The sequence below is a fragment of the Acomys russatus genome, chromosome 24, assembly GCF_903995435.1.
Source record: "Acomys russatus chromosome 24, mAcoRus1.1, whole genome shotgun sequence".
NCBI lineage: Eukaryota > Metazoa > Chordata > Mammalia > Rodentia > Muridae > Acomys > Acomys russatus.
The window spans coordinates 52,979,743-53,119,798 of NC_067160.1; the positions used below are offsets into that span (position 1 = coordinate 52,979,743).

Here is a 140,056-nt window from a genome sequence, read left to right on the forward strand (position 1 = left end):
CAGGTGTCTTGCTAAAATATGGCAGGACAGAGGCCTGGACCAGACCTACAGGACTCTGGGCCACAGGCCACTCTGCTGGGTGCCTGGCTGCCTGGTAACTCCTTAGGACATCTGTCAGCTCTCTGGGGAATAACCATGGGTGGCTAAGGCTGCAGGAGCTTAACACAGAAAAGCAGACACAGTCAAGTTCAGAATTTTAAAAATTCTGGGGCTGGAGAGATGGCTCAGCAGTTAAGAGCACAGTCTGCTCTTCCAGAGGCCAGGAGTTCAATTCCCAGCAACCACATGGCGGCTCACAACCATCTATGCCCTCTAATGCCCTCTTCTGGCCTGCAGGTGTACATGCAGATAGAGTGCTCATACACATACATAAAATAAATAAAATCCCAAAATAACAAAACAAAACAAAACAGATTCTATTTTGAGACAGGATCTCTGTAGCCCAGCTTGGCTTCAAACTCAACATGTTTGGGGAGGGGAGAGGGTTTTTTGTTTTTTGACACAATAGCCTTGGCCATTCTGAGACTCACTCTGTAGACCAGGCTAGCCTCAAACTCTGAGATCCCCCTGCCTCCGCCTCCCAAGTGCTGGGACTGCTGGCATATTCCAGGCTTACATGGAGGTGGGGATGGAAGCCAGGGCTTGGTGCCTGGTAAGCAAGCACTGTGCCAGCTAAGCTTCACCTCTGACCCAGAATTTAAAATTGTGTCTTTCATGGATGCCATCACAAATGTGAAAAGAAACCGGGTGAGCACCATGGTGCACGCTTTTAATCCTAGATTGGGAGGCAGAGGCAGGGGGATCCCTGGTCTGCACAATGAGCTCCAGGCTATGCAGAGAGACCCTATCTCAAAACAAAATAAACCAAAAAAAAAAAAAAAAAAAAAAAAAAAAGACCATGAAAACCCACAGGAGAGAAGATCTCTGTGAGTCATGTATCTGACAGCAGAACTGAACTCAGACTATAAGAATGTGTACAACTGTACAACTCAACACCACCACCGTCAAATTAAAAAACAACTGGCGTGTTTGTAATCCGCCATGCAGGGGCTAAGGCAGGAGTAGGATCAGAACAGACAGACATTTCTCCAAAGGAAACATACAGGTGGGGGCCAGCAACAGGACCCAGCAGACAGAGGTGCTTGGCAACAAGCCTGAGTCCCGGGACCCAAACAACAGAGGGTCAACTCCAACAAGGTGTCTACCCACCTCCACATGTGCACCATGCCTTCCCAAACGACAACACTTACACACAGAAGGCCAACAGCACACGAAAAGCCAGGCAACAGCAGCAAAGGAACGCAAATCGAGGCCAGAGTAGAGGGCTTGGGGAGGAGGTAAGGTAATGTGAGGGTACCGGGCGTGGTCACACACGCCTTTAATCCAAGCAAAGGCAGGCGGATCGCTGTGAGTTCGAGGCCAGCCTGGTCTACAAAGTGAGTCTAGGACAGCCAAGGCTACACAGAGAAACCCTGTCTCAAAAACAAAAACAAAAACAAACAAACAAAAACCCGTAACGTGCTGGGCATGGTGGCGCCGGCCTGTAATCCCAGCACTCGGGAGGCAAAGGCAGGCGGATCGCTGTGAGTTCAAGGCCAGCCTGGTCTACAAAGTGACTCCAAGACAGCCAAGAGTACACAGAGAAACCCTGTCTTAAAACCAAAAACAACAACAAAAACTAACACAGGGAGCGGGATGGTGGCTCAGGACTTAAGAGGACGCAGGCGCTGCTCCCAGCAGCACAGGGTGGCTCACCACTGTCTGTAACCGTTTCAGGGGATTTGGGCCCTTTGCTGACCTCAGCTGGTACCAGGCACACTTGTGGTGCACATACATACATGGGGGCAAAATACACACACACAAAGTAAAATAAATCTAAACCAACAACAAAGAGGGTGGTGAAGCAGCCAGACACCTCAGCAGGTAAAAGCTGCCAGGGCTGACAATGTGACTTCAGCCCCCAGGCATACATGGTTGATTCCTGTAGGTTCTTCTGACTTCCACAAGCCCACTGTGGTGCGCGCGCGCGCACACACACACACACACACACACACACACAAATATATTGTAATTTTAAAAAAATTAACCAAGTCCGGTAATCCCAGCGCTTGGGAGGCAGAGGCAGGCCTCTGTGAGCTCAAGCCTAATCTATTTAGCCGGTTCCACACAGCCAGGGCTACATAGTCAGACTCCATCTCAAAACGAAGAAAGGCTGGCAAGATGGTTCTGCGGATAAAGGCGCTTGTCACTAAGCCGTGATGACCTGAGTTTGGTTCCCAGGACCCACAGGGTGGAAGAAGAACAGATTCCTGGATTATCATGTATGTACATAGCCTGCTTGCGTGCACGCTCTCTCTCTTTCTCTCTCTCTCACACACACACACACACGCACACACACACACGCACACACACACGCGCACACACATGCACACACGCACGCACGCGCGCACACACACATACACACACGCACACACACGCACACACATGCACACACGCACACGCACACACACGCGCGCACACACACATGCACACACATGCACGCGCACACACACACACACACACACACACACACACAAGCATGCAGACAAGTAAACAATGTAATAAAAAACGTTTTTCAAAGCAATAAAGCTGGGCATGGTACCACATACCTTTACTCCCAGGCCTCGGGAGGCAGAGGTAAACATGCCTCTCTGTGAGTGTGAGGCCAGCCTGGTCTACACTGAGAGTTCTAACCCAGCTAGGACTACAAAGTGACACCCTGTCCTATGCACATACAGATAAAACCCGAGTAGCAAACACACTGGGGAACCAGAGCCACGCCCCTCAATCCTCTTTCCTAACAAACACCTGTGGGCGCCACCATCTGCCCACACTAGGGTCTATGGCATCTGGGGAGCGGAGGTGTCTTGTCTTTGCAACCCACTGTCTTCATGACACATTTCTGAGCTCAGCTTTCCATTTGGGCAAGAGAAACACACTTTTTCCTGTTACCATCTGTGCCAGGCACCACCCACCCCTGCACTGCACACTGTTTTTTGGACACCCCATCAAGCAGGTACCACGCCATGGCAGTGGAAAGACAGAACTAAAACAGAGGAGACACAGCCCCTCTGTGAGACACAGCCTCTCTGTGGTCTCAGGGGCACAGGGCGGTCCTGGCCTGAGATCTGGCACACACCTCCCAGGCAGGTCTTTCTAGTCCCCCACACCTGAGCAACAAGTGCCTGTGAGCTCCCCCTGGGCTCGCCTTACTCTGAAACCCAAGTTGACCTGGAACTCATTTGCAGCCCAGGCTGGCCTCAAACATTCTGTGACCTTCCTAACTCTGCCTCCCCAGTTTTGGCTATGTGCTGCCATGTGCTGGCTCCCCCAAATTTCTAATGTCTAAGGCTACTGCCATTTCCTGACTGGTTTCCAGACATCCTACTGCTCCCCAAAATTTGCGCCCACCTGACCTTGCTCAGACAGAGAACACGATTCTGGGAGCTTTGGGTTTGCATAAAGAATAAAACAGAAACAGCCCACAGTGTTGCTACCTACACAAGCCAATGCCAAGCACATGTGCTCAAAATTATCAACCCCGGGGGCTGCAGAGATGGCTCAGCAGTTAAGAGCACTGTGTTCTTCCAGAGGACCTGAGTTCAATTCCCAGCAACCACATGGCAGCTCACAACTGTCTATAACTCCTGTTCCAGGGGACCCAGCACTCTCACACAGATATACATGCAGTCAAAACACCAATATACATTAAATTAAAAAAAAAAAATCAACCCCAGGGCTGGGGCCATTGTGTGCTTGGCCCTAGTTTTTTATTTTTGTCTTTTTAACCACAACAGAGGAAAAACATACTGTCAACATAATGAAAGCCTTTCTACCTTTCTCTCCAGAACTCTCTACAGGTAATTACTCACTACACATGTACACCTGGTGGTGGTGGTGGTGGTGCACCTCTTTAATCCCAGCACTTGGAAGGCAGAGACAGGTGGATCTCTTTGAGTTCCAGGCCAGTTTGGTCTACAAAGCCCAGAACAGCCAGGACTATACAGAGAAAGCCTTGCCTCAAAAATACCAGAGAAAAAGGGGAGGGTGGGGGCTAGACAGATGGCTCCGCAGTTAAAGAGCATTTGCTGTTCTTCCAGAGGACCTAGGTTTGGTTGCAAGCAGCCATGTAATGGCTTGAACCTGTAACTTCAGGTCTCAGAAATCTTATCTTTTCCTCTTCTTTTTTTGGGGGGTGGGGGCATTTGAGACAGGGTTTCTTTGTGTAGGCAGCTAAGTCTAGGGAATCTAACACCTTGTGGATTCTGTGGGTGCCAACATGGTTCACAGACATACATGCAGGGAAACACACATAAAATAAATAAATAAAATTACGAAATTACAATAAAACACTTGAGTGGTATTCCAATAAATAAATAAATAAATAATAACACCAAACTCAAAGCCCCAGAATTTAATCAACCAGGGACAGAGGCCCATTTCCTATAGCCGTGCATAAATACCCCAACTGCCACCCCCCACTCCCCACCCCCTGAACAGAGCTGAGAAGGATCTGATTATCAACCTGGGACTTGCTCACCAAGCTATCAGCACAACACAGCACTAAGTACGGTAGTTGTGCAAACTGCTTTATTCCTTTTGGTGGAGCCGTCACGAATGGAGACCCGCGAACGCCTGTGAGAGGGCTTGCCACAGCCAGTCTATTCACCCTGCCAGCCCTGCATAGGGCCTAGGGAACACCACCTACCTCCGACAGTGCCTCGGACGAGGTGTCTGGGTTCTGGAGGCTATCCCCTGGTGTGGGGGTGCTGCCCCCATCCCCTCTCTGGCCCACACTCAGCGCCTGCTCCCATTTCTGCAGGGCTTCCTCAAACAGCTCCATGCCTGAGAATATGTGAGAGAGGAGAGAGGGTCGGGTCTCACGGTCTCACCCTGAAGGGGATGCAGCACGGCGGGAGGCAGAAGGTGGAAGGCCATGGCAGGGTCAGAACTGGGCAGGCCTCTACAGATGGGTCTCGACTTCTTCTGCACTAGCCAGTACCCAGGTCTTTATCCAGCCAGGATGTGTCTTCTGACCAGAAAGGGCCGCCAGGTCGTGACAGGGATCTGGGATGGGGCAGTAAGTGAAGAAGGGACCTGCCTTGCCCAGACTCCTAGAAAACCACTCCTTGCTGCCACAGTGCTGCTACCCCACCCCCAGGTTCTGAGCTAGTGTCCCGGCCGAACCTTGCACATAGAGGCTCTCGGCACTGCCATCGGTGGTGGGCACAGACTCTTCCATCCCTCTGGTTTCCCATGAACCTGAGCACGCAGCTGTGGGGCTGGATGAATTGACCACTACCATCTGGGGACCAAGGATACAAATAAGAAGTGAGGCCCTTTGTGGGTCCCCTCTAAGCCCACTCCCCCACTGCCAGGACCACAGGCCACATGCCCTCCTAGATGGCTCCCCTGAGTGAGCTAGGGCCGCACCCACATCCTCAGAACAGCCTGATGCCCCACAGAGAGTGCCCGAGGATGAAGAAACACAGAGGTCAGTATCAACGGCCATGCATGAAGCCTCCCTAGGCCCCGTGCCTGCTTTACTCGTCTGACAAGGAGGACAGACAGCTGCTGCCCAGTTTCGGGGCCTCTCAGCCACAAGAGCCTCTATCTTCCCAGAGGAGACTCAGGGCAAGGGCATCACCAGCTAGGCTTAGCGCTCTGGCCTGGTCCTTGCTGAACAGACTCAGAATGAGTCTGTGAACCCAAGGGTGAGCTTCAGTAAAACAGGGCTCACCTTTGTGCCCTTTATCTCTGGACCCTCAGCCCTGCCCCATCCTGGACACCTCCCAGGCTCTTGCTCAATGTCTGCCGGCCAAACTTGCCGATAAGCTCTCCCTGGCACCTACACACCTTGCTCCACCTGGTGCCGCCTACTATCGTCAGCGGGCTCTGAAGCTGGAATTCATGAATGAGGGTGTGAAGGGGGCCTCTCTCCCATCTCCTTTACCAAGAGGGTCCCGGTGGCACCTGCCCCCACCCCTCACCCCACCCCGGCTCCTCACCGAGGCCAAGCTGTGGGAGGAGCCCGAGTGCTTGCTGGGCTCGATGGAGGAGATGCCGCTGAGGGTGTCATTGCTCTTGCTGCTGGGGCTCTGAACCCTCCGGCTGGAGTAGCCTGTGAAGAGAAGGGAGGATCTGACATGCGTCCCCCCTCCCCCCTCATCTCTTTGGAAGTGTGTCTTGACCTTCTAAGCTAAGATGTCAGCGTATCCGAGTGTGTTCACTTAGCAGAGCCAGGCCCATAGGAGGGCCCCAAATGCTGGAACAAGCTGAGAGCAAGGTGGGGTCACTTCCCTACAGCTTGCCTGCGTGCCTGACTGAGTGAGTGATAAAGAATTCTCTTTACCAGATGCCTCAGCAGGTAAGGGCACTGCACTTGCTGCCAGGCCAAACAACCCGAGCTCAGTCCCCTACAGGAGGAGAGAAGCAACTCCTGAATGCTGTCCTCTGACTTGCATACACCCACCAGGGCACACACACATGCACCACCACCCGCCCCCACCCCATAAAGTATAAATAATGTAAAAATAGTAAAGGACCGGGCTTTAGCTCAGTTAGAGAAAAAGCCCAGGTGCACAAAGTCCTGGGTTTGACCCTCTAGCACCTCATAAACTGGGCATGGTGGCACAGGGTGCCATGATCCCCCACTCAAGAGGTACAGGTGAGAGGATGAGAAGTTCCGGGTCAGGCTGGGGAGGTGGCTCAGTGTGGTAAAGCGTTTGCTGGACAAACATGAGGACCTGAGTTCAAATCCCCAGATGTCATGTAAAGCCAGGTACAGTAGCCCACATCTCCTGACTCTCCTATGGTGAGATAGGAGTCAAAGGCCAGAGAATCCTAAGAGCTCAGGGCAGCTGTGAATAACCAAGGTGCACACCAGCACCCCAGGCTGACTTCTGGCTGCCATACTTGCCTTGGGATACTTGCTACACTCACCCATAAAGGCATGTGCACACAGAGCACAACTACACACAAATTAAGCAAAGTAAACAGAGTAAAAAAAGGCTATTCTCAGCTACACAGTATGTTCCAGGCCAGCCAGGGCTATCTGAACCTGTCTCAAAACGGGGACGGGAGTTGGAGAGAGGGCTCAGTGGTTAAGCACACTGGCTGCTCTTCCAGAGGTCCTGGGCTCAGTTCCCAACACCCACATGGCAGCTCACACCCATCTCTAAGTCCAGTTGCAGGAGACCCAGTGCTGTCTTCCGACCTCTACAGGCACATAGTGCATATACACACATGCAGGCAAAGCGCTCGTACACATAAGCTAAAGAAATAAATCCTCAGCCAGGTACAGTGGCACACGCCTTTAATCCCAGCACTCAGGGAGGCAGAGGTAGGCAGTTCGAGGCCAGTCTGGTCTACAAAGCGAGTCCAGGACAGCCAAGGCTACACAGAGAAACTCTGCCTTGGAAAAAAGCAAAATCCTCAACAGCAGCACCAGGATTGGCAGGCAGGCTCAGCAGGGAAGGCTGCTTGCCACCTCGCCTGATGACCTACATTTAACCCTTGGGATGCACTTGGAAGGAGAACCAACTCCCACCAGTTACCCTCTGATTGCCTCAGCTACACCATGGCACATGTACATACAACAAATTAAAGAATTTTCAAACCTCATTTTCCTGACCTTTTTTCTTATGTATTTTTTTTTGGTGGTGGGGGACACAAAATCTCACTGTCGCCACAGTAGCCATAAATTCTTCAGCCTCCTGCCCCATCCTCCCAAGTGCTCAGATTACAGGTGCACACTACCTCACCTGGCTTTAAAATTTATTTCCCAGACAGGCGTGGTGGTGCACGCCTCTAATCCCAGCGCTCAGGAGGCAGAGGCAGGCGGATCACTGTGAATTCAAGGCCAGCCTGGTCTACAAAGTGAATTCAGGACAGCCAAGGCTATACAGAAAAACTGTCTCAAAAACAAAACAAAACAAACAAACAAACAAAACATTGAGTGCCTTGGAGAGACATCCATGGTCCTTGACCTGGGCGCCCTCTAGAGTAATAAAGATACCCAGAACCATCGCCACCCACCAGGACTGAGCCCAGTATCTCACAGAATGGCTTGATTATCATTTCTACAGAGGGCAGCGTAGCTGTGAGGCAGGAAGGCAAGAGCCCGAGACCCCAGTGAGCAGCGCTGAGATGTGATAACGTCAGGCCTCCCCCGGCAGACACCTACCTTTCTTCACGGAAGGGACCTTGCGGGCCATGAGGATGGGCATGGGTACCGTGCCCAGCTGCTCACCTCCCACCTCGGGGCACACCTGCTTCTTCTTCCGCCGGCGCCTCTTCAGCTGGTGGGCGGCCAGGGCCAAGGCCACAGTCCCAAGGGCTGTGGCAAAAAGAACCTTCCTCAGGCCTGGTGTCAACCGCAGTTGAGAGAATGCAGACTAGAGGAAAGAGACAAGTGGCCTGGTTATGTCACCCAAGGGGAAGCGCTGAGTGTGGGCACAGCGTCCGCTGAGGATCAGAAGAGTGACAAGGGCCATTAACAGTAGATCAGGTCGGCTTCTCTGAGGCGTGGGTCAGAAACATAAAGACAGCACCGTCCCCTGAGGAGATGAATACTGGGGTCCAGTGTGCCCCCACACTGCTGGTCACTGGCCTGTGCCTGAAGGGGTGCTGTGTACCAGGGCATAGCCTGTGTCACCTCTCATAATCCCCACCACCTTCCAAATGAGAAACGTGTGGTTCACTTCAGTTACAACTGTGCAGACAGTGACCAGTATACAACTCAAACCGAGATGTGATGACTGCATTTCCCAGTGACACCCACAGCAAAAGGCTCTCACTGCCCCAGACCACTCCATCCAAACAGGCCGGCCCTGGCCACGCTCTGCTGCTGGCCCAGTTGGAACTCCCTCCCACAAAAGAGAGCTTTAGGGGGTGTGAGGAACTGAGTCAGCTTTCTGACTGACAAACTATGAACTCAAGAGGTCACCTAGCCTTAGGGTGAAGACTGGGCTTAGGACAGTCTTTTTCTTTTTTTTAAGATTTATTTATTTATTATTATGTATACAGTGTTCTGTCTGCATGTATACCTGCATGCCAGAAGAGAGCATTAGATCACATTATAGATGGCTGTGAGCCACCACGTGGTTGCTGGGAATTGAACTCAGGACCTCTGGAAGAGCAGTCAGTGTTTTTAACCGCTGAGCAATCTGTCCAGCCCAAGACTTAGCCTTTCTTTTTTTTTTTTTTTCTGTTTTTTGTTTGTTTGTTTGATTTTATTTTTGAGACAGGTTTCTCCATGTTATCTTGGCTGTCCTGAACTTGCTTTTTAGACCAGGCTGGCCGCCTGTGCCACCACACCCTGGGACAGCCTTAATGTAACCAGCTTTGGGCTTATGGCCAACTTTTTTTTTTTGGTTTTTCGAAACAGGATCTCTCTGTGTAGCCCTAGCTGTCCTGAACTCACTTTGTAGACCAAACTGGCCTCAAACTCCAGTGATCCACCTGCCTCTGCCTCCCAAGTGCTAGAATTAAAGGCGTGCACCACCATGCCCAGCCTTTTTTTTTAATGTACACTGGTATTTTGACTATATGTTTATTTGTGTGCGGGTGTCAGATCAAACAAGAGTTATAGAGAGCTGTGAGCTGCCATATGGGTGCTGGGAATTGAACCCGCTGAGCCATCTCTCCACTCTAAGACCTAACTTTTTTTTTTTAACGATCTATTTATTATTTATACAGTATTATGCCCATATGTGTGCCTGCCTGCCACATGATGGCACTAGATCTCATTATAGATGGTTGTGAGCCACTATGTAATTGCTGGGAATTGAACTCAGGGCCTTTAGAAAAGCAGACAGTACTCTTAACCTCTGAGCCATCTCTCCATCTCCAAGGTCTAACTCTTTGTTGTTGTTGTTTTTCGGAGACAGGGTTTCTCTGTGTAGCCTTGGCTATCCTAGACTCACTTTGTAAACCAGGCTGGCCTCGAACTCACAGCGATCTGCCTGGCCCGGCCTTCCAAGTCCAAGGCTTAACACTCTCTCTCTCTCTCTCTCTTCTCTCTCTCTCTCTCTCTCTCTCTCTCTCTCTCTCTCTTTTTAAAGATTTATTTATTATTTATACAGTATTCTGCTCACATGTGTGCCTGTCCACCACAAGAAGGCACCAGATCTCATTATAGGTAAGCCATCATGTGGTTGCTGGGAATTGAACTCGGGACCTCTGGAAGAGCGGTCAGTGCTCTTAACCTCTGAGCCATCTCTCCAGCCCACCAAGGCCTAACTCTTAATGATGTTCAAATTGACAGAATGTAGAGTAGCTTAAGAGGCAAGCCTCCTGACATAGCTGTGGAGAATCACCTACATTATTAGTGTTGGCCTCCAAGAACGCCTGTGATGGTCAACTTAACTGTAGAGGGGACCACTAATATGCAGGGCAAGATCCCCTGTATGCAACTGAGAAAGCGAGTTAAGCACTGGAAAGTTTGCATCTGCCGTTCTGTAGTGTGACCAGCCAGCCAGCTTCCTGCTTCTCCCTTAACTTGCTTCGGTCCTGGTATTCATCACAGCAATGAGAAACTAACTAAGACAGGTGGCATAGCTTCCGCAAGGATTCAGCTCTCCCAGGCGCCGAGGACCCCCTGCCCCCACCCCTGCCTCCGAGGACTACACCCATCTTACCTGACCAAACGTGGTATACAGGAAGACTGGTATCTCAGCCACAGTCATGGCCAGAGCCTGGATCATGGACATACCCTCAGTCCGACGGAACGCCATGGCAAGCCCAGCTCCCGAGGCGGGAACTCCCGGTGTAAGAGCTTCCAAGGAGTACGTCTTCAACTGGTCTCTGGCTGAGTCCTGGGCACCATCCACACCCCGGCAGGACAGGGGCACACATAACAGAAGGTCCTTCCACAGAGCTGATAGACAGATGACGGAGTGAGACCCTGAAGGTGCATGTAGGGCGGAGGCTGAGTGGGAGGACGCTCCCCTCCCTAAATTCAATATCCACTCCAGGCAAAAAGCTTGGGCCAGCGAGCTAGCCAGGCGGGCAAAAAAGTGCTGAGCAAGCCTGACAACTGAGTTCCCCAGAATCCATGGCTGAACATGCTGTTAACTTGACCAAATCTAAAATGACCTGGGTGATGATCTCTGAGCAGGTCTGTGAGGGATTCACAACGTAAGTCTCGTCCACCAAGGGCGGCACCATCCCCTGGGCTGCGGCCACGTACTGTGTAAATACATACATGCACTCTTTGACTCCTGACTGTGGGTACAAGGTGAGCGGCTGTCAGGAGAGCCTGTCGCTGTGACATCCCCACAATGATGGACTGTCACCTGGAACTGTGAGCCAAAGCAAGCTGCTTTTGCTAGGGGATCTTTAGCACAGAGACAGAAATGAAACTAGGTATGGAAGGAAACAACAGACTCCCAAAAGCTGTTCCCTGGCTTCCACCAGTGCTTGTGGCAGGTGTTCCTGCACTCATATACACAAATAATTCATTTCATTTATTTTAATTTTTTTTCAAGACAGGGTTTCTCTGTGTAGCCCTGTCCTTGACTCCCTTCGTAGACCAGGTTGGCCTTGATTTTGTTTTGTTTTGTTATTTCCGGAGACAAGGTTTCTCTGTGTAATAGCCCTGGCTGTTTTATTTTTATTTTTATTTTTTATTTATTTATTTTTTTGTTTTTCGAGACAGGGTTTCTCTGTGTAGCCTTGGCCATCATGGACTCATTTTGTAGACCAGGCTGGCCTCGAACTCACAGCGATCCGCCTGCCTCTGCCTCCCGAGTGCTGGGATTAAAGGCGTGCGCCACCACGCCCGGCCAGGTTGGCCTTGAACTCACAGCAATCCGCCTGTCTATGTCTCCCAGTGTGCCACCACGCCCAGCAATTCATTTTATTGATGTTTGTGTATATGCCACATATGCTCAGGTGCCTGCAAAGGTCAGAAGAGGGCATCAGAGACCCTGGACCCAGAATTACAGGAGTTGTGACCTGCTTGGTGTAGGTGCTGAGAACTGAACTCAGGTCTTCTGGAAAAGAAACAAGCATGCTTAAACACTGAACCATCTTTCCAGCTCCGGTAAAAAAATCTTTTAGAAGGTTGGGGCCAGGTGTGGTGGGGCAAATAAAGGCGTGGTAGCGCACACATTTAATCCCAGCACTCAGGAGGCAGAGGTAGGTGGATCCCTGTGAGTTTAAGGACAGCCTGGTCTACAAAGGAAATCCAGAATAGCAAAGGCTACACAGTGAAACCTTGTCTTAAAAAAAATAAAATTTAATTAAAAAAAAAAAAAAAAAAAAAGCAGGGACTGTAGAGACGGCTCCATGGTTAAGAACAGATGCTCTCTCAGAAGACCCAGGTTCAATTCCTACCATTGCCCGGTGGCTCACGACATCTGTGATTCTGACTCCAGGGGATCCAATTGCCCTCTGGAAGGCCTCGCCTCCATGGATACCAGACACGGATACAGTGCACAGATAAACATGCAGACAAAACATCCATAAAGTATTTTAAAATTTGGGCTTAGAAACTTGGCTCAGCAGTTAAAAGCATTGGCTATTCTTCCAGAAGGCCTAGGTTCAATTCTCAGCACCCACATAGTGCCTCACAACTGTCTGTATAGCGGAAGGGGACCCGTCATCCTCTGCTGGCCTCTGAAGGCACATGCATGGTACAGGGCATATCCATATGCGCAAAATGCTGATCTACGTGAATATTCTTTTTTAAAAAAGAGGTGCACACGTGAGCACAAAGAGATGTAAGCAGGAGAGACCTCCGGGGTTGGGCACCTCAGGGCGCTACAGGCTTGAGACCCCAGCTGCTTAAGACACCAAAGTTCATAGAATAACTGGGCAATTTAGGCATACCATGTCTCAAAAAAAAAGTAAAGCACTTGTCTAGCATGTAGCAGTGAGGGAAAAGACAGTGTCTTTAGTGATGAGATAATGAGCATCAAGCCTGCATCTGGGACCCCAGGCCCCAGCACTCTGCCCCCACGGGCAGGCAAGCAACCAGATATCCCACAGATACCCCTCAATAAGCCTGGGAGCAGAAGGCAGCACGCATGGCACACTAGCTGCAGACAGAACCCAGAGACTGGGAGATAAATAGGTCACCCTCTAACTCAGGGCCTCCTGCACTTCCTCAGCCTTTTTAAACACACAGCCCATTTTCTAAATAAAGAGCTCAGCTCCAAGCTGAGAATCACTCATGTCCTTTTCACAAAGCCAAGAATGCTTTACTTCCTGTGGGCTAAATGCCTGTTGCTGATCTTGTGGAGGGGGGTGGGGGATATTGTTGTTTGTTTTTATTTATATTTATTTTTGGGAGAGTCTCACAGTGTAGTACAGGTCGGCCTTGAACTCAAGAACTTCTGCTTTTGTGTCACAGTGTTGAGTTCCTTGCTTTGAGCCAACTGAATCACGTTGACTATACAGGCAGCTGTTTTCTCGCTGCCTTTCCCCATGAAGAAACTGAGTCTGGGGAGCCTAAGCCAGGAGTTCAAAAGCAGCTCGTTTGCTAAGTGGTGAAGAGAGGAAAACCCTGCTTGACCTAGCAGGAAGAGGCAGTGCGGCCCTAGCAAAGCCACAGAGGGCAAAGACAGCTTTCTCTGGGTCCCCAAGACTCACCTTAAGGTCTCCCCAGCACCCGATCCCAAGGCCACATCAGAGGCTTGGTCACATGTAACTGAGACCCACGAGACCCTGCAGGATGTTCCCATTGCTAGAAACAAGTTCAAGGAAGCTTTCTGGGACCTCCAGAGCAGGGAGCACACAGGCCAGGCCAGACCTTGTCTCCCTGGGGTGGTCACCAGGCCAGGACAACAGCTAACCAAGGAACTTGGTGAGTGGGGAAGAGGTGAGGCACACAGCCCGGTCAGGCTAGCCCTAAGCGGGGGAGGAGGACAGAGGGTGGGCAGAGGGAAGTTCAAGGACTAAAGAAAGGGCCACGTTATCCATGGCAGGAGACAATTTGCCTGGAGGGTACAAGGTGCGGGCTTTATGATCTGCTCAGTCCTTCCTCTAACCCTCCAGCCCGGCTTGGCCTTGACCGGAGGACAAGGACACCAGACAGTGGGAGTGAGACTCTCCTGTGCGCTAACAGGCCAGCGCACTAGCTCTCTGTGACAACTCTGAGTGCAGCTCTCAGAACCTTCAGCGGCAACCATCATCTACCACAAGGATATGAGACCTGAGGCTTTCACAGGCGAGGCAGGCCCCAAGGCTGTGGTGGGACATCCTAGCCGCTTGCTCATATCAAACCTGAGGGCCTGGAACTTTCTGAGAAGGCCACATGGAATTAGAGGTTGAACTGACTCTAGGACGAAGGCGAGCGGAGGTGGGGATGGAGGCCTGTCATCTGTCATCTGTCTCCAGGAGAGTCCGGTTAGCCTTGGCTGTGCCCATCGCGAGAGAGGTCACTTCACACAAGGGAAGGGTCCAAACTCAACACTATCTCCTACCTGTCTCTCGCTTCTAAAGCTGGCCCTACCCGAGCAGCCAGCCACCAATTCTGCTTCGCATTCTTGAGTGGGGAGGGTATCTGCTCCTCCACCCTGGCACCCTAGGCCTCCTCTCTTGCGCAAGGCAACCTTAGTAATTGGCCTGGGCATTCCCTTGTCACACCTTGACCTAGCCTTGTTCCCAGACCAGACAGCCCTAAACCACCCTTTCTCTGCCTCGTGCCCTGTTTTTCCCATCCCGGGAGATCTCTGTGGGCTCTTTCGCAGCCTGGCATTGAGCTGCCCCACAGTGAACCTCAGCAATCAATATTCCGTCCGAGCTTCGGTATCTGCTCCTTGCGGAGCACCGGCAGGGACCTTCCTCTCTGGCCCGGACCTCCCTAGAAACATCCTTGAGGGTCGTCCACTACCACGCTGCCCACAGCCGGCACACCTGTTCCTTCCAAGCCGGGGAGTACCCAAGACCCCGCTTAGATGCCCGCGGCGTTCCAGGCCCGGGAGTCTCCTCTCTGACCCAGCTCCCGTCTCGTTCCACCCCCGAGCCATGCATGATCTCGCGCCGCCTGGTCCAGAGGATCCACTCATCCCACCTTGGACACCTTAGCGGACCCGACTGGGCCGCGGACCCCTGCGTGGGCCGGGCTCCACGCTCCGCAAGCCTCGCTCCCGGCCCCGCTGTGCCGCTCGCCCTCGCAGGGGCTGCCACTCACCCGGGATCCCATCGCTGCGGAAGGGCAGCGTCTCCTTTGCAGGCGGCAACACAACCAAACCAGGCCGCAGGGGGTGAGTGGGGAGGCGTGGCCTCGAGCCCAGCCGACACAGCTCTGACCAATGATCGTCTCCAGATCGCCCCGCGCCGCCGGGGCCCTTGGCCAATGGGACGGCCTACGTAACCAAGTAGACCCCGCCTCTCCCGCGCTCCGCCCCGCCCCCTAAGTGTGGTTGCGGCGCGGACGTGGCCTTTTCTTTCCTCCCATTGGGCCACCAGGAGTAGATGGATGCAGGGAAGTGGGGCACGGCCACTAAAACGAGGCGGCAGTGGCTTTCTGGGAGGCAGCCTGTGTATCCCTCGCTGCACGAGGACCAGTCCCTTCTGCACTTGAGAGACAGTTTTTAAAAGCCTGGCAGGGTGGCGCGCGCCTTTAATTCCAGCACTGAGGAGGCAGAGGCATACGGATATCTGAGTTCAAGGACAGCCTAGTCTATACTCTCCTTCATCCCTTGCCAGTCGCTGCCTTATCGCTGGGATGGACTCTGATTACCAAACTGCTGTGTACTACACACACACTCACACAAACAGGCACGCGCGCACATAGACACATCTGCAGCCCCTATTTATTTGTGCTTTTTGTTTCTCTGTGTGTGTGTGTGTGTGTGTGTGTGTCCAAGACAGGGTTTCTAAAGGCTCCATACTTTGGAGATCGACAAGACTTGGTTTTGGTTTTGGGTAGATGGGTAGTTGAGATGGGTTGGGTTTTTGTTTGTTTTTTATTTTTGTTATTTTCGAGACAGGGCTTCTCTGTGTAGCCCTGGCTGTCCTGGAACTCCTGACTCTGCTGGAATTGAAGGCATGCACCACCACCACCAGGCCGGCCAACCTTGTATGCTTGGATCCTCCTGCCTCCAATCTCCCAAAGTGCTGGGATTATAAGCATGGGAAATTCTGCCCAGCTGCATCCAAGTTCTCTGTAGGAAGGATTTTTTTTTTTTTTTTTAAAGTATTTATTAGCCGGGCGTGGTGGTGCATGCCTTTAATCCCAGCACTTGGGAGGCAGAGGCAGGCGGATTGCTGTGAGTTTGAGGCCAGCCTGGTCTACAAAGCGAGTCCAGGACAGCCAAGGCTACACAGAGAAACCCTGTCTCGAAAAAAAAAAAAAAAAAAAAAGTATTTATTTATGCCAGGCGTAGTGGCACACGCCTTTAGTCCCAGCACTAGGAAGGCAGGAGCAGGTGGATCGCTGTGAGTTCGAGGCCAGCGTGATCTACAAAGTGAGCCCAGGACAGCCAAGGCTACACAGAGAAACCCTGTCTAGAAAAACCAACAAAAAAATTTTTTTATTTACTTATTTATCGATTATGTACACAGTGTTCCTCCTGATTGTACCCCTGCACACCAGAAGAGGGCACCAGATTTCATAGATGGTTGTGAGCCACCATGTGCTGCTGGGAATTGAACTCAGGACTTTTGGAAGAGCTGGTGCTCTTAACCTCTGAGCCATCACTCCAGTCCCGGGGAAGGAAATTTAAAAAGCTTTTAAAAAATGAACACTTTTGCCGGGTGTGGTGGCGCACGCCTTTAATCCCAGCCCTCGGGAGGCAGAGGCAGGGAACCGCTGTGAGTTTGAGGCCAGCCTGGTCTACAAAGTGAGTCTAGGACAGCCAAGGCTAACAGAGAGACGGGGGTAGGGGGGGGGGGGGGGGGGGGGGGGGGGGGGGGGGGGGGGGACGGGACAGGACGGGACGACAACAACATTGGGGGAAGGGGTGTGAAAGGTGCATGCAGTGCCTGTACAGGCCAGAAGAGGGCGACTTGGTCCCATGGAACTGCAGTTAGAACTGTGTGAGGCGGCTCTGGAGGTGCTAGAAATTGAACTCTTAACTAGTTCTCTGTGAAAGCATTACACTGGGCTTAACAACTGAGCCATCTCTCCAGCCCGCAGCTGATCCTTTTCAGTCAGTGTGAGTTACTGACTAAAAGAGCAAACATGTAATGTAAATGGCTCTTACATGACTGGGCTGGCTACTGTCTAAATGGTCACTGTGGCCAGCTATACACAGATACTGGTGATGTAAATTAATCACCAAGATGAACAAATTTTTATACAAGACAGTGAGCACAGGCACTCGGGGCTTGTGAATTACCGTGTGCAGTGACAGACGACAGCAGGGGTGCCACATCCAGAGCACGTCACTGAGCCGGTCAAAGACGCTGCCAGACTCCTAGAGGTTTTTTTGGTTTTGTTTTTTTAAAAACTCCACATGTCTGGGTCCCACCTGCTCTTAGGACAACAACCACAGGCTTAAACCAGCACCCAAGTGTCTCAGGCTCACCCCTGCTCAGACGGGTGAATGAAGCCAGACGTGCCAGTTGAGGAACAGTTCTGGGTGGAAAGATGAGCCTTTGCAGGGCTTGGTGGTGCACAACTTTAATCCCAGCACCAGGAATGTGGAAACACGTAAATATGAGTTTGAGGTCAGCCTGGTCTACATAGCAAGTTCTAAACCAGCCAAGGCTACATAGTGAGACCTTGTCTCAAGGGGGAAAAAAAAAGAAAGAGAAAGAAAGAAAGAAAAGAAATAATGTGTAACTCCAGTCCCATGAGATCAGATACCCAATTCTGGACACCTCAGGCACTGCACACAGGATACACATAGGCAAAACACCCATATACATAAAATAATAAAAGTAAAGACAAGTGTTGGCGGCACACACCTTCAATACCAGCACTTGAGAGGCAGAGGCAGGAGGATCTCTGAGTTTAAGCCAGCCTGGTCTACAGAGTGAGTTCCTGCACAGCCAGGGCTATACAGAGAAGCCCTGCCTCAAAAAACCAAACAAACTAATAAAAATATTTTTTCCTAAGCCGGGCATGGTGGCGCACGCCTTTAATCCCAGCACTCAGGAGGCAGAGGCAGGCAGATCACTGTGAGTTCGAGGCCAGCCTGGTCTACAAACTGAGTCCAGGATGGCCAAGGCTACACAGAGAAACCCTGTCTCGAAAAACCAAAAAAAAAAATTTTTTTTCCTGAGACAGGGTCTCTCTGTATAGCCCTGGTTGTCCTGGAACTCTCTTTGTAAACCACGCTAGCCTAAAACTCACAGAGATTCATCTGCCTCTGCCTCACTGAGTGCAGGGATTAAAGGTGTGCGCCATCACACCCAGCAAAAATAAATCTTTTTTAATAGATGAAGCTTTGGCTGGGCTCGGTGGCACATACCTATAATCCTGGCACTTGGGGACGCAGAGCCAGGTAGATCTCTGTGAGATTGAGGCCAGCCTATGATTCCAGGACAGCCAAGGCCAAACAGAGAAACCCTGTCTCAAAACCAAAACCAAAACAAAACAAAAAAGTGAAGCTTTGAAGTAGGAATGAAGATAGATACCAAGTCCCATTTCCTATCCTACAAAAAAAAAAAGCAGTAGAGACAGGAGTATACTAAGTTCGAGAGCAGCCTGGGCTGCATGGGATCTTGCGTTAAAACACCAAACAATCCAACAAAAGACAGGCCAGAGAAGTGGCTCACCGGTTATGGCTGCTCCCAACTGTCTTTAATTCCAGCTCCATCAGATCGGACACCCTCTTTTGGTTTCCACAGGCGCTATTCACATGTGGCATATACAAAAATAAAAACAGAAACAAATCATAAAAAGAGGGAGGGGCTGGAACGATGGCTCAGTCGTTAAGCGCACTGACTGTTCTTTCAGAGGACCTGGCTTCTGTTCCCAGCACCCACAAGCCTCTGCAACTCCAGTCCCAGGGGATCCAAGGCCCTTTACTGGCTTCTGTGGGCACTGCACACACCCAGGGTACATAGCACACACAGGCAAAACACCATTATATACAAATACATTCTAAAAACTAACAAACAAAGGCTGGAGAGATGGCTCAGAAGTTAAGAGTGCCACCTGCTCCTCCAAAGGTCCTGAGTTCAATCCCCAGAAACCACATGGTGGCTCACAACTATCTATAATGTGATCTGATGCCCTCTTCTGGCCTGCAGGTGTACATGCAGGCAGATCACTGTATACATAATAAATAAATAATTCTTTTTTTAAAAAATATTTTATTTATTATTATATTTTAATTTGTATTTATTATTATATATACAGTGTTTTGCCTGCATGTAGGCATGCCCACCAGAAGACGGCATCAGATCACATATAGATGATTGTGAGCCACCATTTGGTTGCTGGGGAATTGAACTCAGGACCTCCAGAAGAGCAGACAGTGCTCTTAACCTCTGAGCCATCTCTCCAGCCCAATAAATCCTTTTTTTTTAATTAGCAAACAAGCCTGGTGCCATGGTTCATGTCTGTAATCCCAACACTCAGGGAGGCAGAGGCAGGCAGATCTCTGTGAGTTTGAGGCCAGCCTGGTCTACAAAGCAGAGAAACAGAGAGATCCTGTCACAAAACAAAATAAACAAACAAAAAATGGAAAATTAACAAACAAAATAAAAAACAGTGCCAAAGAGAGGACTCAGCAGGTCCCTGAGTTTGACTTTGAGGACCACGGAACTCATAGAAGCATAAGGAGAGAACTGACTCTAGAATTTTCTTATTTTTATTTTTATTTTTAATTTTTTGTTTTTTCAAGACAGGGTTTCTCTGTGTAGCCTTGGCTGTCCTGGACTTACTTTGTAGACCAGGCTGGCCTCGAGTGCTGGGATTAAAGGCATGCGCCACCACTGCCTGCTAGAAAATTGTTTTTTGACTTTAACACATGTACCACGGCTCTCTTGTGTCCCCCATCTCACACACATACACCACACCATAAAATAAAATTTAAAGGCAAAGGGTTGGTGAGATGGCTCAGAGGTTAAGAGCACTGGCTGCTCTTCCAGAGATCCTGAGTTCAATTCCCAGCATCCACGTGGAAACTCACAACCATCTATAATGAGATCTGATGCCCTCTTCTGGCCTTCAGGTGTACATGCAGGCAAAACACTGTAAACATAATAATAAATAAAGAAATCTTTAAAAAAAATTTTTTTTTTTTTTTTTTTTTTTTTGGTTTTTCGAGACAGGGTTTCTCTGTGTATAGCCTTGGCCATCCTGGACTCACTTTGTAGACCCGGCTGGCCTCGAACTCACAGCGATCCGCCTGCCTCTGCCTCCCGAGTGCTGGGATTAAAGGCGTGCGCCACCACACCCGGCTCAAAAAAAAAAAAAAAAAATTTTTTTTTAAGCAAAAACAGAGCCGGTGTGGTGGCACACACCTTTAATCCCTGTGGCGCCCGCGCCACCGCAGTACCGAGTCACCGCGGTACCGAGTCAAGGGCGAGGGACTGTAGATTTAACTCATGCACACACACGCGCGCGCGCACACACACACATACACACACACCGGGTCCTTCGTGCTAAGAGAGCAGCAGCTGCAGCAGCGGTTTATTATTCTCCAGAGTTCCAAAGAGCCTTCTTATAGGCAGCAAAACAGGAATCCTCCTCCCAGGTGAAATCCCTCAAGAGGTGATTGCACACAGGAGGAAAAGTCTCGAGGAAGGGAAGGGCACGTTCTCAGAGCAGTAAACATGACTAGCTAACCAAGATAAACACAGACATGGAAGCTGCTAGAAACAGGACATGAAACAGCAAGACAGGCAGGCAGCCCAATCGGGCCTGGTTCCTACAAATCCCAGCACTTGGGAGGCAGAGGCAGGCAGATCACTGTGAGTTTGAGGCCAGTCTGGTCTACAAAGCATCCAAGTCCAGGACAGCCAGTACTGTTACACAGAGAAACCTTGTCTCAAAAAACCTTAAAACGAAGCGGGGCGGTGGTGGCACACGCCTTTAATCCCAGCACTCGGGAGGCAGAGGCAGGTAGCTCGCTGTGATTTCGAGGCCAGCCTGGTCTACAGAGTGAGTCCAGGACAGCCAAAGCTACACAGAGAAACCCTGTCTCAAAAAACTAAAAAAAAAACTTAAAAAAAAAAAATCAAACAGTGGCTCCATGGGTAAAAAACTTACTGTACAAGCCAGACGTGGTGCATGTGCCTTTATTCCCAGCACTCGGGAGGCAGAGTAAGGTGGATTGCTCTGAGTTCGAGGCCAGCCTGGTCTAGAAAGCGAGTGCAGGACAGCCAAGATAACATAGAAAAACCCTGTCTAGAAAAACCAAAAAATAAACAAACAACTTACTGCATAGCCTTGAGAACTAGAGGAAATCAAGCCATGGGGGAAATCCAGGAGCATGGTCCTTGGGCTCCTGTGCCCGTGATATGGGAGGCAGAGACCTGAGACTCCTCGGAACGTTGTGGCCAGAGCAACACCTCTGATGTACAAACGTGCCCCATGCCCCGTGTGCATATACAAGCACACAGAGAGAGAGAGAAAAAAGAGATAAAAAACAAAACAAAACAAAAAACCAGAAAGTAAACCAAAACGCGTAGATGTGGCAGTGCATGCCTTTTATCCCAGCACAGTTTCTGTGAGCTGGAGGCCAGCCTGGTCTACGTGTGGAATTCGAGGCCAGTCTGGGCCTAGAGAGACCTGGTTTCAAACTCCAACTATTAAAAAAAGAAAACCCCCAAATTTGCACAAGGTAAAAAATAGTGCATAGTTAATGGTGTTCATCAACAGAGACCTTGAGGGCTCACTGAAACAGTTTTAGTGAGGCGGCCGGCAGGGGGCAGCCGCTCCCCCAGAAAAGCCCCGCCCCGCCTGGACCCGCCCCAACAGGCCCCGCCCCTCCTGGCCCCGCCCCGCGCTCCGCTGGTCCCCTGTCGCGCGCGCGCAGAGAGCGGGCTTGGGCAGCAGGTGGGCGGGGTGGGAGCAGGGTGCGTGAGGCGGGGCGGGGGGCTGCCGGCTACTCTGGTGCCGGCTCGGCGGCCCTGCGTACCGGCGCGCCATGGACTTCAACATGAAGAAGCTGGCATCGGACGCGGGCATCTTCTTCACTCGGGCGGTGCAGGTGAGGCCTGGCGCGGCGCCGCGCGTGGGGCCCGGATGTGGAGCGCGCCGCGGGCACCCTGCCGCAGGAGCCCCTACCCTGCAGCTGCGGCCGTGTGCGCTGGGGATAGCTCGGGCGCCTGCTCCCCTGTTTCTGAGTTACCCAGAGCAGCTCTCAGCGGGGTCAACTGCACCTTCCTGGTGGCCCCGGACTCACGGGGGCCTGCGCTCCGGTGCCTGGGCGCCTGGCAGTGCCTGCTTACACTGACAGGTTTGCCCTCTGCCCCGGCGCCTGCACAGACCGGGAGGTAGATGACCACTGGTCGTTCCCCACCCCCCATTCCCGCTCTCCTCTCCCCCACCTCCCCACCCCCAACCCCCGTCTCCAAGGCCTGGCTAGCAGGCCAAGTGCCACCAAAAACACCCCAATCCCTTCTGTGGTCCTCAGTCTCCATAGCCGTGCAATGGGCAGGTCAGTGCTATGGTTCCATCCAGTACCTTTTACACGCTTGGGTAGTCAGGCCGGAAGCCAGGAGTTATTTCCTTTCTGCTCTGCGGGAGGCCTTTTTACTTCCCAGGCCTACAGGATGTGGAGAAGGCTAGGATCTGGCTGGGTGCCCTTTTTGGGTTCTGTCCAGACCAGTAATGCTGCTATTGGAACAAGTCCTAAACATTTGGGAAAAGAAAGAGAAACTGAGGCGAAATAATGTCACAAGGGAAGGGCTAGAGTCAGATGTGACTGTGAAAGCTTCTCGTGACCTTGGGGGGCAGGGGCTTTACCTCACTGGGCCTCAGTCTGAGAAATGGGGTGAGTGGGCCTCTTTCCTGGGATGGCCGAAAGTGCGGTTGCTGAGATTAAACACACCCGTGCAGCATGTGACCTTGCACAAATCACGTCAGCTTGACTCTGCCTTTCTGTAAAGCAGCTAAAGACTCAGGTTGGAGAGACTCTGTCTGCTCCAAGGCTGGGTGTGGGATTGCTGGGGTACTCCAGGAACAAATTCTGTATGCTGCCCTTGTGGTGCTGGGTGACTCTGCTGGCACAGCCCCCCTCCCCACGAGTCGCCCATGTGGCCATGTTTACTAGAAAGCACAGGGTTCCCTGGAGACTTAGTGTACCCACTGGGCTTGCCATGCCTGTTGTTTCCCGGTCCAAGCTTGGTGGGCAGCTGCAGCGCTGGAAACGGTGCCAGGACCTCAGGGCCTCAGTCTCTTTGCAGGAGGGGGGGAAACCCTGTCCCAGGGTTGGCATGGCAACCACGCTATCTCACACATCTGGGAAGAACCTGATCTGCTGGTTTCCTGCTGCTGCTAGGTCCTGCCACCTGACCTGGCCAGGCCCATAGAAAGGGCTTAGAGGTAGTGGGTGGCTTGGCCCTCCTGGCCTCCCTCGGCCTGATGGGGGCAGGCACACAGGGTCACTCACTCACACTTGAGCTGGTGCCAGTGCCCAGGCCCAGGCTGGGGTGGAGGAGGGAGCTGGGAGTGATATAAATAGAGGCTTTCTGTGCTCTGCACACCCACCCTCCCGATGATGCCATCTTGCTGGAAACTGCCTTGGACTGAGCCAGGCACCGCTTCTCCTCCCCCTTTGAAGGAAGGGACTGGGCACCTGCAGTGTGACCTAGAGAGGTGTCTGCCATGGGAGTCCCCAGGAAGGATGGAGGTGGCAGCTCCTATGGGTCTTGTTCCTGTCCCAGGCACCAGGACGTGCTGACTAAGCACACAGCCCCAATGTGGACCAGGCACATTTTGAGGGACTCCCCCCACCCACATCCCAAAGGGAACAAGGCCTCCCCAACTTGAACCCTGAGGCCACGATGCTCTTCTTCAGGAGTTGGTTATTGGGGTGGTGTCCCTCGCCAAGGGCCTCAGAGTTGTGTCTGAAACAGCAGCCAAAGTGTGTGAAGCAGGTGAGGGCGGCAGGGTGGCCCTGCCAGGGCAGGGAGGCGAGGAAAGCCTACCACAAGGCTCCCCTAAAGTGATGTGAATAACATGCCCGTGGGTGAGCTTGGGTAGCCACTCTGCTGAGATTCTTAGCAGAAATCACAGCACCCTCATCCGAGTCAGGCAGGTAGCAGTGGTAAGGATCAGTGCCCGGGGCTTGCCCAGTAAGCATGGACACCTGTATGTTTGGCAGCCCCCCACCCCCACACTGGGAGACTGTATAAATGATAACACCGGCAAACACTACCCCCTGGGCCGGGTGTGGCTCAGCAAAAGTGTTCAAGTCCAGGATGTTTGAGGGCCCAGGTTCCATCCCCAGTGTTTCCAAAAAGAGACCTGTTAAACCCACACTATATGCTGGCCAGATATTCTGTGAGGTGGGTTATTTTGTTGATTTTTGTTTGTTTGTTTTTGGCCACTCTTTTATATTTTTGTGACTGAGGCCCCGGGGCATTGACGTAGAGTCTCTTCCTCAGTTGGAAAATGGAGGCAATAGCAGAGGACCTCAGGGACGGAGAGGCCCGAGCTGCGCAGGGAGCTGAGGGAGGAGGCTTTAGAGCAGGAGAGGCCCCAGGCCTGCTGCATAATTGATGGCTGCTGAGAGGCCCAGTGGTGGCTCCTCACTCAGCCTCTGCCTGAGTCATCACAGGAAGTGGCTGTCTCTGCAGGGCCTCAGTGGCTGCATCTGTGTAACGGGAAGCTTGGCCCTGCCTGCTTTGGGCACGGCAGACACTGAGTGCCCCAGGTTGCGTGGCGGAGCCTTGTTCCTGCCCTTGCACCTGTGGCACGTTCCACCTCTCCTCGCTGGATGATGATGATGACCTTGGGCAAGCCTGGTCACCTGGCTGGGAAAAGCTGCTTGGAGATATCTGGGCTTTTCTAGATTAGATGGCCAGGGCTTGGACCTGTTTCTCATTGTTCCTAGGTGACCCACATGTCTCCAGGCAGCAATGCTGAGGGCCTCACGTGACCTCCCAGGTCCTGGGTACACCCAGCAGCTGGCTCTGCTGGGCTGGCAATGCTCTCTGTTGGCTACCTCCCTCCTTAGACACTGCCCAGCAGCTCCCAGCAGCAGCAGTGGTGAGGGTGTTCACGCCGGCCACAGGCTCCCTTGCCAGCCCCGCATGTCTAGCCACGTCTTTCTCTTCCCCCGTACAGACTGTGGGAACCATTCTTACTATCTGTTTTCAGGGGAAACTGAGGCCCAGAGGGCCAAGAAACCCTTTCCCAATGTCACGCGGCTCCACAGGGTAGAGCTGAGATATGAATAGGGCTTTTTTAATTCTAGAACCCGGATTCCTGCTGTCCTGGCCTCTTCCCAGCATCCCCCAGCTGCCCATGCAGGCCCACGACAACTCTGAGCCTTGCTGTGGGCCCATCTGTTCCCTCAGGACTTGCTACCAAGTCCTCTGGGTCCTGGTGGCCACCTCCTCAGGGGAGGTGTGTGCATGCTTTTGTGGGGAGAGTGGCCAGGGATGTTGCGGGCTTCAGGCGGCCTTGACTCCTTCACCCTAGAAAAAGGCAACCCACACCCAGGGTGGGTTATGCACAGGCCACCCTCTGAGGGTTTCTGACCCCGTGACCTGCACTTCCTCCTCAGTTCACAGAGGAGAAGTTCGGCCAAGCCGAGAAGACTGAGCTCGATGCCCACTTTGAGAACCTGCTGGCACGGGCAGACAGCACCAAGAACTGGACGGAGCGGATTCTGAGGCAGACTGAGGTGCTGCTGCAGCCCAACCCCAGTGAGTGGGTGCGGGGCAGAGGCAGGTGGGCACCTGTCAGGCTCAGGGCTCCTGAGAATGCCCTCTGAGCGGAGGGAAGGCCAGGCTGCCCAGGGAAGTTGAAAGCCTGAACCGAAGTACCTGTTGGGGAAAGAGCCTCACAAACTACAGATGCTGGCCCGGGCTCTGGCCAGAGATGGGAAAGGGCTTGCCCAAGTCTTATAGAGCAGTCTTACAGAGCTAGCCCACTGCAGGAGAGGCCCCAGAAGTGAAGGCACCATGCACGTAACCTGTAAACCAGCAGTGTCTGTAAAGCATCCAGAGGGGCCTGGAGACCAAGGCCGGGGAGTGTGTGTTACACACTGTAACTCCTGTTTAAGTAGGGAGACACAGGAGGGCTGACTGTAGTGCTGTGCGACTGCAAGCAGACAGTTTACATCGCTGAGCCTTGGTGTCCTCTGTAGTCTCACAGAGTGGACATGGGTGTGAGGGGTGGGCCCTGAAAGCCTTCAGTATGGATGCTAGGGGTTGGGGGGCTGGCCGGGGTGTGCACTGTCACCTGTGGCTGTCACCCTTGGCTTAGACCGGAGAGCTCTGTGGTTTTGGCTGCTGTCTCCCTACAGGTGCTCGAGTGGAGGAGTTTCTGTATGAGAAGCTGGACAGAAAGGTGCCCTCGAGAGTCACCAATGGGGAGCTGCTGGCTCAGTACATGGCAGAGGCAGCCAGCGAGCTGGGGCCCACCACCCCCTATGGTGAGCCAACCACAGAGCCAGGGCCCAGAGTGAGGGGCACTGTCTCTAGCCGCTCTTTTTTTTTTATTTGGACTGGATTTTGCTACTTAAGGCTCACAGACCTCCACCTGGCTTTGACCTCTGAGTGCTGGGATTGAGCGTGTGGGCCACCGGCCAACTCCCTGCTGTTTACAAATTATCCAGATAACCTGAGTTAGTTCATTCTAAATGTAAGATCTCCCATGGGCGCAGAAGATAGTAAGAACAAATCCTACTTTAAGTAGTTGAGATGTTTGTGTTAGGTGTGATGTGTGTGTGTTTGGGTGTGTGTGTGTACATGTGCGTATGTGTGTGTGCACGAGTGTGGTGTGTGTGGAGTGGTGTGCTTCTACATGTGTGGTGTGTGTGCAGGTGCAGGTGGTACGTGTGGAGTGTGTGCATGGTATGTGCATGTGTGGGGGTTGGGTGGGGTGGGGTGGGTGGGTGCGGCATGTATGGTGTGGTGTGTGTGTCACATATCTGGCATGTATGTCTGTGTTGTTTCCGGGGTGCTGGAGTCGGAACCTGGGGCCCTGTGGATACTCGCCAGGCGCTTTGCCACTGGGCTGCATTTGACGCCTGTGTGTGTGCTTGTAAGTGCACGTATATGCGTGTGGAGGCCAGAGGTCCTATCTTACACATCTTTCCTCAGTTACCCTGCTTTATGCGACAAGGGCTCTCGGCAGGACTTGGTGCTGGCTCGCTGACTAGGCTCGGCTGGCTGGCCAGCAGGCCTCTGGATTCGTCTGGTCCCTTCTTCCAGAACACTGAGATTCCAACCATGTCACCACACCTGCTATTTAGATGTGTTTTGGGAACTGAACTCAGGGTGCATAACGCATAATGCATTTTACTGACTGAGCATCTCCCCAGGCCTGTGGGATCTTCTGTACCCTACAGCCTGACCTTTTTAAAAAAAACATATTTCTTTTTCTGTGTGTATTGCACCAGCTGTGTGCCTGGTACCCATGGGGGCCAGGAGCAGGTGTCGGTTCCCCAGAGCCAGAGTTATAGGCCATGTGAACTTCCCAACACGAGTGCTGGAAAGCTGCACACGGACCCTCCAGAAGAGCATCCAGTGATCGTAACTATGGAGCCGTCTCTCCAGCTCCGGCCACTTGCTGTTATCTTGCAGACAGTCCCTGCTGCACACCCAGGGCCTCCTCAGTCTCACTTCCTCCATGTCTGAATTGTACTCAAATATACCTTGTATGCTGCAAACTATACCTGCTTTGTATGCACGCCGGTGAGCTTAGAGTTGTACAAACATCTCCAGCGCACCCAAAAGTCTCCCAGCTCAGACATGCTCTTCTGGTCTGTCGTCCACTGTTCCAGCTCCATAGTTAACCTTTTGAGAAACTGCGAGGCTGGGGCTCAGTCAGTTGGTAAAGTGCTGCCTAGCTTGCTGGGGCCTGTGGCCCGATCCCTGCATCAGTAAACCTGGTGGCAAAGAGAGAAAGTGCCAAATTGCTTTAGCCAAGTGGCTTTGTGGCTTTATATCCTACCAGCACCACACTGATTGTCAACTGTCTGGATTTTAAAGCTCTGGCCTTTTTCATGGTCTAGAACAGTGGCTCTCAAGTGTCCTAATGCTGCGACCCTGTACTGCAGCTCCTCATGTGCTGACCCCCAACCATAAAATTACTTTCAATGCTACTTCATAACTAATTTTGCTGGTATGAATTGTAATGTAAGGATCTGTGTTTTCTGGTGGTTTTAGGTGGCCCTGTAAAAGCGTTGTTCCACGCCCCCAGCATGTGACCTGTGTGGGTCGGTCTGTGTTCTCTTGGGAGCATCTTGCGTTATGTCTTACTGGGTAAAGGTTGTTTAGGAAAGTAATCCCAGCTCAGAGAGGCAGAGGCAGGTGGACTTCTGTGAGTTTGAGACCAGCTTGATCTACAGAGTGAGTCCAGGACAGACAGGGCTACACAGAGAAACCCTGTCTCAACAAAACAACAAACAAAAACCAGCTTTTTGCTTGAAAGTCCATTTTGTCTGGTAATTGTATTGCCATTATCTCTCCAATGCCAGCATTGCATAGTATCTTTTTCTGTTCTTTTCTTTTCAACCTGTTTATATCATTAAATATCAAGAATGGCTCTAATCAGTGGCATTCAGTATTGACAATATTTAGAGGATTTTTTCCAAATTGATTTATTTGTATTTTATGTGTATTGATGTTTTGCCTGCATGTATGTCTGTGTGAGGGGGTTGGATCTCCTGGTACAGGAGTTATAGAAAATTAGAGGCTGCCATGTAGTTGCTGGAAATTGAACCCAGGTCCTCTGGAAGAGCAGCCAGTGTTCTTAACTACTGAGCCATCTCTCCAGCCTCATATTTAGAGTGTAAAAAAAAAATCTGTTCTGATAGTCTTTGCTTTCTCATTAGAGTGCTTAGTCCCTTTACCTTTAATGTAATTGTTGATGTGTTGGATTTACAAGTTTTTTTTTTCTTGTTTGTGTTTTGTTTTGTTTTTGGAGACAGTGTCTCACTAATTTGCCCAGAATGGCCTCTAACTCTGGATCTTCCAGTCTCAGCTTTGCAGTTGATGAGATATTAGTGGCCTGCCCACCATTCTTTTTTTTTTTTTTTTTTTTTTTAAGATTTATTTATTTATTATATATGAGCATTTTATCTGCAGAAGAGGGCATCAGCTCACACACTATAGATGGCTGTGAGCCACCATGTGGTTGCTGGGAATTGAACTCAGGACCTCCGGAAGAGCAGGCGCTGCTCTAAACCACTGAGTCATCTCTCCAGCCCCCTTCCCACCGTTCTTATTTCAAGCTAGCTCGGAAGAAGCTGTCCCTAGGTCAGTACATGTTGGTGGTCAGCCAGTATCGGTCAGAGGTTGCTCTTACATATCTTTGTCCAGTAAGTTTGTGTATGTGTGAATTGGGAAACTCGTACAAAGGTTGAGCAGTTTACAAATCCAGCTAGCCTTTGCCTCACGGGTGCAAGGCCTCCGATTCATCCAGGGGTAGGAAGTGGCTGGTGTGCTCTCCACGCTGCCAAAGACATACTACAGGTGTGCTTGCTGGGAGGACTCGAGATGCCTTAGACTTTTCTGGATGTTTACTGTTTGTTTGTTTCTCGAGAGAGGGTTTCTCTTTGTAGTCCGGGCTGTCCTGGAACTCGCTTCGTAGACCAGGCTGGCCTCGAACTCACAGAGATCCACCTGCCTCTGCCTTCCTAGTGCTTGTTAAATTCAGGCAGAGGTGGAGTTCTCCCCACCAGGCAGGTCTCCAGCTGCAGGCTGGCTGCTGTTGGCCTGTGCTGGTGACTTGCCTGTGAGATTGCTGCCGTTGTCAGTAGTGTCCCCTAGGATCCTGTGTTTGCTTCATTCAAGTCAGCCCCGCCAGCAGCGGCCATGTCACCCGGGTGGAGAGCCACAGATGAGGCAGAGAGAGCACCTCCCAGGCTAACACCACTTCATCGTCCTTACCAGGGCCCAGTTGTTTTTTAGAAAATGTCTCTCCATTTGTCCTTGTGCCTTTGGTCAAGTTCCAGAGTCTGGACAGCTGTGTTCAATTAGTGTGACTTTTGGGGGGTGCTCTTCAGATCCCCCTTTCTCATTCTGGAACTCCCCACTCTTTTGTTTGTTCCCGAGACACTAGGCCTCACCCGTGCCTGCCAGTCAAGACCACACCCCAGCAGGCCCTATCCATGGTTTTTGTTGTTGTTGTTTGTTTTTCGAGACAGGGTTTTTCTGTGTAGCCCTGGCTGTCCTGGACTCACTCTGTAGACCAGGCTGGCCTCGAACTCACAGAGATCTGCCTGCCTCTACCTCCCGAGTGCTGGGATTAAAGGTGTGCGCCACCACCGCCCGGCTCCCTGTCCATGTTTTAAGGCTGCTGTGCTTCATGTTAATCTGCCTGCCCCAGGTTGGCAGCTCTGTAGGCTGCCAGGCAAGGCCCTTCTGGAGGGGATGGCGCGAGCCCCGCCCTTTGATCACCCTACAACTCTCTTCCTAGGGAAGACGCTAATCAAGGTGTCAGAAGCTGAAAAGCGCCTGGGAGCAGCAGAACGGGACTTCATTCACACTGCCTCCCTCAGCTTCCTCACACCCTTGCGCAATTTCCTGGAAGGGGACTGGAAAACGATTTCGGTGAGGAGTCTGGGACCACTCACTCCTCTGAACTCTGTGCCTAGGTTGTCATCCCAGGCAGGGAACCCGGACCTCCCCAGAGGTGGCTCCTGTAGGCTGAGTGACCAAGAGTGGCTGTCCACTTCCGGGTCTCAGTTTCCCAGGGGTCTGTGGCCAGGTCTGGGCCGGCCTCACTGTCTCTCTCATCCACCCTGCAGAAGGAGAGGCGACTGCTGCAGAACCGACGGCTTGACCTGGACGCCTGCAAAGCCCGGCTGAAGAAGGCCAAGGCAGCAGAAGCCAAAGCCACGGTAAGTGCCCTGCCCCCTCCTTAGCTCCCAGGCTCTGTTGGGGAGTCCATGGACGGGACCCGCAGGGACCTGGTGTTTAGCATGCTCTTTCTTCTTGGCTGGGGCTAAATGGTGCTAACTGGTGAGGCCGTGGCCTCTGTTCCCCCCTGAGGGAACCCTGGTGGCTCCAGGACAGACACTTGTGAAGTGGAATCCGTGCATGCCTCTCCTGCCTCTGTGGCTGCTCAGCCTGGCCCTGCTTGGGCATGGCTTCCCGACTAACTCTCCACCTGCTGCTTGAACATGGGGTACAAGGTGCCCTGTGCTTAGGCTCCCCTAGGCTGCAGGCTGTGGAGAGCTCTAGAGCTGGCCAGCCCCTTACCTCAGGCAGGGATGGTGTGAAGAGCAGGCCCTGGGCCATCCTGCTCCTCCTTCCCCCACAGCCTGCTGAGGCCTGCTCAACCAAGACATGGCAGGCCAAGCTGACCTGCCAGGGCTCGGCCAGCATGCAGGCTGCTCTAGGGTGTGCGGGACCTAAGGGCCACCTCAGATCCTGAGAAGAAAACTCCTCGGCCCAGGGCGTGCTAGGGAAACTCCTCTGTGCTTCTTAGCCTCTCAGCTGAGGAAAGGTAGCCAGACCAGGCAAGCCTGCTGGACTCTCCGCTGCCTGTAACTCTTGCCACCTTCATTATGGTCCCCCTAGAACATGGTCAGTAGAGTTGTTGGGGCCTATGCTGCCTCCGGCGAGAGCAATAGCAGGGTCCCAAGTCACCTGTGTGGCCGGACAGGTGTGAAGAGAATGACCCATGGCTATTGGGATCACTTGTCACTGGACAGCCCCACTCCCTTTCTTACTTCTGCCTTTACCTAGTCACACAGGGTAACTGTTTCTCCCCTTGGGGCCCAGAGAGCCTTGGACCTGTGAGTCACGTGAGGCGTGAGCAGTGTCCCTAGGGACTGCAGCCCAGCAGCTCATTCCTGAGCACGTACATGCTACCTAGGACTCCTGAGGGTGGCTTGTGAGCGTCCTTGCAGTCCTCCTGCGCCCGCCTCACACTGGGCTGGCTGCACCCGCTTTCCCCTGCTGTGGACTTACTAACTCTCTGTTTTTGTTCCTTTCCGTTCTGCTTTGGGTAACTTGGCTCAGTGTGAGGGAGATGTGAGTATACCTGTCCCATGTGCTGTGCTGCTTCCGGTTCGCCCGTCCTGTCCTGTCCCAGGGCCCAAGCGCTGTGGGTAGCCCAGGGCATGACCCTCGGCTTTTGCAATTGGCTGGCCTCCGTGCGGAATCTCTGGTTTGCAGGGATGCAAGAGTGGAGGCCTGTGAGGCAGCTTCTTGCAAATGTAAAAAGCCTGTCACTCTGTCCATCCGCACATCCATCTGTCTACTCTGTGGGGAGGGATCTGGCTTCACTGGAGGAGCCAGAAACAGTGTGGTGACGTTCTGAGTTGTTGAAAACTGTGGTGGGGAGGGCTGTGGATCTGTTGGGCCTCCTCGTGTGCCTGAGACCCAGAAGAGGGGCAGGCCTAGCCTGTGGCTTACTTGGGCTCCCAGTACACCTGCCTACTGGATCCCCATGCTGGACCCACCAAGCCCCTAAGCCTGTCTTATCTCCAGCTGGCTGGAGTGGCAGAGGCTCTCTGTTGTATGTATGTCTGTGTCTTCCTGTCCCTGGGGCCAGGGTTTCTTGCATCTCCTTATAGGAGACTCCGGGGCCACCTCCTGGCCTCAACACTGGCCGTGGCCCAGGGTGACCCCCTCCCCCATGAACTCTGTTCCCCGCCAGACGGTGCCTGACTTTCAGGAGACTAGACCTCGTAATTACATTCTCTCGGCCAGCGCCTCTGCGGTAAGCACCCCTCCCACCATGTCCCGCCCCACCCCGGCCTCTTCTGCTCACAGTGGATGAGGCAGAGGGCCCTGTTCATGGTGCAGGCTGCCCTGAGAGGCTGAGCGGCAGCTCAGTACAGGGAGGTGACAGCTTCAGCCACCCCAGTCGGGCCCAGCAGGCAGGCTGAGCTGGCTTTTCCTTATGCAAGGTGGAAGGTGCTGACCAGACAGACACACAACCACTCCATGTCCTTAGGACAGCATGCTCTACCCCTCTCTGGGGAACCTGAGGGACTTTCAATTCTACACTCTCTCCCAAAAGGGGACACCACCTCAACCTCCTCATGGCTCTGGGTGGACCCTGGGGTAAGGGAGGAAGCTGCCTGGGTCTGACTTCCTTGTCTCAGACTCCTAGACAACTGCCTGCCTGCCTGCCTTAGCATAATGGTGGCTTGCAAGCTAGATGTCCTGGGAAGCTTCTGGAAAGCAGGTGGGAGGTGAGGTGGAGGAAGGCAGGCTAGGCTGGTACAGTGGCCTGGTTGAGTAAGTCGGTGTATACTGTGTGGGGCTAGGCCAGCCTCAGACCTCCACTCGCCCTGAACCCTGCATCAGCCATCCGACTCTGCTCCTGTCACGAACGTGCCACTGTGTGACTTGTGCTGTCTGTCATTCCATGGCTGGGAATTGTCTTTGAGATGTCAGCTGTAGTTCATGCTCAGACTTGTTAGATAGCCCTCCAACATGGCCCATCACAATGTGCTCCCACTGTGGGCTGTGCACTGTGCTGGCCCAGGTTAACAGTCCCTGCACCAGGTTGTTGTCCTAGGTCAGATTTCCACAGATGGCCATAAATTGGGTCTCCTAAGTCATGGTGGGGGGAGGGGGGGTTTTTCTTCCCTAGACTCTGGATGACACTTCCCGCTCCCCTCCCTGGGCCGAGTGGAAGGAGAAACATCCCGGAGGGTGGAGGCTGCCCTGTTTTTTTCTTTTGCCACTGACCCCCAGTGTGACTCTGGCCCGAGGCTGCCTTTCTCTGCCGGAGGACAGAAAGGTTCAGTGACTGGCCCAGGGTCACTTGTCCTGTCCTGCCTCCAAGCAGGAGTCAGGGTGGGGTGGGAGCATTCAGTCTCTAAGGCCCACTTAGGGTTGGGGGTGGCTGTAGGAAGGGTACCAGCTGGCTGGCCCTGCATGCAGCATGCTAGACGGGACGTGGTGTCACTTCCCTGCCCTTACACCAGACCTTGGTGCAGCCTCAGCTCCTGGTTAGGGTGGGGTGGGTTGTGCAGGACAGGGCAGACAGAGAGGCTGGGTCCCTGGGAGCTGCGGCTGGCACAGGCTCTGGCGTCTGGCTCTCCCTGTCCCTCCACTGACCAGTGCCCACCTTCCTTCCCTGCCGACGGGTGCTGTCATGGTCTCTACAGCTTTGGAACGACGAAGTAGACAAGGTGAGTTGGGGTTTGGGAAACTTGGGAGGCAAGGTCTAGAAGCCTGAGGATGGGGACCCAGACATGGCTCAGGGTTCTGCCTTACAGTCACGGGGGTACCCACAGAGGGTACAAACGCCCCTCTGGGAAAAGGTTGCTCCACAGCACATTAGGTCCTGGAGTCTCATCTCCTGACAGACTCTACTGTCAGGTGGGGGAGGGTCTGCCACCGCAGTTATCCACAGGTCCCAAGTGGGTTCTGGTTTCTCTGGGTGTCACTTAGAGGTACAAAGCCAGCATCTGTGTTCTCAGAGGGCAGTGGTACTGTTCCCAGTAGGCCTCAGGGCACAGGGAAAGCTGATGCAGGCTGGGGCTGCTCTCATGACTGCCTGCCCCACCTAGGCTGAGCAGGAGCTTCGGGTGGCCCAGACAGAGTTTGACCGGCAGGCAGAAGTGACTCGTCTCCTGCTGGAGGGGATCAGCAGTACCCATGTGAGTAGTGCGTCATGTCCTGCTGGGTCTTGCCACAGAGCCAGCCCACAACCTGGGCGTCCCACTCCCACCCAGCAGTGCCTACTAGAGTATGGTCTGGCAGCGTGAGGGATGGGGATGGCCTGTGTTGAGGCCAGAAGTTAGATGTGACCCAAGTCTTCCTTCTAGGTGAACCACCTTCGCTGCCTCCATGAATTTGTCAAGTCTCAGACAACCTACTATGCACAGTGCTACCGCCACATGCTGGACCTACAGAAGCAGCTAGGCAGGTGTGGCTGGACCCAGGTCTGAGGCCCCCTATCTCCCAGACCCAGTGAGTGGCCCAATGGCCCAAGGGCCTTGTCCTCTGAGCTCGGTAAACCCCATGACCCATGAGGTTAGACTGGAGGCTCTGCCTAGAACCCCACCTAGGTACCTTGTGTGGCGAACCCTCAGGGACCAGAGTCCCTAGGTGCCCACAGCGTTTACAGTGTTTGGGCTGAGGTGGGCAGGGACAAGCAGGTGGGACTATCTCAGCTTCTTCTATTTTGCTTTTCCCTTGTGCTGCCAGCTCCCAGGGTGCCATGTAAGTCATTGAGGGTGGGGCCTCCTTGTGTGTAAAATGGGCATGTCTCTGGTGTGTCTTGTGGAGTATGTGGGACTCACAGGTTAGCACTGGCTGCTGACACCCTCATTTCTCTAGATTTCCAGGCACCTTTGTGGGCACCACAGAGCCTGCCTCCCCACCCTTGAGCAGCACCTCACCCACCACCACAGCGGCCACCATGCCTGTGGTACCTCCTGGGGCTGGCTTGGCTCCTCCAGAAGAGGCAGCACTCTGCCTGGAGGAGGTGGCTCCCCCAGCCAGCGGGACCCGCAAGGCCCGGGTGCTCTACGACTACGAAGCAGCTGACAGCAGTGAACTCGCCCTGCTGGCTGATGAGGTGGGTCTAGGGTCCTGAGGGGGCAAGGGACACCAGATAGGAGACCAGGAATGTTGGGTCTACAAGGGGCCACCTTGGGGGTATTGTGCAGTGTGAGCACCCAGGCCGTTGGCTCCTGCCCATGCTGTTGACCTCTTGAGCTATTACAAAAATAATGTCAGCGGTGGGCAGGAAGAGGATGGAGGGAACTGTCTGCTCAGTGGCTGGCTCTATTGGGGCAGCACCCTCTCAGCCCAGGGATTCATTCTCTAGGAAAACATGGACCCCAGGGGAGGTGACTACAGGTCTTACCTCAATGGTCCAGTACAGCCCTGCAGTGACGCCCCTCTCAGGGAAGTAGCAGTTCTGCCTTGCTTAGTCGTGGGCTGGCCCCACCCTCGCCCAGGGCACAAGCTCTGTCTCTGCTCCCAACAGCTCATCACCGTCTACAGCCTGCCTGGCATGGATCCTGACTGGCTCATTGGCGAGAGAGGAAACAAAAAGGGCAAGGTTCCTGTCACCTACTTGGAACTTCTCAGCTAAGCAGCCCCTCCTCTAAGCCTTGCCACTTGCCTTGTCTACTGGTGACAGAGCTACTTAGGATACGGGACCTAACCCTCTTCTGGCTGTGCCCCTGTCATTCAGCTGTTAAGGACCCCACAAGACAGAATGGCTCCAGGCCCCTCTGCCAGCCCTGCTTCTGACCTGCATCCCTGCACACTCCAGGGTCCCCAGCTCCCTGAAGGCAGGAAGAACACGACATGTGGTACCACCATGGGCCCAGGATATGCTGGGAATGCTCTTGGCATGAAGAGAACACCTGCCTTCTAGCTGTGGAAGGTTGAAGGGGACAGGAACACACAGGCAGGACTAACAGTCAAGGAGTAGGCCGTGTGGCAGGAGGCCAGGCCAGCCAGAGCAGCAGTGCTGAGAGCTGCCCTCCCTCCCCTCACAGCTCTGGCTCGGTGCAGTGGCTACAGCCATCACTCCCTCAGTTTCTAACTAGCATTCATAATTCTGCCTGTCTGCTTGCTCTCTGGCAAATAAACCCTTTGTGTGAAAACTGCCTGGGCTCTTGTCGGGGTCTCAGAGCACATGGGCCGCCCTGGACAGTGTGGTGATTACATTTCACTGGCGTCTCCTCCTCAGGATAGGGTTTGCATGGAGCCATGCCACACGCTGCTCCCAGAGCAGAGAGCAGAGGAAAAGTCCTTAGAGCACCTCACAAGACTTGGTGCCTGAGGAAAGCTTCCCTGATCTGTGCCTACTGGTCTGCAGAGGTTTGCCTGTGTGTAGGGGTGGGATGGGGTGGGGAGCTTCATTAGCCAACAGCTGTCAGCTGGCTCAGCCTGGGGTGGTGAGGGCGCACGCCTTTAATCCCAGCACTTGGGAGGCAGAGGCAGGCGGATCACTGTGAGTTCGAGGCCAGCCTGGTCTACAGTGTGAGTCCAGGATAGTCAAGGCTACACAGAGAAACCCTGTCTTGAAAGAAAAGATCATCTACATCTTCAAGGCATTACATTTTGCAAGTGGCAGGCTGGGGCTTCATAGTGGGAAGAGCTCTAAAGTTGTACCTGGTACATGAGGTTCCTTGCTTGCCTGTCCTGACAGTCTACGCAGGAGTACATGGACAGCCATCAACAGGAATCCAGCCATCTCCAGGCCGCCCCATCCCCACCCCCTCTGAGAACTGCAGTATGACCCAGGTCTATAAACAGCACTTTAATATTTGTATAAATAGACCACAGTATTACCAAAAAACAAAACAAAACAAAAAACTGCAAGAATAGATCGTGGAAAATCGTCACTACACACAGGTCTCTCCTGTGCTGCCAGCACCCAGGGCCTCCCTGGCTGGTGACATGCCATAGGAATGCTCGAGTTTGGAAAGGGGCCTCCTTGGGGTATTGTGCAGTGTGAGCACCCAGGCCGTTGGCTCCTGCCCATGCTGTTGACCTCTTGAGCTATTACAAAAATAATGTCAGCGGGTGGGCAGGAAGAGGACAAAGGGAGCTGTCTGCTCTGGTGGCAGCAATGCAGGTTGGTAGGAGCAACAAGTAGATAGCACGCCACAGCCCTATCTCTGCACGTGCCGGACAAAGGCTTGCACGAGCTGGATCAGAGGCTCCTGGGACTCTGGGCTGACTTTGGAGAGTGAGGTGGCCTTGCCCTGTGGTGAGGGCAGGACTCCAGCAGCAGGGGAGCTGGGGGTTCCCCTTCTGAAGTATCGTGAGAGGCTGGAAAGCAACGTGCTCTGCAAGAAGAAAAGCAGCAGCGTGATGAGGTCCCGAACCACGGTCCCTACCCCAGACACACCAGGCAGCACCCAACGTGCATACCAGCTCTGAGCTCAGCTCCTGCTTCATCCGCTGCTTGTCCCGCGGGTGCACTGCCGGGTCCCTGAGGTAGCGTACCGCTTGGGAGATGAGCAGGTAGAAGCAGTTCTCCATGGTGAACATGAGGAGGGACCTGGAGAGGCAGGCAGTTGTGGGCAGTGCTGCAGAGGCACCTGACAAAACAGGTGAGCCACAGCCTGGACAACAGTGGCCCTCCAGATTCAGGTCTTACTTTAACGTCCGGGTCCCTTCTGCTTGTGTGCTGAGTCCCACAGCCTGGGTGAGGGATTCCTTTTTCTTGTCCAGCTAGAGGAACAGAAGCAAGCAATCAAAAAATCAAACTTACAGTAATAGTGGACAGTTAGAGAGCTTCTACTTGGAGGTCTTGCATACCCGTTTCGCCGGTACCTCACAGAGTGCTCATGGGAAGTGTTCATGCGAAGTGTAGGAAGAGGCCTAGCTTCGGGGGCTGGGTGTCTCCCATATTATTCAGTAGTGGCAGACCAAGTGAAAAGTACGATGACGGCCTACCTCTCCAAGCATGTTGAGGGCCACGTTCACTGTGGCCAAGAGGGTTCCAAAGGAGGGGGCCACTTCAGAGTCAAACGTAGGAGTGGTGAAACTTAGGGCAAACAGGAAGTTGTATTCAGCAAGATCCAGGGACTGAAAGACACAAAACAGCACTCTGGAAGTTGCTGGGAGCTCTCCAGAGCACAACGCAGTGTACTGCAGAGCGCAGGCCAAGGCCGGCGCCTGGGAACCTGATGTTGTTATGGGTGGCAGCTAGTACCTGGTCCAGCAGGATCTGGCAGACATCCGGAGTGAAGTGGCGCAGGGCTGCCAGGGTCCTGCTGAGAATCTTGAGAAGGCCGTACTGGACTGTGTGTAAGGCCCGCTGTTCTGAGGCCTCAGTGTCAGAGATAGGCTGCTTGGAGGAGCAGCCAGATGGGGTAGTAAGAACTGTGACAGTGGATGGCCGCTGAACTCGGGGAGTGACAGCTGAAGGAAGGCCATCCCCATTTTTGTTCTGAGGAGAGTCCAAACATGAAGGGTAAGTCACAGGAGACCAAGGTGGCCTTGCCAGCAGTGATGGGCTAAGCCTTGGTTACCTGTAGGTAGTGCTGCAACATCTTGCGGCTGTGTAGCAGGGAGGTACAGGCCTGGCACAAGTAACCCAGGTTCACCTGGGACACAAAGGACAGGAAAAGCTCCTGGAGGCAACCCCATGAACAGGTCTCTCCCTCAGGGTACCAGCATGCCTCCCCTCTCACTGACTGGGCTCGGGCCTAGAATGTTTCCACTGCATTTCTGGCATATTACACAGTCTTCAGACATCAACAAGATGGGGATTACTATTTTCCACACAGAACAGAGATGCTGTGACCTGGCCAAGGTCATAGAGACAGTAGCCATGGGGACAGCCTGCTGCCTCCAAAGCCTGCGGGCACTGAGTTTAGCCTCACAGAGCCCAGGTTCTCCACCCATCCAGCCTCTCTCCACTGCAGAGGGAAGAGCTAGCCTAAGGAAGCAGCCTGAGTCAGACCTGCGCCCCGGCAAGAAGCCCAGATTCACAAGCAGCCTGCAGTTCACTGGCATCGTCCACTGACTCCTGCCCCTCACCCCCCATACCCCGCAAGAGGCAGTGCTGGAGGCCCACCTGAACATCACGCATGAGCTGAGGCAGATGGAAGTGCCACTCCTTCCTGAAGTGCGAGAGTTGTAGGATGAAGCCCACAGTGTGGTCAGCCTCCTCCAGGCAGGCTAGACTCTGTACTGTCCTCACTGCATTGAGACACTACGAGGACAGCAGAGAACGCTCAGGGCCTGGCACACATCCAGCTGCCTACAGAGACCAGGTCCTGGACCGGTTGCTGAGGTGGCTGGGCATTACAATGAAGGCTTCCCCTTGGTCAGGTGACTCAACTCAGCTTTTTTTCTTTTTGGACTTTTGAGACAGGGTTTCTCTGTGCAACAGCCTTGGCTGTCCTGGACTAGCTCTGTAGACCAGGCTGGCCTCCAACTCACAGCAATCTGTCTGCCTCTGCCTCCCGAGTACTGGGATTAAAGGTGTGTGCCACCACACCCAGCTTCAACTCAAGATTTCTAAATGAGGGCACTGATAGCCCAAGTCCTCCAGGCACCTGCCGAGTGGTTTTGAGTGTCCTTCTGTGAGTCAGGCAGCTCCTCACCTGCAAGGCCCGCTCCTGATGAACACCTACAAAGTCTAGGGCCTCAGTCAGGAAATTGTAGCGTAGAGTCTTGAGCAGCCGCTCCATCAAGGACATGGACAGGCGGTAGACCCCTGGCCAGGACGGGGCATCCAGGGACTTTCGAGAAGTGCTGGGTGTCTATGACAAATGGCAGACAGGCTCAGGACTGGTGCCACAGGAACCCATCAGAGCAGCAGAGCCTCTTTGCGGCCCAGTTGCTGGAAAGAAAAAATCTCTTCAAGTAGACAGTTACCACCAGCATGAGCAGAGCTATGAGGGGCAAGGCCACTGATTCAGCAAGAGCAGAAGGTTCCGAACCTGGGTTGGTCAGCCTGATCATAGCCCTGCCCTATTCTGGCTCTCAACATGCTCCCTCTAGATTTAGGGAGGTTGGGCTAGATGAGGAAGATTTAACAGCCATAAGGGTTCTGACAAGAGGTGCTGTGAAGATGATTCCAGACATACCTGCTGGCCAGCCAGAGGTAACTGAGGTCCCTAAGGGCTTTTAGGGTGAGAGGGACATGATGGACTGCAAGTACGAACTACCTCTGAAGTGATGACAACTGTGCAGGCTAATGGTCCGGCCCTGGTTGCACTTACATTGTTTGGTGCTAGGAATCAGACTGGCACCAGGTTCATGCTAAGCACACACTCAGGTGCTTCTGGCAGCTGCACTCCTCTCATTAGCCATGTGCCACGGGCAGGAAGCTTTGTGTTACCAGAGAACTGGGATAAGAGGAGGGAACAGCAGCAAGGTGGGGCACCTGGCACCTGAGCGCTCTAAGAGGCAAGATCCAGGTCACTCACCTGTCCTGTGCCATTGCTGCTAAGTTGGTACACACTCAAGAGGGGCAAACAGATGCTCTGGGTGATGCCAGCTCCAGCCACTGCTGTGGCTCCCTAGAGGAAAAACCTGTAATTAGATGGAGCCTGAAAAGACTTGGCAAGGACAGGAGGAGAGCTGGGTCAAACGCTGGCTTCCGGGAGCATGGGAACCATTCACCACAAGCAGGGGTCTCTTCCACTCTAAGCAGCCTCCTACCTGCTGGGTGCGAGCCAGGGTGAGGAGCAGGTGCAGCGCAGCCTCAGTAAAATGCAGGTTCTGCTTCATGCGGAGGCTCACCTCCATGGTGGTGAGGAGCGTGGGCAGAATGGGGAGCCTTCGGGTCACTTGTAGCCATGAGTCCCCATCCTCATCTACCTCACAAAGCTCCTTAGCCAGATGAAGTCCCAGGACACATACCTGCTGGTAGCCAAGGGCAAAGACAGAGAACAGTGGGGAAAAAAGCGGCTGATGGCAGGAAGAGGAAGAATGCTGGCTCTGGGCCTTGTTGCTCAATGCTCCTCTCAGGAATGTGACTTTGCCACCACTGCATCTTGCCCTGCTCATCTCCCGTCTCTTCAGAAACGGCAAGTCCACCCCACCCTGCCAGCCAAAGTCTGAGTAACCTAACCTCTGGCTGACCACACACTCGCCTTCATCTCCAACTTTGGGTTCTGTCTAAACATCAGTGTTTACACCCAAGATTTCCCTGTGTAGGGCTGTCCTGGGCTCACTCTATAGACCAGGCTGGCCTCAAACTCAAAGAGACCCACCTGCCTCTGCCTCCAGAGTGATATATTTAAAGGTGTATGCCATCACCACCTTTTACACACTTATTATTTGAGAATTTCCTATTATTTTGATCATAGTTACCCCAAACGCTCTCAGAATCACCTCTACCTCTCTACCCACCCAACTTTTCTTTTTTGGTCTGTTTAGCCCTGGCTGTCCTGAACTTGCTTTGTAGACCAGGCTGGCCTTAAACTCACAGCAATCCTCCTGCCTCTGCCTCCCAGAATGCTGGGATTACAGGCATGTCACCAGATCCGGGTGAGTATATCTCACTTCTAAAAGGGGTGGGGTAGAGACATGGCTGAGCATCTATGAACACTTGTTCTTGCAGAGAACCCAGTTGTGGTTCCCAGCATCACATGGTGGTTCAAAACTATCTCTAACTTCAGTTCCAGAGGACCCGCTGCCCTCTTTTGGCCTCCAGGGGCACCAGGCATGTACGTATGTAGTGTTCATACATATCTGCAGACAGAGCACTCATATACTTAAAATCAAGCTAAAAAAAGAAAAAAATGAAAAAAAAAAATGGGGCTAGCGAGATGGCTCAGCATCAAGGTGCACTGAGGACTGGAGTTTGGGTGCTAGCACCCACATAACACATAACAGGCCAGGAGTCCCACACATGGCTCTATCTGCAGCTCTGAGGCATGCATAAACAGTAGGATCAGTAGGGCTTCCTAGCTTACCTCCTCCCTGAGAAAACACGAGCCCCAGGTTCAGGAGGAGACCCTGCTTCAAAGGAGCAAATGGAGACTGACAGAGGAAGACACTACACCCTCATTCTAACTACGACTTATATCAAGACACTTAAGACTGTGCCCTAGAATAAACACAGTTATTGTTTTCACTAATAGTATCACAGAAAACATGCCCCCAATTTTTTTTGGCAGTAGTGGTACATACCTGAAATGCCAGCACTCAGGAGGCTAAGGCAGAAAGAGTTAGAGGATAGCCTGGGCTACACACAGTAGGAGTCTACCTCAAAAGAAGGAGGAGGAGGAGGAAGAGGAAGAAGAACTGGTAATAACAGGTCATGATCTACAGTTTCGAAAATATTGTTCTAAAGCTGGGCGTGGTGGCGCACGCCTTTAATCCCAGCACTCAGGAGGCAGAGGCAGGTGGATTACTGTGAGTTTGAGTCCAGTTTGGTCTACAAAGTGAGTCCAGGACAGGCAAGGCTACACAGAGAAACCCTGTCTCAAAATAACAACAAAACAAACAACCCTCCCCCAAACACAAAAACCCAATTCTAGCTGGGGGTGGTGGTGGTGGTGGTGCATTCCTGTAATCCCAGCACTCAGGAGACAGAGGACCACAGTGAGTTTGAGGCCAGCCTGGTCTACAAAGTGAGTCCAGAACAGCCAAGGCCACACAGAGAGACCCTGTCTCGAATCCCTGCCCCCTCCAAAGGGGGAAAAGGGAAAGAAAGGAAAGGCTGCTCTCCCTCGTGCTGTCGTCTTTTCTGGAGCCTGGACTGCCATTCCCCCTCTGTCCCTGCCCTGTAAAGCAGCTCCCTCCAGGCCACCCTGCCCTTACTCACCCTGCTGAGATTGGCCAGTGACCAGACCACCAGAAGATGCTAACCTGAGGCTGGTCACACACTTCTCATGGTCCAATCTTCTGGCCCACGCTGCCTGTCTGACCTGTCATGCTGAAATGGGAGCCCAGGGCGGCTCCACGTGCTTCCCTCAAAGCCCTGAGAGCACAGGGCCCTGGGCTCCTCCAGGGCGGTGACAGCTGTGCATATAGCCTGTCTGCAGGCAACACTGCCTGCTAACACTCCCTCACCCCATCACGCTGGTCCTTGTGCCGGGGCCGAGGGCAGTCATCTGTCTCCATGCTGTCCTTGTCCTCTGCAGCACCGCCTGATGCCAGGCTGTGGCGGGTCTGATCAAAGAGTGCAATCACCTCTTCTTGGAGGGTCTCACAGACACTGAGGACCAGCTGGGAGTACTGTGGAATGTCACTTACTGCAGAACAGATGAGAAGGGGCACTGTCACAAAGGCAGGCCATTCTCACTGCTCAGCAAGGCTCTCTTTCAAGGCAGGGGCTGGAAAGGCAGTTAAGTACCAAGAGCGATGTGTCATTCTACTGGGAGGGGAAGGGACAGCAGGAAAGAAAACATTTTCCTGGAGTAAAGATCCCAAGACTCAAAGAAAGCACATGTGGCTCCATATTAGGAGCTGGTGCCTAGGCTGCCTGCTCACCTCGCATCTCCTTCATCTGTAATACCGTGATGAATGCAGAGAACACCTTGGCCTTGGTCTTTTCCATGAGCTGCTGGTCTGCCTGGAGCACCCCCTCCAGGACCTCTGTCAAGGGCCCGAGGATTTCATCCACAGCACCCAGCTCTCTGCAAGAACAGGGCAGGAGCAGCACGGGTCACTCTGTCCCCAGGGCACCTCCCAAGCCACAGGCAGGCCGCCTCACTGCAGGCTCGACCACCGCCCGCCGACACTGCTACCACCGAGTTGCTGCATTTCAGAGGAAGTATGCTAGACCCCACGTCCCTCCAAGAAAGGAGGGGTCACTCAGGAAGGGTGGCAGGCACAGCGCTCACCTCTTCCACTGCCGAAGGAGGATTAGCAGCAGAGTACACATCATGGAGCCGAGTCGGAGGCAGTTCACTGATGTTGTAACAAGGAGCTGAGGGAGGAGCAGCAGAGCAGTCAGGCACCTGCAGCTTTTAGGCAGACATAGCTCAAAGGTACAGAGTGTCTGGCTTTGTGCCCTCCTCACCAAGCACTGACCTCTCATGGGTGCAATCAGGTGCAAGGGGCTGGGGCACCTCTTTACCTCCTGGGTACTGACCCAATTGACCTCTGCGCAACCGTCAGACTGTGAGGTTCCTGTGTGACCTTAGGGGAAGGAAAGCTCCCCCCAGACATACTTACTAATGCTTTGGTCCCATCAAGCACATCAAGGAAAAGCTGGCGCCGCACTGCTATGTCAGTCAAGTGCATGATGTCTGCCTGCAAGAGGGCGGGGAAGGGTTAAGAAGGGCTTTATGAGGCCGTCGCCAATTGGGAAAGTCAGCATGTTCCCGGCTAAAATGAAGTTTCAAGCCCTGCAGTTTCTGGTTCCCCCCTAGATCTGCTCAGAATCAAGTCTCCTCCTCAGAACTCCATCCGTCCTGTGCTCGCATGGCCTTCACTCTAGCGCAGCCCTCTCTTCAGGTTTCTGAAACTGGTCTCAGCACGCTGTCCCTGACACCTGCTCCCCATGCCTGAGCTTCCCATAGCGTGAGCCAACCACACTTGCCTTTCCCATCATTCCTGACTACTTCTGGACTTGGCATCTGCAATTTCATCTGCCTAGAACTCTTGCTCGGCAGACAGGCTCTCCACCTGATTTCTTCACATACTTAGGTATCTGAGCATGGCCTCAAAGAGGCCTCCATGCCTACTCGGACCTCATGTGCTAACCACCACAACTCCTTCTGAACCATTACAATCTCAGGGTACAGTTTTTATCTGTGACTTTTAACTCAGCTCCCTTAAGGTCTTTCTCTTCAACCTTCTCTCATGTGTTACACCCCCAACTGTGCTGCCCCCTCTCTCCACTCCTCTCCTCCAGATCCATTCCTCCTCTATTTCCCGCCCCCAGAAAAGAGTAGGTCTGCCAAGGATATCAATGGAACACGGCGTAATGAGTTGCCGTATGACTAGGAACAACCTCTCATATCAAGGCTGGACAAGGCAACCCAGTAGCAGGAAAAGGGTCCCAAGCACAGACAAGAGTCAGAGACAGCTCCCGCTCCTACTGTTGGGAGACCCCTGAGTCTCACTACGTAGCTCTGGCTATCCTGGAACTCATTCCATAGACAAGGCTGGCATTGAACTTAAAAAGAGACCCACCTGCCTCTGCATACCAAGTGCTGGGATTAAAGGCGTAGCCACTATGCGGGCTCTGGTTGGATTCTAAAAGGCAGTGGCATGGACACTACACTATCATATAGCCAAGCCTTGCAATAGGCCTGGAGCCTCAGGGCATCTATAGCTATCACTTAACAGTAACATACAGACCTATTCCTTCTAGGCTCAAAACTCAGGGCACACAGGCAGTCTGTGCTGAAGAAGTAGTCAGAGATGGGTGAGGTTTTTGGAATAAAAAGGCATCTGCCAAGGTCAGCTATAAATAAGTAAAAATACGGTCCAGATGCTCCAAGGAAGAACACTTCAGCACCATGCGCTATGACATAGTAAAATAGTGTCAAACTGAAAAATGCCAAGAATGGTGCAAACTCTTCCCAAACACCAACTTTCTCTCTTTAAATTCTAACTGGGAGCTGGGCGTAGTGGTGCATCCCTTTAATTCCAGCACTCGGAGGCAGAGGCAGGTGGTTTGCTGTGAGTTCGAGGCCAGTGTGGTCTACAAAGTGAGTCCAGGACAGCCAAGGCTACACAGAGAAACCCTGTCACAAAACAAGCAAAAACAAACAAAATAAAACCCTAACTGGGGAAATGCTTAGTGGGTAAAGGCACTTGTGGCACAAGCCTGATGACCCGAGTTAAACTCCCAGGGCTCACATAACGGTGGGACTGACCCCCACAAATTTGTCTTCTGATCTCCTCACACATGTACATACACTAATAGTAAGGAAAAATTTAAAAACTCACTATACACTGAAGAGACAGTGGCCTCCGTTCTTTCCTAGAACCAATGAAAACAAACAGCTAGTTCTCTAAGATGTCTGGGGCTGTAGGAGGCACAGCACCAGAGGCAACGCCACCCCACACATATGCAGGCCCAGCAGCCAGAAGCTTTCAGGACGCCTCATGGATGTGGAGGACATGCGTCTCAGAATCCTGTCCCCAAGCACCTGCCCATCCTCCTCTCTTGGCATACGATTTGCTGCATTTTAGTTCTCAGGGACGAGCTCGGTTTCCTTCCTCCCAAGGAGCCACATGTGCTTACGTGGCTGGTGGCAATGATGAGCAGCACCCTCCAGGCTGAGACCAGCATCTGACACTCCAGCAGGGACGTGCAGCTGCTGCCCTCTGTTTCGGCCATGTAAACTGCCAAAGACTTGACGTACCCTGACCAGTATGCAAAGCGTTTCTCACTGGAAAACTTCTTGAGTGTATCTTTTAATGACTGGTCCAATGAACCCCTATGGTGTCAGAAAAACAAGAACTGCAGTCAGGACTCCAGGCGGGTGGGAGTGAGACGAGCACACGGCAGCCAGCTCTAGAGTCAGCTCCACAGCAAGAGCACACGGCGGCCAGCTCTAGAGTCAGCTCCACAGCAAGAGCACACGGCAGCCAGCTCTAGAGTCAGCTCCACAGTAGCAGCGAGGCTGAGGCCCTTTCAGAACAGCCTCCTCCGCCATCAAATCGCAGCCAAGCACAATCTGCTTAACAACAACTCTCTGAGAACAGTAACAGCCATCAGCGCACGGCCAGCGACAGTTCACTAGTCCCTCCATTTACTGCCCGCCCTGCTTAGCAACCATGCATTCAATGATAGGCCTCGACCATCTCGCTCCCCTCAGCTTTGATGACAGCTGGATGGGAGAGTGCTGGAGGCATGGCTCCTTGGTAGGGCACTTGCTCAGCATGCCAAGGCCTGGAGTCTGACCCGCAGCACCACACGAACAGAAGAACAACAACAAAACTACCTGGAAGGCGAAAGGACTCACTTAACTACATAGTATATCTCCAAACATATCATCTTCATGATCAGGGCACAGGTTTCCAGGATGCTGGGCTGCGGAAGGGAGCAAACCACACCGATTACATGGAGAAACACCACCTCCACCCCTGACTCCCGCTGAGAGCAAAGACATAAACAAGTAAACACGCTTTACGGGATGTAAACTGGCACCGCAATGGGCAGGGCACCAGGTCCACGGTGTGGAAGGCCTGGCACCCTGCCCCTCAGAGGACAGGAAGCAGGCAGCTTCTGCACAAGGAGCTCCTTGTAAAGCACTCTGTGTGTAACTGAAGGCAGGGCCCTTTCCCCTGCCTCTCAGACCCTCCTCTCCTCCCAGTCACTCTCCTGCCTTCCACATAGCTCACCTCAGATGTCTCCGAGGGAGGAGAAAGAGTTCCAAACAGTGGACTGGTTAAATTCTCCCAAAACTTGGGTCTAGAACGAAAACACTTGTTGAAATGCCACATTTTCTTTCCCACAGTCCCCCTTCCTGGCATTTTTTTCATACTTTAATGTCCCAAACCCAAAATGCTTCTCATAAATCACCTATTCCTATACAAACATAAAAAGCCCACAAGTAAAACTGCACCTTTCACTTAAGTGCACCTGGGAACCAGTAGTGGCTCACACCTTTAATCCAGCACTCGGAAGGCAGAGGAAGAGGCCAGCTTGGTCTGCAGAGCAAGTTCCAGGACAGCCAAGGCTTACACAGAAACTGTCTCAAACACCCCCTCTCCCCCAAAAAAAGTACAACTGAGGCTGGTGAGATGACTAAGGCACCAATCACCAAGACTGCTGATCTGAGTTCAATCCCTGGGACTTACACAGTAGAAGTTGTCCTTTGGCCACACAGAGCTCTGTGACATGTGATTGCAAGCCACAGGGGGAAAACAAAAACAAAAACAAAAAACAACAACAGCAACAAAACCTTTTCTTTTCAATTGTTTAAAAAAATCAAAACAAGGGAGCTAGAGAGATGGCTCAGAGGTTATTCCAGAGGACCCGGGTTCAATTCCCAGTATTCACATGGCACCTCACATCTTTCTGGAACTCCAGTTCTAGGGGATCTGAAGCCCTCACACAGACATATACGCAGGCAAAACACAAATGAACATAAAATAAAAAATTTTTTAAAAAGCAAAGCAAAACCAACCAACCAAACAAACAACCAAAAAACTAGCTATGCCTTTAATCTCTGCACTTGGGAAGCAGAGGGCTACAGGATCACTGAGTTTGAGGCCAAGGTCTACATAGCAAGCTCCAGGTCAGCCAAAGCTACACATTGAGACCTTGTCCCCAAAAAGCAAATAATAAATAAAATTAAAAAAAAGAAGAAGGCAGGCGCAGTGGGGCACACCTGTAATCCCAGCTCTCAGGGAGGCAGAGGCAGGCGGATCTTCATGAGTTCAAGACCAGCCTGGTCTACAAAGCAAGTCCAGGACAGCCAGGGTTGTCACAGAGAAACTGTCTCAACAAACCAAGGACGTGTGAGGGTTCCCAGTACTGAACTGTGTACTAGTATTCTATGCATTATCTGGTGACCTCACAACAAACCTATGTCCATTTTATAGATAGGAACAGTCAAGCTCACGGGCCAGCTACCACCCAGAGGGGACATACTTGGTTCTGAGGACAAGCATAGCGCTGTCCCTACGGTCTTGCCACAGGGCATGAAGGAAGGCGATGGCTGCACGATGCAACAGGGGTGGGCACCAGTATCGATCCTGCTGCTGGGAATCAATGAGCTCCAGCACCACATGGAGACAGCTCCACACACCAAGGCTGAACTCCTACACGCAGGACAGGAGGGCACTCAAATTCTGTAACTGCTTCCAAGAAGCCGTCATCCATCCAGCTTCACCCAAAGCACCAGCTGACCTTGGAGCCGTTGCTGCCATCCTTCACCTCCAGATTCAAAAACAGCTCGATGAGGCCAGGCTGTGTCTCTACAGCAACTGTAAGGAACTCCAGAATCATGACCTTGATGCGCATGTCCTCAATCTTGCTCTGAAGGCGGGTCAGGAAGGCATCTCGAATGGCAGCAGCATCACTGCCCAGGCAAGCATACACTGACATCGGGGCCACCTGGAAAGCAGGACACACAGGTTTAAGGTTCTAGGTCCAGAAAATTTCCAGTGCCGTTCTGCAGAAGGGCACTGAGGATTCCAGGAAATGGAAAATAGGAGAACAATAGAGACATAAATTTCTGGGGTAAAAGAATTTACAGAAGAAACAATAAAAAGAAGCCAGTAAGGGCTGGAGAGCCAGGTCGGTCAGCTAAGTGCTTGCTGCACAAGCATGAGAGCCAGACCCTCAGCAACCACTACAAGCTGGGGCAGAGGAGCCTATGACCCTAGCACTGGGGAGGCAGAAGCAGGAGCCCTGGGTTTGCTGATGAACCAGGGTAGCCAACAAACAGGCTCCAAGTGAGACTGTCACAAAAAATAAGTTGGGCAGTGATTGAGCAAGACACCCAATGTTGAGCACTGGCTTCAACATACATGTGCAACCATGTGCATATTCATGCACGTATGCATGCACACACATGGATGTTATATATTTCTCATGGCTGAATTAAGTAAAAAAAAAAAAAAAATGAAGTTACCTGTCTATTAGAGTGACAAAAGAGAATTGATGATGACATCATAGTAAGGATATAAAATTTGATATTAAGAATATAAAGTGCGGGCTGGAGAGATGGCTCAGAGGATAAGAGCACTGACTGCTCTTCCAGAGGTCCTGAGTTCAATTCCCAGCAACCACACAGTGGCTCATAACCATCTATAATGAAATCTGGTGCCCTCTTCTGGTGGTCAGGCAAAACACTGTATACTGATAAAAAATAAACAAAACAAAGTGCAAAGGCTAGAGAGACAGCTCAGTGGTTAAGAACACTTGCTCTTAGACGAGCATGGTGGCACATACCTTTAATCCTAGAACTCAGGAGGGAGAGGTAGGCAGACCTTTGAGTTTCAGACCAGCTTGGATGTGAGACTCTCTCCCGAAAGCCAAAACCAACCAACCAAACAGACCTTTTCTTGAAGAGAAGCCAGGTTTGTTTCTCTACACTCACATGATAGCTTATAGCCATCTGTTACTGGGATCCAAACCCCTCTCCTCAACTCTTTGGGCACCAGGCATACAGGTGGTGAACATACACATATCAACACATGCAGACAAAACATTCACACACATAAAATAATCTAAAAAGATAAACTGGGGTGGAGAGGTGACCCAGTGATGACAGCAGGCACTGCTCTTCCAAAGGAACAGAGTTTGACTCTCAGCACCCACATCAGGCTGCTCACACATGCCTGTAGCTCCAGTTTAGGGACCTAACATTCCTAGTCCCACTGCACTGAATGCACATATATCCACACACAAACACATACAGGAGCACAAAACTCAGCGGTAGAGTGCTTGCCTAGCATACATACCTACCGTCTTGAGTTCCATATCAAGCACAAGGCAATTAAAAAAAAAAGTGGTAGAGAGCTGGAGAGAGCAGGGAAAGCCAATGTCCCACAACTCCAGCTGGCTACATGGATCTTACCGTGGCCAAACGTTTTAGCAGCTGGATAGCCAGACGTGGCAAAGCTGGGTCGTGTCTGTGGTAGATGTACTTGGCTAGGACAGCAATGAGGTTGTTCCCATGGGCACCTGAAGCAAAGAAAACAGACAGCCTGATACCGGGTATGTACCTAGAGTTCTCCCAAAACACTGTCCACTGGGCCAGAGTAAGTCCGGACAGCCAGTTCAGTTTTGTTCAAAGAAGCAGAGATAGCCAAGATTTTGGGATAAACAGTTCAATACAATGAGTTAATGGCAAAGATACATTTAAAAAGGAATACTCTTTAACAAATAGATTACAAAACCCACTGTACTGAAATTTGAAAGAAAAAAATCTTAAGCCTCAAACCTTAAGGAGTAAGGCCAGTGAAATGGCTTGGTGGGTAAAGACCTTGCCAGACCTGACTCAGTCCCCCAAATCCACATGGTAGAGAGAGAACCATGGTCCGCAGTCTGACCTCCACATGTACGTGTGTATATGCATGCACACGTGTGCGCACACCCGCCCCCGCCCCTCTGGCCGGACAAGGCAGCACATGTTTGCAATCTCAGCACTTGGGAGGTGAAGAAAGCAGGACCAAGACCTGAAGGACTGACAGGTCAGTTAGGAGGCTCAGAGGGTTAAGGTACTTGCTGCTCACCCTGATGACCATAATTCAACTCCCAGGACCCACGTAGCGGAAACAAAGCTTACACCCAGACATCATGCACACAAACATAATAAATACATCAAAACAAAAGAGTTCAAGGACATCCTTGGCTCCGTAATCAGTTTAAGGCCAGCCTAAGTCTCAAAATAAAATAACAACTTGCAACTGCTAACATGCATAAGGCCCTGGGTTCAATGCCCAGCACAGCAAAAAAAAAAAAAAAAAAAAAAAAAAAAAAAAAAAAAAAAAAAAAAAAAAAAAAAAAAAAAAAATTAAAAGGTATAAATGATATAAAACATTACCGAAGATGATACTGACTCATAGATTAAACCAACTTAAAGTCACATGGTGATATGAACCCATGTTTTTTTTTTTTAAGATTTATTTATTGTTTATACAGTATTCTGGCCACATGTGTGCTAGCAGGCCAGAAGAGGGCACCAGATCTCATTATAGATGGTTGTGAGCCACCAAGTGGTTGCTGGGAATTGAACTCAGGACCTTTGGAAGAGCAGATGGTGCTCTTAATAGCTGAGCCATCTCTCCAGCCCCTTGAAGGTTATTTTTATGTTTATTTTTTAGGGTTTTTCTGTTTGTCTTGCTGTACAGAGCAGACTGAGGATGGCAGCAGCTGGCCCTGGGCCCTCGGCCTCTGGAGTGCCTAGATCACAGGCATGAGCTACACTCCCTGTCTCTCTCCTCTGTGTGCTGTCCACGCAGCTGTCACTTATTTATTCGGTTTCATGACATCTTGTCAGGGATAGTGCTATTATCCCCACCTACAGTTAAGAAATTTGGTGGGGTTTGTTTTTGTTTTTGTTTTTTTCCCCTCAAGACAGAGTTTCTCTATGTAATTGCCCTGGCTGTCCTAGACTCAGTGGCTTTGTAGACCAGGCTGTCCTCGAACTCACAGCGATCCTCCCGCCTCTGCCTCCCGAGTGCTGGGATTAAAGGAGTGCGCTACCACACCTGGCAAGAACTTTGTTTTGTTTTTTTTAAGATACAGTCTCACACTGTAGTCATCTCGGTGGTCTAGCACTCTACTCACTAGGCAGCCCTAGCTGAGCTTATCACTGTCACTGTGGATCAGAAATCTGAGACAGAGCCTAAATATGTCTGAGGTTTTCACACAGCTGACCGAAACCTATATTTGAACAAAGGAAATCTGAGCCCAGCCTCTATCCTTAAGCATTACTATGTCACCACCAAGAGGCCAGAACACTCCGGGTACAGTGGCACACCTGCAATCCCAGCACTCTGGGAGGCAGAAGCAAGGCAGGTGGATCTCTGTGAGTTTGAAGCTAGCCTGGGCTACAATAAGAGTCCAGGAGAGCCAGGGCTACACAGAGAAATCCTGTCTCAAACACAAACACACACACACACACACACACACACACGTGCCAGAATAAAGTATGCTGCCGTCCCTTGTTTCCAAGTCTCAGGACATGATGTCCAGACACAGGACATTCAGTATGTCTTTACGGGCAGAAGTGCAGCTGAGGAAGAGAAATACATACCATGTTGTGTGAGAGCCTGTTCCAGTGGGGACACCACATTAGAAGGAGGCTTCAGCCGAATAACATTGTTGGTCACAGAGAATGCCAGCTTCACTGTCTTGATCAGCAGCTGGCCCTGGCCCTGACCTTCTGGTCCATCACTAGGATGCCAAATGGAAATCACTGTTAATTCAGGTAACATGCTTTCACTCACACCGTGGGCTCTCTCATAAATCAGATTCCAATAGGAACTTGAGGAGCTCACTAGCCAAGTTCAGCCAGGGAAGAGAAGATGTCTAACAAAACATGCCAAGGAAGAAAGGGGAAATTTCATGTGGCTTCATGCTTAAACAAAGAACTACAGCTAAGTAAGGAATCTTGAGAGCATGAGAAATGGTCTTTCCTAGAGATTAGTCCCCTAATTGATTTTCTAATACAAACTGGTCAGCCCTGAAATCATGTACATATAAGAAACACTAAATGTACCAAGCAAGTTGTGTTTATGTATTTATGCACACAGTCAGTCTCTCCCCCTCTCCCCCCGCCCCCGCCTCTCTCAGTATGTGTGTGAGTGTGACAGTAACAGAGAAAAACACACCATCAGTTTGAGGGAGTGCAAGGCAAGGGCACGGAAGGAGCTGGAGGGAGGAAAGGCTATGAGGAAAATGATGTCATTGCATTTTTATTTTAGAAATATGGAGAAAACAAACAAAGCAACTACATACAAGTTAAGCTAAGATAGGAGTCTTAGAAAATGCAGGGTACCCTAAATACCAGTGGTGCAGGCACAGAGGAGGCCCTACCTGCGGGGCTGAGCAGCCATCACCATGTCTATGGTGTCCACACCAATTCCCATGATACTGATGACCGTCTGTCCAGCTTCTGTATAAGCCAGGCTGCAGATGCAGAGGGACGGCAGGCTGGGCGTGTGGCTGGGACACAGAGGGTTCTTAGTTACTAGGGGCTTCAGAGCTCTGAGCAGAGGGAAGCAGCACTGCCCATGTGCTCACCAACTGGACACACGTGAGGAGGGCTAGGTGTCTGTGAAAGGACGGTATTCTGGACGCCTTTCTCAGACTTGGTCCTAAAGACGACCATGAAAAGTAACCGAAAGCCCATCGATTAATGGATGTACTTAGGGAAATACTTTGGGATGGACCCATTTGTGTAACACATGGAACTATGAAAGCAAGGGAGGGCACAGAATCGTGTTAAGCTCAGGGAATACACGGAGTAGAGGAGCCTGGAATCTGCACTGACTTACTAACAGGCCCTCTGAGGTGGCACATGGCCTCACATGAGACTTTCTAATGGACAGGCATCACTCCCCCCCCCCCCCCCCCCCCCCAGAATACGAAAGTTTATTACTGTGTTTGCATTGTCAAAATTTATCATCTTGGTCTTTCCTTCTTACCTCTGTACAGGGCCAAAAGAGACACACTGGCTGCTTTAACAACCTTAAATTGGACTCTAGGAGCATCACCTACAACATGACCTTTTCCACCAAACCCAGCAACCAGACTTCATCGTTTTCGTCGATGAAGTTCAAGCCGCCATCACTGGGCACGGATGCTGTAGTCTTGCCATCCTTGATGAGCTGCACCCTCACACACTTCCAGAGAGCACAATTTAGCTGCTTGGCTTCAATCCCTTTTCCAACAAAATTCCCTTTGCACGAGAGGGACCTCCAAAAGGATTGGCCTTCAAGGCTGTGCCCAAGTGGGCTTTCTTGTATTGTTTATCATGACACTTCTGGTCATGTCAGTGACCGGAGCTTCCTGGCAGTACAGAGACTATGACACTTGCCTATCTTGCCAGCGTCATGGGCCCAAGAGAAAGAGGTAGGCATCACTTTTATAATGATCATAGCAAGTGATTACATGTGCACATCCACGCAATGTCATCTGTCCTTTCCTGTTCCGAGGGAGGAATGACAACTGAGCTGGCGGACAGTAAATCCCAAGTGGAGATGAATGAGCTTTGGGTTTGTTAGTTAATTCTTGTCAATTTGCAAAAGCTAGTCATGTGTGAAGAAGGAAGTTCAATTGAGAAAATGCCCCCAGGGCCTAGAGCAATGGCTCAGTGATTAAGAGCACCTCCTGCTCTTTCAGAGGTCCTGAGTTCAATTCCCAGCAACCACATGGTGGCTCACAACCAACCATCATGTGATCTGATGCTCGCTTTGGCAGATAAAGCACTCACATACAAATAAAGTTAAAAAAAAAAAAAAAAAAGAAAAGAAAAAGAAAAAGAAAAAAGAAAAAAGAAAGAAAGAAAGAGAAAATGCCCCCACCAGAACGGCCCATAGGGTATTTTCTTAATTGGTGATTAATGTCAGATGCCGTAGCCCACTGTGGGTGGGACCACCCCTGGGCAGGTACAGGGTACATGAGAAAGAAAACTGAGCAAGCTAGTAAGCAGTGTTCTTCACAGCCTCTACAGCAGCAGCTCCTGCCTCCAGGTTCCTGCCCTGACTTTCTTCAGTGACGGACTGTAATGTGGACCCTTTCTTTCCCAAGCTGGAGTTTTATCACAACAGTAGAAATTCTAGCTAACACTCACTAAGGTGAGATGCTGGGAAGACACACGGGGACTTGAAACACCAGCATACAGCATTTCCTCTGGTTGAGCACCACAATCCCCCATTACCTGCTGTGCACGTCTGTCTCTTGGCACAGGTTCAGTATTGCATGGATCAGCTCCAGAATTAGGCAACCTAGACTCCAGAAAAGACATACAATGATGCAGCGTGTGTTGACGACCCTTCTGAAAGAAGGAAGGGAAACACCTTCAGGGAGCCATAAATCCTGCAGTGTTCAGTCCATGCTGTCCTTACCGATCAGCTCCCGCACGCCGTGAGAGGTGTAGCGCCATTTGTGGTAGCTGGGAAGCATCTCCTTCAACACAAACATCACACAAGGCACTAGGCCTTGGCTCTGGGTACTACCAAGCTGTCCCTACGGAAAAGCATTCTGTGAGGGCCTTGGCCATGTTGGTGGCATTCTATATGATGGAAGATTTAACATCAAAAGTACACACAGGTCCAAAGGAGAACCAGGAACATCTTGACAACAACACAAGGAGACATCAGAAATTACTACTTCACATTATGAACAGAGAAAACAACCAAAAAGGCAAGGTGACAACATCACCAAAGGCACTGACATGGAGGAGCAGAAAGAAAGTTCATCTGACAGGAGAGAGGGACCCTAATCACCAAACATGCAAGACTGTCACCAGCAAACAAAGTCATTCACCACCAACAGCTATCACCACACCCTGCGTTTACCCATTGTGGGCACTGAGGCCCCAAGTCCCCTCTTCTAGCAGTGAGCATTAATTCCAGTTTCTGTATCTTAAAGCTGGAGACTGTTCACACGGACTCTATACAATAATTTCTTTCTAAGCCTTCACTTATTCCTACAGAAAAGCCATGGGCAAGGTGCTGAGTGGTTTTTGTGTGTACAGTAATACCTGGATTAAACACCAGTCTGTCCTCATCCATATAAAAAAGTACTACCATTGGACTACCCTTTCAGGCCTGAGCTTGGTCCCACTCTAAGCCCAAGCAGACCTTGAACTTGTTCTTTTTGCACTGGGCTCCTGTGAAGTCAGGGTTACAGTCTCAGCACAGCAATCTGCTGAGCGCTCCCCATGTGTGAGCCTCTAAACTCCATCAGGCAGTGATTGCGCATTAGCCTAGTCCACAGCTGCGCTCAGAAACTCTGAACTGTCTAAGGTCAAACAAACTCAAGAATTAAGTTCCAATTCCCAAGTTCTTGTTCATAACTATACACTAGTTTTTCAGAGCCCTGATCCATGATGCTCATGGTCACAATCTACTTAGGAAAGAAATGAGAAAACTGAGTAAGAAGTATCAAAGGCCCAGACCATGAAACCAGACCTATGGAGGGTAGAAACAGGCACACGCTAGGACAAGATAACGCATGGATAATAGTCAGAATAGCTTAACACGCTTTCAGGAGCCACACATTCTCAACATTCACCACAGCCTTCTGACTACTTAACACAGCCAGTCAGGCAAGCACCAAGGGACACACTGGCACAGACTCTCAACACACAGAAGCTGATGTCCCATAACTTCGGAACAGCTGCCCTGCACACAGAGAGGGAACAGAGGAGCTGTTCCAGAATCATCTGATCAGGTGGTACCTTGACAAGAGTGGTGACCAAGCGCAGAAAGGCAACTGTGACCCCATACTCGCCCTGGGGCTGCTCACTATTCATCAGAAGGCTGCCATACCCGCCAGCATTCATTCCTTCCGCACTAGGGACAGAAGCAGAGGGATAAAATGATGAGCAACATTCAAGGTTTGAAGAAACTGATTGTACAGCAGTCTCCTTACTGTCTAGCTAGCTCCAGCATAAAATACAAACGCTCTTCAAAGGGACATAGTCCAATGTAGGCAATTTTATAGCCAGGGACAATTTAAAGATTATACTTTATTAATGCACAACTCCGAGAGGTTTAGAGTGAAAAATCATATGAGCCATCAGCACATGTCATGTAAGCAGGGAGTAAGGTGAGCATGCTCGGGTAGTAAGGTGGAGCCTGCCGAGCTTCAGTAAGTGGCCGAGCTCATGTACCCTCACCCTGGAGGAAATGCACACTGACCCTGGATCCAAACACCCCTGGATTCTCTCAGCTGGAAAGTACACGCCCACATTGCTAATGTAGATGCAGCTGCATGAACTGTCCAGCACTCAGAAGGCAGAGGCAGGCAGATTTCTGTGAAGGCCAGCCTGGTCCACACAACAAGATCTAGGCCACCCAGGGCTGCACAGTGAAGCCCTGTCTCCACAACAAAACAAAACCATGTGAAGCATCCGTGTGCCTCGAGAAAAGCAGTTCTGTGCCCCATCTTCTTTACCTTATCCTCGCCTACCCTCAAGTCCATGAAGACAGAAGCTTCCTTGAAATACATAAAGCCAGGCTAGACCTGACCAGGAATGACTCACAGCGGGAACAAGGGCTCCCCACCGAGGACCTGGCTCACCTAATCATCTGAGTCATGTTGGAGACGGGGTGGGCCACAAACGGCAAAAAACCAGTGTGACGAAGATCAGTCCAGACCTGAGAAGGAAAAGAAGAAAGCAGGTATCCACATGCTCCCACTGTCTATACCAAGTGTAATACTCCTTAGCTGCCATCTCACCTTTGCTGGATTCCGAGCAGCCAAGACAGTTAAGCAATTGACACAAGAAGCGATGACATTTACTGGAGGAGAGATCACTGTGGTCAACCTGTTAGAGAACAAAGCACTGCACTAGTGAAATACGTAACAAGCAGTTTTCAGTTCTCTCCAAGGAACAGGAAAGCCCTCGGCTGGGGGCCGTTCTAAAGGCCTCCTACAGAGCCCAGGCCAGGCTCCTGAAAAGCACAGCATCACGCTGCAAGCTCTGCTAAGCACATGGACTCACCGCTGCAGCAGCATGTAGATGCGGGATGTGATGGGCAGCAGACAGTCTGCTATGGACAAGTCTGTGCTAATGACCTTGTGGACCAAATCAATGATGGGTTTGACCCGCTGGCAATGCTGGATAACATCTGTGGGGAAAGATGGCCTATGACCTCACAGCACTCCACTCTTTCACTGAGTGTTCTTTAGGATAAACAAGATAAGCAAATCCCACAGACCCCAGGGTTTTGAGTTTTACCTTCAAATTCTTCCAGCACACCTTCAACTCCATCCTTCAAACCCTGCAAGCGCACCCACCCTCTCCATCGCTTGCTCTCCAAAGAGCTAACCTTACCTGCCGTGGAGACAACATGAAGTAGCATTTCAATCTCGCAGGTGAAGAGAGTCCAGCTGCTGTAGGAGTATTCCCAGCGCACAAGGTAAGCCCTATCGTCCAGCATGACTTGGCCCACAGTGCCCTGAGGAATGCGAAGGTTGGTCTGACCCCCTGTGGAAGAGAAATTGCTGTGATCCTAGTACAAATGTGAGAGGACAGCACTACCCAACACATCCAGACAGGGACGCCTCAGCAGACAACACCTTACAACTTCACATCGAAGAATCATAAAGATGGGGGTGGCGGCAGCACAGTTAAGGCAAGGCTTCAGAGGCTGAAGCAGGGGACTGCAGAGAGTTTAAGACCACCCTGGAAACTAGATCTTGCTCCCAAATTTTTCTCTCTTTTTTTGAGACAAGGTGTCACCAGGTAGACCAGGTTGGCCTCCAACTCACAAAGATGTACCTGCCTCTGCCTCTCGAGTGGTGAGATTAAAGAAAGGTGAGTGCCACCACATCCAAAATTTAAAAAACTGCCCCATAAAGGCACTTGCTGCCAAGCGTAATGACCCAAGTTCGACACCTGGGGCCCACACGGTGTTAAGAGAGAACCAATTTCAACAGTTGTTCTCTGACCTCCACCAACAGGCTTGTATGTATGCACACACACTAAATAATAACTTGGGGGCAGGGGGGAGAGACAAAATCTCACAGTTCGGCTTGGGCTGGAAGTGACCTCACAGGCTCAAGTCACCCTTCAGCCTCAAATCTTTCAAGTAGCCCGGTCTACAATTATGCTTCACCAAGCCTGGCTTTAACATTTAAACTGTGGTAAAATGCACTTAACCTCAAATTTCTCGTCTTCCTAGGAAGTGCCCACCACAGCAGAAGCAGTAAAGTCACACTGGCTATGACCTTGGCCCCTGACCTACTGGCCTTCAGGGTTTACCCATGTTGTAGTCAAAATCAGACTACATGCTAGTACATGTGCTGCCGATGACCTTCCTCTATGACAAACTTTTTCTCTTTCAAGATGAAATAATATTCCACTTTATGCAATCCATTCCAAACCTTTCATTTTATATTCACCTTTTCACTTAACCATCTCATGCTGAGAAGTGTGTTTACTGAAAATGAAACACTGGTATCCAGTGAAGTATAATTTGTACTGGTAAAACCCTGATGAAGAACCATAGGTGAGGACAAAGATGCTGCCTGAGACAGCGCTGTTCATTAAAAGTAGCAGCAGAGGGCATACAACCAAGACAAGCCACCCAGAGACTAGTTAATCACCCTCTCCTATGGTACTGAGCGCATCCTTTCATAGTGCAGCATACGTACATGTTTACCGCTGAGTAGGGCTCTGTGACACACGCCTTTAATTTCCAGCTATAGGATCTCTGAGTTTGAAGCCACCCTGATCTACACAGTAAGTTCCAGGATAATCGAGGCTATGCAGACAGCCCTTGTCTCAACAAACAAACAAGCAGGCCCCCCAAAATATTTTAAATCTAACTTGAAATACTAAAATCAAACATGATACAGGGATGTTTCATAAGTATCAACGTGTACATATAAGAGCAGGCAAGGGCTGGAGAGATGGCTCAGAGGTTAAGAGCACTGACTGCTCTTCCAGAGGTCCTGAGTTCAATTCCCAGCACCCACATGGTGGCTCACAACCATCTATAACGTGATCTAATGCCCTCATCTGGTGTGCAAGTGTGCAGGCAGAGCACTGTATACATAATAAGTAAATAAATATTTTTTTTAAAAGGCAGTCAAAACAGCTTTTCTTTTAGCTTAATATTAATTGTGTGTTAAACAGACAGGTTTTTTTTTGTTTTTGTTTTTGTTTTTTTTCCTGTTTTGTCTTGTTTTCTATGTGCTGATATTCTGTATTACCAAACTACTCGAGACTGGCTGAGATGCTTTGGTTTGCATATTCCTAAAGATCTGTGTAACACAGAAGCTGGATTGTATCTCCTATTGCTTAGAATTTCTTGGGGAAATGTTTTAAAAGGCAAACAAAACCTACAGTCTTTAAGGGGATAAAAAGTGGTCAAGTTAGGATAAATGACAAAGCTAGCCCAAGGAGCACGCACACACAGACACACAGAATCAATCTCTCTCTCTCTCTCTCTCTCTGTGTGCGCGCACACACAGACACACATGCATACATACGCGTGCACAGACATACCTGGGATTATATAATTATGAGCTGCTCCCATGTCCGTTCCTTTCCCCTCACCAGGGTTTTGGAAACTAACAAGTGAGCATGTTGGGTTAACGGAAAGTGCATTCTGACCACTCACATTTGCGCTGTGCTTTACAAAGACAAGACTGTTAGGTTAGTGTGCTGTGCTAGCTACTATCTTGTCAACTTGGCACAAGCTACAGTCATCTGGGAAGAAAGAATCTCAATTGAGAAAACACCCCACCACAGTGGCCTGCAGGGGCATTTTCTTGATTAATAATTGATGTGGAAGGCCCAGCCCGTGGTGGGTAGCGTCAACCCTGGGCAGGCGGCCCCAAGCGGTGTGAGAAAGCAGGCTGAGCAAGCCATGTGCAGCAAACCCGTAACTGTCTCTGCTTGAGTTCTTACCCTGACGTCCTTGGCTAATGAATGGTGGTATAGAGCTGTAAGAGGAAATAAGCCCTTTTCCTCTCTAAGGTGCTTTTGGTTGAGGTGTTTATCACAGCAACAGAAATCCTAGGACAATTAGTAAAACAAAAAACCCCAATGCACTCTATCTAAACATTCTTTAGACAAAGAAATGTCAAGTATGAATGAGAGTATAGGAAATATGTGAAAGGAAATCCGTCAGATACTTCCCTGATCATACGATGGACAGACCTCTGCCCTGCTTACCTCATTACAGGAAACAATAACAAATACAGTAAGAGAATTTAGTGATGTAAAAACATTCATTAAAAAAGAGAGACAAGGGGCTGGAGAGATGGCTCAGAGGTTGGGAGCACTGGCTGCTCTTCCAGAGGTCCTGAGTTCAATTCCCAGCAACCACATGGTGGCTCACAACCATCTATAATGTGATCTGGTGCCCTCTTCTGGCCTGCAGGCTCACATGAGGTACAGAATAATATACAAAAAAGTAATCTTAAAAAATAAAAAAGAAGCCGGGCATGGTGGCGCACGCCTTTAATCCCAGCACTCGGGAGGCAGAGGCAGGCGGATCGCTGTGAGTTCAAGGCCAGCCTGGTCTACAAAGTGAGTCCAGGATGGCCAAGGCTACACAGAGAAACCCTGTCTCGAAAAACCAAAATAAATAAATAAATAAATAAATAAAAATAAAAAAGAGAGAGAGAGACAAGTTTGAGGCCTGCTGGGTCTACAGAGTGAATTCAAGGACAACCAGAGCTGTTACACAGAAAACACCCATCATCTCAAAAACCTAAAGAGAGAAAGAGAATGAGAGAGAGCACGCTAGAGCCCTAGAGAGAGAGCGAGCACCAGAAGTTCAGTATAGTGTACATAATCCTAGCATGAAAAAGGATGAGGTAAAGCCGGGCGTGGTGGCGCATGCCTTTAATCCCAGCACTCGGGAGGCAGAGGCAGGCGGATCGCTGTGAGTTCGAGGCCAGCCTGGTCTACAAAGTGAGTCCAGGATGGCCAAGGCTACACAGAGAAACCCTGTCTCGAAAAAAAAAAAAAAAAAAAAAAAAAAGGATGAGGTAAGAAAATCATGATTCCATGCCAGCCTGGGCTAGTAACAAAACATGATGCTTTCAAAACAAACAACAATAACAACGAAAAGAGGGTAAGAGAAGGCAAGCAGGGCACCACTGAGCTGTGGAGCGCCTGCCCAAACACATCAGGTCCTGGATCTGATGCTCAGCACCACAAGCCAACACTCCTTACCCATGAACCAGCAAGCAGTGAGAAGAGAAGGGTGCCTCCTGGGCACTGCACGTGAGAGGATCCAGCCAGCATCAGGTTTAACTAGACCCTTGAAGCAGGGCTACTGCAGGGCGCCTGTCTTACCTAGAGGGTACAGGAGTTTGGGGCTTTGCCTCCGCCACAGAGTTCCATCTTCATGAGAGAGCACATCATGAGGCTTGTGCTTATGAAGTTCATTGTAGAACGACATTTTATCCAGGAAACTGTACACCTGCCAACAACCAGAAAGACACCCAGTTATATGCTCACTCGTGGGGCACTTTTTCAAAGGGTTTCACACTCGCTCTTTAGGCCGGGTTGTATATGCTGGTCTGCTAAACTTCTCCAGACTACTCCTTAGACTCTTCTGAAAACTGCCTCTGCTCTTCCCAGTTAAGCCTCACCATCCTCTACCTAACTCAAGCTCCCCTTACTCCACACATACATAGTTGGCTCTCTCCACGTGCCCCTCCAGTCTCTCTCACCATCACCCTCTCCAAAGCTAAATCACTCCCAGGGCCTTGCAGACCCTGGGGAAGCACTGACCACAAAGCACACCCTCACCCTGCTCAGCACTCATTTCTTAAATCCACTGTCCTCTCCTAAGCAGGCATCAGGCTACTAGGCACTTAGCAAAAAGATTCTTATGTCCCTATACAGACCTGAGGTGACACCACTTAAGAGCATCTTTCATTTGATTTCAGACAACCTCCTGTCCTGGCAGTGGACTTCCATGTAGAGTGCATACAGCCATGCCAGGGAAACCTCAGCCAGCCCCTCCCACTTCTCTTTAGCAATCTGAGCAAATCACCCACCTTTTTGGCGGTGGACTTCCCTGATACAAGGGCTCGGAGCAACTGCAGAAGTGGGGAAAGGAGATGGGGGAACATTCCACACACACTGTCCAGAATGATCCCAAGACCAGAGGTTGGCTCCTAAGGTGGAAAAGAAGAAGTCATTCCTCCTCACAAGTGCCCAGCAATGCTAAGAATATCTAGAAAAAGAGACTTGTAGAGATGGCTCGGCAGTTAAGAAAACTGATTGCAGCCAGGCTTGATGGCGCACGCCTGTAATCTGAGCACTGGGGAGGCAGAGGCAGGTGGATCTCTGTGAGTTCGAGGCCAACCTGGTCTATAAAGCAAGACCAGGATAGCCAAGGCTACGTAACTCTGTCTTGAAAAAAAAAAAGAAAACATAACAACCTGAGGAAATAATCCTTTCATTTACACAGACATAAATATAATTTAAGATGTTCATGTTCCATTGAAAAGATACAGAAGTATTCATGACCTGAAAAGAGACTGCCTGCCTATCCTCCTGGCCACCCTTTGTCACACAATGTAATTCCTTCTGCTATGCGTCTATTAAAGTGAGAAGTACTCCAAATCACGCCAATGCTTTGCCAGCACACAGGCAACAGATGCCCAATCTAAAATGGCTTATAACAGCTTCTCTCAGGGGCCTGCAGCATCTCTGCAGGGAGAAGCTATGGAAGCACATCAGTCCAGCTGGGATACAAAGGAAAAAGAGATTGAGCAGCTGGGCCTGAACTCTAAAATGCTAACCCTAAAACTTCTCACAATATCTCATCATTTTCTTTGCTCTAGAGCAAGCAATTCTCAACCTGGGGTTGTGACCTTAAAATGACCCTTTCACAGGAGCCCCCTAAGACCATCAGAAAACAGTCATTTACACTATGAGTCATAACAGCAAAATTACAGTTATGACATAATAACAAAGTAATTTATGTGGGGGTCACTACTGTATTAAAGAGCCGCAGCCTTAAGCAGGTTGAGAACCACTGCTCTAGACCATGTCACAGCATGAGTGCCTCCAACATACTTACTGTTCCCCAGAACAGCTCTGGAAGGGAAGGGTCTGCCAGGACTTCACATGCTGTGTCAATTACATCCTGTCAAGAGAAGAAAATGGTTTGTGTTCCCTGCATGAACCAGGTATCTATGGCATTCTATTAGCAGAAGAACACCAAGAAACATGCTGCGCAGCACAGCAAGCAGCCCGGTTCTCAGTCAAGGCACAGTGCTGCACTGTTTACAGTCACAGTACAACCCTGCAGCCTATGCTCCTAGCACTGCCTGAGAGGGCAAGACAAGCACTTCTTGTCTGCAGACAGGTTCACAAATTCACTTTTTTTTCCTTTTGAGACAGAGTTTCTCTGTATAGCACTGGCTGGCCTAGAATATACTATGTAGACAAGGCTGGTCTCAAATTCACAGAGATCTGCCTGCCACTGCTTCCCAGGTGCTGGGATTAAAGGCGTGCAAGACAAATTGAACTTCTTGATCTGTAAATGCCTATCTACAGGATGGAAATGATGGAAGCTGCAATGCCGTGCTTTTGGCACAGCCTGTCTCAAAAAGGCAAAGTTACTGTTGTTATCTTTATGTGGCTCAAGCTCTTAGGCAGGAACAGGATCTTTCTAATCTATTGTGTCCTCAGTACCAGCTCAGAGCCTAGCACACTTGGCATCCATCAGTTGCTTATAGAATACTTAAGAAATAGAGTGGGAGGGAGGGAGGAAGGAAGGGAGGGAGGGAGGGAGGGCGGGCAAAAGAGGGCATCCACTCCCACGGAAATAGGGATACAGGCAGCTGTGAGCTATCATGGAGTTGCTGGAAACCAAACTCAAGTCCCCTCTAAGAGCAGCAAGTGTTCTTAACTGCTGAGCCATCTCTCTAGCCCTAGGACATTTTCTTCTTTCCTTCCTTCCTTTCTATTTTGTTTTTGTTTTGTCTTGTTTCTTGAGAGTTTCTCTGTGTAGCTTTGGTGCTCACTTTGTAGACCACGCTGGCTTCAAACTCACAGAAATCCAGCCGTCTGACTTCTCAAGTGCTGGGATTACAAACATATGCTACCACACCCAGCTTCCTTCCTTCCTTCCTTCCTTCCTTCTTTCTTTCTTTCTTTCTTTCTTTCTTTCTTTCTTCCCTTCCTTTCTGACAGGGTCTTACTATGTAGCCCTGGTTGTCCTTGGTCACTATGTAGACCAAGCCGGCATTAAACTCACACAGATCCTCCTGCCTCTGCCTCCTGTTCTGGCAGTGAAGGTGTGTGCCACCACAACTTGTAAAGAGAATCTCTTGTGTACTGAATGGAAGCATTGCTTGTCAATAAAAAGCTGATGGCCTATTAGCTGAGGCAGGAAATAGGAGGTGGGAGTTCCAGGAAAAAGAGAGGAACTCTGGGATAAAGTCAGATGCAGGGGATTCGCCTCTGAGAAAGACTGGCATATGAAACTGAGGAGAGGTAACCAGTCATGTGGCACACAGAGTAAACAGGTGAAGTAAGTTATGAGCTAGTTGGGGAATGAGCCAAGGCTTATGGCCTAGCCATCTGTTCATAAATAATAAGTTTCAGAGTCGTTACTTCAGGAACTGGGGTGTGGGTGGATAAACCCATGGATGTAATGACTGGCCGAATGTTTTCTTTCTATCTATGTCCCAGGTCTTCCTGATCAATCTTAAAGTGTAGGATAAAAGCTGAAGTCACCAGAACTTTACCACTTCCCAAAGTTCTTTCTGTGCCCCAAACAGTAGAATAGAGTAACTGAGCCTATCAATTGACACCAACCTCATTTTCATGAATTTATAAAATACTAATCATTAACTATGAAGCCAGGCAGTGGTAGCACAGGCCTTTAGTCCCAGCAATTGGAAAGAAGAAACAGGTGAATCTCTGAGTTGGAGGCCAGCTTGGTCTAAAGAGTAAGTTCCAGGACAGCCAGAGCTACACAGAGTCTTGAAAAAAACAAAACCAGGGGCTGGAGAGATAGCTTAGAGGTAAGAGCGCTGGCTGTTCTTCCAAAGGTTCTTCAATTCCCACAATCATACCGTGGCTCACAACCATCTATAATGAAATCTGGTGCCCTCTTCTGGCCAAATACTGTACAAATAATAAATAAATCTTTAAAAAAACAAAAAAGAAAGAAAAACCAAACCAAAACAACAATAAAAAACTCAGCTTAAGGAGCCACAGATGCAGCTCAGTAGGCACAACACTGATCTGAAAGCCTAACAACTCAAGTTTAAACAATAAATCCATGTAATAGTAGAAGCGAAAGCTGACTCTGAAAAGCTGCCTTCTGCCTTCCACACTCAAGCAATCACGCACATGCATGAACACAGGCACTATATATCTACATACAGTAATAAAATTTATAAAAAATAAAATTTAAAACTAAGGCTAGCCAGGCATGGTGGCACACGCCTTTAATCCCAGCACTCAGTAGGCAGAGGCAGACAAATCTCTGTGAGTTCAAAGCCAGCCTGGTCAACAAATCAATTTCCAGATTAGCCAGGGCTACACAGTGAGACCCTATTTCAAAACAAAACAACAATTCAGCAAAATACATACACAAGCAGACAGTGTGCAGCTTGCTTGTCACTGAGTCTCAAACTGTCAGGCTGCACATCCAGACTCAGCCAACCACAAACCAAAACCATTTGAGAAAAGTGGCTGGAACACGTGGGAGGTTGAGTCCAGTCTGGGCTACGTAGTCCCACCTAACTATAATCTCAAAATAGAAAACAAGACAGGACAAACAATTATGCATTTTTTTCCTACCACTACTCCCCGAACAAGACAACATAACTACTATTTGCATACCAGGTATTATCAGTAACCCTGAGATGATTTAAGTATACAGGATAACATGTACACAGTTTTTTCTTTCTTCTTCTTTTTTTTTTTTCCCCTTCGAGACAGGGTTTCTCTGTGTAACTTTGGCTGGCCTAGACTTCTTTGTAGACCCGCCTGCCTCTGCCTCTCGAGGGCTGGGATTAAAGATGTGTGCCACCACACCCAGACATGTACACATTTTATATGAAGATTCTGAGATTTACACACAGGAAGTGAGCATTAAAGGTTTCCTATTTGGTACCCTTAGGAGTTCCTGGGCTTAAACCTTGGTAGATGCCAAGACAATTACTGGAGGATGTTTTGTGTACTATGTATTCAAATGCTGATTTCTGTTCCCCATGACCTTCTAATTGGTTAAATATAGAGCTGAACAGCCAATAGCTGAGCAGAAGAACAGGGTAGTGGAGGGGGCAGGAGGGAGGGTCTCAGGTGGGGATAATAAGGAGGTGCCAGAGCGAGACTAAGATGGCATATGATGAGCCACATGGTAGGAAGCAAGCCAGACCAGTATTGTTGGGTTAGAATAGCTGAGTATCTGTCCAGCTATAGTGCCATAAGCTTTTAATAAATTAAAAGGGGGCTAGAGAGATGGCTCAGAGGTTAAGGGCACTGACTATTCTTACAGAGGCCCTGAGTTCAATTCCCAGCAACCACATGGTGGCTCACAACCATCTATAATATAATTTGTTGCATTCTTCTGGCCTGCAAATGTACATAGCAGGCAGCACTGTATACATAATAATAAATAAACAAATCTTAAAAAAAATAAATTAAAAGGTTTCTGTGTCATTATGCAGAGCAAGGGCAGGCATGGAAAGCCCATACTTTTACACATCATCATATATGCCATGATTCCAATACCGAATTACATTAGAATGAGAGTGCATGTATGTCTGTGCATAGAAAAGACACATCCATCTGCTAACGGAATATAACGTGTGCATGTGTATCCTAATGTAATTCCATCCTGTGTGATAGGGTTATATCCTTTGTATCACTTTCTGGGTTTGTTACAATTTACATCTCATATCTTTGATAAAACAAGCCAGGCTGTGGTGATGCACACCTGTAATCCCAGCACTCAGGGAGGCAGAGGCAGGCGGATGTCTGTGAGCTCGAGGCCAGCCTGGTCTTCAGAGCAAGTTCCAGTACAGCCAGGCTACACAGAGAAACCTTGTCTTGAAAAAGACCATCAATCAAGCAATCAATCAACAAATAAACAAACAGCAGGAACAAATGTGAGGGTGCAGTGAAGTGAGTGGACTGCAAATGCAGAGCCAGCCTAAGTCAGGATGGCCGTGTACTGACCTGCTGATTGCCCAGGGTGTGCAGCTCCAGTGCGGTCAGAGCGAAGGAGAGGAGGCCGTAGACACACATGCAGGCAGTGCTTGTGGTGCACTAGAACAACAGAGCAGTGAAAGATTAAGTCTGAACAACACAACTCTCTCTCCAAGACTCAGCAATCACATTATAATAGAGTCCTTGGGAAAAAAAAAAAAAAAAAAAAAGGGAACAGCCAATGGCAACCACCAAATCTGGTTTGGTTTTTTTTGTTTGTTTGTTTTTTCCTTTCGGACTAATTCTAGGGCCGCACATATGCTATATAAATACCTGACCACTGAACCTGCTCCTGACACTTTAGCACATCAGAATGAGCTGAATAATAAACCAAGCGAACTCCATTTGAGCCTCAATTAAGACTCAGAAGAGTTTCTCACTCACTGTTACAGCTGAGCAGTTCAGACATGCCCAGTCATCCTCCAGTGCAGTGGGTCTCAGCCTTCCTGATGCTGCAACCCTTTATAGCTCCTCACCTTGTGCCAACCCACAACCATAATTATTTTCTTTGCTCCTTCATAACTATAATTTTGCTACTGTTATGAATAATATGTAAATATCTGTGTTTTCAGATGGTCTTAGACGACCCTGTGAAAGAGTCGTTCCGTCTACAGAGAGGTTGAGAACCCCTGTTCTAGCCCAAGAGTGAGGCACCGTCTGTTCAGCCTCCGCTTACCACTTACTCAGTACTATTGCTTGGGTCAAATTACATCTTCCCGAGCAAGTCTCAGTTTTCTAATGTGTCAGTCAGTCCAAACACAGTTATATTATCAAGACTAAGTGTGATAGCACTGGGGAGTGCAGAGAATGCTCTCTGAGCACCCCACGGAAGCCAGTGAAAGAGCATCACAAAGCTGGCCCAGTGGCACCTGCCTGAGATTTCAGCCCTTGAGAGGCTAGGGCAGGAGGATCAAAAAGTTCAAGGCCAGCCAGGGCTACAAACTGAGATGCCATCTCAATAAAGAATAAAAATCTAAAGGACCCATGCCTCTATCAGTTTTCACTGTTCCCCAGGGCCTGCTCTCCTCATGTTCAGCTACTAAGCACTTGAGACTCACATCATTTCCCCCACTGGCAAGTGACCGAAGCAGTCGAGTCAAGTACTGAAACACACTCAGCTGGATGGCTGTGCCGCCTATCTTCCTGACCACACTGCTGGTCTCTTCTGGGTTCAGTGTGTGACGGAGGAGGGCCCAGGCCAAAAGCACAGGGGCATGATGTGGAATGTCTCCCAAGGTCAGCATAGCACGGTCCATATCCTAATGAGGGGAGAGAACACGTGTGTCTATGAAAAGGTCAGGCAAGTTGTCATGGCCAAGGAAGCCGCTCTCCTAGAGACCCTTGCTCCCTATACCAGGACCGCACGTGCCTTCACCCCACCATCTTACTTTCACCCACAATCCTCTCTACTGATTTCATACAGTCTGGTTTAGAACTCTGAGACACATGTTCAGTCAGCGACGCGATGGGCCGATCCTTCTTTAACCCCGTGCACTCGGACCTTCTTTCTAATCGTTCTCAGGGTTCTTCCCTTTTCCTTTGTTTCACAAACCCCACAAATGCCCATAACCCAAAGGTTGTGTCCTTGGGCCACCTCTGCTAGTGACTCTGCTCCCTATTATATATTCTATTATCATTTCTGCATGAAAAGCTGATTTCTCCAAGACCTAATTAAAAATACAGAACAGATAACGCTGTGCATTAGGGCAGTCTCTGATTAAAACTCACTATAAACCACTTGAGAAAAGAAAAAGGCCCTTTCAAGTTCACCTGACAAATAAGCCCGTCCTGAGCAAACTGGTGCAGTTCTCTCCTGTCATCCAAGGCACACTTATGCAAGGACTCAATATCCATGCCTTCCACCAGGATCAGGGCGCTGAAGTACCTGGAGAGGAAAGCTGTGTCACAGTCTCATTCACACTGTTCAGAGCTGAAACTAAAGGGCAACCTAAGGCACTCGCTGTCATAGCTAACACTGAGTATTTTCAGTCTTTGTTGGTTCTGTGGTGCTGAGGACCAAACCCAGGGCCCTGCACCCAAGCCCACAGGCTGTCTCTCATTTTGTGTACTTTATGCTCCTGTTTCCAGCACACCTCAATTTCAAGGACATGACACTGGCCTGTGGCTGTGCCTATCACTCAGGGCAGCTCAAAACTAACACGAGTTTTCCATAGCTATAAACTACGCCTGACCCAGCTCTCACTTCTCAAATGTATTTCTTTGTTCACTAGAGAATATGCCTCAGCATGGCCATGAGTACAGAAAAAATAAATTCAAAGATGACAAACAATGACCTGGAGGGAAGCCGAGAATAAGCTTTTTGCTTTTGGTGCCCTCGTGACACTTGTCTTTAATGCCAGCCCTTGGGAGGCAGATATAGGTGGATCCCTGAGATTGAAGCCAGCCTGGTCTACAGTGAGCTATAGGAGAGCCAGTCTACACAGAGAAACCCTGTCTTGAAAATGAAACAAACAAAAAAGAAAGTCTTTGGGCTAATGAGATGGGAAAGCAACTAAGGGCACTTGCCGCTCTTGTAGAGGATCCAGTGCAGTTCCCAGCACCCACATGATGGCTCATACTATTGCTAACACCAATTTCAGGGGATTCAATGCCTTCTTCTGGCCTCCAAAGGCACCAGGCAAACAACAGTACACATGCATACACATAAAAGCAAAACGCTCATGCACAAAAGTAAAAAAGTGCTAAATAAAGTACAGTTCTGAGAGAACAAATCCCCTTAATTGCAGACTACAGTTCCTACGTCAGCACGCCCACCTACTTCCCCACACCGCTTCCCTCTCCGCCCAGCCACACAGGCACTGCACTGCCAGTGGTCTAAACCCAGCCACACAGGCACTGCACTGCCAGTGGTCTAAACCCAGCCACACAGGCACTGCACTGCCAGTGGTCTCAACACTGCACACATTTATAACCCACCTCACTCACACTTACCCAATGCGATCTACAAAAGGATCCATGGTTTCATCCACCAGATGTCTGTTGGTCTGCCTACTACCAAATCCTTGCTCCTTGAACATCTTGGTGAGTAGCAGCAGGTCACTAGGCGCCATCTCGAAGTATGCATAGTAGAGGAAAATAATTTCTAGGAGCATGGCCTGTTCCCGGAGGCACTGAAGAAACCATCGAGAGACCTGGCGCTCAGTCTGCACCAATACAGAGAAAAGGGGAGAGAAAGACAGTTAGACTAGAAAACAAATTAACCTTAAAAAAAAAAAAAAAATAGACAGGGCCTCACTAAGTAGCCCTGGAAGTCCACTTGGAAGAGTACTGTGTGCGTGCAGTCTTATGTTGTCCAGGCTAGCCTTTAGCTCACCACGTTGCTGAGGCTAATCCTGAACCCTGGATCCTTTTACCCTGCCTTCTAAGTGCTGAGATTACAAGTGTGCAACACACCCAGCTGATCTCAATCTTCGCCAACATGATCACGCTATAAAACCTTCAGGACAACCTGGCAAAAACAACCAGCAAACAACACCTGGACAAGGCAGGCAGCTGGCATATATAGAGCATTGCCCTCTACGACGGTTACGCACACGTTCTTTTCTACTGTGCTGTACTCACCAAGAAAGGTCCCATGGTGGACAGGAAGACACCTAGCCATAGCCTAATTTCATTGGTAGAGTCTAGGACAGCCAGGGCTGACAGAGAAACCCTATCTCCAAAAAAGAAAACACACACACACACACACACACACACACACACACACACACACACACACTATTCAAGTTGGCCTTAAACCCAATCTTTTCTACCCAAGGAACTTGGATTTCAGTCCTGTGCCCTCAAGCCAGGCCTGGGTCCTTTTCTTCTATCATATGTTTGAAGTCACTAGCATTTGCTCTTGCTTGTTTTGCTGTGCTAGATAAGAAAACTAGTTCCGTAGCCATGCTGGGAAAGTCTCCTACCACTGAATAGCACCCGCAGACAGACTGTTTTAATACATTATTTTTAAAAAAAAATCTCGGTGCGGTGCTGCTGCCTGTAATCCCAGCACTTGGGAGGTAAGAAGGGAAACAGTAGGCATTTAGGACTAGAGTTGGCCACGTGGAGAGTTTGAGGCCAACCTATATGAAGTGCTGTCTGCAGACAAAAGCCAAGAGCAAGTAAACTATAACCCATAAGCTAGTTGGTTTAGAATCTAGGGTGAGAAGAACAGACTAGCAGTACACGTAGTAGAAAATGATCATAAAATGAAATCTGGGGGTTGGGGATTTAGCTCAGGGGTAGAGTACTTGCTTATTAGCAAGCTCAAGGCCCTGGGTTTGGTCCTCAGCTCTGGAAAAAACAAAAACAAAAAAAGACAAATAAGAAATGAAACCTCTAAAAAAAATTTTTAAAAATTTTAAAAAATTAAAAAAAAATAAAAATAAATAAATAAAAAATAAAAATAAAAATAAAAAATAAAAAAAAAAATAAAAAATAAAAAGAAATGAAACCTCGATCTGGAGAGATGGCTCAGTGGTTAAGAGCACTGTCTGCTCTTCCAAAGGACTTGGGTTCAATCCCCAGCACCCACATGGCAGCTCACAACTGTCTGTAACTCCAGTTCCAAGGGATTTGACACCTAAATACCAATGCACATTAAAAAAAGGAATAAAACCTGGTCTCCTCTTTCTTTCTGTATCTCTCCTCTTCTCTTTCTCCCTTCTCTGTGCACTCTTTCCTCTTCCCCACTGCATGGCAGTAGAGAGACATTTCCAATAAACCTGCATTTTTTTTCATATATTAAAAGAAAGCAGGCGTGATGGTGCATGCTTTTAATCCCAGCACTCGGGAGGTGGTGAGTTCAAGGCCAGCCTGGTCCACAAAGCGAGTCCAGGACAGCCAAGGCTAAAAGAGAGAAATCCTGTCTCAAAAACAAAACAAAATGCAAAAAACCAGCCTGGTCCACAAAGCCAGTCCAGGATAGCCAGGGCTACCCAGAGAAACCATGTCTCAAACAACGAAAGAAAGAAAGAAAGAAAGAGAGAGAGAGAAAGAAGGAAGAAAAAGAAAGGAAGGAAGGAAGAAAACAAACTTGGGGGCTGGAGAGATGGTTCAGAGGTTAAGGGCACTGCCTGCTCTTCCGGAGGTCCTGAGTTCAATTCCCAGCAACCACATGGTGGCTCACAACCATCTATAATGTGATCTGATGCTCTCTTCTGGCATCCAGGTGTACATGTAGGTAAAGCACTCAAAAAACAGATAAGAGAGATGGGGAAGCCATAAGGTCTAGGATACCCTGGCCTGGGACACAGAATGAGACCTTGTCTTTTTTTTTTTAATTATATATACAGTATTTCACCTGCAGGCCAGAAGAGGGCACCAGATCTCATTATAGATGGTTATGAGCCACCATGTGGTTGCTGGGAATTGAACTCATGATCTTTAGAAGAGCACCAGTGCTCTTAACCTCTGAGCCATCTCTCCAGCAACACCTACCCCCTTGTCCCACCTGTGACCTGTTTTAATCCTGTCCTCCCTCCACCCATCCCACCACTTCTGACACATCCCCTCGTGTCTGAAGAACCGGCACTAGCACTCCCTGAACAAGGCGTGCTGTTCTCTTGAGCTGGAGCTGAGCACAAGCACCACATACCATTAGGTTGCCATGCGTCTCCCAGGTCGGTGCTTCCATTCTGTACAACTCCTCAAACTGCTGTCTGTATTTTAAGACCAGCTCCTTCTCCAGCTTGTCGACACAGTCTGCATATTCAGCCTTAAAAACCAGAACACAGTAACTCACGTGTAGAATAGAATATCAACATTCAGGTAGCTATGAGTGATATGAAATTATGTAAATCTGAAGGGCATGAGGAGAGAGAACAAAGAAAAGCAAGCAGGCTTACTCTGTAGGGATGCCGCTCATCCTGGAAATATGTGAGGAGATGTAACACACAACGAAGAACGCAGGTCCTTTCTTCATAATAATAATCTGCAATCTAGGGGATACCCACAAAATTTCAAAGTCAGTTAGTTACTCACTCTTGCAAAAAGAAGACTCAACTTTACAAGTGCTGATAATTAGATCCTTCAGAAATGTGACAGGGGCAACAAACCCTGACAAGCTGAGTTCAAGCTCCAGGACCAATGTGGTGGAAGGAGAGCCAACTCCCACAAGTTGTTCTTTCACCGCCACATACTTGCCATGAAGTTATACACAATAAATACATCTTCTAAAATTCATCTCATTTATGTGCATGAATGTATATAGCACATGTGTGACAGTGCCTACCAAGGCCAAAGGAAGGAAGGAGGGCATGCCCCGAGCTGGCGCTACAGGCGTCTGTGAGAGACCATGGGTGCTAGGAACCCAACAGAGGCCTCTAGATGAGCAGCGCATACTCTGTGAACCACTGAGCCACCCCCAGGCCCTATAAACATTTTTAAACATGAACAGAAAAATCTGATGAATATCAGCAATGCAAATACATTGAATAAAGCAATAAATACCCTTCCACAAAAAGTCAAAACCCAAGGAAGAGAAAAGGAACTATTACTTAGCAATATAAACAAACTTCAAAAACAATTCTCTAGCATGAGTTCTCAAAGGGTCCAAATAATATGGAAGTTACAAACTGACAGGTCAAATACATGAAACAAATGTACAACACCCAGGACTACAAGCCCCAGCCACATGCAAGCAATGCACTTAGCTGCACTGAGTACCAACAGGAAACAACTCCACAAGTCACATCCAGGGACACACCTGACCTGAGAAGGCTGCAGGACAGGCAAGGAGCATAGGAATACAAACTAATCCTAAATCTGAGAGTGAGACTCAGTAGTGGAATGCTTGCCTAGCACCCTTGAGGCCCTAAGTTAATCACTAGCACAGGCCTCCCCACAAAATCTCAAGTTAATTGAGCCTTAGAGAAGAGTCATCAACAAGGTGAGTTCTCAGCACCAGCAGCATAAGGCATCCTGGGAAAAACTACTCAGCTAGAACCTGGCATGGTGGCACACACCTGTGATCGCAGCACTAGGGAGGCAGAGGCAGGCGGATCTCTGTGAGCTCGAGGCCAGCCTGATCTACAAAGCGACACCAGGACAGGCAGGACTATAAGAGAGACTATCTCGAAAAACAAACAAACAAAAAGAAGCCTCAGCTAGGACCTAAAAACTGAGCCAAGAGGGAAGATGTGTTGGCACATGCCCTTACTACCCAGTACTGAGGAGGCAGCAGCAGGTGGATCTATGTGAGTTCCATGCCAGGCCAGTCTACATAGTGAGTTCCAGGCCAGCTAAGAATAGACAGTAAGACTTAAAAAAAAAAAAAAAAAAAGAAAAGAAAAGGCAGGAATGCTCAAGAAAACAGGGTCAAGCAGCTGTCACACAATTGTCCACGAAAGAATGAAACAGCAGTGGGTGCTTACCTTCAGGGTTAAGGCCTGGCTCTGCCTCTCATCTTGCAGGACCGTCTGAAGGGAAACAGAGCAGTCAAGAAGCTGTCTTACAGGCAGAATGCAACTGGCAAAGAAAAAGATGCACCACACCCTTCGTGACTGCCCTTCTCTTTTATCTCTGTGAACATTTTCACCTGTGTTTAAACCAAGTCTAGCCAAACTATCATTCAGAACCTTGCCCTCTCCACTGGTCTGTCTCTTGACACAAAAGAGTAAAGCTGGGAAGATAGGATATTGTTGCAGGGTATTTGATCCCATTGTGAACCCCAAGACTGTGAACTATAAAAACCTGTTTCTAATAGTGGCATAGCTCAGTCTTTGATCCTAGAGCTTTCTGTTTACTGTAAACAAACTGTGGTTCAGCCCTAGCACACACCTTTAATCCAAGAGCTTTCTGTATACAGGATTAAATAAAGTTAACCCTATCAACAGGCAGAGCAAGCAGCCAGCTAACAGAGATTAAATAGTAAGGAGAGACAGTGTGGAGAAGAAGGAGCTCTTTGGCTTTTTCCTCCAGGGCTGTCTGGTGAGCTAGCAAACTTTTGGCTTTCTCCCTCTGGGATGTGAGCTGAGGAGGAAGGGCAGCTGGGCGCTCTCTCTGCCTCTCTGAGCTTGCAGGCTTTCACCCCAGCATTTGGCTCCTGAGTCTTCATTGGTAATATTAAATGATCTGGGCTTTTTTTTTTTTTTTTTAATTGTTACCAATAGATATTCTCTCAGATCTCTCATTTACATGTAATTCTTTGATATTACAACTCCTGCAAGAATGAAGACAGGTGTCTTCTTAAACATTATGTTGGAATCTCTGTCCAGCCTTTAAAAGTATTGCCTAGCAGGGCAGTAGTAGCACACACTCGGGACAGATGCAGGCAGATCTCTGGGTGAAGCCAGCTGGGTCCACAGAGTGAGTTTCAGGACAGCCAGGGCTACATAGAGAAACCTTGTCTCAAAGAAGCAGATAAGGTGGACGGATAGACGGATGGATATTCCCTAACACCTGTACATCGCTAATCTCTTCTGTAAAGGGCAAGCACCCAAACTCTAAGGAAGAAAGGCAGATGGGAAACCACAAACCTTTAGTGAGTCGCGCGTCCCCCTGTAATCCTCCTGAAGGTAACACTGCAATAACTGCACACTCTGCTCTTCATCAAGACCCTAAACACAGAAGCCTCAAGTGAGCAACGGCCACTAAGGCTTAGCACTTTTATTAACATCATTAGTAATGAAGCCATAGGCACCCACAAGCAGTGTACACTGAGCCCATGTTAACTTAGACTCACCAAGAACTTGCTGATTCGTAAGCCCAGCTCCTTCAGTGGTGATGCTACCTCTTTATTAGCTTTCACTCTTTCAGCTGAACTTGGACTAGGAGAAAAACAGTGAGTTATTTCCTCATTCACAATGACAGCCCGAGGGTATAAAATAAAGACACCTGATGACACCTTAGGATTGGCCTTTTTCCTTTAGTGTCTATAAAATACACACACATTCACATCTACAGACTTTATAACACAGAACTGGCTACGCCTATGTAACAAAATCATGTATGCCCATTATATAAACTAGTTATAATAATGATATTTGTGGATCTGTTAAGTTACATTAAGTTTTCAGAACATGTTGGGGACAGTATATGTGGAGGCCAGAGGTCCATGTCAGATGTCCTCCTCCTCGAACTTCTCAGCAAGGTGGCCAAGGGCAACATCACCCCTGCTCTATGGGTCTAGCACACGCTCTGGAATGATGCAGTAAGAATGGCATTTCCCCTCGTAAAAGCCCATAGCTCACATCCACAGTGAGAAAAACATCAGGTCAGTCCAAGTGGAAGAAACTGTGTAAAATACTCCACCAGTCTTCTTTTTTTGTTTTTTGTTTTGTTTTGTTTTTCGAGACAGGGTTTCTCTGTGTAGCCTTGGCTGTCCTGGACTCGCTTTGTAGACTAGGCTGGCCTCAAACTCACAGCGATCCACCTGCCTCTGCCTCCTGAGTGCTGGGACTAAAGGCGTGCGCCACCATGCCCGGCTTCCACCAGTCTTCTTAAAACTGCTCAAAGTCATGAAGCTGAGGAAAAAGTTGAGGTGCAGTAACAGTTGAGCTCAGACAAGTAGACATGACAACTAAATGCAACACATTGCTCTGGACTGGACTATAGCACAAGAGCAGGGCGTTCCGGGCTAGGGATGAGGTCCAGCTGGGAGAGCACATGTGAAAGGCTCTTCAGTTTAATCCCAGAACACAAGAAGACAAACAAGAACAGTTAAATGACAGGAAAGTCTAGAGCTTAATTCTAGTTATTAAAAAAAGTAAATAAAAATGATCCCAGTAGTCAGGAGGCAGAGGTAGGTGGATTGCTGTGAGTTCCAGGCCAGCCTGGTCTTCAAAGCAAGTCCAAGACAGACAAGGCTCCACAGAGAAACCCTGTCTCAAGAAAGGGGGAGGGGGTGGACAAAAAGGTTTAGCTGGGTGTGGTGGCACACACCTTTAATCCCAGCACCTGAGAGGAAGAGGTAGACAAGCATTTTTAAGTTCCAGGCCAGCCTAATCTATATATTGAGTTACAGGACAGTCAGAGCCTTTTGAGACCCTCAGGAGAGAAACAAATTATTTTTACTAGATTTCAAATCCCATGTTATTGAATAAAAGTTTCTCTCTCTCTTTCTTCCTTTTTCTTTTTTTGGTTTTTCGAGACAGGGTTTCTGTGTAGCCCTGGCTGTCCTGAACTCACTCGTAGACCAGGCTGGCCTCGAACTCACAGCGATCCACCTGCCTCTGCCTTCTGAGTGCTGGGATTAAAGGTGTGTGCCATGAAGCCCAGCCTCCTCTCCTTTTTAAAGTTGTCCCTTTATTTACTTTATGTGTATGGGTGTTTTGCCTGCATGTGTGTCTGTTACCTCCAGAGGCCAGAAGAGGGCATCAGATTCCCTGGGACTGGGACCTTGCTGATACTTACAGAGTGCCTGTATCATTTCCCCCAACGTACAGTGGAGAAAACAAGCAGCAAAAAGGGTCACTCTGAAGATTAAGCAGCTGGGAGGTGTTGGTATAGACCTTTGCTCCAGCACTCAGGAGGCTGAGGCAAGCACATCTCTAAATTTGAGGTCAGCCTGGTCTACAGAGTTAGTTACAAGGCTACACAAAGAAGGAGAAAGGATGGGGGAAGGGCTGGGAAGAGAGGAGGAAGGGGAAACTGCACTCAGGATGCAATATATGAGAGAAGAATAAAATTTTTAAAGTATTTTTTAAATGCACAATGAAGCTAGCCATGGTGGCACTCGCCTGTAATCCCAGCACTCGAAATGCAGAGTGGATCTCTATGAGTTGGAGGCCAGCCTGGTCTACAAAGTGAGTTCAGGACAGCCAGGGCTACACAGAGAAACCCTGTCTTGAAAAAAACAATGGAACAACCCCCCCCCAAAAAACCACAAAACAAAAAAGCACAATGAACACAAGTCACTTTTTCTCTTGTGGTGCTGGACTGAACTGAGAGTCTTGGGCACACAAGCATTCTACCAGCAAGCTCTCCAGCTCTGCCGACTTTCTTGCTGTACGGTCTTCTGCCTAACTAATGTATGATACGTGCTTGGGAAAGAGCTATCACACTGCGAACACTGAGCAAGCGCCAGCACTCGGCAGCCTTGTCGCTGCTGGCTATACTGCAGCACCTAGGACAAAGTGTGGTGAACTGGAGCGTTAGAAGCAGCAATCAGGCGCACAGGCACACGTGAGGCAGTATACTGTACAAATAATAAATAAATAGATCTTTTTTTGTTTGTTTTGTTTTGTTTTTTGAGACAGGGTTTCTCTGTGTAGCCTTGGCCATCCTGGACTCACTTTGTAGACCAGGCTGGCCTCGAACTCACAGCGATCCGCCTGCCTCTGTCTCCCGAGTGCTGGATAAATAAATAGATCTTAAAAGAAATAGTAGTTGAATAGTCAACACATCCCCACAGCAGCCTGGTCTACAGAGGGCGTTCCAGGACAGCCAGGACTACAGCGAACGCTGTCTGGGGGATGACAGACGACAACTGCATTACTGTGGAGGAAATCAACCTTTCTTTCAACAGACGTCTAAACTGCATTCTTGCTTATTTACTAGCTGAGCAATTTTAAAGCACACAGGACAGTTTCATCTCTGCTGGAGTCCTTGGGAGAACTGGCATCACCAGATACTCGGAACAGCCGTACCTGGGTGGTCTGTAGTAAGAAAGTCCTTCTAACAACCGCTGCCAGTATTTATTCAGTTCTGCCTCAATCTGAGTCTGCAAAAGAACAAGGCAATGAATTACACGATGTAACCTAAATCAGCTTCAGGGTCACACTGTCCACCCACCCTTTTACAGGGGTCTCCTAAGACCATGGGAAAATATTCAGAACGGCATTACGATTCATAACAGTAGCAAAATTGTCGTTATGAAGTAGAAACAAAAATAATTTTATACTTGGGGGTCACCACAACATAAGAAATTGTATTAGCCGGGCGTGTTGGCGTACGCTTTTAATCCCAGCACTCAGGAGGCAGAGGTAGGCAGATCACTGTGAGTTCAAGGCCAGCCTGGTCTACAAAGTGAGTCCAGGATAGCCAAGGATATATAGAGAAACCTTGTCTTGGGGGAGGAAAAAAAAAAAAAAAGAAAGAAACTGTATTGAAGGGTCACAGCATTAGAAAGGTTGAGAACCATTGGTTTAAGCATTCTGAATACAGAATTCTGTAATGTTTTCTTCAATTAATACTGCAGTATCATTTATGAAAATATTTATAAGGAGGAATTCTAATGATTACATTTTACTAAATAGCAAATAATTTCTGTCATTCTTCTACAATGCTAGATATAATCTAGAAGTTGTTGTTTTTAATAAAATCACTTCATGGAGCTGGAGAGATGCTCAGCAGTTTAAGAACACTGGCTACTTTTCCAGAGGGCCCAGGTTCAATTCCCAGCCCCCAAATGGCAGCTCACAACTGTCTGTAACTCCAGTTTGAGGGAATCCAATACTCATACAGATATACATGCAGGCAAAAGCCAATGTACATAAAACAAGTAAATCAGCCGGGCGTTGTTGCCCACGGCTTTAATCCCAGCACTCTGGAGGCAGAGGCAGGAGGATCGCTGTGAGTTCAAGGCCAGCCTGGTCTACAAAGTGAGTCTAGGACTCTGCTACACAGAGAAACCTTGTCTCAAAAAACAAAAACAAAACAAAAAACAAACAAACAAACAAAAAACAAAAACAAAAACAAAACAAAACCAAGTAAACCATTAAATAAAAATTAAAATCACTTTATTGTATTGTACTTACAAATGAAAACGCCACACAACGAGATTGAGGCAGCCACTCAAGGCACAGGAGAGACAGCTAAAAGCACCGACTGCTCTTGCAGAAGACCAAGTTCAGTTCCTAATACCCACATGGCAGCCAACAACTGTCTCTGACTGCAGTTCAGGATATCAAATGCCCTCTTCTGGCCTCCTTGGACACCAGACATGCATGTGATATATACATACATGCCAGCAAAACACTCACATACATAAAATAAGACTAAGCTAGCATGTGTCCAATCCTAATTACTTGGTGTTTATTTTTATGAGACAGCAGGACTATGCAGTGTAGGCGGTTCTAAGGTGAGGTCATCTTCAGCGTCTGGGGCGCTGGAGTTAAGGAGTGTGCACAGGCCCAGGTGCGTAGCAAAAAGCTGCTCCAAAGCACTCTGTGCACAAAACATTTCCTAAGACGCCCTTCTCTTAGGTTCACTCTAGAAGCAGGGCTAGTATCAGATGACGGAATATAAGGTGCTAAGATAGGGGGAGCGCTGTGTTAGTTATAACAAAAGGAACAGAATATGAATATCCTAGGACCCTCCTCACAGGGTGAGACACTAAAGGGCCAACAGGAATGGCTATTCTTCTCTGGTCATATACTCGAAAACATTTTAGAACCCTGAGACAGGAGACCTGAGAGCCCTTCTCAGCCCAAGCAGCAGAGGCTCTCTGCACTTGCTCTCAGGTGACCTCACTATCAGCACCAGAGTCACTACAGAAGAGGGATTAACATGGTACAAGCAAAGGATGACGTAGAACATTTCAGTAGCTACACAAGAAGACAAGTCTCCATTTGGGTTTTTCTGGTTTTGTTTGTAATCAAAGCTTTTAAAACTCCTAAAAAAAAAAAAAAAAAACACCAGGGGCGCTGCCACTCACCAGTTCTCTAAGAGCTGACCTCCCAAGGAGAATTGTCCAGAGTTCTCTACTGCTCCTGAAAAGAAAGCAGACATAATTTTGCTCTTCTAAGAAAAAAGAAACAAATTAAAGAAACTTGATATTTAAAATAAGCATAAAATATAAGAGCATAGAATTTTTAATTTTTTAAAATTATTTTTACTAGTATAATTTTTCAGATTACATCTCAATTGTTATCCCTTCACTTGTATCTTCCCGTTCCCCCACTCCTTCCTGTAGTAGGTTTTTTTGATACAAGGTCTCATACTGTAGCCTAAGCTGGCCTAAAATTATTCATAGTACACCCTGGTCTCAAACTTATAGCAATCCTCCTGCTTCAGTGTTCTAAGTGATGGGATTACAAGCATGAACCCTCATGCTTGGTCTAAAAGTATAAGATATTAACTTAAGCCACATAGATAGTATGTAAACAAAAACAAAAACAAAGACAGCTAATCCCATAGAGGGCTGGGCTATATGAGAACCCATCTCCAAAACCAAAAAAACAAAAAACAAAAAACAAACAATGGGATGGTGAGAAAGCTCAATGTGCAACTGGCTCCAAAGTACCAGGAAGCCATATGGTGGAAGAAGAGGAGCAACTCCACCAGCTGTCCTCTGTAGAGGAATGTTAATTCAGAACACGGCTGCTCTGGCAAGAGATCACACCCAAAGACCTTCTAGGTCTGTGTGATACAGCTGGAATACAAACATGTATTTAATCCAGGAGACAGAAGCAAGCAGATCTGAGTTCAAGGTCAGCCTGGTGTAGAGCAAGTATCAAGTAAAGAAAAGCTTAGGTCCAGACAGTGTGGTACATGCCTATACTCCCAAATGAGGGGAAAGTTAGTTTGAAGAAGGAAGCACCCATGTTTGAAAGTGCTGTCTATCAGGAGGCAGAGGCAGGCGGATCCCTGTGAGTTTGAGGCAAGCTCGGTCTACAAAGCAGTCCAGGACAGCAAAAACGACACAGAGAAATCCTGTCTCGAAAAAACAAAGAAACAAACAAGCAAACAATAAGGGGGAGGGGGGGAAGAACCAGAGAAGATTTGACAGATTAGGATATGTCCAATTCTCAGAAGGAGAAAAAGGCAGTAATAGAGAGATACGTTGCAGAGAACTCAGGTGAAGACGGAACGGGGTAGAAAATGAGAAGCCAGAAGACTAGAGCAGATTGCTGAGTTAGTTTGAGGCCAAAGAGAACAATTCAGAGGCTGAGAGAGAAGCCAGATTAAATTAATCAGCTGGGAGAAGAGTTTGAGCCAGAACAGCTGAGTTGAATCAGCCAGCTATGAGTTCAGAAAGAACAAGAAAGGGTGATCTTATTAAGTGCTAAATCTCAGAGGCTGAAAACATTCGAGGGCTAGGTTAGATGGTACGGAGGCTAGCAGCTCCCAGGACTAGGCCAAGTTAGCAGGAGGCAGTAAGCCTCCCAGACAACAACTGAGCCAGAATAAAAGTTCCTCTTACAGTCCTCTGGCCTCCATATTCATACATACAAACAAATTAAATAACTGAAAATTTTTAAAGGTTTTAAAAAAAGATTTATTTATTTATTATGTACACCTGCATGCCAAAAGAGAGCACCAGATCTTATAGATGGTTGTGAGCCACGCTATGGTTGGTGGGAACGGACCACCATACCTTTGGAAGAGCAGCCAGTGCTTTTAACCTCTGAGCCATCTCACCATACCTTAAAAAGGTTTTTAAAGAGTTGGGGAGGGGCTGGAGAGATGGCTCAGAGGTTAAGAGCACTGGCTGCTCTTCCAAACCACGTGGTCTATAATGAGGTCTTGCACCCTCCTCTGGCACGCAGGCACACATGCAGGCATACATGCAGGCACACATGCAGGCACACATGCAGGCACACATGCAGGCACACATGCAGGCACACATGCAGGCACACATGCAGGCAGCTGCTGTATGACTAAAATCTTTAAAAAGGTAAGAGTGCTCGCTTACCTGGCATGCACAAGGCCTCAGGTTTGATCCCAACACTACAGAAACAGGTGTGGTGGACCACACCTGTAATCCCAGCACTTGGGAGGCAGAGAACTTAAAGCTATACAACAAGTAGCAAACTTAGCATCATTGGGAAACAGAAGATCTTGGCTCAAAAACAAAATCTAAGGGCCAGTGAGAGAGAGAGCACGCACGCACACACACACACACAAATGTAAAGAAAATCTAAAACAAAACTTGTGCTGGGAAGATGGCTTAGTGGATAAAATACCTGCTGCATGTGCATGTGTTTGTGTGTGTGTGTGTAGCAGATACCTATAATCCCAGCATTTAAATGGCAGAGACAAGAAAGGACCCTGAAACAAGCCAGCCAGCTAGACATGTCATACTGATGTGTCCAGATCCAACTCAGACTCTGTTTCAGTGAATAAAGTGGAGCACAATCAAGGAAGCTCCTGCCAGCCGAGGGCCTCACACAAGTCCGTGTGAGTATGCACAGACTCCACAGACAAACTCTAAACAAAAAAAAATACACTGAGAACTATTTTCCTCACTAAGACGAAACACAACAAGGGCCAGCAAGATGGCTCAGTGGGTAAAGCTGCTTGCCACCAACCCTGGTAGCCTGTGTGCGAGTGCTGGGACCCAGGTGGAAGGAGAGACAAATCCTGTAGACTGCCCTCTGAGCGCCACACCTCAACTGTGGTGTGCATAGCCCCACTCGCGTGGACAGTAAACAAGCAAATAAATGTAATGTAAAAAGAGAGGAAAAAAGACTAAAACATAAGGTGTTAGAGCCATGTATAGCAATGCTGTCATTCAAGATTTTCCCATCAAAGAGGCTTACATATACCTAAAAATAATAAACAGTTAATGATGATAGTTAATGCTTCTAAGAAAAAAAACTTCCATTCTATTCAATCCATAGCTACCAACTGCCAGGCCAGCACACTGGAATCATTATAATATTTTTCTGATAACAGAATAACATTCACACTTCAAAAATAATTAGGAGATTAAATCCTGTTACTGGAACAAATGCTTCTCTTCATGCTGATAATAAACCAGCCTCAAATAATAACACAGAGGCAAGGTCACCAAAAAAAAAAAAAAAAAAATAGTGACATTTTAAAAGTTATCACACCTTTTGTCAAGGCACATTTATCCTTTGGCTTACTTATCTGACTGAATTAGTAAATGTAAAAAGTTAGCACTTTATTTAAAACAGCAGCTGCTGTGTCTAGTTACAACGTATGCATGGGGCTGTGGATTTGGTGTTTCTTTGAGGATTGTTGCTCAGCTGACAGAGGGCTTGCTGAACAAGTTCTCGGTTCCACCCCAGCACCACATAAACTAGACCAGAAGGCACTATGCCCGTAACCCGAGCTATGTAAGCCTGGTATACGTGTAGAGAGACAGCTCCACAGCTCAGGGTGCTGCTGCTCTCCCAGAGGGCTACACTGGGTCATCAGCGCCCACGTCAAGCAGCTCACGACGGCCGCAACTCTAACTTCAGGTGACCCATCACTGTCTTCTGACTTCCACACACACACATCACATGGCTGCATACTCAGGCAAGCACACACGTAAATTTGTTTTAAAAAAAAAAAAATTTACATAAATGGAAAAAATAAATTTCATGCTAGGCACAATAGCAAATACCTATAATCCCAACACTCAGCAAGCTGAGGCAAGTTCAACTTCAAGGCTGGCCTAGGCTACAAAGTGAGACCCTACCAAGAGAGAAGAGGGGAGGAGACAGAAATATTCTGAATGAGGACTGGAGAAATGGCTCAGCAGTTAAGAGCACTGACTGACTGCTCTTCCAGAGGTCCTGAATTCAATTCCCAGCAACCACATGGTGGTTCACAACCATCTATAATAGGATCTGATGCCCTCTTCTGGTGTGCATGAAGACAGCATACTCATGTACATTAAATAAACAAATAAATAAATAAATGTGGGTTGTTGTTTTTTTTTTGTTTTGTTTTTTTTCAGACAGGGTTTCTCTGTGTAGTCTTGGCTGTTCTGGACTCCCTTTGTAGACCAGACTGGCCTCGAACTCACAGCGATCCGCCTGCCTCTGCCTCCCGAGTGCTGGGATTAAAGGTGTGCGCCACCACACCCGGCTAATGTGTTTGTTTGTTTGTTTGTTTTTTTAATCTCAGTGAAGCTAAGTGCAATGGTGCATGCCTGTAATCCCAGCACTTGGGAGGCAGAGGCAGGTGGATCACTGTGAGTTCAAGGCCAGCCTGGTCTACAATGCAAGTCCAGAACAGCCAAGGCTACACAGAGAAACCCTGTCTAGAAACCCCCCCCCAAAAAAAGAGGGGGGACTGGAGAGATGGTTCAGTGGTTAAGAGCAACACCTGCTCTTCCAAAGGACCCAGGTTCAATTCTCAGTACCCACATGGCAGCTTACAACTGTCTGTAACTCCAAGATGTCAGGACAAAACACTCTCAATTATAACAACCATATTCTATTATGATCACTGTTAGGTGTCAGTAATGATGTTTTGGCTGGGCATGCACACCTGTGATCACAGCACTCGGAAAGGAGAGGCAGGAGAGCCAGAGCTGGGCTCAAAAATAAAGAGTATTTAATAAAACTTTGTTTCTTCTTTTTCTTTCATTCTTTTCTTTTTTCCTTTTGGTTTTTCAAGACAAGGGCTCTCTGTGTAGCCTTGGCTATCCTGGACTAGCTTTGTAGACCAGGCTGGCCTGGAACTCTGGCAGAGGCAGCGCTCCTAAACCACTGAGTGATCTCTCATTAAAGGAATCCCAGTGTAGCAGGGATTTAACTGAGGACCTCAACAACACTAAGTACCACTGTGCTCCACCCCAGCCACGGAGAAGGCAAGATTTTGACAAGCAAGACGGCTCAGCAGGAAAGGGACTTGCCCTATACCTGATGACCTGAGTGTGATCCCTGGAACCCACATGGCAAACCAACCCTGTGGGTTGTCCTCCCACGTCCACACACCTGAGGTGGAAGGTGCCTACATACACCTCACAGCTGGCAGCTTCTATGAAGCAGACGCTAATATTGTCCTCATTATCTTGTGAGGAAATGAGAGATTCAGAGGCAATAACTGGCCTAGAGTCATAAGGACAACACACGGTGAAGGCAGGGTGTACACTAGGAACGCCTGAGGGCTTGAGGGGCGGAGAGATGTCCCAGCCGGTAAGACTGCTGACTGTTCTAGGAGAGGTCCCAAGTTCAATTCCCAGCAGCCACATGGTGGCTCACACCCATCTGTAATGGGGTCTGGCGCCCTCTTCTGGCACGCATGAAGACAGGGCACTCACATACATAACATACATAAATAAAGAAGTCTTTTTTAAAAGGAAAGAAGAGAAAAGAACCCCTCTTGTGCTAGGTGTGGTGGTTCCAGCTTAGGGCTCTGTAACTTCGGGACATGGAAGCAGAACGACCCTAAGAGCCGCCTGTGTTACACAGTGACCTCCCACGCTAGCCTGGGCTGCGAGACCCTGTCTCAGGAAAACCATTCATCCTACAAATTAGCGAAGACGTGGATTTCGGTGAGGCTTCTAATTCTTAGTGGCCATTATCTTAACACAGCAGCAGTGTGTATTAGCAGTATGAAGGTGAGGGAAGAGCTGCTGGGGGTTGAGACCCTAACCAGCCACACTGCCCACAGAAGACCTGTTCCTGCTGTGGAACTCCCTGGAAGTGTGGAGAGCTCCAGGTCTGCAGTTTTCCGACGTCACCCATGACGCAGGATATTTTATTCCATTGTGAACCCTGAGATGATGAACCATAAAAACCTGTTTCTGACTGTGGTATGGCTCAGTCTTTGATCTTAGAACTTTCTGTTTGCTGTAAACATACTTTCTAAGTGTGGCTCAGTCATAGCACACACCTCTAATCCAAGAGCTTTCTGTCAACAGGATTAAGGTTAGCCCTTGGTCAAGAGGTGGAACAAGCAGCCAGACTGACAAGAAGTGAACAAGAGAGTGAGAGGAAGTCCAGAGGACAGAGAGAGGAACAAGACCCAAAAAGGAAGGACACTCAGTTGTAGGGCATCTAAGACAGCTTGGAGAAGGAGGAAGGGTGTTTTCCTTCTGGGGTAAGCCAAGTAGGAAGGTCAGCTGGATGCTTGCTGTCTTTTTTTCTTTCTTTCTTTCTTTTTTCTTTTTCTTTTTTTTTTTTTTTTTTTTTGAGATAGGGTTTCTCTGTGTAGCCCTGGATGTCCTGGTCTCACTTTGTTGATCAGGCTGGCTTCAGACTCACAGAGATCTGCCTGCCTCTGCCTCCCTGAGCTAACAGGTTTTCACCCTAGCATCTGGATCCTGCATCTTTATTGGTAAAATTGAACAACTGGGATTTTTTTTTCTTAATAACAGCAGCTGTTTTAATTTTTTTAGTGTTTTGATTTTGTTTGTTTGATACAGGGTTAGTTTCTCTGTGTAGCCCTGGCTGTCCTGGAATTCATTTTGTAGACCAAGCTATCCTTGAACTCAGAGATCCTCCTGCCTCTGCCTCTCCCCTCCTCCCCCCACTGGCCCCAGTGCTGGGAATTAAAAGTATGTGCCACTGCACCTGGCTTTGAGAATGATTTTTTATTATCCCTGCTTCTCAGAAGTAATACTTCACCCACACTCTTGCTAGGTAACCCCAATAAAAACTCATCAATTCACCGAATTGGACATTGTGCAATCATCACTTTGGTCTTACGTGGCTCCCTTTCTAGGGTGAGTAGAGGTGTATGTGTTGCACCTCTCCAGGAAGTTTGTCACATAACAGCAAGTCTGTCACATTACACAATCTGCAAAAAGGAAGTACTACCGGGAAGATACTGACAATGAGAGACAGAGCGTGCACACGCACTAGAAGCTGCCTGAGAGGACTACCTCTACTGGCAAGTAAAGGATGTGCAGAAGCAACAGAGGAGGCTGCTACTTGCATGGCCAACCTTAAGGCTCAGGAAAGAAACAGCTTCTGTCTATATCCTACAAGAACTAAGTGGATAGGAAAGAGACCAAGGCACTGAAGCAAACATCTAGCTTCAAAGGTAAGGGGTTTGTTTGGTTTTTTTTTTTCCCCCCGAGACAGGGTTTCTCTGTGTAGCCTTGGCTGTCCTGGACTCACTTTGTAGACCAGGCTGGCCTCGAACTCACAGCGATCCACCTGCCTCTGCCTCCCGAGTGCTGGGATTAAAGGCGTGTGCCGCCATGCCCAGCAAAGGTAAGGTTTTAAAACTGTACTGACTGGGACTTGCAGGTTGTGCAGATCTTACTACAAAAGCCTTGCAATCTGTGTTTAAGCCCCCAGACCCTACAGTAAATGAGAACTGACTCACAAAACTGTCCTCTGGTCACCTGCCATAGACCCACACTCCTGTTCCCTCCTACACACACACACACACACACACACACACACACACACACACACTTTGTTTTGTTTTTTACTGCATTGATGGGCTAACAAGATGACTCTGTAGGTAAAGGTGCCTACAACTAAGTGTGATGAATTGAAGGAGGAAGCTGATTCTGGCAAGTTGTTCTCTGACCTCCACATACACTCCTTAGCAAATACCCACCCACATATAGACAATAAATAAATATATAAATGTAAAAATAAACACATATAGACCATTAGTCTACAGTTCTAGGAGATAACATAGAGACAGAGGGCCAGTCAGATGGCTCAGTGGCCACAAATACCGCTACTCAAGCCTGGAGACCTGAGTTCAGCCCTGAAACCCACATTAAAATGGAAGGGGAGGCTGGACAGTGGTGGCGCACGCCTTTAATCCCAGCACTTGAAGCAGAGGCAGTCTGATTTCAGTAAATTCAACCCCTATGGAGTGAGTCCAGGACAACCAATGCTACACAGGGAGCTCTTGTCTCAAAAAACTAACCTCTGTCCCCGCCCCCCCAAAACAGAGAACAGACTTTTGGGGCTGTCCTCTGACCTGTACACACACACCCTGGCACAAACACACAATAAGAAGTAAATGAATAGGAACGGGAGAGATGGCTGCTATTGAAGAGGACCTTGGTGTGGTTCCCAGCAACCACAGCAAGCAGCTCACAACTGCTGCTAACTCCAGTTCTAGAAAAATCAATGCTTTCTTCTGGCCTCTGTGGCCATTAACACACCTAGTACATATAAATTCTTGCGCGCATGCGCGCACACACACACACACACAATTTTTTTAAATGAATAAAAAATAAAATTAAATGAATAAAAGCACATTGCACACTGAACATTACCTTCCTTGGAGACATACATCTGGATGAAACTTTTGGGGGGAGGGGCTGCGCTTGGCTCCTCTTAGAGAGAACCCAGGTTTAGTTCCCAACACCTCAAGGTGACTCACAACCCTCCGTAATCCCAGATGCAGGCACGACACAAATGCAATGCACAAACAACATAAAGATAATATTTTTGTTTACTTATTTTTTTTTTTGGTTTTGGTTTTTCAAGACAAGGTTTCTCTATGTAGCCTTGGCTGTCCTGGACTTGCTTTGTGGACCAGGCTGGCCTTGAACGCACAGTGATCCACCTGCCTCTGCCTCCTGAGTGCTAGGATTACAGGTGTGAACCACCAAGCCCAACTAAGAAAAAAAATTTAAAGAAAACTTTTGAATAGAAAATAAAGGACACTGAGCTAGCTCAGCTCTTCTAATACAAACAGTCCTTTTAAGAAACAGTTATGGTCTATATAGAAATAAACGCAGCTATGTCTGCCTGACTGCAGAGGAGCTGCACAGGCTCTCTTGTAAACCAGGACTTACACTTAGCAGCAATAGCTTTAGCTTTTTGAGACAGGGTTTTACTGTGTAGCTCTGGAACTCCGAGATCAGCCTGCCTCTGATGAGATTAAATGTGTGTACCAACACACCCGGCCCAGCCATAGCTTTTCTAACAGTGGCTTTACTTTTTTCACTCAGACTACTACAAACACATTAACTGAAGAACACCAAGAGACCTCAAAATGCCAATATTCAAACCAAGTGTCCACCAAATTTTGAGTGACTTTCACACGATTCTGACTAGTTTAAAGAGCATTATTCGCCGGGCGTGGTGACACACACCTTTATCCCCAGCACTCTGGAGGCAGAGGCAGGTGGATCGGTGTGGTCTACAAGGCGAGTCCTGGACAGCCAAGGCTACACAGGGAAACCCTGTCTCAAAAACCCAACCCCCCCCCAAAAAAAAACAAAGAGTATTATTCCAGGGCTGGAGAGAGGACTCAGAGGTTAAGAGCACTGGCTGCTCTGCCAAAGGTCCTGAGTTCAATTCCCAGCAACCACATGGTGGCTCACCACCATCTATAATGAGATCTGGTGCCCTCCTCTGGCAGGCAGGCACACATGCAGGCGGAACACTATATATAAGAAATAAAGAAATCTTAAACAACAAAAAAGAGCATTATTCTAGTGTCTCCTATGCACACACCTCCAACTGCAGCAGCAGAGACTGAGGCATGGGGGTCCCAGTGCCAGACCAGCTACAGCCACATACAGAACATTAGGTTTCACAGGCAGGCAAGGGCGACGGTCCACCAGTAATCCCAATGCTTAGGGGGAGACAAGGGAAGCCCAAGGCAAGACACATAACTAAACAAACAGGGTCAGCAAGCTCCAGGAGCTTCATCAGGAGACCCTGATGAACAGGGCCCACTATTTCCAACTGCTAGAAGCATGCTTTCCAGGGCTAAAACCACTCTCTTCATAGACCAGGGCAGTGCTTAGACTCCTACTGCTAGGCGCCCTGCCTAGCACTCCTGAGGCCCTGGGTTTGAGCCCTCGTACCTCAAAAATAAGATGAAAACCTTAGGGTTAGTTAAAGTCTACCCTCCAGAGTGGGCTTAGTAAGTCCCACAGCAAGATCCAAGCCGGTTAGCAAGCAAAAAAAAATTTTCCTTTTCTTCTGAAACACTCATTTTTTTCAAAGTTTCCATGCAAGTATGCGTCCATAGCTGTAGCTACAAAGACTGGCACGAAACAGCAGGCGGAAGAAAGCCAAACCGGCCCTCACTAGGATCACACCTTAGCTATAGAAAACTCCAAAGAAAATCTTACCTCTGGAAGGCGAAGAAGCTAGTCTAGGGGGAAGACAGGCAATGCGTGTTACAGTACATGTTTGGTTGATTAAGGATTCAGCAGGGAATAAGAGCACACAAAGCTGCAGCGTCAACTCCAGGTGACAGGGGTGTCTAAGTTTGTTTTGTTTTGTTTTTCCAGACAGAGTTTCTCTGTGTAGTCCTGGACTCGCTTTGTAGACCAGGCTGGCCTCGAACTCACAGCGATCCACCTGCCTCTGCCTCCCGAGTGCTGGGATTAAAGGCGTGCGCCACCACGCCCGGCTGGGTGTCTAAGTTTGAAGGGGTGAAGACACTTTGTACTTTCTCTAGAGCCCTCAATCTGAATCCTTACAGACTACCGTACAGACTACCTCTGTAGGACCTAGACTTCCCAGTCATGTGTACCAGGAGGCGCCTCTCTCCTAGCTGTGAAAAATGAATGAGACAACGCCTGCAAGTCACTTTCCCAGGGTCTGGCGCTAGTAAGCGCTCTGTAAAGGCAAGCAAGGATCCTAATTCACGTCTGTTATTTCCGCACCAAGGAGGCACAGACAAGAGAACAGGAGTTCAAGGCCAGCCAGAGATAAAGAGACGCTGCCTCTAAAAACAAAAGGGAGACAGAGAGAGAGAGAGAGAGGGAGGGAGGGAAGGAGGGGAGCACTCCTTCAGTGAGAACCGTATGTTTTCTAATAATTCATCTTGTGACAGAAGCCTGGCACAGCACCCGGGATTCGCTTGGAAGATGAAAGCATGTCTGCTGATTGAATCAATACCCGCATCAGCCAAAAATAAAAGAAGGCGGGAACTAAGGACGCCCGCGCGAAGAAGTCGCGGCGTGGGCAAGGCACACCCGGGGCAGAGGAGGGCGCGGGGACACCCGGGCAGGGCTCGGGGTGTGTGTGTGGGTCAGTGGGGGGGTCCTCCAGGCAACCCCGAAATGTCCCGCAGTGCCTACAGGAGACGGAGTGGAGGAAGCACGGGTGCGTGGGCAGACGGGAGGCAGGAGAATCAGGGAAAGAGAAGGGAGAGCGGCCGGCCCGCTCCAAAAGTGTCTTCAGCCCCGCGAGTGGGGACGGTTTGGACCTAACCGCCTCCCCGGTAGGTATCCGTCCACCCTGTCCGGGCTCGTTTCCTCCACTGCCGCCGAATCCCGTTTCCAACTCCCGCCCGGCTCCCGCCCGCCGCCATCCGACCGACCCCCACCCCACCCCCACCCCACGCCGCCGCCGCCGCCGCCGCCGCGCCCCGCTCCGCACCTCACACACGGCCCACCGGCGGCAGCCGCCATCTTCGCGCGCCAGTCCCAGCCCCGCCCCCACACGCCGCGCCCACGTGACCGCGCGCCTCCAAGGCGGGGGTGGGTGGGCGTGGGCTTCCCGTCACGTGACGGCGGGGCGGGGCCGGGATGGGGCTGTCAAGATGGCGCTCCCCAGGGAGGAGAGCAGTCCGCGGTGGCGGCGCTGGAGTCGGTGAGAGGTGAAGAGTGCAAAGGTCTGCTACACCGTAGGTGGAGAGCGGTGGAGGGTGACTGGGCTGCCGGCTCCCAGGCCTCAGAGTGGCCCGCGGTGGAGCATCCTTTTGGAAGCTGGAGAAGGTGGCTGGCTGGGGTGAAGTTTCTGCCCCTCTGCTTGGCGGGTTGAGGGCCCAGAGGCCAAGGCGTCCCTAAGTCACCAAGCTTCTCCCCCCGCCCCCTCCAAGAGCTCCAGGCTTAGAGACATGACCCGACAGTGCCCTCCCCCAGCCGCGGAGTCCGGGTTTCCGCTGAGCGGCTCAGTGCTGGCGGAGGCTGCGGTGGTGTTCGCGGTGGTGCTGAGCATCCACGCTGCAGTGTGGGACCGATACTCCTGGTGCGCCGTGGCCCTGGCGGTGCAGGCCTTCTACGTCCAGTACAAGTGGGACCGGCTGCTCCAGCAGGGCAATGCCGTTTTCCAGTTCCGAATGTCCGCCAACAGTGGCTTGCTGCCGGCCTCCATGGTCATGCCTTTGCTGGGGCTGGTCATGAAGGAGCGCTGCCAGACTGCGGGGAACCCGTACTTCGAGCGCTTCGGCGTTGTGGTTGCAGCCACCGGCATGGCGGTGGCCCTCTTCTCCTCGGTGCTGGCCCTGGGCATTACTCGCCCGGTGCCCACCAATACGTGTGCCATCTCGGGTTTGGCCGGAGGCGTTATCATTTATATCATGAAGCACTCGCTCAGTGTGGGCGAGGTGATCGAGGTCCTAGAAGTCCTGCTGATATTCGTTTATCTCAACATGATCCTGCTGTACCTGCTGCCCCGTTGCTTCACTCCTGGGGAGGCGCTGCTGGTGTTGGGTGGCATTAGCTTCGTCCTCAATCAACTCATCAAGCGCTCCCTGACCGAAAGCCAGGGGGACCCAGTGGACTTCTTCCTGTTGGTGGTGGTGGTAGGGATGGTGCTCATGGGGGTCTTCTTCAGCACGCTCTTTGTCTTCATGGATTCAGGCACGTGGGCCTCGTCCATCTTCTTCCACCTCATGACCTGTGTGCTGGGCCTCGGTGTGGTTCTGCCCTGGCTGCACTGGCTCATTCGTAGGAACCCCCTGCTCTGGCTTTTTCAGTTCCTCTTCCACACAGAGACCCGCATCTACCTCCTAGCCTACTGGTGTTCGCTAGCCACCATGGCCTGCTTGGTTGTGCTGTATCAGAATGCCAAGCGATCGTCTTCCGAGTCCAAGAAGCACAAGGCTCCTACTATTACAAGAAAGTATTTCCACTTCATTGTGGTAGCCACTTACATCCCAGGCATCATCTTTGACCGGCCACTGCTCTACGTGGCCGCCACTGTATGTCTGGCAGTCTTCATCTTCCTGGAGTACGTGCGCTATTTCCGAATCAAGCCCCTGGGGCACACTCTGCGGAGCCTTCTGTCCCTCTTCCTGGATGAACGAGACAGTGGACCCCTTATCCTCACACATATCTACCTGCTTCTGGGCATGTCTCTTCCCATTTGGCTGAATCCCAGGCCCTGTACGCAGAAGGACAGCCTGGGAGGAGCCAGAGCCCTGGTGCCCTACGCTGGGGTCCTGGCTGTGGGCGTGGGTGATACTGTGGCCTCCATATTTGGCAGCACCATGGGGGAGATCCACTGGCCTGGAACCAAGAAAACGTTCGAAGGGACTATGACATCTATATTTGCGCAGGTCATCTCGGTGGCTCTGATCTTAATCTTTGACAGTGGAGTGGACCTGAACTACAGCTATGCTTGGATCCTGGGGTCCATCAGCACTGTGTCCCTCCTGGAAGCATACACTACTCAGATAGACAACCTGCTTTTGCCACTCTACCTACTGATACTGCTGATGGCCTAGGCGCAGTAGCCGCTGTGATGGGAGAAACAAGACAATACGGAGACCGAATGTTCCCTCCCCACAGCAGCTAGCCACTCGGACACCAAGAACCAAGGGGTGAAAAGCAGATTCAGTTGATTCAGTTGATTCAGACTTAAACAAGCAAAGCTCTCCTGGTATTATTTTTGCTGATATTTAAAATACAAAAAGGCTTAAAAGGCACACACTAGTTCATGGACGTTGACTGTGCTGAAAGGGGCCCCATCTTGTAGTCTGCAAAGGACACAGCTGGAGTGAACCCTGCGATTTAACACATACTACTGAAGGCAGTGCAGCCTTAGATCTGGCTTCAAATGTGTCTCTTACCCTATCTCCACAGGTCAAATGTTACAAATTAAGTACTGGTGTTTTCGGTCCTTTATCTTCAGGCACAGTAAAAATGGTTCTTAAAAAAAAAAAAGTGGGCTGACTTCTTATGGTTCCATTATACACCCTGATATTATAGATGAAGATTGACATGTATAAAAAAGGAGATAAAAATTAATGCCAGGGATAAAATTGCTCAACTCTTACTGTTTCCTTACATTAAAGACAAAGCCACTCCAGTGAAAAGGACTGGTACATTCAGAAGCACAGGGACATGTGTGTTCTGACAAACAATAGCTAATGATCAGAGACCTAAATTAATTATACAAATGAATGGTGTTAAAATAGAAGGCTTGGTGGACAGCAGAGCCAATGTCTCAATCATGTGTCAAAAGTCTTGGAACCCAAATTGGCCACTTCAAAAGGTTTATACAAAAATTATAAAAATTGGTAAATTATTTCAAATAAAACAGAGTGTGCAGTGGCTTGAGTGTATAGGACCAAAAGCAGAAACCCTGTGTGGCTGACATTCCCATAAATCTATGGGAAAGAGGTACTCAAATTAATCTTCCTGCGATTACAAAGATAAACAATGTTAAAACTAGGGGTAAAATGGTACATGCTTCTGGAGAAAAGATTAAGTGATCAAGAGCGGCCACAAACCATGCCTACTGTCCAATCTCAGAACTCCTCAGGTTTAGAGTATCCAAATTTATAAGAGGGGCCACTGCTGAGATACCAACAGCCCTGCCCCTGAAATGGATTTCAGACAAACCTGTATGACAGGACCAGTGGCCCTTGACAAAAGAAAAATTGCAGGCACTTCACTGTTTAGTGAAAGAGCAGCTGGAGGCTCAACACATCAAAGAATCTTCCAGTCCCTGGAATTCCCCTGTGTTTGTGGTTAAAAAAAAAAAAAAAAATCAGGTGGATAGAAAATGATAACAAATTTAAGGGCCATAAACAAGGTGATTCAACCCATGGGTTCACTTCAACCTAAAATTCCTCTGCCTTCGTTGGTACCTACGTCTTGACATATAAATACAATTGATTTAAAGATTGTTTTTTCACAATACCTCTACATGAAAAGGACAGAGAAAGGTTTGCTTTCTCAGTACCTACTCTGAACAGTAATTCTCCAATGAAGACATATCATTAAAAGGTACTTCCACAGAGAATGTTAAATAACCCAACCTATGCTAATATTTTGTACAACAACCATTAAAAAATAATACATAGACAGTTTCCTCAATCTATCATTTACCATTACATGCATGATATTCTGCTGATTTTGATCCTAATGTTTTCTCTTTTAATGTTTAGAAAACAAAAAATTCTGCCATTCTGGGAATTACAGATTACTGTTAAAAAATACAAAAAAAGATTTAATTACCGATTTAGGCTATAATATAACTAAACAAAAAATTTGACCACAAAAGGTACAGATCCTTAGAGATCAATTAATGACTTTCAAAAATTACTGGGAGATATTAACTGGTTAATGTCTACAATTGGGCTAACTACCCTCAGAGAAGTGAGGAGGCCAAGATTGGCCAAGATAGGACAGGGGTTGTGGCAGCCGGAGAGGGACATGGGAAGAAGGCTCATTCCTGGTAACTGGAGAGAAGAGGTGCTGAGAGTTCTCGAAGCTACAGAAGGCTTTGGAAACCGCCTGTCTGACCCGACCATGTCGAGGGGCAGAAAGCAGAAGGATGGCCTCTCATGTAAGTCCCAAGCGCTATGGTCTGGCACGAGCCCCCGCTCGCTGGCACAGCGGGGAGGGGGCGGGGCCTGCCTAAGGGCGTGGTCGAGGCGGGGCTGGGGCAGAGCTCTGGGCGGACCCCGGTGCAGTGCTGCGTTCCACCCTTCCGGCGCGGCGTTCCATCAGCTGCTTGCACCTTCCGCCTAGCGCCGGCTTTCCGCGCGACGGTCACCGAGTTCCATCTTCGCGTGGCCTCTGCGGCGCCCGCCCGAGCCCGCAATGTCGGGCCCCAACGGGGACCTAGGCATGCCGGTGGATGTGGGCATGGAAGGCGAGAATGACAGCTTCGGGGAAGCAGGTGACCTGGGGGTGGGGAGTTGTTGAGGCGACCTTTACTTTGCCAGGGGTATGGTCCTGGCATATGGAATCGGGCCAGGATTGAGGGGCGTGGGAGGCACTGAAGAGAAGTCCCACCCCGCCCTTCGGTGGCTCTAGAGTTGTCCCCACAGCCACCTTGGAGGCTAGTGGCCAGCACTAGCAAACGGATCCCTGGATGCTTGCAGTACTGGACAACTGTCGCTAACCAGCCCTGGTTACATATAGGGAAACTGAGGCAGCCTGTCGGTTTGGGATTTGCTTCAATCACTTTCTTCGCTGAAGGGCGGGGGCGGGTCCTGCTTGGCTCTGCAGGTGTTGACCGGGTGGGTGTCCCGCTGTGCTGAGACAGCACCCCAGCCACCTGGCATTGCTGATGTGACCTGCATACTGAGCACTGTGTTGGGTACACAGCACTGCAGAAGGTCCTCAGGGGAAGTATCAGCCCACAGACTCCCTTTTGCACATTTGGGAACCTCAGTTTTCCCATCTGTAATATGGGGCACACTGTCTCCTCTATTGAGATGTGTCGGGATTAAAGGGAAAATGGGACGGAAAATGATTCGATTCTAAGAGTCTAGTGTATGCATTCCTTCTAAAAGTGCATAGTGCCTGTAGGGGGTTGTTCTTCATGTAGTGAAGTCTGGTGCTTACCTAGGGGCAGGACTTACTGTGCAGTAAGGATGGGGTATGCTTTTGTTTTGCTATAAGAGCTTTATTGAGCTGTAAGTAGTCACATTTACACTGTACAGTTCCGCAGGTTTTCATATACTCACAGATATCCACTGTCACAGCAGGTTCAGAATATTTTCCTCATCTGGTTTCTGCTCTTAGTAAAGGCTGCCCTCCAGCCTGGTGGGTTACCAGGCTTACAGTGGGCGGTGTTGGGGAGCAGTGATAACGTGCAGTGAGTGACTGCTGGCCACCATGGTGGAAGCATCATGAGGGTGGGGAGTGTAGCACTGATGACACTGGGATGGTGGGGACAGGCTATGTGTCCCAGGACAGGAGCCATGGCTAGGAAGTACCTTGGACATAGATGAGCCTAGCCTGGGGACATCGTCTCTCAGCCCTTCTGGTAGCCTGGAACAGGAAGGGTGGATCGTAACATCTATCCATTAAGGACTTGCTGTGGCCAGACCCCAACTGAGCTCTTAGTGGTCTGTAATCCTCAGAGTCCCCCACCCCATTTTAATGAGGGGTTGCTGGGGCAGAGCAGATTTCAGACTCAAACCTAAGGTCTCTGACCTCCAGGTCTGAGTTTTGGCCCAGTCATCAAATGGCTATAGGAAGCAGTGCTAGTTCCTTCCCTCTTAGGCCTCAGTTTCCCCATTTGGGCCACTAGGGATGGACTTTAAGATCCAGCAGCCTGCCGGGGGGTGGTGGTACATACCTTTAATCCCAGCACTCAGGCGGAGGCAGAAGCAGGTGTGAGTTCAAGGCCAGCCTGGTCTACAGAGTGAGTCCAGGACAGTCAAAGCTACACAAAGAAACCCTGTCTCAAAAAACAAAAACAAAAAAAAAAAAAAAAAAAACAAAAAAAGAGCCAGTAGGCTTCAAGGCTCTGTCCTCTGTCAAAGGATGCCTTCTCTGGGTCATAGGACCCATCCCCCAAATGTAGGCAAATATACACTCATCCCAGAACACTACCCCGGGGTGGCGGGGGCTTTTTCTTAAATCCACCAGCTACTTCCCTATGTTCCCAAGCTGGCAGCTGAATGTCTGAGTCACAGGTTGGCTCAGAACTGGGTCCTGCAGTGGGCACGGACCCAGACCTTGGGTCCTAAGGGACACAGCATTGCCAAGAGGCAGGTCAGAAGCCGCTGTAGAGGAAGGAGGGCGGGAAAGACCTCAAGGAGGGGGTATTCTGAGCTGGTCCTGGAAGGGTTGTTGTGGTGGACGGATTCTAGATGGTAGACAGCCGAGCAAAGGCAGGGGCTGGAAAGTCAGAGCCTCCTTCACTCATTCATCCATTCACTAAGTGCTCATGTGTGTCGTTGTCGTCCTCGTCGAGGGCACTGGGGCGACAGCAGAGAAGACAAGACCTGTCACCTCTCCCAGAGCTTTATAGTTGACTGTGGGGGTGGAGTGCAGACCAGCACCCAAGTGACCACAGCAGTGCCTGAAGGTGGAGAGGTGGCGGCTGGAGGGTCAGGACAGGAGCCTGATCTGGTGTGGCACCTTGAGAGGTCACCCCTTGGTGACAGCCAAGGGTATAAGTGGTATTTGCCCCCGAGGGAAGGACAAGAGTACTGCCCACCCCCACCCGCCATGCATTCCAGGAACAGCCATCAGTATATTCAAAGGGCCTGAGATGCTGGGTGTGAGAGGTGAGGAGAGGGCCTGGTCTAGAAGCTGCCGGACACTATTGTGAAGGCACAGAGAGCCACAGGGGGACCTGACATGGAGCCATTCCTGGAACAGAGACTTTGATTGCCCAGCTCTGTGCTGTGGGCTCTGACTTCTAGGTAGCTACAGAAGGAAATGCAGAGGAAGTTTGGCATGTGGTAGGGCCACCCGGCCAGGTTGCTGGCAGATTGTCCCAGACCACACTAAAATCCCACAGAGAAGATGGTGTGTTAGGGATGACTTCCCTGAAGCGTCTCCTCTTGTGGTACCTGCTCACTTTTCACACTAAGAATCAAAAAGGATTGGGGATGTGCCCGAAGCCCTCTCAGGGGAGAGCTGGGGACACTGGGGTGTGTCTATCAGCCCTGAGGAGACACAAGACCTTCCCTCTGTCTTTTCCCTTCCTCTCAGAGTACGCGGCCATCAACTCCATGTTGGATCAGATCAACTCTTGTCTGGACCACCTCGAGGAGAAGAATGACCACCTCCATGCCCGCCTCCAGGAGCTGCTGGAGTCCAACCGGCAGACGCGCCTGGAATTCCAGCAACAGCTTGGGGAGGACCCCAGTGATGCCAGCTCCTAGGTGCGGGGAGCCCCCAGCCAGGCCCCACCCTCGCCTCTTTAGGCCATGATCTGGCCTGGGTAGAACCTACTTGGCTTGGACACCATCTCAGGTACCAGCCTTCAGATCCCGCAGTGGGTCTAACCAGCCTGGACCAGTTCCCCCACTGCCCTCCTCGAGCCAGGCGTGGTCCTCCTACAACACACCCACTTCTGCCTCCCCAGCCCCTGGTCCCTTTCCTCTCCACCTAGGGCCGAGCGTCCATATTAAAGAGGTCTCCCACACCACTCCCTGACCCTTTCTTCTCTTTGTGCTGGGAATAAGGACCCCAGTAGCCACTGGAGGCAGATGGGGCACAGACTGGCCTGGCCATGGGCTGTGTCATGGACCGTTCTTAGCCACCTTTCATTTCTGATGCAGAGGGCATGAGTGAGGTCAGGGCTTTCTCCCTCTGTGGTGTGCTGTCCTCTTCAGCTGCCTCCCAGTGTGTCTCTCTGGGCACTAGGACCTTTTACTGAGATGACTGCTGCTAGGATTTGATGATAAACCTCAGTACCTTCCACTTGTAGCCTCAGTCTTCCCAGCTGGCACTATCTGAGCCAGGCTGCCTTACCTCCAGCAGAGCTAAGAATGGGCCCCTTCGCTGCTGATCTGTCTCTGGGTTAAGAGGGCCTTGCCCTCTTGGTGAACTAAGAGCTGCGAGGACACCCCTAATCCTAACTCCATGCCTGACTTTGGCTTTTGTGAGATGCAGCGGGTTAGAGACCAACACAAGGGCACAGAACTCATGTCTAGTGTTAAGTCCCGGCTGTTTGCCAGTCTGTGACTATTGGCAAGTCATGTGACCCTGCTAAGGCCTCTGTTTTTTTTTTTTCATCTACAACTTGGGGGTAGGAGCAAGACCTTCTGCTAGAGTCACTAGGTATAAGGATTTTCACCCATGTCCTTCCTAGCCCTGATACACTAAGAGGGGAACAGAGGCTCCGTGAGGGGACGTGCCTTGTAGTCCTAGCCCAGAGCCCATGAATCTCAGGGAGCTTGACTTTGGCTTCCCTGGTCCTCTACCACACTGTCCGGAGAGATCAGGTGCCCCTCCCCTACCCACCCTGACACAGTGCTGGTGGGGACTCCACAGTCAAACGACTGACTCTTTATTGCTTTTTCTCTGTGTAGCCTTGGCTGTCCTGGAACTCACTTTGTAGTCCAGGCTGGCCTCGAACTCAAAGCAATCCGCCTGCCTCTGCCTCCCGAGTGCTGGGATTAAAGGCGTGCACCACCACACCTGGCTACATTTTATTGCATTTTTGAGTGAAAACACCAACCACGTGAACATTTCCACACAGATACCCAGAGAGCATTAGCAGATCCTAGGTGGCCAGAGCTCCCGCTATCAGGTTTTGAGGCGAGTTGAGCGCCGAAGCGGAGGAGGGGGGCTGTGGGATCCAGGCTTTACCTTGCTCTGTATTTTCGCTGTGTCTGGGGGGCTAGGCTGGTGGGCACCGCCACTGCTAGAGGTGAACAGGGCGGTCAAGGCATTGCGAGCATTGATTGCACACTTGCGGCTCATGGGCCGGGTAGCCGGGCTGGGGTTCTTGGCTTCTTTATATTTCTGGATACAAAAGTTTTCAAGTTAGGCCTAGCCTAGGGTACTCCTGGCTATCAGCTGCTTCTCAACTTGGGCCAAAACTATTTATAGTCTCTGGAGTAACCCTCACCATAGCCCGAGCCTCCCAACACATGCAGGCACGCAAATGGAGAGCCAAGCCTGAGTCTCTCCCTACTGTGGGAGTGAGCTTGGGAACTAGCTTGGTAAAATAGCACCTAGCTGCTGGCCATACCCATCAGCATGGACAGAGGCTGTGCCCCTGGGCAGGGCAATCAGACTACCACTCACCTGCAGGTTCTCAAAGTGGGTCTGGGACTTGCAGTGGGAGAGTCGCAACCTGGAGTTGCTGTCATAGAACTTGTGACAGACGCGGCAGACATAGCCCATCACTGGCACCAGGAAGTCCACACCTTGGGACAGACACCAGGGTCTGCATACTTAAGTGCCCCTCCCCAGGTGGGTTGTCACACCTGCTCTAGGTGGGAGAAGAGGGTGGGCTGCCTGGCTGGAGTCTTGCAGCTGAGATTGGGGGCTTGCCTGGGGTCTTACCGTATGCCCTGTTGGGGTTGTAAGTCTCTGAGCCCTTCCATTCCTCTGAAGATGGATCTTTTGACCTCATCTGGAGACAGAGTAGGGACTCAGAGGTGGTACTTCAGGCCCTGTCTGGTCACAGTCAGGGACCTGTAGCCCAGCTACAGTCTCCAGAGCACGACCAGGCCCTCAGCTTGCAGGTCGTTGAGGGTGGCTGTCTCAGCCTTGGCACACGCTGGTCCTGCCTCCCAAATGTCCTTCTGATGTGTGCTTTGTGGGTTCCAGTTAGCTCCTTCCCCGAGGCCAAAAGAAGCCCTTCCTCTCTTAGGCTGCGTTTTCAACCCATTTGAGTGTGTATGTGTGGGGGCGTGGGTGGGTACCTGAGGAGGCTAGTGGTGTGACAGGTGACCTGACATGGGTGTGGGAACTTGAACCCAGGTCCCCTGGAAGAGTAGCACATGCTTTTCACCACGTAGCCATCTGTCCATCCTTTTTCCCTCCCTTAAGACAGAGTCTTGATAGCACAGAGAGGTTGGAGCTCTCAATCCTCCTGCCTCCAGCTCCTTCCTGCCAGAGCCTCTATGCCCCCATCTCCCCAAGGTAATGAAGATTGAATCTAGGGCTTTGCATGTGCTAGGCAAGGAAGGACTCTACCACTGGGCTATAATTTCCAGTCCTCTGCCTGCCCTGCCTCCACCTTTAATCTACCTGAATTTCTTTTACTTTGTCAGTAACTGCATGAAAATCTTACACAAAGCCTCTTCGTGGACTGTGGACAGTCTGCTGTACATGCTTTCTGTGCCTGTTAAACACAGTTCCCTCAACCCTCCCCCTTTCCCCTCACAGTATCTCAGCCAGCCTTTAAGGACCCTGCATATTTCACCTGTCACTCAGTGCTTATTTCCATGGCCACATGACACAGCCCATAACTGCATCATGTTAGGACCGACAAATGCCAGCATGGTGTCTGGGCCCCTCGAGGAGCAGGAGAGCCCCTGTGGGCTCCAGGAGCCATTACAGCCCACCCCGCCTACCTGCTTGCAGAATTCCTCCTCAGCCTCGATCTCCTCTTCTTCTTCTTCTTCATTGTCATCATCGTCGTCCTCTTCTTGGTCACTCTCGAAGCAGCCAACGGCGTCCACCGTGATGAAGTGGTCCTCCTCGGGGCTGGCTACTTCCTTTTCAAGCGTCTTTAGCTGCCCAAGGCATGTGTGAGGGGCTTAGGTCAGCTATGGGCAGCTGAGGCACCACACACCCGAGGGCTGTAGGACCTGCTCTGTGATCTTGCGGGGAAGGCTTCACACTGTCCTGAGACAGCTGGGGTTACCTCCTTGGCCTTGTCTTTGTGTCCCTGGGACTTCACATGCTCCACAAACTTTCGAGGGGTCTTGAAATGACGGCTGCATATGGTGCAGAAGGGCCTCAGGGACTGTTTGGCGTTCTGGGGGAAGGAAAGCGGGTCATGTGGTGCATCCCCAGGTACAAGCCACCCAGCCGGTGGCCCAATGGAACCACGCCTCTCATAGCTGCAGGCCCAGCTCAGCTCTGCCCCTGCACTGGGACATGCAAAATCACTTCTATTCACTACATGGGCCAGCAGGTGGCAAGGGAGAAAGGATAGGACTGCGCCAAAGACACCCCAAGAGGCAAGGGGTTGAATAGCTTACACTGAACAGATGGGCAAAGTAAAGCCCGAAGAGGAACATGACTGACTCACCGGAAGCCACACAAGTGACAGTCACACAGAGACAAAAACAGACCCTACTTCCCACTCCAGACTTCCTCCCCGCCTCGGCTGGGATGTGGTACACACAGGTGGCTCTCAGACCTTGTGCTCCTGTGTCCTGCGGTGTTGGATCAGGTCTCCCACGTAGTACACCTGGCAGGTATTGCACCAGCGTTTTGGTGGAGGATCTCTGAATACCGTAAAAACAAGCAGGGCATGAAGCTTTATTCTAGAGAGCTACAGAAGGGAAACTGGGTGTGGCTCAGAAGCACACACCTGCAATGAGGGGGCGGGGCCTAGTCACAGTACCAAGAAGATGAAGGACAGAGTAGGGTCCCTGACTCTGCTAAGTGAGAGCTGACAGACACGCGCTCCCTGTCTGCCAGGCAAAAAAGCAGAGCGGCCAAGAGTCCCTGCCATCTCCTTGTCCTCAGTAGAACTTCTGACCACTGACTCAAGACAGCTGCACCCCAGAAAGGGCTTCATTTGTCTTCAGCCAGGTCACTCTAATTCTGAGTAAGTCACCTCTGAGATCTTACTATGGAGCTGGCCCTAAACTAACTAATTCTCTTCTTAAAGATTTATTTATTTATTTATTTATCTATTTATTTATTTATTTATTTATTACACATAACAGTATTCTGCTGCATGTGTGCCTGCATACCAGAAGAGGGCACCAGATCTCATTATAGATGTTTGTGAGCCACCGTGTAGATACTGAGACTTGAACTCAGGACCTCTAGAAGAGCAGACAGTGCTCTTAACCTCTGAGCCATCTTTCCAGCCCGGGCCTAAACTCCTGATCCCTCTGTCTCAGCCCCCTAAAGTGCTGGGATTGTGGGTGTCACCACATCTGGCTTTGCTGTCCACACTCTGCAATTGGGAGGCTTGATTCTCTTAAGAGGCTGGGAGCTCTGGCAAGTACTGCGGCAGCTGCCCCAGGAGACATAGCTTGTATCTTCCAGTGCCCAAATCTATACAGTTCAGCTTTCTCCAGTGACACTTCCCAGCTCTGCAGGCTTGTGGCAGACACCCCACTGCGGCCTGGCAGCTCTTACAGCTTCCTGCCGAGCCTTCCCATACCAAGTGCTAGTTCCAGAGTCCAGGGTAGCCATTTCAGACCAATCACATCCCGTGATGAAGGAAGGAGGGACCAGGGAATGCCTAACCCCAGGGCACAAGATGACCCGATCCTTACTGTTCTGCCTCTAAGGTTGGGGCCAGCACGCAGACCGGAGGAGCAGGGCTCTGTATTATAACCCTCTTCCCTTCCACAGGAGTGTCACACTGCTCTTAACTGAGAGGAACCTTAGGGCACTGTCACTACACCCCCTCATCAAGGCATTTTATTTTCTTCCTAAGACAGGGTTTCTCTGTGTAGCCTTGGCTGTCCTAGACTCACTTTGTAGACCAGGCTGGCCTCAAACTCACAGCGATCCGCCTGCCTCTGCCTGCCAAGTGCTGTGATTAAAGGCGTGTGTCACCACACCCGGCCTCATCAAGGCATTTTATACTCAGGAGAAACTGAGGACCAAGGTTAGAGTTAATGGCGTGCAGGACAATGTTGAACTCCTGGCCTGCCTGAACCACATAGACCCCTGCCAGCCCCTACTTACTCAGCCTCTCTCTCCAGGATGTCCCGAGGCACGGGCAGCAGGGACAGCAGGCAGGTCTGGCTCGAGTGTTGCATTTCCCCAAGCCGCTGCTGGTGAGGAGCCTCTGACATGTGATCCTGGAACTCCTGTGGCATGAATGAGCCAGAAGTGAGCTCATGAGCTGCAGCCGAGGGGAGGACCACGCCAGACGTCATGGCCACCCTCATCTCTGATCCTCCTGACTCCGTTTCTTCTGCATGTCTTACCAGCGTGAGCCACTACAACTGGCATTATCTTATACAGCTTAGTATGGGCCAGGGCACGGATGGTAAACTGAGGCATAGAGGGATACACCTCCGTTTCTCTGAGTACTTCAATGAGAAGGAACATGGCTCTACATGGCCCTGTTTGGACAAGGGCCATAGTCACAGAGGTAGCAATGGCTACTGGTAATAATATAAGAGCATTAAAAGAAACTGGGGGGAGCTGGAGAAATGGCTCAGAGGTTAAGGGCACTGGCTGCTCTTCCAGAAGTCCTGAGTTCGATTCTCAGTACCTATACAGTGGCTCACAACCGTGTGTAACTCCAGGGGATCCGATGCCTTCTTCTGGCTGTGTGCAATGGGCCCATGTGGACATATGGGCCAAATACTTATACACATAAAATGAAAATAAACAATCTTTTTTCCCATGTGTTTGTTTTTAATTTAAAGATAGATACTGAGTTCTTGCTATTTTGCCCAGGTTGATCTGAAATTCACATACTCACGTGATCTTCCAGTTTCAACCCCCTGTAGCTGGGAGCAACAGATAGTCCCAGCCAAGACCACTATTCATTTGTTTATTCTGCTTCTCACAGCTGCACTTTCCTTCTTTTTATTTTGAGAAAGGCTCTCACTAAGTCAACCAGGTTGCCCTTAACCTCACGAGCCTCCTGCCTCAGCCTCCCAAGTGACTAGAAATAGCCCAGCAAGACTACTATTGCTATTAGTGCTGCACTCGCTTGAGCCAGACCTGGGCCCAGACCTTCAATGTCAACTGCTGAGTCCTAAGACGTGTGGTGAGGTAAGTTCTTGGCTGTCCTCACTGAACACAAGAGGAAAAGCGCCAAGAGTGGAATTTACTTCTGGAGACCATAATGGCTCACAGCCAATTTGAACCAGTTTTTGCTTGACCCTAAAAAGACCAGGTGGTCAGGAAATACGTCTAAGCAGATGTACAGCCACTTGGCAGTGTAGGAAAGGCAAGCCCGGAAGGCCCAGGCCTCCTACTCTGCCAGCCCTGGGTACCTGCTGGCTGCTGCAGCTGGCCTTGCAGATATAACAGAAGAACTGGAGGGTCTGCTTGGAGGGTGTGCTGGCAAGGGCAGGGGCAGTAGAGGTAGAGTCCCCAGGGCGAGGTCCAGATGTGACAGGTGTGGTGTTGAAAGCCCGGCTGTTGCTGCTCTGCAGGATGGTGACCTTCAGGGAGCTCCCAGCCCCCCATATCTACAGTGGATGCAAAGACAAGAGTTCATACCATCTGGGTATGGTTAGGGTATGCTTCTTTTCTGGGGGTGGGGGGTGGTTTCAAGACAGGGTTTCTCTGTGTAGCCTTGGCTGTCCTGGACTCACTTTGTAGACCAGGCTGGCCTTGAACTCAAAGCAATCCACCTGCCTCTGCCTCCCGAGTGCTGGGATTAAAGGGTATGTTCTTATATGATTTCCCAAAACTACACAGAGAGTACAGTAGCCAGGGTTTGAACCTAGATCAAATATATATCTCACTATGTAGACCAGGCTAGCCTGAAACTCGAAGACATCAGCTTGCCTCTGCCTCCACAGGGCTAGATTGAAGATGTACACCACCCCTCCCGACCTAGCTCTGCTTAATTCTAAAGTCTAACCCATGCCACCACTCACGTGATGGATGCAGACACTGAGATCCAAGGAAACAGAGGTTGCTTTAAAGTTTTGTTATAGAGTTGGGACCTGAATCCTACAAGGATACTTGTACACACCCCAAGCATCTCTCTTGCTCTTTTTTCACATTCTCCCACATCCAGGCCACCAGCTGATGCCTCCTGGCTCACGTCTTCATGGCCCTGAGCACTTTCTGGTTCTGGCAAGGCCTCCTCTGGGCCTGAAATGACACATATGTTTCTTTCCCGAAGTGTGTCTACCATTTGGGGTCCAGAAAGATCTAGATCCAAAAGCTGCCTTCCCTGTCCACAGCCATGACCCTGAGGTCAAGATGGGGATGGTCCCAGATCTGGACTCCAGGCCCAATCCCCACGCTGCCTTCCCTGTCCACAGCCATGACCCTGAGGTCAAGATGGGGATGGTCCCAGATCTGGACTCCAGGCCTAATCCCCAGGCAGGACTAGACAGTGCCGGATGGGAGAATGAAGGGTTCGATAGTGTTGGATCTCTCGGAGAGTCCAAGCTTGCACGCTCTTGCTCCCCCCCACCCCGCCATCCCCCATCCCCTCCCTCTTCTCTTCTTCCCTCCCTCCTCTCCCTCTCCCACCTCTACCAGCTTCTGCAGTGTTAGATGATGGCTGTGGTTCCATGGCACAGGCCAGAGCTGCCACTTGTGCTGGTGGGGATACTGACTCCTGTGGCCAGGTCTGAGGCTCCTCCTGGGTCTTCTCTGATATCTGCTCCTGGGGCTGTGCTTGCTCAGACACCTGCGGATGTGTCTGTGTCTGGGCCTGCTTCTGCGGTTGTACCTGCCACGGGAGCTGAGGCTGGCTCCGTGCCTGAGCTTGCTGCTGTGAGTCTGTCTCCTGTGGCTGTACCTGTGGCTGTACCTGACTCTGCTCTGGTGCTAAGTGCTCTGGAGACGTCTGTGTCTGTGCCTGCTTCTGCAGCTTTGGCAGCACCTGGCTCTGCAGAACCTGTGGCTGGAGACGGGGCAGCACCAGGGCACCTGGTGGCTCAGGCAGCCGATTTGGGGTCTGTGTCTGCTTTGGGGCGGTCATCTGGATCTGAGGCTGGACCTTGGCTTGTGGCTGCCCTGTAGGGCCTTTCTCTGTGGACTCCTCTGAGCTAGAAAAGATCCAAACATATTCAAATAGCCAGTTGAGGTGTTCTATGCCTTTGATCCTAGCCCTAAGGAGGAAGAGGCAGGCAGAGCTCTTGAGAGTTTGAGGCCAGCCTGGTCAACATAGTGAGTCCCAGGTTAAAAAAACCAAAAGCAAAAACAAGCAGATCAAAGAAGATCAAAGCTCTGTCTTCGGAGGCCTATGACACAGCTCCCAGTCCCAGCTCTACTTACAATGCGGATCTGGGGAGCTCTGAAGCTGCCCGGGCCTGTCTCACCTAAAGACACTCAGGGGCATTAACTGCCCACCTCCACCTTGCAACGCGTTTTGAATTAGCCTTATAAACCTGCCACCATCTGTGTGCTCTGCAAGGACCCCTTCCTCCTAGCTGCCCAGCCCAGCTTCCACATGGCTCACCCCCAGGTAAACTCAGAAGTGAATCTGACCCTCCCTAAGGTGAGACCGAGGCCTAACTTTAAGGGCGTGAATTCCAGGTCTCTGAGCCCCAACACGTGGCCAGCACCACTGACCTCTTCGACATCTTGGAAGGTGGTTCCAATGCCTCAAAGGGCTCAGGCTCTGGAGGGTCACTCGCCATGCCGTCCGGGCAGACTACTGAATCTGGGTCTGCAATGGCGGCAGGTGAGGAAATTCAGCTCCAGAAGATGGCCCTGGCTCCCTCACCACCAAGACCTCCCCTGCCCTGGGGTGGCTTGTACAGGACAGCAGCCCTTGTCTCACCTTCATATGTGTCCATCTGGAGCTCTGCGGCTTCCTCAGACTCCTCTGTGGGGTCTTCCCTGTCTTCCAGAGGCACCGTCTGGGAAGAAGAATCCTGCTTCTTTTTAGAAACCATATTTTTTGCGGTGGGGCGTGCAATGTTCAAGACAGGGTTTCTCTGTGTAGCCCTGGCTATCTTGGAACTTACTCTGTAGACCAGGCTGGCCTTGAACTCAGAGATCTGCCTGTCTCTGCCCCTGAGTACTGAGACTACAGATGTGAGCATCCATAACCTAGCTTCAGAAACCAATTTTTTTTTTTTTTTAAGATTTACTTATCTGCAGGTGTGGTAATTCCAGCACTCGGGAGGCAGGTGGATCTCTGTGAGTTCGAGGCCAGCCTGGTGTACAAAGCAAGTCCAGGACAGCTAAGGCTACACAGAGAAACCCTGTCTCAAAAAACCAAAAAAAAAAAAAAAAAAAGATTGATTTTTTAATTTAATGTATGTGAGTGCTGTATAGATGGAGCCACCATGTGGTTGGAGAATTGAACTCATGACCTCTCGAAGAGCAGGCAGAGCAGAAACCATTTTTGGGGGGTGGGGTCACGCAGAAAGCATTTTTAACTTCCATGTCACTTGCAAACACCCTCCTGCTCATGAAAGACTGTCACTACCAGGCAGTAGGGGCGCACACCTTTAATCCCAGCACTTGGGAGGGAGAGGCAGGCGGATCTCCATGAGTTCAAGACCAACCTGATCTACAGAGTGAGTTCCAGGACAGCCAGGGCTACATAGAGAAACCTTGTCTCAGAAGACAAGGTTTGCATCTCAAGAGACTGAAGGGGCCTGGCTGAAGGCATGGAGGGCAAACGACATGAAACACCTCAAGAGTCATTGTCTGAGGTGTCCGGCTAGATTCCTGACTGCTATTTGGATCTTGGCTGGGGAGGCACAACAAACTCTCTTGGCTCCATTGGTCATCCTAGACGCCCCACCCCCTGTTCCATTAAGCAGCCAGGGAAAGCCTTTGGTTTAAACCCTCCCAGGGCCTCCTAGTCCTGGAACTCTCCTAAGCTCGAGCCAGGCGCTGGCCACTCCTCCCACTTTCAAATCCTGGCCCTCTGCCTCTCTCTCCCGCCTCTGAACCCAGCCTTCCTCCTACCTTTAGCCTGTCTCAGGGCATCCTTGCTGGCCTCTCTCTGGCCAAGCCCCCAGCCTCCTCCCGCCCCCAGCCTTCAACTAGAGCCTCAAAGCCTCTTGCAGAGAGCTTCTAACCACAGGCTAGGTCTAGACCCTTTTAGTGGCATTTCCTGGGTTTTGCTGCTGGCTTTAGGAGAGGGTCTCACTAATTTCCAGTCTTAATAAATTGCTTTCAGCTAAGCATCCCAGCACTCGGGAGGCAAAGGCAGGCAGATTGCTGTGAGTTCAAGGCCAGCCTGGTCTACAAAGCGAGTCCAGGACAGCCAAGGCTACACAGAGAAACCCTGTCTCGAAAACTAAAACAAACAAACAAACAAAAAACCCTGTCTCAATAAACAGCTTTTCATGTTATTGCATTAATATCTCTTCCACATACACACCCGAGACCCACAGAAGGGCCAGGCTGGATGCCACATTTGCACTGCTGACCAGCAACCTACAGTAGGTATAGGGTTCCACCCACTTTCTGGGCAGCTTGGGAAGCCCCCAGGTACCACCCTACTTCCTGCTATGGCCTCTAGTCCTGGTGGGAGACACATCTATACCCCACAGTCAGCACTTTAGGCCCTTTAGGAACACCTAGCTGTTCCCTGGGAAGACACAGGGAGTCAGAGTTCCAGACTCTGTGCCTACCTCACCACTCCAGTCGGTCAGCTGTAGTTTTCCTATATATAAAACAGCACAGGCAGGCCAAGACTACGGTGTGCCAGTGTGTGTGTGTGTGTGTGTGTGTGTGTGTGTGTGTGTGTGTGTGTGTCTGAGGATGCGGATGGCACTTTTTGTTTGTTTGTTTGTTTTGAGACAGGGTTTCTCTGTGTAACAGCTCTAGCTGTACTGGAACTCTCTCTGTAGACCAGGCTGGTCTCGAGCTCACAGAGATCCACCTCTGCCTCCCAAGTGCTGGGATTAAAGGCAGGCACCACCATAGCACATTTTTGAAACATTTATTTATTTATTTGTTTGTTTGTTTTTTCAAGACAGGGTTTCTCTGTGTAGTCTTGGCTGTCCTGGACTCACTTTGTAGACCAGGCTGGCCTTGAACTCCCTGTGATCCGCCTTCCTCTGCCTCCCGAGTACTGGGATTAAAGGCGTGCGCAACCACCGTCTGGGTTTTGAAACCTTTAGGTGCTGATGTAATGCCTCCTTATTGTCTGCAGAACCCAGAGCCTCCAGTACCCCAGGCTGCACTGTACCACTGAGCCACACCTCCTGCCTTAAAGGAAACATTCAAAGCCACCTGTCCCACATAATGACCATCAGTCACAGGCAAACCCTTGAAACATGGAGTCTCCATTAAGATGGAAGCTTAAGTGACACATTAGACACTGAAGATGTAGTGGGTTTTGTTTGTTTGTTTGTTTTTTAAACAAAATGGGGCATGGTGAAACATACTGGTAATTTGAGGGCCTTGGGAGTCTGAGGCAGGAGGATCAATTCAGCCAAGAAATTTGAGACCAGGATGGGCTGCATAGGGGGTACAGATGTGCTTAAAGATTGGGAAATAGAGGCTGGAGAGATGGCTCAGAGGTTAAGAGCACTGCCTGCTCTTCCAAAGGTCCTGAGTTCAATTCCCAGCAACCACATGGTGGCTCACAACCATCTGTAATGTGATCTGATGCCCTCTTCTGGCCTGCAGATGTACATGCAGGCAGAACACTGTATACATAATAAATAAATAAATAAATAAATAAATAAATAAATAAATAAATCCTACTTTCCTATCTTTAAAAAAAAAAAGATTGGGAAATAAGGGCTTGTCTTTTAAAAAACAATCATTAGTCAATCAATCAGCAAGAAAAGGGAATAAAACAGTTCTCTCTCTCTCTCTCTCTGTTTCTTTCTTTCTTTTAGTTGTTCCAGACAGGCTTTCTCTGTGTAGTCTTGGCTGTTCTGGACTCGCTCTGTAGACCAGGCTGGCCTTGAACTCACAGCGATCCACCTGCCTCTGCCTCCCTGAGTGCTGGGATTAAAGGTGTGTGCCACCAGGCCAGCCTGGTCTACAAAGTGAGTCCAGGACAGGCAAGGCTACACACAGAGAGACCCTGTCTCAAAAAAACAAAGACAAGGTATGTGCTACCCTGCCCAGGAGTAAGTTTATTTCATTGTATTCATTTTTTGTTTGACTGGAACTCACTATGTAGCTGAGAATGGCCTTGACCCTGTGACCCTCTTGTGCCATCTCCAGAGTGCTGGGTTATAGGTGTATATTACTACACCCGGCAGTAAAACTAACTTTATGCGCTCCTTTTAATTTTATTTTTGAAATCTGAAGGTCTTTCTACATAGCTCAGAATGATCTGGAATGTACTACAACAATCTACCAACCACAACTTCTCAAGGTTTGGGGTTATGGGTGCCAGTCATTATAGCTAGACCTTTTTGGTCTCTCTTTTTTTTGTTGTTGTTTTTTGTTTTATGTTTTTCAAGACAGGGTTTCTCTGTGTAACCTTGGCTGTCCTGGACTCCCTTTGTAGACCAGGCTGGCCTTGAACTCACAGTGATCCGCCTGCCTCTGCCTCCCAAGTGCTGGGATTAGAGGCATACGCCACCACATCCAGCCTAGTTTGACCTTTTTATCTTTTTAATATGGTTATCAAAATTTTTAAATCAGGGCTGGAGAGATGGCTCAGAGGTTAAGAGCACCGGCTGCTCTTCCAAAGGTCCTGAGTTCAATTCCCAGCAACCACATGGTGGCTCACAACCATCTATAATGAGATCTGGTGTTCCCTTCTGGCCTGTAGGTGTACATGCAGGCAGAATGCTGTATAAATAATAAATAAATCTTTTAAAAATTTTTTAAAAATCAGATACATGACTCGTTTTATTTCTACTAGACATTGCTGATGTAAAGAAATATCATTAAGGGACAGAGAGATGGTTCACCAGGTAAAGGAGTTTGGCACCAAAACTAAAAACCCAAGTTCTGTTCCTAGGACCCATAGGGTGGAAGGAGAAAACTGGCCCATACAAGCTGTTCTCCGACCTCCATGTGTCCACCTTGGCACACGTGATAAGAATCAAGTAATTAAAAAAACTTGTTTAAGAGAGAAAATAGTACATAGATAATAGTGATAGTATTATGCTACGGCTAAAGCCACATCAAGAGCATGGAGGCATCTCAAGTTCGGGAGATGCTAGATGCTGAGGGAGCATGACCTGCCCGAAGGCCAAGGCGAGCCAGAGCGCATGGAGCTGGGCTGACGCCGGGTTAACCCTTGACCCACTCTGACCACCACTCCATTCAAAGCATTACTCACCTTGTGACTGGGGGTGATGGAAGAGGGGTTTCTGGCCTGTTTCCTCCCTGAGTGGTTGACCTGAGAAGGATTCATGGGGACCCCACCAGGAGGAGGGCCCAGCAGGGACTGGCGAGTAGCCTGCGGAAAGAACTGTTGTAGATTTGGGGTGACCATCTGGGGTGGTGTAAGGCTGGGAGCTGCTAGGCTTGGGGCTGTCATGTTGTAAGCGCGGAGGTTGCCTGTGGGGAAGGAGAGGTGAGAAGAGGGATCAAGACTTTTATACCAGGGATTCGGGGCCCCCCCCTAAATATCATGGGAATATCAAAGATAATTTCCAAGGGGACTTTCTTACCCAGGGCAGCAGAGGGACGGTAAAGCCAAGATGAGGCCCACTGTGGGCACTAGTGAGAAAAGACTCGGAGCAGGGTTTCTGCTCTATCTGGGTGTGTGAGCTGCCTTAGCTAGCCCTCAGATATGCTCTAAGGCCCTTAGGTGTACGAGAAAACCAGCACAGGGCCACAGGAGAACCAGCAAGTGACAGGTCAGCACCCCCCGACCAGCTTCTCTTTATCAATGAGAGGGAAGGCCATGGTGCTGAGCTAGGCACTCTTTTTTTTTTTTTTAAAGTTTTTTTTATTTTATTAATTTATTCATATTACACCTCAACTGTTATCCCATCCCTTGTATCCTCCCATTCCCCCCTCCCTCCCATTTTCCCCTTACTCCCCTCCCCTATGACTATGACTGAGGGGGACCTCGTCCCCTGGTACATGCTCATAAGGCATCAAATCTCTTCTTGGTGTGCTAGGCACTCTTTTCACTGCATCAGCCCTCCAGCCTGCCAGGTACCAGGAAGACGTAGCTATTTCTATAGCTGACCAAATATCGACACAAAACAGAGAAAGTGCTCGCCCAGGATCTCTGTGGGACACCTGCTAGCTCTGTCACTCCTCCTTAAACTACTGTCCACACCAGAACATCACCAGGTCCCAGCAGCTCTACCACCCATGTGCCTTTCTAACCAGGCCTTCCCTCTCCTGCAAACACTTCATCCCTCGCTGGAACTAAAGCTACATTCTGACCTCATCCCTGCCAAAAGCCGTCTATAGTTCCCTGTTCCTTTTAAAGCAAGGCCTGGCCCCGCCCACCTCCTCACAGGCCTTACGTGGTGCTCTAGGGACAGGTCCCTACGCAGTCCTTCAATCGCCCTGTTTCTGGGCTTTTGAACCTGCTGTGCCCTCTGTGGAGGCTGTGATGCTCCACCACTTCCCAGCATCCTCCAGGCCTCCCTTTAAGTCTTTCCTATGTCCCCTCCAGGAGGCCTTCCCTGATGTCTATGTCACTAGAGAACTCTATCCTAGGACCAGCCATCTTATTTCCTGCTACATTGCCTCCGACTCAGCTCTTTTTACCCAGGGAAGGCTGAGAGCGTAAAAGAATTGGCACCCATGCCCAGATTCCGGGGCAATGTGGGGAGGGGAGGTGCAGCCCGAGCTTAAAGGCATAGGTCAGTTGTGCTGAGAGCTGAGTTCAAGTCGTGACTCTACAGCACTGCCTCTTGCACTCTGAGCAAACCAGCTCCCCCTCCTCTCATCGGGCACATGAGGACTCAAAGGCATGCATTAGTGAATGACAGACAGGGACAGCAGAAGCACAGACACAGTCCAGGGAGCAGTCCAGCGCCCCAAGCAGTAAGACAGAAGACGAATGCCCTCAAACAGAAATGGACAGAGAGCATGGACACATGTCACAAAATGAACGCAAATGCAAATAGGTAAGTGCAAAGAGATTTTAGCTGCACTGAGCACATGGAAATGTGAATTAAGACATCCGAGACACCGCTTTAGCCTTTGCAAACCAAGTTAGTAAATTATATGCACATATACATTTATATAGGTATATATTTTTTTAAAAAAGCATAGAATACCCAATGCTGCCGTAGGCATGGTGAGGCTGGCACTGTCATACATGGCTGGTGGCATTGCAAACTGGTCCAGTCCTTAGGAAAGTAATTTGGCAATACTTATCAAAAGCCATCAATCAAATATCCATCCCCCGACACAGTCCTTCTATGTTGGGAATCTAATGTGAGAAAAGAGCCTCAGATGTTACGTTCATTCCACTGGTGTTTAGGACAGAAAAGAGAAAAAGATAAAGGGGGAGAGAAAAAGAAACAGATAATTGAGGTTTCCATACGGGCACACTCCTCCAGTGAAAAATTAAAAGCTATCACAAATAACCTGCATTGAACCAGAACACTGGCTGGCTGTGGCAGCTCACGCCTATAATACCAGTCCTTAGAGGGTGAGGTAGGAAGATGGGGTGCAAGAGCACCCTGGCTTACATACTAAGTCTCAGATAGTCTGGGGTACCAAGTGAGACCTTGTCTCAAAGCAAGGCCAAATATAATGGCGCATGCCTTTAATTTCAACACTAGGGAGGCAGAGGCAGGCAGATTGCTGAGTTTGAAGTCAGCCTGGTCTACAGCCTGAGTTTAAGCCAGCCAGGGCTACAGAGTAAGACCCTGTCTCAAACAAACAACAAACAAACAAAAATTCTAGAACTGCAAAATACAAAATAAAAACAAGGCACAGACCCTTCTTTTTGTATTAATTATAATAATTATACCAAACTGCCCAAGCTTCTTCCTAGAAAAAAAAAAAGAAATATACCAAAATATTGGCTTATGACTTTCACCCAGAAATGTGTGAATGTTTTCCTACCTCTGAGGTTTTTGTATGTTTTCAATGACTTTATTTTTTAGGACTTATTTTACATTTTAATTTCCATGTATATGTTTAGGTATGGGTTTGTGCTGTATTGGAGGGTGACAGATCCCCTGGAGCTGGACTTACAGGCGTTATGAGTTGCCCCCCTCCCACGTGAGTGTTGGACCCTAACTTGGGCCCTCTGGAAGAGCAGCAAGCATTCTTAACCACTGAGCCATCTCTCTAGCTCCCTTGGTTTGTTGTTGTTTTTCTATTTTGACACGTTATCGTCACTATGACAAGCATAACTTTTAAGTGGCATGAGAAACGGTGGCGTATATGTGTACCTATGTGACCTGCTCTGGGATTTCTCCCTCCCCAGTTATCCATGCATCATTTGAAAGTCAGCTTGAAGGGCTGCCAAGTGACAGCCAGCCTCTGCCTGTGTTGTGACTTATGGGCACAGGATCCCTCTTCTGGGCCTTGGATTGCCATTGTTTTCATGTGTAGAGGGGGTAATGTTAATGGTGTGCTTCCCCTTACAGCTGTCAGCAGAGTAGGGAATGGCGAGCAGAGTAGCCTGTGGATTTATTTGTAAGGATGCTCTCGGGGCCACTGTGTGCTTTGGTAAGACTGAGTGGGATAGGACGAGACTGGGGGCTGCTGGGAATTGCCATACCTTGCAACTGCTGCAGTAGCAAAGCTCTTTGCAGCATGGAGCCATTGAGCAGGGAGGTCGATTGGAGGCCCTGGAGGTTCAGTAGCTGCTGCGGGGATGACTGCTGAGGGAGGGCCCTGTGTGATGGCATCGGGGTGTCAGAGAGTTGCTGGGAAAGCCAATCACCTGGAGACCTCTCATCTCCATTCTCTCCCTCTCAGTGGCAAGATGGAGGACCCTCTCCCAGGTGGAAACTGATGATATTTAATATTCAAACGAGGATGCCCTGGGAGACGGGCTCCAAAACATGAGTGTAAATGTCAGACCACAGCCTCCATTCTCCCAAGTGGGAAACTCACCGGCTGACAGGCATGGGCAAGGACGCCTGCGGTGGGGGTTGTTGGAGCAGCTGTTGAAGTTGCAGTAACTGTTGCTGCTGCTGCTGGAGCTGCAGCTGCTGCAACTGCTGCTGCTGCTGCTGCTGCTGGAGCTGCTGGTTGAACATGGTGGCTGAGGGAAGGAAAGTGGGTACGGTCAGGGTCACCAGCTCCTCTCCCCTCCCAAACCAACCACCCCAGCATCCTGCACTCATAGGCACTGCCAACCCTGCCAAGAGCATGCCACATTTGTGCTCCAGGGCTCCCGGTTCTTCTAGTCAGTTGCCAGGAACAGGATACACGCAAACAGCGCTCTTGCCTTCAAATCCCTATCTCCTGTCCCTTCTCTTCAACTCTGGCGGGCCACCCTTTCTAACAGGTACGCCTTCCCACTCTCACCCCACCCCCACCTTCTGCCTATCTTACTTCTTATCACCTCCCAGTTTTGGATCCCGCTGCCCTCTCCCTGAACTGTGTCACTAACTTCCCATCGGCACCCACACCCAGCCTTCCACTTAAATCCGTGAACCCTGCACGGGAAAAGCTTCCCTCCGCTACCATGCACCCCCCTACACACACACACACAATCCTCCGTTGCCCCTCACTCCTCCACCTCCCTCCCCTGCAGATGAATCCAACGCCACGCATCTGGTCCTTGTGGCCTCGCCTGTCCACAAAGCGAGCAACGTCTACACAGGCAGCAGCTACCGCTACAGTCCACCTCCCCGGGTGTCCAACCCTCCTCCACAGAAGTCTCCAGGGCGGGCACCACCCTGGCTCCCCCTCACCTCTCAGCAATCCACGAAAGCCGAAGACGTGAAAGCCACGCGCGGACTTGGGGCCTCGGGCTCGCGGGCTTCTCGGAACCCGGCTGTGGGCTGGACACTAGGAGGGCCCAGCGGCTGGCCAGTCCCGCGCAGAGCGCCCCCTGGAGGTCCGGAGGCTTCACCGCGGCCGTCGCAGCCGCTGGGACTCGCCTGGTTTGTAGGTCACGCCGCGTGAGCTGCGGCTGTCACGGTGCTAGGAGACGCCACACCGAGCAGGCTCGGGAAGGGGCGATTCTGAGCTCCCAGGGCTGTCAGGCACATGGCGCGGGAGGGGCAGGGGGAGGGCGGCGGAAATGAGGGAGAGGCTGCAAGAAGGATAAGATCCCAGCTGACGTCCCCAAGGCCACCACTGATCCCGACGGACCGAGCTTGGGGCTGGGACATGAGGGAGCTGGCATGCTCGCAATTGTGTTGTGCATTCATTTCTCTTTTATAATCTTTCGTTTTGTTTTGTTTTTGTTTGTTTGTTTGGTTGGTTGGTTTTTCGAGACAGAGTCTCTCTGTGTAGCCTTGGCTGTCCTGGACTGACCATGTTCTAGGGGGACCATAATGAAGGTGGCAAGAGTTACAGGCAGCGGAGAGTCGAGCAGGCTTGCCTGGTCTGGCTACCTTTCCTCAGCTGAGAGGTTAAGAAGCACAGAGGAGTTTCCCTAGCACGCCCTGGGCCGAGGAGTTTTCTTCTCAGGATCTGAGGTGGCCCTTAGGGGACATCCCACACACTCTAGGGCAGCCTGCATGCTGGCCCAGCCCTGTCAGGTCAGCTTAGCCTGCCATGTCTTGGTTGAGCAGGCCTCAGCGGGCTGTGGGGGAAGGAGGAGCAGGATGGCCCAGGGCGTGCTCTTCACACCATCCCTGCCTGAGGTAAGGGGCTGGCCAGCTCTAGAGCTCTCCACAGCCTGCAGCCTAGGGGAGCCTAAGCACAGGGCACCTTGTACCCCATGTTCAAGCAGCAGGTGGAGAGTTAGTCGGGAAGCCATGCCCAGGCAGGGCCAGGCTGAGCAGCCACAGAGGCAGGAAAGGCATGCACGGATTCCACCTCACAAATGTCTGCCCTGGAGTCACCAGGGTTCCTTCAGGGGGGAACAGAGGCCACGGCCTCACCAGTTAGCACCATTTAGCCCCAGCCAAGGAGAAAGAGCATGCTAAACACCAGGTCCCTGCGGGCCGGTCCATGGACTCCCAACAGAGCCTGGGAGCTAAGGAGGGGGCAGGGCACTTACCGTGGCTTTGGCTTCTGCTGCCTTGGCCTTCTTCAGCCGGGCTTTGCAGGCGCCCAGGTTAAGCCGTCGGTTCTGCAGCAGTCGCCTCTCCTTCTGCAGGGTGGATGAGAGAGACAGTGAGGCCAGCCCAGACCTGGCCACAGACCCCTGGGAAACTGAGACCTGGAAGTGGACAGCCACTCTTGGTCACTCAGCCTACAGGAGCCACCTCTGGGGAGGTCCGGGTTCCCTGCCTGGGATGACAACCTAGGCACAGAGTTCAGAGGAGTGAGTGGTCCCAGACTCCTCACCGAAATCGTTTTCCAGTCCCCTTCCAGGAAATTGCGCAAGGGTGTGAGGAAGCTGAGGGAGGCAGTGTGAATGAAGTCCCGTTCTGCTGCTCCCAGGCGCTTTTCAGCTTCTGACACCTTGATTAGCGTCTTCCCTAGGAAGAGAGTTGTAGGGTGATCAAAGGGCTGGGCTCGCGCCATCCCCTCCAGAAGGGCCTTGCCTGGCAGCCTACAGAGCTGCCAACCTGGGGCAGGCAGATTAACATGAAGCACAGCAGCCTTAAAACATGGACAGGGAGCCGGGCGGTGGTGGCGCACACCTTTAATCCCAGCACTCGGGAGGCAGAGGCAGGCAGAGCTCTGTGAGTTCGAGGCCAGCCTGGTCTACAGAGTGAGTCCAGGACAGCCAGGGCTACACAGAAAAACCCTGTCTCGAAAAACAAACAACAACAACAAAAACCATGGATAGGGCCTGCTGGGGTGTGGTCTTGACTGGCAGGCACGGGTGCGGCCTAGTGTCTCGGGAACAAACAAAAGAGTGGGGAGTTCCAGAATGAGAAAGGGGGATCTATCTGAAGAGCACCCCCCAAAAATCACACTAATTGAACACAGCTGTCCAGACTCTGGAACTTGACCAAAGGCACAAGGACAAATGGAGAGACATTTTCTAAAAAAACAACTGGGCCCTGGTAAGGACGATGAAGTGGTGTTAGCCTGGGAGGTGCTCTCTCTGCCTCATCTGTGGCTCTCCACCCGGGTGACATGGCCGCTGCTGGCGGGGCTGACTTGAATGAAGCAAACACAGGATCCTAGGGGACACTACTGACAATGGCAGCAATCTCACAGGCAAGTCACCAGCACAGGCCAACAGCAGCCAGCCTGCAGCTGGAGACCTGCCTGGTGGGGAGAACTCCACCTCTGCCTGAATTTAACAAGCACTAGGAAGGCAGAGGCAGGTGGATCTCTGTGAGTTCGAGGCTAGCCTGGTCTACGAAGCGAGTTCCAGGACAGCCCGGACTACAAAGAGAAACCCTCTCTCGAGAAACAAACAAACAGTAAACATCCAGAAAAGTCTAAGGCATCTCGAGTCCTCCCAGCAAGCACACCTGTAGTATGTCTTTGGCAGCGTGGAGAGCACACCAGCCACTTCCTACCCCTGGATGAATCGGAGGCCTTGCACCTGTGAGGCAAAGGCTAGCTGGATTTGTAAACTGCTCAACCTTTGTACGAGTTTCCCAATTTACACACACACAAACTTACTGGACAAAGATATGTAAGAGCAACCTCTGACCAACACTGGCTGACCACCAACATGTACTGACCTAGGACAGCTTCTTCCGAGCTAGCTTGAAATAAGAACGGTGGGAAGGGGGCTGGAGAGATGACTCAGTGGTTTAGAGCAGCGCCTGCTCTTCCGGAGGTCCTGAGTTCAATTCCCAGCAACCACATGGTGGCTCACAGCCATCTATAGTGTGTGAGCTGATGCCCTCTTCTGCAGATAAAATGCTCATATATAATAAATAAATAAATCTTAAAAAAAAAAAAAAAAGAATGGTGGGCAGGCCACTAATATCTCATCAACTGCAAAGCTGAGACTGGAAGATCCAGAGTTAGAGGCCATTCTGGACAAATTAGTGAGACACTGTCTCCAAAAACAAAACAAAACACAAACAAGAAAAAAAAAACTTGTAAATCCAACACGTCAACAATTACATTAAAGGTAAAGGGACTAAGCACTCTAATGAGAAAGCAAAGACTATCAGAACAGATTTTTTTTTTACACTCTAAATATGAGGCTGGAGAGATGGCTCAGCAGTTAAGAACACTGTTGCTCTTCCAGAGGACCTGGGTTCAATTTCCAGCAACTACATGGCAGCCTCTAATGTTCTATAACTCCTGTACCAGGAGATCCAACCCCCTCACACAGACATACATGCAGGCAAAACATCAATACACATAAAATACAAATAAATCAATTTGGAAAAAATCCTCTAAATATTGTCAATACTGAATGCCACTGATTAGAGCCATTCTTGATATTTAATGATATAAACAGGTTGAAAAGAAAAGAACAGAAAAAGATACTATGCAATGCTGGCATTGGAGAGATAATGGCAATACAATTACCAGACAAAATGGACTTTCAAGCAAAAAGCTGGTTTTTGTTTGTTGTTTTGTTGAGATAGGGTTTCATGTATAGCCCTGTCTGTCCTGGACTCACTCTGTAGATCAAGCTGGTCTCAAACTCACAGAAGTCCACCTGCTTCTGCCTCTCTGAGCTGCTGGGATTACAGGCGTGTGCCACCATGCCCCAGCTCAGCTCAGGCAAAAGGTTTAACTAAAGACAATGAATAGCATTTTATTTTTAGTTTTTGCAACAGAGCGGCCAGCCTGACTTCAAGCTTCTGGAGTTAGACTGTTTCCATATTCAGCCTCGCAAGTGTGAGAATACAGGCTGAGTGCAGTGCCAGCGGCTGTGGTACTTTATAGGAACAACATAGTCTATCCAGGGCTGGGGGGAGGAGGGGTCTCACGCGGTGACGGCCACACAAGCATGGGGACTTGAATCAGATGCCCGGCACTTACATAAACCTCAGTGCAAGGATGTACATCTAGAGCTTTTAATGCAGAGGGCAGTGGACACAGGTGACTCTCTGATGCACACTGGCTACCAACAAATGACCGATAGATTAAGTGAGAAAGCAGTGGAGGAAAACATCCAAATTTGACTTCTGGCCTACACATGTGCGCGCGCGCACACACACACACACACACACACACACACACACACACACACACACACACACCACTCCATCAGGAAGATAAACATATGGACCTACGTATCAAATCCTGATGAACTGCAGGAAAAAAGACAGCGCAAAACACAGCTGGAAAGTCCCACGTTTTCCTCACTAACCATGATGAGTCACAGTCAGCAAGAACAACCACTGGCAGCCGACTTTAATAAACAACCTTTACCCAGTAAGACATAACGCAAGATGCTCCCAAGAGAACATGGACCGACCCACAGAGGTCACATGCTGGGCAGAAGTTCTCGACCCCTGCATCACAACTCCTTCAGGGGCATGGAACAACGCTTTTACAGGGCCACCTAAGACCACCAGAAAACACAGATCCTTACATTACAATTCATACCAGCAAAATCAGTTATGAAGTAGCATCGAAAGTGATTTTATGGTTGGGGGTCAGCACATGAGTAGCTGCAGTACAGGGTCGCAGCATTAGGACGCTTGAGAGCCACACTGCTCTAGACCATGAAAAAGGCCAGAGCTTTAAAATCCAGACAGTTGACAATCAGTGTGGTGCTGGTAGGATATAAAGCCACAAAACCACTTGGCTAAAGCAATTTGGCACTTTCTCTCTTTGCCACCAGGTTTACTGATGCAGGGATTGGGCCACAGGCCCCGGCAAGCTAGGCAGCACTTTACCAACTGACTGAGCCCCAGCCTCGCAGTTTCTCAAAAGGTTAACTATGGAGCCGGAACAGTGGACGACAGACCAGAAGAGCATGTGACTGAGAGTCTGAGCTGGGAGACTTTTGGGTGCGCTGGAGATGTTTGTACAACTCTAAGCTCACCGGCGTGCATACAAAGCAGGTATAGTTTGCAGCATACAAGGTATATTTGAGTACAATTCAGACATGGAGGAAGTGAGACTGAGGAGGCCCTGGGTGTGCAGCAGGGACTGTCTGCAAGATAACAGCAAGTGGACGGAGCTGGAGAGACGGCTCCATAGTTACGATCACTGGATGCTCTTCTGGAGGGTCCGTGTGCAGCTTTCCAGCACTCGTGTTGGGAAGTTCACATGGCCTATAACTCTGGCTCTGGAAAACCAACACCTGCCCCTGGCCCCCATGGGTACCAGGCACACAGCTGGTGCAATACACACAGAAAAAGAAATATGTATTTTTTAAAAAGGTCAGGCTGTAGGGTACAGAAGATCCCACAGGCCTGGGGAGATGCTCAGTCAGTAAAATGCATTATGCGTTATGCACCCTGAGTTCAGTTCCCAAAACACATCTAAATAGCAGGTGTGGTGACATGGTTGGAATCTCAGTGTTCTGGAAGAAGGGACCAGACGAATCCAGAGGCCTGCTGGCCAGCCAGCCGAGCCTAGTCAGCGAGCCAGCACCAAGTCCTGGCGAGAGCCCTTGTCGCATAAAGCAGGGTAACTGAGGAAAGATGTGTAAGATAGGACCTCTGGCCTCCACACGCATATACGTGCACTTACAAGCACACACACAGGCGTCAAATGCAGCCCAGTGGCAAAGCGCCTGGCGAGTATCCACAGGGCCCCAGGTTCCGACTCCAGCACCCCGGAAACAACACAGACATACATGCCAGATATGTGACATACACACCACACCATACATACCGCACCCACCCACCCCACCCCACCCAACCCCCACACATGCACATACCATGCACACACTCCACACGTACCACCTGCACCTGCACACACACCACACATGTAGAAGCACACCACTCCACACACACCACACTCGTACACACACACATACGCACATGTACACACACACACACACACACACATCACACCTAACACAAACATCTCAACTAGTTAAAGTAGGATTTGTTCTTACTATCTTCTGCACCCATGGATGATCTTACATTTAGAATGAACTAACTCAGGTTATCTGGATAATTGTTAAACAGCAGGGAGTTGGCCGGTGGCCCACACGCTCAATCCCAGCACTCAGAGGTCAAAGCCAGGTGGAGGTCTGTGAGCCTTAAGTAGCAAAATCCAGTCCAAAATAAAAAAGGGGGGGGGAGGGAGAGAGAGGCAGCTTAAGGAGCTAGAGACAGTGCCCCTCACTCTGGGCCCTGGCTCTGTGGTCGGCTCACCAGACACGGCTGGTTTACAGGTTACGTGCAGGGTGCCTTCACTTCTGGGGCCTCTCCTGCAGTGGGCTAGCTCTGTAAGACTGCTCTGTAAGACTTGGGCAAGCCCTTTCCCATCTCTGGCCAGAGCCCAGGCCAGCATCTGTAGTTTGTGAGGCTCTTTCCCCAACAAGTACTTCGGTTCAGGCTTTCAACTTCCCTGGGCAGCCTGGCCTTCCCTCCGCTCAGAGGGCATTCTCAGGAGCCCTGAGCCTGACAGGTGCCCACCTGCCTCTGCCCCGCACCCACTCACTGGGGTTGGGCTGCAGCAGCACCTCAGTCTGCCTCAGAATCCGCTCCGTCCAGTTCTTGGTGCTGTCTGCCTGTGCCAGCAGGTTCTCAAAGTGGGCATCGAGCTCAGTCTTCTCGGCTTGGCCGAACTTCTCCTCTGTGAACTGAGGAGGAAGTGCAGGTCACGGGGTCAGAAACCTTCAGAGGGTGGCCTGTGCATAACCCACCCTGGGTGTGGGTTGCCTTTTTCTAGGGTGAAGGAGTCAAGGCCGCCTGAAGCCCGCAACATCCCTGGCCACTCTCCCCACAAAAGCATGCACACACCTCCCCTGAGGAGGTGGCCACCAGGACCCAGAGGACTTGGTAGCAAGTCCTGAGGGAACAGATGGGCCCACAGCAAGGCTCAGAGTTGTCGTGGGCCTGCATGGGCAGCTGGGGGATGCTGGGAAGAGGCCAGGACAGCAGGAATCCGGGTTCTAGAATTAAAAAAGCCCTATTCATATCTCAGCTCTACCCTGTGGAGCCGCGTGACATTGGGAAAGGGTTTCTTGGCCCTCTGGGCCTCAGTTTCCCCTGAAAACAGATAGTAAGAATGGTTCCCACAGTCTGTACGGGGGAAGAGAAAGACGTGGCTAGACATGCGGGGCTGGTAAGGGAGCCTGTGGCCAGCGTGAACACCCTCACCACTGCTGCTGCTGGAAGCTGCTGGGCAGTGTCTAAGGAGGGAAGGTAGCCAACAGAGAGCATTGCCAGCCCAGCAGAGCCAGCTGCTGGGTGTACCCAGGACCTGGGAGGTCACGTGAGGCCCTCAGCAGAGCTGCCTGGAGCCATATGGGTCACCTAGAAACAATGAGAAACAGGTCCAAGCCCTGGCCATCTAATCTAGAAAAGCCCAGATATCTCCAAGCAGCTTTTCCCAGCCAGGTGACCAGGCTTGCCCAAGGTCATCATCATCATCCAGCGAGGAGAGGTGAAACGTGCCACAGGTGCAAGGGCAGGAACAAGGCTCTGCCACGCAACCTGGGGCACTCAGTGTCTGCCGTGCCCAAAGCAGGCAGGGCCAAGCTTCCCGTTACACAGATGCAGCCACTGAGGCCCTGCAGAGACAGCCACTTCCCGTGATGACTCAGGCAGAGGCTGAGTGAGGAGCCACCACTGGGCCTCTCAGCAGCCATCAATTATGCAGCAGGCCTGGGGCCTCTCCTGCTCTAAAGCCTCCTCCCTCAGCTCCCTGCGCAGCTCGGGCCTCTCCGTCCCTGAGGTCCTCTGCTATTGCCTCCATTTTCCAACTGAGGAAGACACTCTACGTGTCATCTCTTCGGGGCCTCAGTTTCACACACACACAAAAAAAGTGGCCCCCCTCAAAAAAAATCAACAACAACAATAAAACCCACCTCACAGACTATCTGGCCAGCATATAGTATGGGTTTAACAGGTCTCTTTCTGGAAACACTGGGGATGGAACCTGGGCCCTCAACCATCCTGGACCTACACTCTCCTCAAAACATTCTCCTACTGGGTGCCTTACGCAAAGGGAACACAGAATCATACAATGGATGTTCCTGGCTAATAAACAAAGAAAAAAAAAGAAAACATACATAAAGAAAATTTCTGAATTGATTACAAAGGGAAGAATATTGTTGCGCCAACTTTCAGGGATGGACCCGGCGGAAATTGTAGTGCCTGTTACTGATGCTGAGATTATGTCCTTATGGGTAATCAATGAAGACTGGCAAAGAGCTTGTGGTAACTGTTTGGGAGACATTAACAATAGATACCCAAAAAGCAAGCACATACAGTACATAAAAAGAACTAATTGGATCCTTCCAAGTATTGTAAAGAGGTCACCAATCTCAGGGGCACCCACCTTCTTCACTGATGCAAATAAATTGGGTATGGCTGACTATAAGTCTGATAAAATGACTAAGGTGATTAAAAGCCCATTTACATCAGTTCAAAAATCAGAACTGTATGCAATCCTTATGGTACTGTTATATTTTCCTGAATCTCTTAATATGATTACTGACTGTCCGCTATGATCAACAGTGACACTGAGAAGTTGACTGTCCAATTTTACAGAGACTAGGTGGACCTGACCGTCGAAATTCCTGATTCACAAAACAGTTTGTTAGATGTTTTGGGCCAATAAAGCTAAAGACTTATCGCCCCAAAGATAGAGAGAATCCGGTGACTGTCTAAGTAGTCAGCTCTCTCTGTCCTACCCACACATGGAAACTGCCAGCACTTCTTTTCCATTAGATAGGATTTCCTTCTTGGGTCTCTGACGGGATTAAAGACTAGATAGCCACAGTGTTGCTAAAAGCTTCAGTTTAAAAATTAAAAGCACCGAGCCGGGCGTGGTGGCACACGCCTTTAATCCCAGCACTCAGGAGGCAGAGGCAGGTGTATCGCTGTGAGTTCAAGGCCAGCCTGGTCTACAAAGTGAGTCCAGGACAGCCAGGGCTACACAGAGAAACCCTGTCTCGAAAAACCAAAAAAAAAAAAATAATAATAATAATAATAATAAATAAAAATTAAAAACACCTTTATAGATTGATAATTACAATTTCTAATAAAGAGACTTTTAAAAAACTTTAGACAATAAAAAAATGCTCTTTGATAAAATAGTAAAATACTTTCTCCAAGGTTAACAAATATAAAAGGATTGGGTTATGTATTTGTCACACTCCTGAGAGAGACACAGGCGGAGGAGAGAGGAGAAGGCTGCATCTTCTGGAGCAGGATCACACATGGATATGGATTTGGGGAGAGACCAGCTTACAGGCCAGACCAGCGTGCAGGCCAGAGACACCTGGGGATCCATCCCGGAAGGTTTACTCTTGTTTCCCTTTAACCCTTTTTCCTTCTTACATAAAATTGTTAGATTGTATAATAAAGTCTAATTGTTAAACAAAACAAAACAAAACAAAACAGAGCCAACAAATCTGCTCAGATTCCTTGGCCATATAATGGCAGCTCGACCCCCTGGATACTGGAAGGCTCCTTTTAAGAGGAATTGGGTGAAGCCGGGCGTGGTGGCGCACGCCTTTAATCCCAGCACTTGGGAGGCAGAGGCAGGCGGATCGCTGTGAGTTCGAGGCCAGCCTGGTCTACAAAGTAAGTCCAGGATGGTCAAGGCTACACAGAGAAACCCTGTCCTGAAAAACCAAAAAAAAAAAAAAAAAAAGAGGAATTGGGTGAAGGATGTAAAGTATTCAGCCTGGGGGCCAGTGAGATGGCTCAGTGGGTAAGAGTGCCACCTGCTCTTCCAAAGGTCCTGAGTTCAATTCCCAGCAACCACATGGTGGCTCACAACCATCTGTAATGTGATCTGATGCCCTCTTCTGGCCGTCAGGTGTACATGCAGGCAGAACACAGTGTATATAGTAATAAATAAATCTTTAAAAAAAAAAAAAAAAGATGAAAAGAGACCAGCCATCTTTTTTTTTTTTTTTTTTTTTCTGAGACAGGGTTTCTCTGTGTAGCCTTGGCCATCCTGGACTCACTTTGTAGACCAGGCTGGCCTCGAACTCACAGCGATCCACCTGCCTCTGCCTCCTGAGTGCTGGGATTAAAGGCGTGCGCCACCATGCCCGGCTCGAGACCAGTCATCTTTTAACATCCACCTGTGCATACTGGCTCACACAGGCCTCCACAGATGTGTCACACACACACACACACACACACACACACACACACACACACACACACACACAAATAATGATTCTTTTTAAGTATTCAGCCTGTGACTCACCTATGATGGATGGGCCAGTAAGGGAAAGTGTCGCTATTACCCAAGAGTAATCTTGTCTTAGCAGAAGGGCTGGCAAGATAGGAGAGGAAGATAGGTTGGACTTGGAGGCAGGGATAACCTCTCCTCTCCTGGCCTGACTCAGAGGGAAAGAGCTGAATGCATGCAGGAAGAATGGAATAGAGCTGTAGGTCAGCTTGCGTGCCTAGAAAAGCTGAAGGAAGCTGGCCCCACCCTGCCTCTGCCACCCAGAGGAGAGGTAATCATAGCTAAAAGGATGAACCCAACAGTCCTTACAGTCCAGACCTGTCCGGACCTGTATTCATCTCTTCTGGTACACAGTCCAGATCCACAGAGGCTGGGGAGTTTCTGGAAATTTTGTAGCAGTTCCACCGAGGGTGTGCGTGCAGGCTATCTAGTTCCCTGACTGAGTTTCCATGTCTCCCAGGGTTTGCACAGAGCCTGGCCTGTGGCAAGAACTTGGTAGACACTGACTAAACAAATGAACAGTTGCCATCACTGAGACGATAACAGCAGAGTTCCCAAGGCCTTCCCCAGCATGGCCAGGGGAGGCAAGAACAAGGCCAGAAGTCAGGAATGGAGCTTAAGAGCGCTTCCTGGGACTCAAGGCCAAGGCCTTTCCCTCTGAGCTCTGGGCTGTTCCTCTCTGTGTCAAAGGAGGTGGCCCCATGTTGGAGAAAGGGCACCAGCTTTACCCACCAGCTCCCTGGCTGGCTTTGCAAAACATTCTGCTAGACTTTGCAGTTGGTACAGGATTAGATCTAGGCTGTAAACGTGGCTGCCAGCCGGGTGTGGTGGCGCACACCTTTAATCCCAGCACTCAGGAGGCAAAGGCAGGAGGATTGCTGTGAGTTCGAGGCCAGCCTGGTCTACAAAGTGAGTCCAGGACAGCCAAGGTTACATAGAGAAAACCCTGTCTCCAAAAACCAAAAACCAAAAACCAAACAAAACGTGGCTGCCCAAGTCCAGATCTGACTCAATGAATGAGGATACAGAATTGTGCTGGGCCTCTCAAAAGTGGAAAAGTAGGAAGGAGGGGAGGTGAGTTTTTAACTGTGACATTTGGGTGCAGTTGGAGGAACACAGTTTAGGGCTATCTTCAGCTACATACTGAGTTCAGGGTCAGTTGGGGTTACATGAAATGCTATCAAATGTGTGTGTGTGTGTGTGTGTGTGTGTGTGTGTGTGTGTGTGTGTGGTGTTTCAAGACATGGTCTCTCTGTGTAGCCCTGGCTGTCCTGGACTTTGTAGACCAGGCTGGCCTCAGACTCACAGAGATCTGTCTGCCTCTGCTTCCTGAGTGCTGGGATTAAAGGCATGATGACTTATTTATTTTTACTTTTTATTTTTTGGTTTTTCTAGACAGGGTTTCTCTGCAGCTTTGGCTGTCCTGGACTCGCTTTGTAGACCAGGCGGCCTCAACCTCACAGAGATCCACCTGCCTCTGCCTTCCGAGTGCTAGGTTTAAAGGCGTGTGCCACCACACCCAGTTTATTTACTTATTTTTGAGATAGGATCTCACATAGCTCTGGCTGGTCTGGCAGCTGCTAATGGGCTGGCCTTCAACTCACAGAGAGTCCCTCTTGCCTGCCTTCCTCTCTTAGGATCAAAGGCATGCCCTAAGACACTCTACTCAAAATATTTTTTTTCCCTAAATGTCACCAGAACAGCTCAGTGAATACAAGCACTCATCCCATGTTAGGACTGGAGAGATGGCTTGACTGCTAAGACAGTTCCCAGAACCCACGTGGCAGCTAGCAACCTCTTAGAACTCCAACTCCAGGAGTTGATGCCCTCTTCTGGATGCCTGGCACACATGTGGTGCACAGGAATACATCCAGGCAAAATACTCTTAAACAAAAAACAAAACAAAACAAAACAAAACAACAACAACAACAAAAAGAAAAAAAAAAAAAAGACAAGCCAGACATGGCAGCACATACCTTTACTAAGAGCACTTTGGAGGCAGAGGCAGGTAGATCTGTTAGTTCGAGACCAGTCTGAGCTACATTGCAACCTCTAGGCCATCCAAGCAAAACCCTGTCCAAAATAGAAAAAAAGAACCGGAGGTGCAAGTAGCTCCATGACTGAGCATTTGCTCAGTATGTGTCAAGTCTTGAACCTTCAGTACCAGCAAAAAAGGAGAGAGGGGAGTGCAGCCAGGAGTCATCATGCGACCGTGTTGGTCTGGTGATGCCAATTGCCCACTCAACTAAAGAAAGCTTGAAAACGGGGAGTTTCCCAATGTAAAAACTGCGGACTGTGTAGTGGTAGTGCACACCTCTAATCCCAGCACTAGAAAGGCAGAAGCAGGCGATCTCTGTGAGTTCGAAGCCAGCCTGGTCCATAGAGGGAGTTGTAGGACAGCCAATGCTGCACGCGCGCGTCCATGCGCACGCGCACACAGACACACACACACACAGAAAAAAGGTGTGCATGGATATGTTGGTGTGTGACACGGGATGGAGCCCAGGGCTTGGTGCAAATATCCTACAGCTGAGCTCAAAATTGCTTTTTGCTTAAAAACAAGAACAAGACCAGTTCAGTACATCTGTGATTGCAATCAGCTAGCTCACCTCAGTCCTTAGTATCTCGCCACTCCTCCACTAAGCAGGATTGGGATGTAGGAATTCTGGAAGGGGCTGCTAAGCACAGCCTATCAAGAGTGGCCGGCAGGGCCTCATTGGCTTCTGACTTGTTACACAGGTGTGACAAGACTCTGAGAGATGCAGGGCCAGAAAGCGCTGTGGTGATTCCTAGCCCAAGGTTTCTTTGTTTCCCAGCAGAGAACAAAGGGGCTGGAACTTAGACTTCAGGCCTGGAGGGGACCAGAGAGCTGAGGAAGTTCTGTGTGACTTCTGCAGATCACTTGCCCTTTCCTGGTCTCCAGTCCTGGACCTATAAACTCAGAGAACTCCTGCCTCTCCTTATAAGGCCTCTGAGGTAAAGCCCGTGCACAGCGCATGCCCACTAAATGTTGTTTACTGTTATATGTAACCAAGCAGGGTGGGACGCCCTTGCTGGCTTTCTGCAGGGCTGCTAACGAGAGAAGAAGATGGATAGAGACATCCTTTTGTGGGCCAAAGAGATGACTCAGCAGAACTGGCTGGTCTTGCAGACAGGGGTTTGATTCCCAGCGGGCACCTGGCAGCTCACAGCCATCTGCAGCTCCAGTTCTAGTTCTCAGGCCCTGTATGCAGGTGGTGCAGACATATGTACAGACAAAACACCCATACACATAAAAGATGTTTTAAGTCATTTTTATTTAATGCCTTACACAGTAACATCCATCCAAGAGAAAATTGAGACTTAACCATACTTTCACTGCTGAGAGGCCACTTCAGAAAGCTGGGTTGGGACAGAAAGGTGACAAAGAGACAAAAACTTTGAAGGAAGCCTGTCACCAAGCCTGGGCTGGTGCCCTGTCACTTCTGCTTTGTGACTGCTGAACCCTGTCTGCTGGACTAAAGTCACAGACATCAGAAAGAAAGGGCCATCCAGGAAGTGCCCTTGGGTTGCGGCAGCCAGAGGCTGTGGGATTGACAGCTACACTCTGGGGGTACCAGCTGGGTGCTTAGCTGTAGAGTGGTGGGAAGGGCAGCTCAGCTGTGGGCTGGAGCCTGCAGAGAGAGCAAGAGGTGGCCGTGAGGGATCACTGTGCCTACTCTGGAGGGTCTTTTCAGGAGGTTCTCTGGGCGCATGCCAACCCTGCTACCTACCAATTCCCTGGGCTCCAGACGGTGCCGTCTGCAGCCTCCATGAGGTGGAAAGTATAGGCCTGGCGTGAGTGGTCGGAAAGGTTCTGCTCGCTCTTGTGCACCACTTCTCCATGGATCAGGACCAGACCCCCTTGGAGGACACCACTCAGTTACCAGCAACTCACTACCAACCCCATAGCAGCCTTCCTCTTCCTCTTCCCAACGTAGGGAACAAAGCCTTCCTACATCGAGGGGAGACGTGTGCCCCACTCTCTCTGTTCCTAGTCTCAGAAGCTCAGGCTCTCACTCCTGCTCCAGGATCCCAGATGTTAGCCAGAGGGCATCCTGGCATCAAGTCTTCTCCACCGTGACCCACCTTGGGAAGCCTTATGAAGGGCTTCCCTAGGCCGGGCATGGTGGCACACACCTTTAGTCCTGGCAGTCGGAGGCAGAAGCAGGTGGATCTCTCCGAGTTTGACACCAGCCTGGCCTACAGAGTGAGTTCCAGGACAGCCAGGGGGTTACACAAAGAAACATGTCTAAAGAAAGGGAGGCTCCCCTCCCCTAGGCAGGGGAATAACTCAACTGGGACCCGGTGACACTAAGGTGGAATTCAGAAAAGCAAGCACTACCTGCCAACACACACGGAGTGCTTGTATGCCTCACACAGCCCCTGTAGATACCCTGTATCCATTGCTTTCTACTCGGGAAATTGGGCTCGGTTGGACATTCAATCAATGAAATAGCCCATTTAGCTTCAGCCTGGCCTTAAGGAGCCTGCTGGAAGCGTACTGCTTGCTGACATCCAAGGCCACACCAGCACTTACCATCTCCTAGTCTGTGATTTCATAGCCCTCAGATGGCAGGCATCACTGGGAGCCTTTTGGCTGTCAGGGGTGGAGCAACACAGACCCCGCCTCCCAGCACGACCACCTGCCTCCCCTTTGCTCTGTACCCCACCTACCTCTCCTCACTGGCAAAGGCACAAAGAGGTTGTCATCCCAGGCTGGCTCTGACCCAAGGAAGCTGGTGGCAGGCTCGGAGCCTGCAGGAGCTCTGATCATCCTCCTTGACACCCCACCTGTGGGGCGACATGGAGCCTCCAGTCTCTCTTTTTATATGTCCCTCTCCCTGGGGGTAGGTTGGGCAGGGTCCACGGGGTCCTCACTGGTGTGGGAGCCAGGGATGAACCAGAGGCAGCCGTTCTCCAGCATGGCATCTTCCACTGCAATCCACACGCCCAGCACGCGGCCCAGGGGCTCCGTGTACAGGAAGGTAGCATCCTGGTGAGGGGAGACTGTAGGAGACCCACCTGGGAGTGAGGGGCAAGGCCCTTGGCCAGGCCTCACCTCACCTCACCTTGGCTGGCTTCTCATTGACAACCTGCCTGGGGCCAGCCTATCCGTCACTAGTTAGAGTCTCACTACTGCATGGCCTTACAGTCTCTGGGCAAACCACTTGCCAAAGTTTCCATCTCCTCAACTGTAGAGTGGCTCCAACTACAAGCTGCCTCAAAGGCCTGAGGGAGGCTTCTGTAAGATGACCTCTTAAAACTGCCTCGTTCAGGAGAGACAGCTGGGAAGACCAACACTGAACCAGACCATACCTAATTATGGATAACATATTTACTGGTGAATTGGCAACCTAGGGCTCTTCACAAAGCAAGAAGGAGTCCACCAACATTTGCCTGTTGGCTTCTATTGCTCTCCACGTACAGAGAATAAATATTCTCTCTTTGAGAAACAAATGCAGACATTTTACGAGGCGTGGGAAAACCTCATACTCAGTCATTGCCAACCACCTATGGTCAAGGGCATTCCTTCCCATGATGGATTGAATCCAGTCAAAGGCAGAGTCCTTTGCAGGCTTAGCCAAGGAAGGAACTGATACCCATCTGGAGTCCTTCCTGACCAGGCTGTGGGAGCAAAGGGGTCTGTGCCTTCCCACACTGAGGAAATAGCTCTGTTACCTAAACTGCTCACCGCTCTCCAAGAGAGACACCTATTGAACCGTGGGGACCCACAGAAGTGGTCACGACATTTGGCTAACACATAGTTTACTGAAGGTTCATCAATGATGGACGGAACCAACACTAATGGACAGCAGCAGCTGATAGCAGGGGATGGAGCAGCCAACATGAGGAACCACAGAGTCAGCACAGCACTATTGGGCATAAGACAAACACCTAGGAAAGCAAAAGGAAATCTCTGACTTCTCCAGTTGACGGTGTGAGTGCAGTGGCACAGATGTGTGGTCATCAAGTGGACACTACTGACTGGCAGATAGTGGCAAAGATCTGGTCAAGGGAGGAATGAACGGAAACAGCAAAACCTAGCAAGCCTTAGCAAAGACATCAAATGTTATGTAACTCAACAGGCAAGACAGACAAAATGTCTGAACTAATAAAATAGTAGACAAATTGGTATCACATTTAGTTAAGACTAGAATATTAAAATTTGCCAGGGAACAAATTCAGAATAAATCAGCAAGAATGACAGAAAATACACATTTGAAAAACTTGAAAGCTTACTCCTAATACTAAAAAAATAATGGGAAATGGAGAACCAAATTAATCCAGGACAACCCTGTAAGAATGACTATTCGAGCTGGGCATGGTGGCACACACCTTTAATCCCAGCACTCGGGAGGCAGAGGCAGGCGGGTCGCTGTGAGTTTGAGGCCAGCCTGGTCTACAAAGTGAGTCTAGGACAGTCAAGGCTACTGTCTCGAAAAAAAAATTAAAGCGCACACCTTTAATCCCAGCACTCGGGAGGCAGAGGCAGGTGGATTGCTGTGAGTTCGAGGCCTGCCTGGTCTACAAAGTGAGTCCAGGACAGCCAAGGCTACACAGAGAAACCCGGTCTCAAAAAACAAAAACAAACAAACAAAAAAATTAAAGCTGGCTTTGGAGTTGGAGCGTAGCTCTCTCCTTCTCTAATCTATGCATGTTTGTTAAAGGAAAATCCAAAGTCTCTGTCTCATATCAAGGACCCACCTGGTATGGAACAGAGGAAAACAAAAAATAAGGGACTATTCTATTGCCACTGATCTCAGAATCCTTTGGTATTCATTTGACTCTCTAAGACTTTCCTTAAGGTATAAATATCTCAAAATTTCTAAGATTATTATGCATATATAAACTTCCTGTCTTTTTTTAAAAAAAGATTTATTTATTACATATACAGTGTTCTGCCTGCATGTACACTTGCACACCAGAAGAGGGCACCAGATCTCACAATAGATGGTTATGAGCCACCATGTGGTTGCTGGGAATTGAACTCAGGACCTCTGGAAGAGCAGATCTTAACCGCTGAGCCATCTCTCCAGCCCCATAAACTTCCTGTCTTGACACTAGTAATCAAACGGAGTACTAATTCTAGAACTAAGCTTCATCCAGCTTCCTGTGTTTTCAGGTTTGCGTCTGAGGCAGGTAACTAAGAACCAAGTTTGTGTACCTCAGAAGGACTTAATAGATTGCGGTCCTCAAACCTTTCAGAGATATGCTGAATATGGCATTCAAAATGTTTAAGGGTTTTTTTTTTTTTTTTAAAACAATAAACCCTGACCATTCCTAACAGTAACCTTTGACATCTCCAAGAAGATGAGGCCCTGCGAGGATGAATCCACTTGGATTATTGTAACACTAGCCACACAGAGAAACTGCCCCATGCCTCCTCTGCCACCAGGTTCTGTGTAAACAGTGGAACCTCTGGGCCAACTGCTGTGTTCTACCCAGCCAGGATTGCCATTAAGCTGACAACCACCACCCAAAGACCAGCTTTGGACTATAAAGTGCACAGGACATTCAAATTGCTGAGTTCATAGGAGACGGACACAAACATTTTACAGAATATTGAACTCAAAAACACTTAATCCTAAAACTGCCAAAACAACCAACTGGCCACTGTGGAAAGCTTGGCAGAAATAGCTTCATTGTTGTAAATAGTTTTGCTATGTTAGAGTTCAAATCTTTCCTTTTTATTTAGACAAAAAGGGGGGGGGGTGTTGCAGGATATTTGATCACACTGTGACAGCAGAGATTGTGTTGTTTACTGGAAAAACCTGCTTCTTGGTGTGGAGTAGTTCAGCCTTAGCAAACACCTTTAAACCAAGAGCTTTAGGCTTGACTATTGTAGACAGGATTAAATAAAGTCATCCATTGGGCAAGAGGCTGGGGTGGGGGCGTAAGGAGTGAGCAACCTGTTGACAGGAAGTGAACAGCTAGCATCATGCTCCCAAGTCTTTATTGGTAAAATCAAATAATTGAGATTTTATTAAAAACAACAGGGATGGGTTAGAGCGATGGCTCAGTGGTTAAGAGAACTGGTTGCTCTTCCAGAGGACCCAGGTTCAATTCCCAACACCCACATGGCAGCTCATAAACTGTCTGCAACTCCAGTTCCAGGGCATCTGACACCCTTTCACAGACATGCAGGCAAAACACCAATGCACATAAACTAAAAATTAATAATAAGTTAAAGGAAGGAAGGAAGGAAGGAAGAAAGAAAGAAAGAAAAAAGAAAGATTGACTTCTTAGGCATAATGATGCACGCCTTTAATCCCCAGCACCTGGGTGGCAGAGGCCAGTGGAGCTCTGTAAGTTCAAGGCCAGCCTGATCTACAAAAGGCTACACAGTGAGACTCATCTCAAATAGAAACAAAAAGATCTCAGGGAGAAAGACCAAGGGTTCTGATTTCAACCAGTTCAGTTTCCTGTTGGAAATGGGACCACTATACTGTGGGGCTCTAGGGACCCTTCCCCAGTCTACTGGCAGGGGTGGACGGTGGCTGCTCCTCCCTGGCCCAGGTTCTTGCCCATTCCACAGACCCTGAGGGAAGCATTTTGCCTCCCTTCAAACACCCGATGGCCACTGACGTCCCATCCCCAGGCCCAGACCTTTGTTGGCCGCCACAGCAGCTCAGTCTCAGCTCACCTTCACCGCCAAAGTAAGGTTGCTGCAAGAGAGGGTAAGAACCAGGTGAGGATGGAGGAGGAGAGCCGACAGGGCCTTGATCTGAGTCTTATAGGTCCTATGACCCTGCGCTGGCACCCACCTACTGACTACCTACTGTGTGCTCGATTTATGAAGGCTGCAAAGAGAAATCACCCCACCCAACAGGAGTCTGAGGTCTGTATTACCTCATGTACTCGCCTTACAAAGACCACAAAACAGAAGCCAGTGGTGACTAGGACAGGCTGTGACAGGCCTGCGGTTGAACCCTTACACCCCACAATCAGATGTGAGGCCCTTTCCCCTGGGGATTTAGAGTTTCTTGGGGAAGGAGGCCCTTGAGAGCTGAGAGCAGAGCATTTAATAGGACAAGGAACAACCTTTCCTTCCTCCTATCAGGTTTTAGTTGTAGCACCGAGCACCTTAGGCAGAGGCCAGCCAGCCTTACATGTCTTCCCAGCAACCTAAGCATAGCCCCAGCTGCTCCTGGTCTGCTGGATGCTGCTTTGTACGAAGCCTCACCTTAAAGATATACATGCTCTGTACCACCACCGGCATCCGGAAGCCCAAACTTCTGACCAAAACCTGGAAGACGATGACACCACAGCACCAGCCTGTTCGTTTGCATCTGCTCTTCACATTTCCCCACTTTCACCTCCAGCCCCCCAACTCACCTGCATCTTGGGAGAGTGTGTGATGCTCCTGAAGACTGGGTCATGGGCATGCAGAGCTATGGGTGGGAAATGGGCTCATGGGCTAGCCTCGGCCCTTGTGGATCCCTCCCACATCCTGGACACTAGACTCAGATCTCATCGTGGAATTCTCACCTACTTTAAACTTTATGCTTGTTTATGACTAAGTAAAGAGCCATAGAGCCCTTGACCATACTCCCCCCGGGGGGGGCCTTAATCCTTTTATTTTGTTTGTTTTATTTTGCTTCAGCAGCAGGGTCTCCTGTATCCCAGGATGGCCTGGACTTACCAGGTACCAGAGAATGAGACTGAATCCCCATCCTCCTCCTCTACCTCCTCAGTGCTGCCATTAATGGCACACACCACCATGCCTGGTTTAGTCACAGTACTAGTGACTAAACCCTGGGCTTCGGGTGTACCAGCAAGCACCCTATTAATAGAGCTATGCCTCCAGCCTACCCGTGACCATGACCTTCTGGCCATCTGGAACCCTCACTCCATCCCTGACTCCCCACACCTCACAGAGGAAAAAGGACCAACTACCATCTTACGGTGGGCTCTGGTCTTAACTCTCCTAAACTTTTCACATCTCGGCAGCCCTACTTTCTTTTCCGCACTCCTAGACCCGGCGCTCACCATGGCCAATTTTGTTGATAGATTTCTCTGGTGGGACCAAGAATTGTCCTGTGATACAAACAAACAAACAAACAAAAACAGACAAAAGCTTCCTCCAGGTACCTGGTCTCAGCTGCCGACCAGCCCCAGGAGGTAGCCACCCTGATCCAGTGCCCCCGCACCCCAACCCTCAGTGTCTCCAGAGCCCCACTCCAAACCTTTCTTGTCAAAAACGCCTTTCTCAAAGAAGAACCGAACCTTGTCACCGCTGCTCAAGAAGTAGTCTGTGTTGCCCTGGGGAGGGTAACATAGGAGAGACTAGAGAGTGGCTGAGGGACAGAGCTGGGCCTGACAAGGACAAGAGTGGAGTCAGGAGCTGTCCGCCCCCACAGGCCTAGAGACATCTCCCAGGGCCTTTCCAGACAGTGGACTAGAATTCCAAGTGCCTAAAGCT

At 49.9% G+C, this 140,056-nt stretch overlaps 7 protein-coding genes and 1 pseudogene across 12 annotated transcripts in view; 3 read left to right on the top strand and 5 right to left on the bottom strand.

The window, feature by feature from the left end:
• Miga2 (mitoguardin 2) overlaps window positions 1-10,940 on the bottom strand; it is a 21,488-nt gene extending 10,548 nt beyond the window's left edge. Inside the window, exons 1-5 of one of the 2 annotated variants that reach the window (XM_051166200.1) lie at window positions 10,680-10,940; window positions 8,225-8,435; window positions 6,048-6,160; window positions 5,227-5,344; window positions 4,748-4,884 (exon numbers count right to left, since the gene is read on the bottom strand). In XM_051166200.1, coding sequence (XP_051022157.1) covers window positions 4,748-4,884; window positions 5,227-5,344; window positions 6,048-6,160; window positions 8,225-8,435; window positions 10,680-10,775 — 675 coding nt within the window. In that variant the 5' untranslated portion in view covers window positions 10,776-10,940. The remainder of the gene's footprint in view (window positions 1-4,747; window positions 4,885-5,226; window positions 5,345-6,047; window positions 6,161-8,224; window positions 8,436-10,679) is intronic. The other variant, XM_051166199.1, reaches the window with a different exon arrangement.
• Window positions 10,941-21,953: 11,013 nt separating this feature from the next.
• Window positions 21,954-36,666, top strand: Sh3glb2 (SH3 domain containing GRB2 like, endophilin B2). Of its 4 annotated transcripts, XM_051166340.1 has the most exons (12): window positions 21,954-22,100; window positions 25,626-25,767; window positions 26,370-26,498; window positions 30,491-30,624; window positions 30,822-30,914; window positions 32,681-32,743; window positions 34,146-34,169; window positions 34,551-34,640; window positions 34,809-34,909; window positions 35,191-35,205; window positions 35,323-35,563; window positions 35,978-36,666. In XM_051166340.1, the coding sequence occupies exons 1-12, from the start codon at window positions 22,038-22,040 to the stop codon at window positions 36,083-36,085; spliced, it is 1,203 nt and encodes a 400-aa protein (XP_051022297.1). In that variant the 5' UTR covers window positions 21,954-22,037; the 3' UTR covers window positions 36,086-36,666. The 4 variants fall into 4 exon arrangements, with proteins under 4 accessions (XP_051022297.1, XP_051022298.1, XP_051022299.1 ...); XM_051166341.1 differs by lacking the exon at window positions 35,191-35,205; XM_051166342.1 differs by lacking the exon at window positions 32,681-32,743.
• A 952-nt stretch (window positions 36,667-37,618) lies between these two features.
• Window positions 37,619-93,672, bottom strand: Nup188 (nucleoporin 188). Its single transcript, XM_051166194.1, has 44 exons — window positions 93,617-93,672; window positions 82,324-82,378; window positions 80,315-80,388; window positions 77,410-77,494; window positions 77,204-77,284; window positions 76,100-76,144; window positions 74,573-74,665; window positions 74,323-74,442; window positions 71,676-71,887; window positions 70,494-70,608; window positions 69,782-69,982; window positions 68,694-68,783; window positions 64,573-64,638; window positions 63,542-63,661; window positions 62,832-62,958; window positions 58,851-59,003; window positions 58,518-58,644; window positions 58,253-58,340; window positions 58,094-58,170; window positions 57,249-57,363; window positions 55,912-56,032; window positions 55,725-55,791; window positions 53,879-54,007; window positions 53,097-53,236; window positions 50,913-51,019; window positions 49,238-49,444; window positions 48,980-49,149; window positions 47,725-47,794; window positions 47,346-47,413; window positions 46,622-46,817; window positions 44,599-44,676; window positions 44,265-44,350; window positions 43,912-44,057; window positions 43,492-43,673; window positions 41,131-41,331; window positions 40,896-40,988; window positions 40,068-40,226; window positions 39,536-39,673; window positions 38,988-39,062; window positions 38,669-38,905; window positions 38,410-38,541; window positions 38,111-38,184; window positions 37,882-38,011; window positions 37,619-37,796 (listed from the first exon to the last, which is right to left on the bottom strand). Exons 1-44 carry the CDS (start codon window positions 93,646-93,648, stop codon window positions 37,620-37,622), a joined length of 5,259 nt encoding a protein of 1,752 aa, XP_051022151.1. The 5' UTR covers window positions 93,649-93,672; the 3' UTR covers window position 37,619.
• Window positions 54,428-54,924, bottom strand: LOC127207590 (40S ribosomal protein S23-like; annotated as a pseudogene).
• Window positions 93,673-93,751: 79 nt separating the features above from the next.
• Dolk (dolichol kinase) lies at window positions 93,752-95,727 on the top strand. Its single transcript, XM_051166533.1, has one exon. The coding sequence runs from the start codon at window positions 94,077-94,079 to the stop codon at window positions 95,685-95,687; it is 1,611 nt and encodes a 536-aa protein (XP_051022490.1). The 5' UTR covers window positions 93,752-94,076; the 3' UTR covers window positions 95,688-95,727.
• Window positions 95,728-97,916: 2,189 nt separating this feature from the next.
• Window positions 97,917-101,308, top strand: LOC127207346 (bublin coiled-coil protein-like). Its single transcript, XM_051166745.1, has 2 exons — window positions 97,917-98,092; window positions 100,870-101,308. The coding sequence occupies exons 1-2, from the start codon at window positions 98,014-98,016 to the stop codon at window positions 101,040-101,042; spliced, it is 252 nt and encodes an 83-aa protein (XP_051022702.1). The 5' UTR covers window positions 97,917-98,013; the 3' UTR covers window positions 101,043-101,308.
• A 1,014-nt stretch (window positions 101,309-102,322) lies between these two features.
• On the bottom strand, window positions 102,323-118,550 carry LOC127207142 (cip1-interacting zinc finger protein-like). Of its 2 annotated transcripts, none has more exons than XM_051166488.1 (16): window positions 118,390-118,550; window positions 118,052-118,167; window positions 116,592-116,663; window positions 114,683-114,903; window positions 110,246-110,324; window positions 110,035-110,131; window positions 108,988-109,508; window positions 108,479-108,600; window positions 107,769-107,966; window positions 106,501-106,625; window positions 104,987-105,074; window positions 104,486-104,599; window positions 104,193-104,354; window positions 103,177-103,246; window positions 102,916-103,037; window positions 102,323-102,630 (listed from the first exon to the last, which is right to left on the bottom strand). In XM_051166488.1, the coding sequence occupies exons 1-16, from the start codon at window positions 118,533-118,535 to the stop codon at window positions 102,412-102,414; spliced, it is 2,472 nt and encodes an 823-aa protein (XP_051022445.1). In that variant the 5' UTR covers window positions 118,536-118,550; the 3' UTR covers window positions 102,323-102,411. The 2 variants fall into 2 exon arrangements, with proteins under 2 accessions (XP_051022445.1, XP_051022444.1); XM_051166487.1 differs by having other exon boundaries at window positions 102,324-102,630; window positions 110,246-110,339.
• Window positions 118,551-132,967: 14,417 nt separating this feature from the next.
• Phyhd1 (phytanoyl-CoA dioxygenase domain containing 1) overlaps window positions 132,968-140,056 on the bottom strand; it is a 13,036-nt gene continuing 5,947 nt past the window's right edge. The window contains exons 3-11 of the mRNA XM_051166539.1: window positions 139,821-139,896; window positions 139,624-139,671; window positions 138,970-139,025; window positions 138,818-138,880; window positions 138,278-138,299; window positions 134,512-134,640; window positions 134,308-134,424; window positions 133,365-133,494; window positions 132,968-133,265 (exon numbers count right to left, since the gene is read on the bottom strand). Coding sequence (XP_051022496.1) covers window positions 133,220-133,265; window positions 133,365-133,494; window positions 134,308-134,424; window positions 134,512-134,640; window positions 138,278-138,299; window positions 138,818-138,880; window positions 138,970-139,025; window positions 139,624-139,671; window positions 139,821-139,896 — 687 coding nt within the window. The 3' untranslated portion in view covers window positions 132,968-133,219. The remainder of the gene's footprint in view (window positions 133,266-133,364; window positions 133,495-134,307; window positions 134,425-134,511; window positions 134,641-138,277; window positions 138,300-138,817; window positions 138,881-138,969; window positions 139,026-139,623; window positions 139,672-139,820; window positions 139,897-140,056) is intronic.

Bases quoted from the DNA above. Each gene is read 5' to 3' on its own strand.
- Sh3glb2 (XM_051166340.1), top strand. From the start codon at position 22,038: ATGGACTTCAACATGAAGAAGCTGGCATCGGACGCGGGCATCTTCTTC. The intron at 32,744-34,145 runs GTAAGCACCCCT...TGGTCTCTACAG, and splicing joins TCTCGGCCAGCGCCTCTGCG to CTTTGGAACGACGAAGTAGA. The intron at 35,564-35,977 runs GTGGGTCTAGGG...TGCTCCCAACAG, and splicing joins TCGCCCTGCTGGCTGATGAG to CTCATCACCGTCTACAGCCT.
- Nup188 (XM_051166194.1), bottom strand. From the start codon at position 93,648: ATGGCGGCTGCCGCCGGTGGGCCGTGTGTGAG. The intron at 77,285-77,409 runs GTGAGTCTAAGT...TTCTGTGTTTAG, and splicing joins TACGAATCAGCAAGTTCTTG to GGTCTTGATGAAGAGCAGAG. The intron at 49,445-50,912 runs GTAAGATCCATG...CCTGCTTTCCAG, and splicing joins TGCTAAAACGTTTGGCCACG to GTGGCCCCGATGTCAGTGTA.
- Dolk (XM_051166533.1), top strand. From the start codon at position 94,077: ATGACCCGACAGTGCCCTCCCCCAGCCGCGGAGTCCGGGTTTCCGCTG.
- LOC127207346 (XM_051166745.1), top strand. From the start codon at position 98,014: ATGTCGGGCCCCAACGGGGACCTAGGCATGCCGGTGGATGTGGGCATG. The intron at 98,093-100,869 runs GTGACCTGGGGG...CCTTCCTCTCAG, and splicing joins TGACAGCTTCGGGGAAGCAG to AGTACGCGGCCATCAACTCC.
- LOC127207142 (XM_051166487.1), bottom strand. From the start codon at position 118,535: ATGTTCAACCAGCAGCTCCAGCAGCAGCAGCAGCAGCAGCAGTTGCAG. The intron at 114,904-116,591 runs GTATTCTATGCT...CCTTCCCCACAG, and splicing joins CATGCCTACGGCAGCATTGG to GCAACCTCCGCGCTTACAAC. The intron at 108,601-108,987 runs GTGGGAGAGGGA...GTGTCATTTCAG, and splicing joins CACTGCAGAAGCTGGTAGAG to GCCCAGAGGAGGCCTTGCCA.